Genomic DNA, 144,179 nt, shown 5'->3' on the forward strand with positions numbered 1-144,179 from the left:
ACCTTTTTAAGAGAATGAAGGAAAAAGAAGAAGTGCAGTACTCATTAAAGATGCCCCTCTCCAAGCAAAGAGGAAAACCAAAGAACAAATATATGCTCACATAGGAATTACCCTATGCAAAAAAAGAGATCTAATAATGAATAGTGCACCAAGATAGAGATAAGTGAATAGAAAGAAGAGAAAAAGGACTTCATATTGCTGCCCCAAAGTATGTTAAAGTGAAACAATACCAACACTAATGATAAAGATCCCCCGGTAAATGGGCTAATTATGCCATTGGGTGAAGAGAAACAAGAAGGGAAAAGAAGTGGTAAGGTACGATGTTTTTACCAAGAAAGACAGCTAGATCTTTTATGAGACAAATGTGTGCACGATCCTATTGTAGTTGAAATTTTTTCTTAAATTCATAACATTTTTCAATAGAATGTGAATGTAAATCATGAAAAATGCAATATTCAATACCCTTCACTTCCTTAAGATTTTTGTTTTTATTTTGAGGAGGAAAGGAAATCTTCATGTTATATTTTAATCTCCAATAGATTCTTGCAGCTAATCTGTCAAGATGATAAATATCATCTTCCTATGAAGAAGAAGGTTTGTTAGAAGAAGGAGTTTCATCATCCATAATTCTAATTTTGCCATTTTCTATGCTATCTTGAATAGATTTTTGAAAATCAGGGCAATCATCAGCATTATGGTCATGGGTTTGATGAAATGAAAAAAAAGGATGCTTTGAAGAAGAAGCATTCGTGCGGGCTCTCTTGAATTGTTGTTTTTAAAGGTAATCTTTAAAGTTTTGAAGTGTAAAGAATTCGTCCATAGAAAGAAGGGTACGACTTCCTAGACCTCTTGTAGTAGTTTGTGTAGGAGGATTTATAGGGACATGAATTCCATGCTCAAATTTACCAATTCCTTGTCCTTTAAAACCTTGTTTTGTAATTATATGAAAGCCACAACTATAAGAATGTTGCAATTGACTAGATGGAGGAACATGATCATGAATTTCTTTGAAATATGATGTGTAAGGAGGCAGAAAAGGATTTGTAAATGAAGGAGGAGTATACATTACTTTCATTTAAAGAGCTTGAAGAGCTTGGAGATCAGAATGCTACTAAAATAGAGACTACATTTAAAGCATCTGCCTCCGGTAAGAAGAAGATAGATTGGAAATAATTATATGCTAAAGAGATGGAAGACATTGAAAGAGAATACATAGAACTTGAAGAATTGGAAGCGCTAATTACTAGAAGAATCCCTAAAGGAATGGTTGGAAGTAAGTATGAAGAAAAAGTTTCATTTAAATGTTTTTCATGCTTTAAGATTGGTCATTTTGCTTCTAGATGTCCTGAAAGAGCTGCAAGGAATCATGAAAGATTTATGAGGAATTATAAACCTAATCCAGAAATTAGATCAAACCTAAATATAGAAGGAATAAAGACAAATCATGTTACTATGTTGGTGATGATGATTTTGGTATTACTGATGATTTTGATGATGATGAACCTATCAGTGGATCCAGTAATGGAAGCTCAGGTAAAGATTGGGTCTTTATTGCTATCAAGGATGAATCTCTGGAACTTGTCGATGATACAATTCATACTGAGGAGAAAGCTCTAGCTGCTAAAATTGAAGAGAAAGATGAATGGGTTATAGACAGTGGTTTCTCACATCACATGACCAGTGATAAGAGGAAATTCCTAACTCTGCAATAATTTGACGGCGGACTAGTCATATTTGGAGACAATAAGGCATGCAAGATCAAAGGAAAAGGAACAATATCCCTGGATGGTAAGACCAGTACTGACAATGTTTATTATGTTGAAGGTTTGAAGTATAATATTTTGAGTGTAGGTCAGATGGTGGATTGAGGATTCATTTACAATTCAAGGATGGAAAATGTAAGATTATCAATAGATCTGGAACTCAGACCAAAGGGAATATGTTTCATTTTAACTCAAGTGAGAAGGCTTGCTTGATTGCTCATATTGATGAAAGTTGGCTATGGCATAAAAGGATGTGTCACATAAATTTTGATTGTATAGTAAAGATCAATTCAAGACAGGCTGTCAGAGATTTGCCCAGATCGTCGAGCCTCATAATTTGGTGTGAAGAGAATGTCAAATTGGTAAGCAAGATAGAATTTCTTTCAGATCTATGTGGTCTGGCAAGGACTAAAAGCTTTCAAGGTGATAAATACTTTATTTTGCTTATTGATGATTACTCTAGAATGATGGTTGTTTTTTTGAAAGAAAAATCAGAAGCTCTTGATAAATTCAAAATATTCAAAGCTATGGTTGAGACAGAAACAAGATTGAAGATAAAATGCTTAAGCTCAAATCATAGTGGTGAATTTACATCCAGTGACTTCAACAATTTATGTGAGAAATATGGAATCAGAAGACAATTATCTGCACTTAGAACTCCACAGCTCATAATGGAGTAGTGGAAAGGAAGAACAAAACTATCTTAGATGTTGCAAGGACAATGATGATGGAAGCCAAACTGCTTGATATCTATTGGAGAGAAGCTATCAATATTGCAGTCTACACTTTCAACAAAATACACATAAAAGGTGATACTAGTAAGACTCCTTATGAATAATGGTTCGGTCATACTCCTACTATCAAGTATTTCAGAATTTTTGGAAGTAAATGCTATATCAGAAGAGATGATGGAATAGGGAAATTTGATCCTAGATGTGATGAAGGAATATTCTTAGGTTATTCTACTAAGAAATGGTTCATAATGTGTTGAAGGTATTCTTGATCATGTCCCAATTGTCTGGTGGCTTCGCTTTGGCTGGCGTGATGATTTGGTGATCTTTTTTGCATCCGGTTGGATATTCTGTGTTATTGATACTGAGGATTTCTATCAGTTGGTGAAACATGTTGCATTTGGTCTTGGCGGGATTTCCAGTGGTTATAATTGTTTGGGAATTTGAATTAGGTCCATGCTATGTAATATAAATCATAATATTGGTTTAATGGTATAGTCTGATGTAATTTTTGTAATTATGGGTTATGGGTTTAGGGTTTAGCCAACCTTGCTTATCAAGGTTGATGATCTATACATATAGGTGATATATATATGTAATTTATATGGTATGGTTATGTCTACATAATCATAGAGTGGTTTATGTGCGAACAAGGTTATATCATTGAGCAAAGGTTTGAGGAGAGTTTGGTATTGTAGGGTAGACAATTGTGCTTAATCAGAACTGTATCAAGCATTAGGAGATGTTATTTCCACAGTTCATTTCCTTCGGATTGTAGTCTAATGTTTATGTAAGTCAGTGGGACTTCCCTTTGTGTTGAGCAGTGAGCTGTCAGTGGTTCACCCGATTGCAAGTGCAATCCCCATTGTAATTGTAGTCACACAAATCTGTCCATTTTAATTAAATGAATATTTCGTATTTATTTGATTAAAAATCCACTAGCCATCAATTAATTAAATTAATATTTAATTAATTCATCCCCAAACATTCTTCTATTAATTAAATAAATTATTCAATTTATTTTAATTAATTCATTAAAATCAAATTCCCATTAATTAAATAAATAAATAAATTTATTTAATTAAATCCCTTTTTCCTCTTTTAAATAAATTAACATTTATTTAAATCATTATCCTCCCCCCCACTTGCATTTTCCTACAAATGCAACTTGCACACATTTTGAAATAAATGAATTTTTATTTTAATAAAATCCTATTTTCCCTCACCCACCAAATCCACTTGCAAAATCTAATCCCCTTCTATATTCTTCTAACCCCTTCCTAATTAACTTAATCCATCCCCTAATTATTGTCACATTCCTAAGCAAAATGGAGTCACTTCTCAAATGGCCCAAAGTCTTGGATAACCATTGAAGGTTTTCAACCTTCAACCACTTAATAGCTCAAAGTCTTTGATAACCATTAAAGGCTTCCAACTTTCAACCACTTAATCCCCCAAAGTCTTCAATAACCATTAATGGTTAATTCAACCCTCCCACATGGTTAAAACATTTGTTTTGACTCAACCTCTATCCAACCCAAGGGTCTCATCAAGCCTTTAATGCTTTGACCATGATTATCTCTTAATCATTTGCACAAAGGTTTATCCTTGGATTAACTCCTAATCCAGTGGGTAATCCTAATTTAGGCTTGACCCTTAGTCTTTAGATAACCATGAGGTTTTCTCAGGCCTTTAATGTCTCCAACCTCTTCTCTCAACCCAATCCTGTGTTGACACTTGTCACCATTTCATTGGTGCCAATTGTGCACATGGATCCCCAACTTTCAAGCTTGACCCTTGATTAAACCATTCAATCCTGGCCATCCATTGCTCCATTTTTCCTATAAATAGAGCCCATTCCTTCATAATCCAGATCCTGAAAACTTGTAAGCATTTAGACTATAGCCATTTTAGAGAGCATTTAGCATAGCATAACTAAATCTTGTCTTTTTGGTAAAATCAATCATTTTAGCATTGAAAATAGCTTTTCATTTCATGTTTGGAGCTATTCTACAAATCTCAATCCTCCATAAGCATCCATAGTGCAAAAAGTTGCTGAGAGCTATACTATTTTGGAACTTGGAGAGGAGAGGAACAAGGGAGAAAGGAGCTAATATCGTGTTAAGAGATAGTTGGAGATATCTCATTGTCTTACTTCTTTAGTTAGATTCATTAGCATGTTTTTAGTGTCTCTCTTGGAATGCCTTCATATGTTTTAGTTTTTGATTGATTAACACTAATGTTTTGTATGTTTTTGTGTTCTTTGATCTTAGACTAAACCTTGTGCCATTTAGGAGGGCATCAGTAATATTTTCATATACTGCTGCAGAAGTATTATCTGACTATGGGTAGGGTTTCCCACCGTGGTTTTTCCCTTCGCCAGGTTTTCCACTTTGTGTAGGGGAAAAAGTAAGACTAGGTAAACAAACCCTAATCACACTCTCGTGTACACACTCGTGGAATGTGAAAGAGCTTAGGAAGGTAATGCAGTTTGGCTACTTCTTGTGAGGAGGAGAGATCCAATGATTACCTCATAGGGTTTATATTCCTTTGTTGTAAATGAGAGATAGGAGAAATGCAAAGTGCAGATTTGAATAATTAACCTAGAATGCAAGTATACACAAGCAACCCTAATCTAGAAATACAGAACTGAGAGAAATTGATATGTTGTTGAAAAGCACAAATTAGGAGGCAAATTCAGAGGTGCACCTATGCTATAAATATGAGCCAAAATGTTTGGGACAGGAGTTCTACGCCCCTGTCCTGATTCTACAGACTGGAAGCTATAACTGACAGGCTGAGATCTGAAGATTGTGAACTGTTGTCCTACCAAAATCAGCCAAAATATGGGGGGAGGGACCCAGGTGCCACGCCCCTATCCTAGGAAAGACTAGGGCGCCATGCCCCTGTCCTTATGGTTTTTGCTTAGATTTGGTCCCTGGAACTATGTTTGTGTGCTCTACCAGTCCTGAAATCTGCAGCGACGCTCAGATCCTGAATCTGCACCTGTAACTGAAAATAGGGTTTTGGGTGGCTATATGGGGCTTTGCCTTAGTCAAAACCCTAGTTTTGTGATTTACACCTCATTAAATAGAAGATTTGTATAGTAAAATAGTGTGTGCAAGAGCCTAAGATGAATGAAAACAATCTAGTGCAACCCTAAAGAGTAAACCCTAAATGCTTGTAATTGACAAACTAAATGCTCTAAATCAATGATGCAAAGTGATATAAAGTATGAATGTAAATCAAATTGATATAATGAAGCTCATGCAAAGACATGGAAATAACATAAAACCATACCCAACCCCAAGGGAGAGGTACAATCCAATCTTCAGTCGGTGATCTCCTATTGCTTTCCTACATCTTCAAAAACCCCTAATTGATGAAAAAATGCTTGATAGGTGTTGTTGAATGTTTTTGAAGACAAAAAGACCTTCTCTTTCTCTACGTAGAAGGCTCCTTGCTTCGCTCCAAACTTCTCTAGATCTTCCCTTTCCGCCTTCAAATGAAGAAAGAGAGCTCTTATGTATGAAACCCTAGATCTTAATTTCACCCTTAGGCTGACCTAGGATTTGAATTTCCCACCAATTTATTGGGGTTAAGCATTATAATATCATATAATTATGCTCCCAAAATTTCGGGAAAAATGTCGGGGACCAGGTGCAACTTGCACCTGGTCCGACCAACTTTTCACCAAAATTGCAGGGGCATCAGATATGATGATATTAGAGCGAATATCAAAGTTACAATTGATTATGAGATGTTTTGACATGCGAAATCAAGCCTTAAAGGTCAAAATAGGACATAATTTTAAGGTTTATGATTTAATGATTTATTGAAGGAATAAAATGAAAAGGGGCACACTTAGGGTAAGTGGCCCAGCTTTATAATGTGTGCAGTATGAAATATAAATTTAGATTTAATTAATGATTAAAGAAGATTAGAAATGCAAGATGCAAAACACACTAAGGCGGGTGCTAAACCAGGCGTGGAATTGTACCAACCTAGCGAGGGTGTACAATTTATGACGCTACATAGGTCAAAATATTGGTGTTGTGTGTTGTGTGCTCTCATGCTTTATCTTTCACTATGTTATTTTCATTTTTCTCTGGTAGAGGGTTTACAATCTGCATTAATTATTCAACTCATGGAAAACTGATTCAACCCCCCCCCCCACCCTTTTAAGTTTTCCTCTGGTTCATTCTAACACGACAATAGGAGAATGGGGTGAGGAAGGGGAAGAGAGGTGTTGGACTGGCATGGTCTAGTTTCATCCATTTTGAATGGGGCTCAGGTCTCTTTGGACAGGGGTCTAGGGAGGTCTTTGAGTTGGTATGGTCAGATGGGAGAGAGGTGGGATGTTGAAAGGGAAAAAGGGTGTAATGAGGGGGCATGGGTTTTGTAGGGAGGATAGATGTAATAAGGATGGTGTCATCAAGGAGAGTTGAGAGATTGGAGAGATTGGAGACAGTGGGTTAAACCAAAATACAAGCCCAACTATGGTGATTCTAGACCAAGAAATGGAAATTGAGCTAGATTAAAATGAAAGGCATTTTGCTGATCTAGGTTTGATAGGGAAGTTTAAAGGGTTTTGGCCTAGTCTTAGTGATTTAAACAAATGGATCTCTGAAATTTGGGGTCCGTTATTGAGTGGGGATGTTCAAATATTCCCTAATGCACATGGTATCTTTTTTGGTTATTTTTTATAATTTTTAGGATAAGAACAAGATACTTTGTGACTACCAATGGAGTTGGGAGGATAAGCACCTACTGATGCTGAAATAGTGGCACCTTGCTTTAAACCCTACCACCAAATCTTTCGATAGGATTCCTATTTGATTAAGACTCCCTAATCTCCCATTGCAGTATTGGCTTCATTCTTGCTTTGTTAATGTAGGTAGTGCTCTGGGTAGGTTTTTGGCAGTGTATGAGGGTTCTTCAAACTTTAACATACTGCATATGCTCAGATTCTTGTTGAAATGGATAATGAAAAAATATTTCCCAGGGGTGGTTGTGATGAAATCTTCTAAAGGCTATTGGGTTCATCCTTTGGATTATGAAGGGATTTTGTTTCATTTTCATAGGTGCTTCAAAATTGGGCACATTGTTGCTTTGTGTGGTAAACACAAATCATTCAAATATACTTCTTAGTGGAAAGATGTTTCCACTACTCAATATTTGGTGGAAAAGGAAGAGAAGAGTCAAGACATCTCTTCAAAGGATGTGATGGATACTGGTGATCAAAATGGAGCTTTGCTTAAAGATCAACATAGCCCTAATGATTTTAACAAGGAATTGGGTTTAAAAAATTATAATGTTCATGTTGTGGGGGACATAGAGATGGAAAAAAGTGGACAAACCAAGAAAGGCTAAAGGTTTGGATAAAAAGGTAATTTCTTCAAGGAACCAAATCAAAGAGGTGTAGGAGGAAGGGTGGAAGGTCGTTTTGAGGAATCTAGAAAATAAATTGATGGACGATGGATCCCTTGAGATGCTTCTACGGTACCACTCTAAAAGTAGTACACTTGAAGTGGACTATTGAAAGGTTTGAACCTATTAATGGGTTCTTTTTATTTTTCTCTAAGGAGTTGGCTCTCTTATTGTAGCCCCACCTAGTTTGGGCTAGGTAAAAACTCAAATTTCAATAAAATTAAAAATCTATTACCTATCAAAAAATAAAATGATTACCCCAAATTATTCAATTAACTAATTGAGTCCTCTCAATTAAATAAATTTCTCTCACATTTAAAATTAATTTCATTTCTTTCAAGTTGGTTTCCCTTACATTTGAAAGCTAAATTTCTCTAAATTTAATGAAATGATAATTTCATTAATTTTCCTACATCACATGTCAAAAATGGCCAACTGCCATTGACTCTCAATTCTGTTGTTGATTTGTCCTCTGACTCGTCAATCACTTTTCTAACTAGTTAGCCAGCTCACCATTTTCAAAATCACTTTTTCCGACTAACTCATCTATCCACAAATTAAGTCAGTTAGCTATGTTAACTTCCTAGTTAATTCAATCGCGTTGAGAGATTATCTCCCAACTACCTTGTCTTAGTGATTCTCCACCATTGATCAATTTGTTGTCAAATCAATCTTGATCGTTGATTTCAATCTAAAAAAATTATAAATACAACATCTTTCTCAATCATGATCAACCATGTTCTTTGAATTATTGTGACCACTTTGTAGGTATTGTATGACTCTTAGAGCCATTCTCTATTGAATTTAAATGCTTCCTTTATTTTGCTAATAATTGGAGTTGATTTGTGATTGGACTACAGTTAGTAGTTTCTCATGGGATCTCTCTTAGGCTATTCCCCCAAGTTTTTAGTCATCACATTTGGTGAACTCGACATGAAAATACATATTTTGCAAATATGCTCTCTCTTTCTATTCTTGAGTTTTGCAAGTTATAGATTTTCTTGCTGCATTGACAAAATCTATGCCACATAAAAAAATTGTGTACCACATAAGAATACTCAAATATTGCATACAAAAAACATAGCATTGCATTTGTCGAGCATAATGATTGGAGTTTATTTGTGATTGATCTAGAGTTAGTGGTTGCTCATAAGATCTCTCTCAAGATATTCCCCCAAATTTTTAGTCGTCACATTTGGTGAAGCTGACATGAAAACTCATATTTTATAGATTTGTTATTTATATTCTCATGTTTTCCAAGTTACAAATTTCCCTACTGCATTTGCAAAATTTGTTGCATACACGAATTGTGTACGACATAAGAATACTCGAATGTTGGATACAACAAGAATAGCGTCGCATATGCCAAGCATAATGTTGCATTCAAGAAGAACAAAATGTCGTAGAAGATAGGTAAATTATTGCATGTGCATGATCATATAACACATACACATGACCACAACCACATGCTACAATTAGCAACATATTTGACTAGTAAAATTGGAAGGTAAAATCCAAAATTTTATCTTCTCTAATTCTATTTTTTGTTTCTTTTTGCCTCTATTTTCAATAGTCTTTGTTCTTAGATAAAGACTTTAATGATACTAATGATTATTTTTATATGTAGCGTCCTAAAATTGTGACACTTGCAATTTCGACTGCATTTGGGTCTTCACGATGGCGGCGCAACGTTGAACCTGAATGGAGACCCCGAAACCTGCTTGTGACATCAAAAACTGCATATTTCTGCACCTTGGCCTGATCCTTCCTTGCACCCTGCTGTCCCGGGAGGTGGGACCATGGCGCCCAATGCCCTGGTCCTTCAAGACCATGGCGCCTAGCCCTGGTCCCCCAGGACCATGGCGCCCAGCGCCCTGGTCCCTGGCCCTATTTTGGGCCCAGTCTCTTTTTGGGCATCAGGTCTTTAAGTTTGCAATTCGGAAAATGATGCTTCTAGGTCGGCCTAAGGTCGGAAAAATCAGTCTCTCAACCCTAATTGACAAGTATATAAACTACTTTTCCTCTCCTAGAAAGGGAGGAAGAAAAATAAGCAAGAGCAAGAGGCGGAAGCGATATTCAAACATCCAAACATTCAAACATTCAAGCATTCAAGCATTCCTTCAAGCAATTGAGTATTCTAAGTCTCCATTCAAGGCTAGGTGTTACATTCAAAGACAAGGATTCAACCATTTAAGAGGAGATCACTTACAACATACAACATACAACATTCATTACACCTTCGCATGTAAGAATACAAACATTCTTACAACAAGGTATCAATACTTGTTTACATTACGAACATTTACATTTATAGCATTCTCATTTCTTGGTTAATTCCAAAACCAGGGTTTGACCTAAAGGCAAACCCCTAATCCCTAACCCCCCAATCGTCCTCTCTTTTTTGTGTGTAGGTTGCAGGTACACGGCTGTAATTGAAGATCAGGAATCCTTGTGCAGAGACGAACAGATCCCCCTTCGTTTCGCGGATTTTTCGAAGGAACGTGTGCACTCCGGGCGCCATCGTCCCGTCAACTTTCGCTCAAATTTGCAGGATAGCATCGTCTCGACATTTTACTGCTAATTTCAGGTCCGTAGCTACATCCCATGTCCCTATCTCCATCTACAAGTGAATCTTTCTTACTTTACATGCACTCCTAGTTCAATCTTTCTATCTGCATTCTTTACAAAAGAGGGTATCCTTGATGTCACAACCCTTGAAACTCATTTAGAATTCAGTCTTGCATTGTGTGGGATTGGATCTTGTGAGTTTCAACCCCTCTTTTGAATGTAAAGTCTCTCCTAAGTGAAAACCGTCAACCCTAGTGACCTCCCTTCTCTCTCCATGGAGTGGGGGAACAACTAGGGTTCGATTTTCCGCTTTACATTATCAATTTTAGTGAATGAGGGATGAATGATCAAAATTGAAACTACTAACCCGTGTGTTGCAAGGCTTTGCAACAGGATTTTTATTTATTTATTTATTACATGTTTTATTTCGTAGTTTACCTCACATTTAAATTTCTTAAGGCAAATTAACTCGTGTGACTGTTTGGTGCTTTACACAATTTTTGTTGTGTGCCCCAAGAATCTTACGAAATTATCCTATGCCCTTGCCTCTTTGGAACCTAGGTGCAAGAGAAATCATAATATTATTTCTTAGTAGAGGTTTCCTTGGGGATTTCGTCACCCCTTGGATTGACCTTGAGCGACCTTGCCCATCTTGCTTGTACACTGGTCATGAGCTTGCTAGTTGGCCACTACTTACTATCAACACAACACTTACCAATTGACATCCTTTCCCTACTGGTGATAGACTATACAGGTAACCTGTCTATTTCATCCACACAAGTCAGACACTAACTTGTGTACTGGTGACCTCAGTATACATTCCTCTGAATGACATTCTCTCCCTTACCTTATTGGTGTTCTACAATACAAGGTGATATCAAAGATATCTCATCATGTACTCCTCCATGACAGTGTTGCACAAACATCTCTTCTATCGGTAGTCATCCTATACCAGTTGACATCAATGACAATAAAATGCCAACAATTTTCATAGTTCAAATGATCTCGATTGTAGTCCAAATGTTTTTGTAAGTCAATGATACTTCCTGTAAGGCAGTGAGCTCTAGGTAGTGTGCCTGAATGCATGTGCATTCCCATTGTAATATTCACTTTTACTCCTAAAATGGTATTATCTCATTGTAGGTAGGTTCCCACCATGGTTTTTCCCTTAACCGGGTTTTTCAAGTAAAAAATCTTGGTGTTATGTGTTCTATTGGTGTGGTGTTGTTTAATGCTTTAACTGTTCATTATCTGATCTGAATTGTGGTTTAAGTTCTAGTAGTTTTTGGTGCAAACTGATTCACCCCCCTCTTAGTTTGCTGCATTGTTGCCAACAATTGGTATCAGAGTTAGATCCTCTAGAAGAAGCTTGACCGCTTGAAGAGAACATGGATGGCAACCTTTGCTTTCAAGAAGGATAGTCTAAGATTTGATGGAGCGAACTACACTCTCTGGAAGAGTCGGATGCAAGTTCGTTTGAGATGCATTAGAGAAGAGTACTGGAAGATTACGAAGAATGTATATATTGTTCCTCATAATGGTCCTACTACTCTAGATGAGATAAAGGAAGAAAAATACTATATTAGAGCCAAGGAAGCATTGTTGAGTGCCTTGTTAGATTTTGAGATGACTAATGTGATGGAATTAGAGATCACTCATGAGATCTGGGTAAAATTGGAGACCTTGCATAAAGGTGATAGCCATGTGGAGATTGCTAAGTTGCAGAGATTGAAGGGTAAATATGAGAACCTGAAGATGGGTGAATATGAGAATATTACTTCTTTTATGTAGAAAGTGAATGAGCTTGTGTGTAGAATTAGATGTGCCAGTGGAGTATTAGAAGAATCTGAGATTGTTGCTAAAGTGTTGAGATCCTTTCCTTCTACTCACAAGCATAAAGTTGCTGCTATTGATGAGATTCAGACTGTGACAAATGTGATAAGAGACATGTTGATCGACAAACTTGTTGCTTTTGAGTTGAGTGAGTTTGGAGACTCTCTTCCTAAGACTGAATTTGCATTCAAAGCTATTGTTTCCTGGAAGCAGAGATATGATTCTGGAAAAAGTTCTACAAAAGTATCTAGATAAGAGAAAGAGATGAAAGAGATGGAAGATGAAGATAGAGAGCTTGAGGAGCTTGAAGCACTTATTCCTAGAAGATTTCCTAAAGGTGTCGGTAAGTATGAAGGAAAGTTACCTCTTAAATTATTTTCATGTAATAAGATGAGACATTTTGCATAAAGGTGTCTAGTAAGAGATATAAATCCTAAGAAGGCATTTAAGCCATATAAGCCTAAATATCAGAAGAAGTGTTATTATGCTACTGATGAAGGTGTGACAGATAAGGGTAATTCAGGAGATGAATTTGTGTTCATTGCTATCGAGGAAGATGATCCTGTAAGTATAGATTCTACAAGCTACATTTATGAAGATAAATCTTTAGTTGCTAAAGTTGAGGAGAAAGATGAATGGGTAATTGACAATGGTTGCTCTCATCATATGATAGGTGATAGGAGTAAATTTGTAAACTTGGAAAAGTATGATGGCGGTATAGTAAGATTTGGTGATAACAAAGCTTATGTAATCCATGGTAGAGGTTCTATTTCTCTTGATGGTAAGCACAATACTGATGATATGTTGTATGTTGAAGGTTTAAAGCATAATATTTTGAGTGTTGGACAAATGGTTGATAAGCGATATAACTTTCAATTCAATAATCATAAATGTAAGATCTTGAGTAGCTTCAAAATCGAGATTGCATCAGAGACAAAGACTAAAGGTAATATCTTTCACTTTTGAATGTTGATGGTAAAAGTTGTTTGATTGCTCAGATTGATGAAAGTTGGTTATGACATAAATGGATGTATCATGTAAATTTTGATTGCATGGTTAAGATAAGTTTTACTTAGGTAGTGAGAGATCTATCGAAGTTAATAAAGCCTTCTAATATGGTATGTAAGGAATGCCAATTGGGGAAGCAGACAAGAGTTACTTATAAGAGAAAATCGTATAATTCTAATGGATTGCTGGATCTTGTGCATAATGATATGTGTGGTCCTTCTAGAGTGAGAAGTTTGCAGGGTGATAGGTATTTCATGATGTTGATTGATGATTATTCAAGAATGGTGTGGGTTACCTTCTTAAGGAAGAAGTTTGAAGCATTGAAGAAGTTCAAGATTTTCAAAGCTAGAGTTGAAACTGAGACTGAAATGAAGCTAAGGTGTTTGAGATCTGATAGAGGTGGAGAATTCACTTCCAGTGAGTTTAATGCATACTGTGAAGAGCATGGAGTTAAGAGATAGTTATTTGCTCCTAGGATACCACATTAGAATGGTATTGTGGAGAGGAATAATAAATCAGTTCAAGAAGTTGCTAGAACCATGATGATTGAAGGAAATATTCCGCATATATTTTGGAGAGAAGCTTTGAGTACCATAGTATACACTCTTAACCAGGTAAATGTCAAAGGTGATATTGGTAAGACTCCTTATGAGTTATGGTTTGGTCATGCTCCTACTGTTAGATATTTTAGAATTTTTAGTAATAAATGCTATATCAAAAGAGATGAAGATCTTGAAAAGTTTGATGCTAGATGTGATGAAAGAATCTTTCTTGGTTATTCTACTAAAAGTAAGGCCTATCGGTGTTATAATAAAAGATTGAGAAAGATGGTTGAAAGTGCTAATGTGAAGGTCGATGAAGGAAATATAAGATAGATTAGATCTTGCGAATATGATTATGATGATCAGGATGTCAGTTTAGATAAAGGAAAGCCATTGTAGACCCAAAGTCAAGTTCAAAATGCTCCGAAAAAGTTTGAGAATGAAGTTGCAGATGTTAATGTAGAAGAAAGAGTTCAAGAGCTTGAAATTCATGAAAATCTTAAAACTCCCAGGTATGTGATGTTGAATCATTCAGAAAATCAGATTATTAGTGATAAGAATAAAGGTGTGATTACTAGAAGAAGACTTGCTGAGGAAATTTGTTTGATTTATAAGATTGAGCCTAAGAATGTTGATGAAGCATGCAAAGATGAAGATTGGATTAATTCTATGGAATAAGAATTGAATCAGATTGAGAAAAATAACACATGGATTCTTATTCCTAGACCCGAAGATAAAAATTTAATTAGAACTAAATGGGCATTCCAGAATAAGTTGAATGAACATGGTGAAGTTTGAAATAAAGCTAGACTTGTTTGTAAAGGTTATTCACAGATGGAAGGAATTGATTATGAGGAGACTTTTGCCCTGGTGGATGGAATTAAAGCTGTTAGATTATTTTTTTGCCTATGTTGCTCACAAAGATTTCAAGGTTCATCAGATGGATGTCAAATCAACTTTTCTTAATGGTGAATTGGAAGAAGAAGTATACATTGAGCAACTGGTTTGGATTTCAGCTAATAGATGAAATGGAAATGGTTTTTTGGTTGAAGAAAGCATTGTATGGATTGAAGCAAGCCCCTAGAGCTTGCTCTGATAGATTGGATAAGTATTCGACAAAGCTTGGATTCAATAAGGGTACTACTGACAGTATTCTTTATTTCAAGATTGATCAGAATAATATCTTGATTATTGAAGTTTTTGTTGATGACATTATCTTTGGAGGAAATGATTATTTGTGTAAGAAATTTGCTGAAGAAATGCAGAATCAATTTGAAATGTCTATGATTGGTGAAATGAAATTCTTTCTGGGATTGCAAATTACTTAGTTGGATAAAGGTATTTTCATATCTTCGTCTAAGTATGTGAAGGAATTGTTGAAGAAATTTGGTTTTGAGGATTCTAAACTTGTTGGTACACCTATGGTGATCGGATGTAAGCTGACAAAAGATGATGACTCTCCGAAAGCTAATCAAACCAGATATAGATCTATGGTTGGTGGTTTATTGTATTTGACTCAAACTAGACTTGATATAATAAATGTTGTGTGTCATGTTTCTAGATTTCAAGTTGGTCCTAAGGAATCTCATGTTACTGATGTAAAGAGTATATTCAAATATTTGAAAGGGATGGTTGATTTTGATTTGTGGTATTCTAAGAATGATGACTTTAATTTGAGTGCTTTTACAGATGTTGATTGGGCAGGTGATGTGGATGACTGGAAGAGTACTACAGGTGGTGCATTCTTTTTGGGAAAGTAGTTGGTTTCTTGGGAAAGTAAGAAGAAAAATGCTATTTCCTTGTCTACTGCAAAAGCTAAATACATTGTTGTTGCTAGCAATTGTACTCAGGTAATTTGGATGAAGCAGATGTTGAAGGACATAAGAGTTATTTATGATGAGCTTATTGCTTTATATTATAATAATTCAAGTGCTATTAATATTTCAAAGAATCTGGTGTTTCATTCCAAGACAAAGCATATATCAATCAAGTTTCATTTTTTGTGAGAGAAGGTGAATGAGAAAGAAGTCCGATCGGAGTATGCATCCAGAAAGGAACAGATTGCAAATATCTTTACCAAGCCTTTGCCTAAAGATACTTTTGAGTATCTCAGAGATAAGTTATGGGTAATTTCCCCTCCTAATGAGAAATAAAGAGAATGGACTTGCATCAGTTCGGTGAACTTCACATAGGTATTTTATGCTTCAAATTGATGAGTGAGTCTACTACTTATGGGGAGTACTCAATGTTACTGTTGGTGATTCGAATTTTCAGATTTATGGGGAGAGAAGCCTAATTCCTAAACCTTTTTCATTAATGTCAAAGGGGGAGAGAAGCATGTGAAAAACTCTGTAAGAGAGTAGAGCATTTTGAGATCTGAGTTGTTTGTCAAAGGGTGAGTTGATCCTTGTGATTTTGAGGGAGATTTATGAGAGTTGACTTCTTTCTTTGCATTGATTATTTTTCACATTCATATGTTGCCATCAATGCCAAAGGGGGAGATTGTTGAATATTAGTTGATATGTTGTCATTGATGTCAACACATGTGGAGATTGTTGATGAGGATATTTTGACATATGTGGAGATTGTTGATGAGGATATTTTGACATATGTGGAGATTGTTGGAAAGTTTTCTTTTGTGTATTCCAGTGTTGTAGTTTGATTGGATAAGTTGGTTTAGCTTGTGTATTGCAGATGAGTTGATTCGCTTTAAAGGGTTTCTGGTATGTTGTTTATAGATGGTTTATTCCCATTTATAGAGGTCTGCATGATGATTTGATCGCGTTACAAGATCCGGTATTGGGATGTTGTGCAACTGTTCGTGTTATTTGGTATTTTGGTTTATGCTCCGTATTGCTCGGGAATTGCTATATCCTTGGTTGCGGATGTGTGGAATGTGTTCTGGACATTGATGTGTATCCTTAGTTAGTTTGGTTCATGATATGGATATCCACAAGCAAATCTTTCAGGTTGACAATAAGTTATGTTGATGTTCTTGAGCTCCGGTAGAGAGATGACGACGATTCTAGCAATCCAAGTTTTTGTGGTTGTTGTGATGCAAGTCATGTTGCTTGTGAATGTATTTAGATTGTGTTCTATTCTTATTGGTGGTCCACATTGATTATTGTGCGCATTATTGAACATTTTAATTGTTCGGTGATGTTCTTCGTGTTATGTGACATTCTTGGTGGTTGTAGCGTGTTGCAGATGATCGAGGCATAATTCTTGGAGGTGTTTCATATTTGCGGTATTGATTTTGGTCCAGACTATGTCTTAGCCGACATTGTTTTGGTTTGCATGTATTGTTGTAGTGGATATTATTTTATAATTTGTATTGAGGGTTTGGTCGACCTTGAAATATAGGTTGAGGGTTTGTATAAATATACGTAATAATCATATAACATGACTATGTCTTAGCCGACATTGTTTTGGTCTGCATGTATTGTTGTAGTGGATTTTATTTTGTAATTTGTATTGAGGGTTTGGTCGACCTTGAAATATAGGTTGAGGGTTTGTATAAATATACGTAATAATCATGTAAGATGTATGTTTGCGAGTGTTTGCATTGTATATGTGAGTGAAAGATCGAGTTGGATGAGCGGACAAGTGATTTGATCTTTTGAAAGTGTGAAGGAGAAGAGAAGTTTTGCAGAGAAGACTGCGTGCTTAACCAAAATTGTACTCAAGCATATGGAGATGCTATTTTTACAGTTCATATGATCCAGATTGTAGTCTAAATGTTTTTGTAAGTTAGTGAGACTTCCTATAAGGTAGCGAGCCTTCCCTTAAGGTTGTAGCCTTTTTGGGTTTCTTATTTTGAGTAGTGAGCTCTAGGCAGTGTGCCTGAATGCATGTGCATTCCCATTGTAATATTCATATTTACTCCTAACAGGGTATTATCTCATTGTGGGTAGGTTCCCACCATGGTTTTTCCCTTAACCAGGTTTTCCATGTCAAAAGTCTTGGTGTTATGCATGTTATTGATGTGGTGTTGTTTAATGCATTAACTATTCATTATCAGATCTGAACTGTGGTTTAAGTTGTAGTAGTCTTTGGTGCAAACTGATTCATCCCCCCACACCCCCCTCTCAGTTTGTTGCATTGCTGCCAATAGGAGATTGCGTGGTAGAGGATCCAAGAGGAGAAAAAGAAATAAGGTGGCCAAGGTTCGAGCTTCAACCCTGAAGACTATTGGGACAATGGCCCAGGTAAGCCACAACTGTAGGGGTCCAGGTGAACACTGTTAGTGTGGGGATGGAGCTGATTTTTTGTGTCTTGTGCCCAAATTTTGTTATGTTTGTAATTTTTTGCTAGAGTTTATATCCATGCGGGGTTCGATTGCAATATTTGTACAATGCATAACTTTTGGTGGCCATTTTGGTTTACGACCTCGACCATTGATGGTAGTAGTTTACAGAGTTAGTTTGGTTTTGATAAATGTATATGGTATAAAGGGTGGGAAGTTGGTGGGTGTGACCGTGTGCTTCTATTTAGTTTTGGTGATCTTTGGACAACTAAACTTTTTTGGAATTATATGTTGCAATCCTTTTATTTTCATAAATAATAATAAAAATTAATATTACCAATTAAAAATAATAATAATGTAGTCTTAATAATTTTTTGCTTTGGTCAAGAGTTTAATAGGAATATAAAATAATAATTTGGTACTAAAAACTTTTTTGTTTTTGTAAAGAGCTTAATCAAAATACACAAAATGTTTCTTCAATAAAAACTAGAAATATTTAACTTTATGTGTTTGTAATACTTAAATGCATGGAAAATAATATATATATATATATATAAATATTATAAGCTTAGTTTTTTTCTAATTGAATATTCTTAATAAATATATATAAAAACAAAATTATAGTTTTACATTGTTTTAAGTGTATAATAATAAATATATTATATAATAGAACATTAGTATAATAATAGATTAGAAATTATCATTAATTATGAAGATTGAAAGTGTCCTTACATAAAATCCATTTTGTGAACAAATATAAAACATATAATGATATGATATAATCATAATAATGATGATGTAGTCTTAATATTTTTTTTGCTTTGGTCAAGAGTTTAATCAAAGTACCAAAATATAACTAGCATACTTATCTTTAGAGGAATATAGGTAAAGTACATAGAAGATATCATATTTGCTCATTATTTCACTTAAAAAATATTATATTATTATATTTCTTTACATGATGGAGATAGACAAAATTGATTAATTAAATTTAAAGCAAGTGGAAACTAAGAAGTAGATGTGAAGATAAAATAATATAAAATTAAAAAATAATATATTCACAGTGAAAATAAAATAATATAAAATTAAAAAATAATAATAAATTGATTTTTTTTATGAACTTTTTAATCATATCTTACAAATTGTTCTTACTATCATAAATTAATAGCTATGAGTCTACTTCTTTAAAAAAATTATCATATTTTAATAATAATTTAAAGTTAATTACAATATCATAATATTATATTAGAAATAAATATGCTAGTTATAAATATACTTATTGACCATCTAAAATACTATTTTAAAACAATAAATCAAAATACTACCTTTGAAAGAGTCAAGCTAATAGAGAGGATGATAAAAAGGCCCCTTTTGCTCTATTTTGTGGAATGGAATAAGTATTTGAAGGTTAGAAGTAATACCAACCTTAGAGTGAAGACCATGACCCCGCACGTTTGAAATAGAACTTCTGATTGTAAATTTAATAATAATAATAATAATAATAATTTTTCCTTATAAGAAAACATCATAGAAGAGTCGAAGGGTTTATATCCTGTACCGCGCTTCCGCATCGACCGCTGCTACCGTATTATATTGTAATTTTTTTTTGGCATCACATCTTGATCCTTCGCTTGTATGAAAATGTCATTTCATTTGTGGCATTAATGAGAAATTGGGAGATCGCGCATGATGTGTCAGAATTGTATGCAATATAGCTAGAATATCCAGAATTTTTTAAAACGGGGTTGGTAATTGGACTGCAGATTAAAATTTGTCAGATTTCTGGGACGCCATGGCGGTGCAGGCAGGAGTTGCCACTACTAAGATTCTTGTCCTCGTTGGTGCAGGTTCGAATGTCAAACCCCATATTATTGTTATTAATGTTACTGTTTACATCATCTTTAGAGTTTTTCAGTTTTTGTTTTCATGCTGAAACAATTCATCATCCTTTTCGATTCCAATTGCTCGGTGTTTAGAAAAGGTTTGAAGCTCCCGGTGCATATTAACAGTGCTTTGAAACTCTAAATTAAAGTTATTTGTTGTATCGTGGATCCCTAGCTATCCCGTAGAAATGCAATTCTGCCAATTATGAATTTATTTGAAGGGAAGATAGTCACACTGTAACCGAATCTATACGCAGCATTTTCTGTAGCGCCCGGACACTTAATGGATGGTTTTAGTTTTTGTGTCAAAATTTCACCCCAAAATTTTACGGATCTTTTCAGTCATCAATTTTTTTTTATTGGACCGGCCCCTATCCGACCCTACTGACCTGAGATGGATTGATAGCCTTCTGTGGGGCACTGTAGTGGTCTCACTTTTAATTGATGGCTGTAGTTTTTGTATCAAAATTTCATCCTGTAGCATCCTAAAATTGCGACACTTGCAATTTCGACTGCATTTCGGTCTTCACGATGGCGACGCAACACGCAACCTGAATGGAGACCCCGAAACTTGATTATGACACCAAAAACTGCATTTTTCTTGCACCCTGGCCTGATCCTCCTTGCACCCCGTTGTCCCGGGAGGTGGGACCAGAGCGCCCAGTGCCCTGGTCCCCCAGGACCATGGCGCCCAGCGCCCTGGTCCCTGGCCCTATTTTGGGCCCGGTTCCTATGGGGCTTCGGGTCCTTTTGTTTGCAATTTGGAAAATAAACTTTCCTGGTCGGCCTAAGGTCGGGAAAATCAGTCTATTAACCCTAATTGGCAAGTATATAAACTACATTTGCCTCTCCCATTTGGGTAAGAAGGACATATGTGTACAAGCGTGGAAACTATACTCAAGCATTCAAGCATTCAAGCGTTCCTTCAAGCAATTGATCATTCTAAGTCTCCATTCAAGGCTAAGTGTTGCATTCAAGACAAGGATTCAACCATTGAAGAGGAGATCACTTACAACACATTACATGCTACAACATACAACATACAACAAACAACAACATCTATACCTTCGCATATAAGGATACAAACATCCTTACAACAAGGTATTAGTACTTGTTTTACATTACATTTACAGCATTTCTCATTTCTTGGTTAATTCCAAAACCGGGGTTTGACCTAAAGGCAAATCCCTAATCCCTAACCCCCCAATCGTCTTCGCTTTTCTGTGTGTAGGTTGCAGGTACGCGGCTGAAATTGAAGATCTGGAATCCTTGTGCAGAGACGAACAGATCCCCCTTCGTTTTGTGGATTTTTCGGAGGACCGTGTGAACGCCGGGCGCCATCGTCCCGTCAACTTTTGCTCAAATTTGCAGGACAGCGCCGTATCGACATTTTACAGCTAATTCCAGGTCCGCAGCTTCATCCTATATCCCTATCTCAGTTTATAAACGAATCTTTCTCACTTTCTATGCATTCCTAGCTTAATTCTTCTATCAACATTCTTTACAAAAGAGGGTAGCCTTGCTTTCTTAACCCTTGAAACTCATTTAGCATCCAATCTTGCATTGCGTGGGATTGGATCTTGTGGGTTTCAACCCCTCTTTTGAATGTAAAGTCTCCCTAAGTGAAAATCATCAACCCTAGTGACTCTCCCTTCTCTCTCCTTGGAGTTGGGGAGGGGAGAGCAACTAGGGTTCGATCGATTTTCCGCTTTACATTTTGGTGACCTTCCTTGATTGGGGAATGAAGAACAATTATGCATACATACATATGATATACATGAATTATCATACAGCATACTGACCCCGAGGAAAGCAAAGTCACCTTGTGCTTTGTGTTTTGTGTCTATTATCCTTGGGCTTATCTCACACTTGGGGGCTAAATCCTTGTGATAACGTGCTCCTTTCCCTTCTCATTCCTTATATGTATCACTACCTTAAAGCAATCACCCCCGGTGAGGCGTGTGCGATCGCTTTAACGTAGGGGGGCATACATCCCGTCCATATCTTTTCAAGATACTTGAAAATTTCTTGGCAAATTTATTCTTGCATGACTCATAGTGAGGGAACCTTACTACTGACAGTCATGGTTCTCCCTCGTGATCTTCCCTTTTACTTTGTCAATCGAAGTCGTAAGATCCTTAGTCCACTGGGGGCTTGGTGTATCTTGCCTCCTTGACGTGGTGAAAGTCTTTCAATGTTGTTTCCTTGTACTTTACCGGAAGTATGAGCATACGCCTATACTCCCGCTAAAGTGGGGGCTAAATGTAGCGTCCTAAAATTGCGACACTTGCAATTTCGACTGCATTTCGGTCTTCACGATGGCGACGCAACACGCAACCTGAATGGAGACCCCGAAACCTGATTATGACACCAAAAACTGCATTTTTCTTGCACCCTGGCCTGATCCTCCTTGCACCCCGTTGTCCCGGGAGGTGGGACCAGCGCCCAGGACCATGGCGCCCAGCGCCCTGGTCCCTGGCCCTATTTTGGGCCCGGTTTCCTATGGGGCTTCGGGTCCTTTTGTTTGCAATTTGGAAAATAAACTTTCCTGGTCGGCCTAAGGTCGGGAAAATCAGTCTATTAACCCTAATTGACAAGTATATAAACTACATTTGCCTCTCCCATTTGGGTAAGAAGGACATATGTGTACAAGCGTGGAAACTATACTCAAGCATTCAAGCATTCAAGCGTTCCTTCAAGCAATTGATCATTCTAAGTCTCCATTCAAGGCTAAGTGTTGCATTCAAGACAAGGATTCAACCATTGAAGAGGAGATCACTTACAACACATTACATGCTACAACATACAACATACAACAAACAACAACATCTATACCTTCGCATATAAGGATACAAACATCCTTACAACAAGGTATTAGTACTTGTTTTACATTACATTTACAGCATTTCTCATTTCTTGGTTAATTCCAAAACCAAGGTTTGACCTAAAGGCAAACCCCTAATCTCTAACCCCCCAATCGTCTTCGCTTTTCTGTGTGTAGGTTGCAGGTACGTGGCTGAAATTGAAGATCTGGAATCCTTGTGCAGAGACGAATAGATCCCCCTTTGTTTCGCGGATTTTTCAGAGGACCGTGTGCACGCCGGGCGCCATCGTCCCGTCAACTTTTGCTCAAATTTGCAGGACAGCGCCGTATCGACATTTTACAGCTAATTCCAGGTCCGCAGCTTCATCCTATATCCCTATCTCAGTTTATAAGCGAATCTTTCTCACTTTCTATGCATTCCTAGCTTAATTCTTCTATCAACATTCTTTACAAAAGAGGGTAGCCTTGCTTTCTTAACCCTTGAAACTCATTTAGTATCCAATCTTGCATTGCGTGGGATTGGATCTTGTGGGTTTCAACCCCTCTTTTGAATGTAAAGTCTCCCTAAGTGAAAACCATCAACCCTAGTGACTCTCCCTTCTCTCTAACTTCGAGGAGAGAGAAAGGAGAGAGAAGGGAGAGTCACTAGGGTTGATGGTTTTCACTTAGGGAGACTTTACATTCAAAAGAGGGGTTGAAACCCACAAGATCCAATCCCACGCAATGCAAGATTGGATGCTAAATGAGTTTCAAGGGTTAAGAAAGCAAGGCTACCCTCTTTTGTAAAGAATGTTGATAGAAGAATTAAGCTAGGAATGCATAGAAAGTGAGAAAGATTCGTTTATAAACTGAGATAGGGATATAGGATGAAGCTGCGGACCTGGAATTAGCAGTAAAATGTCGATACGGCGCTGTCCTGCAAATTTGAGCAAAAGTTGACGGGACGATGGCGCCCGGCGTGCACATGGTCCTCCGAAAAATCCGCGAAACGAAGGGGGATCTGTTCGTCTCTGCACAAGGATTCCAGATCTTCAATTTCAGCCGCGTACCTGCAACCTACACACAGAAAAGCGAAGACGATTGGGGGGTTAGGGATTAGGGGTTTGCCCTTAGGTCAAACCCCGGTTTTGGAATTAACCAAGAAATGAGAAATGCTGTAAATGTAATGTAAAACAAGTACTAATACCTTGTTGTAAGGATGTTTGTATCCTTATATGCGAAGGTATAGATGTTGTTGTTTGTTGTATGTTGTATGTTGTAGCATGTAATGTGTTGTAAGTGATCTCCTCTTCAATGGTTGAATCCTTGTCTTGAATGCAACACTTAGCCTTGAATGGAGACTTAGAATGATCAATTGCTTGAAGGAATGCTTGAATGTTTGAATATCGTTTCCACCTTTTTCCCTCCTCCTCAAATGAGAGAGGAAAAGTAGTTTATATACTTGCCAATTAGGGTTAAAAGATTGATTTTCCCGACCTTAGGCCGACCAGGAAAGTTTATTTTCCAAATTGCAAACAAAAGGACCCGAAGCCCCATAGGAAACCGGGCCCAAAATAGGGCCAGGGACCAGGGCGCTGGGCGCCCTGGTCCTGAAGGACCAGGGCGCTGGGCGCTCTGGTCCCACCTCCCGGGACAGCAGGGTGCAAAGGAGGTTCAGGCCAGGGTGCAAGAAAATGCAGTTTTCAGTGTCATAATCAGGTTTCGGGGTCTCCATTCAGGTTGCGTGTTGCGTCGCCATCGTGAAGACCGAAATGCAGTCGAAATTGCAAGTGTCGCAATTTTAGGACGCTACATTTAGCCCCCACTTTAGCGGGAGTATAGGCGTATGCTCATACTTCCGGTAAAGTACAAGGAAACAACATTGAAAGACTTTCACCACGTCAAGGAGGCAAGATACATCAAGCCCCCAGTGGACTAAGGATCTTACGACTTCGATTGACAAAGTAAAAGGGAAGATCACGAGGGAGAACCATGACTGTCAGTAGTAAGGTTCCCTCACTATGAGTCATGCAAGAAAGATATCAAAAATTTTCAAGGCAAGGCTAAATTTGCCAAGAAATTTTCGAGTATCTTGAAAAGATATGAACGGGATGTATGCCCCCCTACGTTAAAGCGATCGCACACGCCTCACCGGGGGTGATTGCTTTAAGGTAGTGATATATATAAGAATGAGAAGGGAAAGGAGCACGTTATCGGAAGGATTTAGCCCCCAAGTGTGAGATAAACCCAAGGATAATAGACACAAAACACAAAGCACGAGGTGACTTCGCTTTCCTCGGGGTCAGTATGCTGTATGATAATTCATGTATATCATATGTATGTATGCACAATTGTTCTTCATTCCCCAATCAAGGAAGGTCACCTAGAAGAAGGGAACACATGTGTCTTTTGAGTCAACATGAGAGAGATCGAGAGATCTCAATGCTTTGCATCGTCCTCAAGTAGACAACACTAAGGACAACAAATAGAAGAATGAGAATAACACATAGAAGAAGTAACAAAAGAGAGGAGAAGAGAATCTGCTATGCTAATGAAACTAGTCTAGCATGTCATCTACCCCCCGATCTTGCTGATCAATGTTTCGGGAAGGTAGGGAACACGCTAGAGAAGGAACATCCAACACAGCAGATGGAGCTATCACAAGATCCAAACAAGGGCTATGTTCATGTTCCGAGCCACATTGTTCTTGTCTAGGAGCTAGGATAAGTGCTTTAGAAAATTCGTTAGATAGATGGTTATCAACGTCAACAAGTTCATATTCACTATCAGAATGAACAGGAGTAACATTTGCATCATGAATAACATTTTCATCTATATCATCATCAAGATTTATGAAAATAGGATCTTTAACTCGCACAGGATCAAGGCCATCATGCATCTTATGTTTAGGAGATTTCGGCTCAATCGTCGGCTGAGGAGAAAATGGAATAATGCTTGTTGAAGGTGTTTTTGGGGATTGCACAGTTTGAGAAGCAGCTGCCTGAGCTCTAAGACGACGCTTTCGTCCGCGTTCACGTGCAGAACGATTTCGTCTAGTCTTAGTAGGAAGTTGAGAAGATTGAGGAGGAGGAATGTTCTCATCTTTATCACTTGGGTGTTAGGTTGTGGTCTCTTAGGCTGGATAATAGGAGAAGAGGAAGGTCTCTTCTCTCTATAAAAGGACGGAGGAGGAACTGCTCCATATAAAGGAGGAATTTTTGGTTTAGGAAGGAGACCAAGTCCATCATGACGAGGAGGTATAGGTCTACTCTTAGGAAGTTTATTAGATATAGGCATAGTCACATCCATAGGAATGGGTTGGGAATCTTCTTGAGGAAAGACATTAGTTTTATCTTTCAAAGGAAGAACTTCCTTCTCAAGAATGATAGGAATGTCAAGCTTGGGTGTTCTAGGTTCACTTAGAGATAGGATCATATCTGTTTTCCACTTTTGATAAGATTTGAAAAGATGATCACTTCGCGGAGGAAGAGATTGGAATTGTTTAGGCCAAAAATAATCAATAGGAACGCTAGAAGTTCTTTCAGCTGGTTTAAAGAGACTATGATTGACAGTAACAACTTCACCATTATGGGGAAATTTCAAACACTTGTGAATAGGAGAAGCAATAGCTTTCATGGAAGATAGCTAAGGATAGCCAAGCTTCACACGAAATTGTTCGGATGAAGGAATAATAGCAAAGTTCACATCAAGGGATTTGTTATGAACTTCAATAGGTAATGTAATAGAACCAATTGCAGGAGAAGAAAATGCATCGAATAATTTCACAACCACGTCTGTTTTGTCATAGATCACTTGATTCAATTGCAAAGTAAAAAGAAATTCTTCAGTAATAACATTAATCATGCATGAAGGATCAATAAGCACTCCACGGCAAGGTGTATTCTTAACTTTTGCAACTATATATAAAGGACCATCAGGTGCCCTGATAGTTTCACTGGAATCAAATGTGATGGAAGGTTCTTTAGGGATTTTCTGCTGCTCCACAAAATTAATCACATTCGGAGTCATAGACACGAGATCATCAGGTGAGACAGAGGAATCAGTAGTATCAATTGCATTAGAGGTATGAGAAGGCAATGGATCAGTAAAAATCTGAAGATTTTGGTTAGGAGGAGCTACAGATGTGTTGCCTTTATCATTCACACCAGAAACAGAGATAGTATTATTATCAATCAAATCTTGAATTTTACCCTTTAAAGCAAAACATTTTTCAGTATCATGCCCAGGTTGACGATGAAATTGACAAAAAGATTTGTTATCAAAATAGGGTGAAGTAATCTTTGCAGGATCAATTTGCCTTATAGGAGGAAGAGTAAGCACATTTTGTTCCAATAACTTATTCATAATACTATGCAATGATTCATTCAAAGGAGTAAACTTTCTTTCTCTCTTGAAAAACTTAGAAATAGGAGACACACCTGATGCTGTATTCACATTGTTGTTGATGATGTTTTCATTGAATTTAATGGACTCTTTGTTCGGTTTAAACTTCCCAAATGGTTGTTGACTACTATCACCCTTATCACTCGGAGTCATAGGATTTGCTTGTTTCATTTGACTCACAGTCAGTTGATAATTGTGAAGAGTTGCGCACAACTGTTGGAAAGAAGTAAACTCAGAAAACAAGAGTTTTTCTCTAATGTCTTTTTGTAAATTAGAAATAAAGATTCTTTGAATATCATTGTCAGGCATTGGAAAGGAAATTTGAGCATACAAATGCTTATATCTACCAATGAAATCAGTCATTTTTTCTTTAACACCTTGTTTGCAATGCATTAAATCAATCAAAGTAACTTTAGGACTTATATTGTTTTGAAATTGTTGAATGAAAGCATTTGCAAATTGTTCAAAAGAAGTAATAGAATAGGAAGGCAACGAGCAATACCATTGTAGGGCTTTGTCTCTTAATGTTCTAGTAAACAGTTTTGCAAGCAACCTTTGGTCATAAGCAAAATCGGTACATATTGTTTGAAAGGTCTTAACATGTGTTAGAGGATCACCCTTACCATTATAAAGCTCCAAATGCGGAATTTCAACATGTTTAGGGGGAATAGCTCGAACAATGTCAAGAGAAAGTGGACTCGCAACATCAAATGTGGGCACACTAAACTTAGATTGATTCATAGAGGCAATTTGTTGCTGTAAAGAAGAGACAGTTTGTGCAAGATTATTAATGGTCGCTTCAGTCGAAGAGTTCATATTAGACGTGTTAGATTGTGATGGAAGTGTTATGTTATTGAAAGAAGGTAAAGAGTAAGGTGGCGGGACACTAAGCAAACATGCCCTAATCTCACTTTCAATCACACATTTGTGGAATACGAAAGAGCCTAGAGGTATCACACAATTGGCTACTTCTTTTTGTGAAAGAGAGAGCCACGGGCTACCTATTAGGATTTCTATTCCTTTGTTGCAATTGAAAGATGAAATGATGCAAGTTCAATCCCTAACCCCAAAGTGCAAGTATGAACTAATAACCAGATTGCAGAATTGAACTTAAACAATGGAAAACTGTAAACACAAGGACAAGACAAGAATGTAAATGCGTACCCGGAGTTAAAATCTGACTGAAAATGTTCGGGACGGGGGCGCGGGCGCCACTGTCCTGATTCTGTCCCTAAAACTGCTCCGGAAACTGCTGTTTTGCACTTTGGAAAAGCTGTCAAAAATGCTGAAAATGCTGTCTGTCAGGAGGACCAGGGCGCCCAGCGCCCCTGTCCCAGGGACCAGGGCGCCCAGCGCCCCTGTCCTGGCAGGACCAGGGCGCCCCACGCCCCTGTCCTGGTCTTTTGCTTTGAGATTTGGTGTGTTGTTTGGTCTCCGTTTGCTTCTTCCGGATCTGTAACTTGCGGCGTCGTCCGAGTCCCGAAACCTGCACTTATATCTGAAAAGGTGTTTGGGCGGCTATATAGGGTTTTGCCTTAGTCAAACCCCCGCTTCGGTGATTTCCACCTCCACGAATAGCCAAGTTGTATTGTAAAATGTATTGTGTGTGCAGACCTAGTGTGTGTGCAAGGTCCTTAAATGCAAGAAAGCAAACTAGAGCAACCTAGAAAGTAAACCCTAATTGCTTGTAAATGATAATGTAAATGCTCTAAATCAAGATGCAAAGTGATCTAAAGCATAAATAAAGGATATATTGAAGCTTATGCAAAGACATGAAAACAACATGAAATCATACCCAACCCTTAAGGGAGGAGTACAAGCCAATCTTCAGTCGGTAATCTCCTATTGTTCTTCAATGTCTCCCAAGCCCTAAGTGAATGAAATTGATGAATGCTTGATGGATGGATGTTGAATGTTATTGAAGTCTTCAAAGATCTGCTCTTTCGCTGCATAGAAGGTCCTCCAAAGCCAAAATTCGGATCCCTTCAAATGAAGAAAGAGAGCTCTTATATATGAAACCCTAGGTCTTAATTTCGACTTTTGGCCGACCTAGAGATTGAATATCCCGCCAATTTCTTGGGGTTAAGCTTTATTTTATGATTGGATCGCGCTCCTAAAATTTCGGGAAAAATGTCCGGGACCATGTGCACTTCGGGCGCCATGGTCCCGACAACTTTTCACCAAATTTTCAGGGCCGTCGGATATGATGATTTTAGAGAGAATCCCGAAGTTACAGCTGATTTCGAGATGTTTTGACCCCCGAAATCAAGCCCCCAAGTTCAAAATAGGACCTAATTAGGGTTTTTGATTAAATGATGTATTGGAAGAATAAAATGAAAGGGGCACACTTTAATGAAAGGGCCCAACTTTATGATGTGGAAGATGATGAAATATAACCTTAGACCTAATTAATTTGATTAATTAAGTGCTAAAGGGGAAATGCAATGCAAAATGCAAAATGCGCCAAGGCGGGTGCTAAACTAGGTGTGAAATTGTACCACCCTAGCAAGTGCGTACAATTTACGACGCTACATTTAGCCCCCACTTTAGCGGTCATATGAACACTACGTGCATATGCAAGCTAAAGTACATAAAAGTAAACATTATTTGAAAAAGGATATATCCATAAGTTGTTGGACGAAGCCCCCAGCAGCATCTGCAGTACACAGTTAGGAACCGCACCCCACAAAACACACGTTAGATCACAAAATCACCTAATGCTTACTAAGGAAGGTGATGAAAATTCGAGGGTAGCTATATGCCCCCCCCTGTTTCGGCTTGCTAATTTTAGTGAGTTGAAACAGGGTATCATGTTTACCACTTCGAATTGTTAAAGAAAATTGATGACAAATGCTCACAAGAAGATTTGATATGAGATCAAAAACTAATGGAGAATCATTTGGTAAGAAAGAGGACTAAATCTCAATTCCAACACAACAAAGAGTGTGAGGATTTGAGAGTTCTCTAACACAAGATGAAGGATGTAAATGGAAAAATGGAAACAAAATGCAAAGAGAAGAAAAGAAAGGAAAAAAGCATGAATACACACATTGGTGATCCATGAGAAGAATAGTGAGAGAGAAAACATGGACTTCTTGCCCCTAGATCTTGTCTAGGTGATCCATGGGAAAAAGGACATGGAAAACTAGCCCCTAGAGTCTGTCTAGGTGATCCATGTAAGGGCGGAGAGTGAGAAAGTCTAGCCTTATGCCGCTAGTTCCACTCAACCTCGTGCATGTGTGTGTAAGGGAGGTTAGAAGCACCTCATAGGAGTCTATGCCCGAGTATGCTACAACCTGTATATGTATAGTACAAAAGCGTGACATCTCGCTCTAAGAGTCTGTGCTCTGGTTCCGAGAATAATCACCTTGCATAAAAGAAAAAATGGAGACATCTTGCTCTAAGAGTCTGTGCTCTGGTTCCGAGAATGACCCATTGCTCAAAAAGTGTAATGTTTATATCATAAGCAAAGTAGAACAAGGATACCTACCTTCATCACATAAGAAGATACCCCAAAAATGCAACAATGTCATAGATCCAAGCAAGAGAGTTCTGCACTCCTTAAGCAAGGATAAGATAGTTGAAAAGGGATATCTTGTAGTATGTGTAAAGGAGATCCTTAGAGGAGAAGAGATATTTGTACAAAAGACACCTATCCCTGAGAGAAATTGTCTTAGACAAATATAACATCTTCTAGAATAAGACAAAGAAGAGAATAAGAATGCAATACTTCCTTCTTTTGCGAGGTGAAAGTGATTCTTAATGAAGGATGACGCTCTTTTTAACCCAATTAGGAGAGTGAATTCGTTATGGATGTATTTTACCAAGTGCAAAAGAGGTTGTAGTCAAGGACTTACACCCCTTGTAAGAGAGAATCCTTGAACAAACAACAACAAATGCATACAAGGAATAACATCAAGTAATAAAGTTCACACCATCCATGAAATAGGAAAAAGTGGATCCTTAGATAAAAATAAGGAAAGATCATTGCCTCCCAAGGATAAGGATAATGAGAAGGACTTACACAATCTTCTAGGGAGAGATTTGGACATAAGCAAAAGAAGAGATGTATGAAATCATTCTTGTCCCCATAGGAACAAGAAAATTAGGCTATTATGTTGCTTCAAAAAATATGATTGCACTTGAAATTGTACCATCATGAATGACAATGAGCCCCCAGTAAATGAGCTACCAATGTCACATAATGGTGAGCAACATAATAGCCATTAATGTTATTTAAAGACATGATAGATTGAATGAGGTATTTGAATATGACATGCTAAATGCTCAACTATAAGTGAGATCAAAAACATGTATAAAATGATAAAAAATGAAGAAGAAAAATCACAAGAAATCTTAGAAGAGGGATGAGTGTAATTTATTAGAGCCTTATCCCTGGAGGAAAGGACTTTATGATGAATAGGAGATAAAGATTCATAAGTGGATTTAGAAATTTGAGGGGATTCATAAAGAGATTTGTTCATCGCCAAGATTTTCTTATGAGGGGAATGAGAGTTGATAGAAGTAGAAGATGATTTAGTTGAAGTGAGATCATCATCACTACTAAATATAGCATTCACATTGAGAGATGGTCTTTTAGATGCTTTGGTACGTTTGCAGGGATTATAGCAGAGTCCAAAGGCATAATTGTGAAAATTAGTCTCTAGAGGAACTTTTATCCCTTGTTCATGAGCGCCACAACCATTTCCATGATACCCATGCTTAGCAAAAATGCGAAAACCACGACCATAACGATCAGCCATTTCAGGAAGAGAAGGTGGTTTTTCATAAGACAAAGAATCAAACTCTTCATAATTAGAGGTGTGAGGAGAAGAAGTTTGAGAAGCGGCCACAAAATTATTGCTCATAGGTTCAGGTAAGATTGATTGATTTTTAGTGTCTTCCTTCTTTTTAACTTTAAACTCTCTAGGAGGAACCCTATACTCACCTACAAAGGTGGGATTAAAATCAAGAGATCCCCAATCGTCTTCTGCGAGAACCTTCTCAGCATCAAAAGCCTTTTCATGTGTAGATTCAAGTTGAGAAGAATCTTCTTCAGGAACTTCAGACTCATCCAAAGAATTTTGATTATTAGAGGGTGATGATCCATCCATAGGTATCTTGTTTAACGAGTCATCACTAGAAGAGGAAGGCTTAGAAGAACTCCCTTTGGAAGTAGATGTTTGCAAACAAGCCTGAAGATTAGTATCACCTATCAAGGTATATGTCTTATTGTTATAAATGAATTTAACTTGTCTATGCAATGTAGAGGGGACAGCTTGCATACTGTGAATCCAAGGTCTCCCTAATAACAAGTTGTATGTTAGATTTCCCCACATAACATGGATAGGAGTAGGCAAAGTAACAGGTCCCACTGTGATGGGTAAGGTGATAATACCTAATGAAGACTTAGCCACATTGTCAAAGCCTCGAATGGGACGAGAGTCAGGCTCAATAAGGGATGTATCCACATTCATCTTATGCAATAGATTGATGCTACACACATTAAGGCCAGAACCATTATCTACCAGTGTTCGTCTTATAGCAGTGTCATTTATGATAACCACAATCATCAAGGGATCATATTGATGTTGAATTTCACTAGTAGGCAACTCATCTTGAGTAAACACAATTTGAGTTTTAGGATTCATCACAGAGTTAACCAAAGACACTATATTACTAGATGTATTAGGTGGAGGAACATTCAAATCTTTCAAGGCATCTTGTAACATTCCATGATGAGCAGAAGAAGTTTGGATCAAATCCCAAAGGGATATCTTAGCAGGGGTAGTTTTAAGTTGTTCTATGAGATCATAGTCCTTACTAAGCATTTGTGAAATACGAGGAGCTTGAGGAAGAATAGGTTGGGAAGGAGGAAGCGAAGTGGGGATAACTGGAGGAGAATTAGGTTGCCTATTGTTTCTTGTGTTATAGGTATGGGCAACCGCATGATAACTCTCTCTAGTTAGTTGCTTAGCATACTCATAAGGGCTCTTAGTAGAGTAACCTCCTTGCACAGTAATAATAGGTTTCTTAGGAGTGCAAAAAGAATCATTAGCATAACCACCTTGAACCACTAAGATAGGCTTATTTAAAGGTTGAGAATTTTGAGAAGGACAAGCACCTTGGACAGTGAAGAGAGGTTTGTTAGGTGTTTCATTCACATGTATCAAATTGATTGAGGATGGTTTAGAGGAATGAACAAAAGTGTTGGAAGAATTATTGATAGTATTCTCTTGCACTAAAATCTCATCACGGATTAAATCAATTTTAGGAGAGAGACAAGGGGTAGGCATTGATGTTCTAGTAGGAAGAGTAATACTAGGAAAGGTCATATCATCCTCTATCATCAAAGGATCTACATGGGGAATAAACTCTCTAGGAGAAGGATCAACATTACTCTCTAAAGTCTCACTTTTGAGAGGGAGATCTTTGAAAGAGATGTTAACCATCTTGCTTTGAACTAGGGTTTCCTTATGAGTAGAACCAAGTTGAGGAGAGGGAGATGCTTTATTTTTAGAGGGAGAATGATTGAGATTCAAGGAAGGGGAGAAACTATCAAGGGAGTTTTCAATCTTGATTTCATCCCCTTTGGCTAGGGGTAGAGAATAATCTATACCTTCTTCTAATGGTTCATCCCAAATAGTGAAGTTGTTGAAAGGAATGTTTGAAGCATTGTCAATTTCGGGAGAGGAGATAACATTGTTTATTAATTCCTCATCCTTAGGAGGGAGAGCATCAATAGATGTGTTAAACTCATCCTCTTTCCTCAAAATATGTTCAATAGGGGAGAGAGAATTAAGGAAATTGCTTATTATTTCATCTTCTTTCTCTAAGGGATGCGAATGATATAGGTAAAAGGTGGAAGAGTCCAGGGTAAATCCCTGGTGAATATTGAGTGTATGGATATCTATGTGGTGCCTGTGAGTCAAATGTTTGTTCTCAATATGAAAATAAAACAGGTACGGGGCCAGCTGGATGTGCCAGGTGAATTTGGACTGGACAGATGCTTCTGTTGAACTTTGACTGGACTGATATCTCTGTTGAATAGTGACTGGATAAATATTCTGTGATGCGTCTTTTAACTTGAAAGACAAATGGTTCTTCATTGTTCAAGAAACCAAACACCATATAATAAATAATGTATGTGGTGCGTTTTATTTATTTCTGGACGAGGTAATCAGAATCAAAAAAGGGATATGGAAAAAGTGATCATCTGTAACAGAACTCCAAAATTTGAATGCAAATTCAGTGCTGTTAAACATCACCAGTCGGAGAGAATCAGGGGCAATGAATGGTTTGACCATCCAAACTCCAGACCTAATAAATAGGGGAGTTAAAAAGCAGATTTCTGACATTCGAATCACTTCCGTGGCAAAACCACAACTATAATGGACAGCTGACTGCTGTTGTAATCTATGTACAGGGCCTCATAAGCAACTTACACACAGATTTAAGGCCTGATTTATATTGAATACAATTAAAATAACTAAGCTGCATGTAATAGCAGAAAATGGTGACAAGAACATTATGAATGTCTTAAGAGAGATAAGAACCAAAGACACATAGCTCCTTTTGGAAAAGTCTTGAAGATGCCATCAGCATAAGACTCCCATTAATCCCCAACTCATCATATCTGTTAGTTTTCTAATGTGTGCACTACAAGATAGTATAGACATACGTTGCAGTCTATACTTTGCTTCCAAGTTTTATTTCTGAAGCTCATAAAGGCTTCTATATACAACTTTCTTAGCTGTGGTTAGGTGTCAGGACATTGTTGCCTTTCTAGTTTCATGACATTTCTAGGATACTACCACAAGAATTACAGCAGATCCACAAAAATACAAAATGAAGTAAAGATGCTTGCAAGAAACAGATACATGCAGGATTGTAGGGCTAATGTCCAAAATTGCTTTCTAATTGAAAAAGAGAGCTATGCCAATTTTAGGATGCATCGTCCTAAATGCTTAATTCAGTGATGAATTTGCACATCTGATCACAAAGCTTTAAAGTATAAGCCTTCATGAGATCAAGTATGTAGCCAGTTTGCTTGCCTGTCTGATTTGCTCCAGGTACAGAGATGTGGTTCAGTTTCCTGTGGTGTGGGCAGGGAACATGTTTCCTGATTAGGAAATGGACATCTCCTGGTTGAATCCAAGCTGCAATCACAAACCTGTGAGAATTGGATGGGATTTTTTAATTTGAATTTTTGTAATGACTGTCCATAAGGTGGATTGGCTCCTCGGCCTCAAATGCATTGCTACTTATTCAGAACCAACTGCAACATGGTCACCATGTCACTGTGCAGACATGCAGATGAGTGCCTTGGTGGGCCAGCTGGGAAACCTTGAGTTCCTTGCCAATCTGTCGGGCTTTTGCACAGCCACTTTTTACACAGCTTCATGATATAACTCATTTCTAAGTGGATATGTAACTAACAGCTAATGAGCTTGTTATATCGACATTTAAAAAATTGCTGAAAAACTTGCAGACTTGCAAGAGAAAACTCTAGGTGATTTTCTTGTAAGTTAACTCACCTGCTATTTTTTCACATTTTTTCTGCGAGTATCTCATAAGTTAACTTGCTAAAACTCACAAATCCAATAAAATATCTTGCCTGATGACACATGAAATGAGGTTGTGGCCGGAAAAGCATTAAAACATTTCTTCTTCACAACTTTTTTTTGCACCTGATATTCCTTTGTCACATCGATAACATTCAGTGCATTTGCTATTTATTTAAATGGATTTTGTTGATCTTGGATTGATTTGATGATTAACAAGTTCTTTGGCAGCATTTGCAAGATATGTAACCTAACAATGCCCCTGCAGTGTATTTTATTTTCAGATTTTGTTTTTTTTGTTTTCCCTCTTATCCTAGTGTTTTATTATTCTTTTTTTAATTTGTCCCTTTTATTTATCAGCTAGGTAGTTGCTAGGGTTTACATTTTATAATTTTAACTTTTTGATTTATGCTAGGGTTTCAAATTTTATTTTATTTTATTTTTCTTTTGTTCTTTTGTTCATATGTGGCATCTGCTGGTAGCCCTACAGATACTTTGATAGTTTATGATATTTTTTTCTTCAGGAGGCAAAGGAGGATAGGTTGCGATAGATGTAGCAGCATGAGATGTTTTTATGGATCTGATTGCATATGAAGTGTTTTGAATCTTGATGCTTTTTGGCCACTATGATGTGTTTTGCTTTAGCTTTTTTGGTTGCTGTGATGTTTGACATTTATGATAATGACTGTTGAGCTTGACACTAAGTAGTAACTGTTGTATCTGAATCCCTGAACCGGAACTTGAACTGGTGACTTTGAGACAAAAGGTTATGCATGGTACATATGGGCTACTTCATAGGCCATTCATGCATATGACATGTACACAACTAGGACTTGAGCATAACAAACGATTATTTAGGAAAATCATCTAAAGCACTGGAATTCTCCTTACACTATGATCTGTGCATTGGTTTTTTTTGATCGGTAAATAGCAGTCTAGGGGACTGTACCCATAGTATTAAAATATAATAAAAGTTACAGTGTCTCTGCATCTGTCCACAGATTACATCTGCATCATTTACAAATGCTCTACTATGGGCCTTTACTAACAGGCTCCCGACCAACAAAATGTTGACCCACCTACTCTACTAACTGGCAATCAACGGGCAAAATGGAGGCCGTTAAACAGTATACTACCGATACTACTAGGTTCTCCCCCAGCTACATACAAAATTGGGGCTACATTTAAACTATTAAAAACTAATACCCTATACTTCTATACCTCCTCACCCACAGCTCCTAAAGCATTAACCCCTTTGCGTTTTTAGGACAGTCTGGTCCACACCTACCGTGGTCTTCTCTTACAGCCCCATCATTGTCCTCAGTCTCAGGTTCCTCTTGCACAACCTCCAGCTCCACATCGCCAACAAACTGCACCAAATTTTCCTCTATTATATTCTTCAGCAACCAATTCAGTCCATCCTCTAGCACTAGCTCAGGCATCCTTTTCAGGAATAATGGAGTCTTCCTCACCATCCCTTGTGCCTAGGAAGGCAGGAAGGAGAAGAGGCAAAAATTAACGGAAATTTGTCTACTTCACGGCCCTGGACCCTGATTATGTGATCTTTGTCTAGTGCAGTTGTGGAAAACACTTATTCATACAACACTCCCCCCAAAGGATCCTTATTTTGATTTTTAGGCACTTTTATGTTGTTTGTTAATTTATATCTTCAACCCATAATCATCTTGATTTTGAAAGGGTCTAGGTATGTGGAAATGCTTCCTACACCGATCTAATTAGAGGAGATTGTGCAAATTTTTCTTAAACCCTTATACAGTTACAAAAATAGATGCACATACTAACAATAACGTTACATGCAATAAAGCAACAATACCACAACACAAGATGCATGTGGGGAAAACCTTTTCAGGAGAAAAACCTGACATTCCAAAAGCCTTCTCAATGTATTAATAATAAACAAAGTTGTACAACCACTTTCAAAGCAAGTCTTCTTAACAGTTGTATACAATGTTGATTCTTGGAGCTATTCTGGCAACATAACAGGACATGCAAAAGACACCATAGAAACTACACTCCAAGTTATCCAATTATGGAGAATACAAGTATGGAGGTAGCTTCCTCTAGAGGAAGCTACAAGAGATGGGTATTCAAAACTACTTCGCACATTTTCCAACAATCTCCAAGCATGCAAATGACACTTGTACAAGATTCTTTGACCCCTCATTCCAGCCTCCAAACTTGGGAGCCTCCTTTTTGCTATAAATAGGTATGAAAGATGCTCATACACACCTTACAACTGTCATAGAATCTGACATAACTGATAGCACTTACAGTTGTAAGAGAATCCATCATAACTGACTATTAATAGCTGATTCTCTTATAGCCTGTCATTATCCAACTTGGGTGTCCACATTCTCTATGCAAAGATGCTTCTTAGCATTTGTCCAACTTGTTATAGAATTGGGTTTTATGTGTCATAAATTGTCATAGGAATATGTCATTCATCATAAGGCATCATAACCTCTTACACATTGCTCAAGATGCTGACACATGGCACAGAATTTCTACGACAGAGTGGGATGCTTACCTTCCCATGTGGGGACAGAAACATCCTTGTCACTTACCAGTGTGGTAACAACTCACTGTGCCGAGTCACACAAGATGACAAAATAAGATGTGCAAGAAAATACAACATAGGCATAAATAAATACAATAATTAATTAAATCAAATTATCAATGCTAGGAAATACTAAGGTTGAGACACCTTAATTCCCAACAGATCTGTCGTTTGATTATAAGAATTGAATGTAAAATTCGAATTTATTGTTTGTAATTTGTTATTTGCAGAAAAGTTACATTTACTTTACTAAATTTGGGTTTTGAATAAGGAGTCATAGTATTAGCTATTTTGTTGTTGTCATTTCAATGCATTTACTGTCAGTTTTGAGTATGTGCCACATGTGAATGACTGTCTCAGAACTCTTATTTGTTCTCCCGAGAAGATTATCTACAATAACATATTTTATTTTGCTTATGATGGATGACAAAATATGTTTTTGGCCTAAAATATTATGTTCTATGTTCAGGAAAGAAAAAGGTATTTTTAATGCAATATGCATTCCCCTGTTTTTGTGTAATGTCCCTGATTTTGGCCTGGAATTGTTTGTGTTTGATTTTTGGATCAATAAGGGAAAATTATTTAATTTAATATTATATAAGTTGTCTCATTATAATTAATAAGTCACTTAAGAAATATTATTAAAATATTGTTAAGAGGAGAAGGTTCTAGAAGCTAACCAATCCATGGGAGGAAAAGGATAAAATGGGGAGGTGGCTCATTGTTTTGGCATCGGTTATTTGTTATCTTCTCTTGTATTGTGGTTGTGGACCCAAGGGTGTCCGCAGATTTGGTCATAGGGAATGAAACCTCCCTTTTGATCTGCATAACTGAGGGGGTGAGAGATCCTCCGAAGGGTTGCCTTGAGAGTGAGGGATATTCAGTCCTTCATACTGAACTAGTTGGTGTTTGATATCAGTTTTCATGGTGTACGATTTTTGTTGAAGACTTCAGCTCTTGAGTGAATGAACAGTGATGATTATGCCTACACATTGAGAGAGGCTAGGCGATTTTTCCTTGGAGCATTTTGGAGGAGTTTTGTGTTGTTTGCAGGTGATATATCAGATCTGAGACATATTGCATCAGACCCTCATCTACTACGATTTTTCTCATAGCCCATTGTGGATGCATCATCTCAAGGCTTTGAGGACAACTGAGGCATCTTTGAGGGAGGGCGATTCCCTTTGATGTATTTTGGTGGAGGAAAGGGTGAAGTTCGTGGTCTAATTATTTCCTAAACAAAATCGTACCAGTCTGAACCAATTTTGCAAATTTGTTCATTGGCTTCCATTGTGACATCGATTTGGAGAATAGACTTGGGCGATCTTCATGGAAAGGGATAGTGATTCTTTGGGGAGTTGTGGAGGAGAGTTTAGCATTGCAAATTATTAATTCTCAGATCTTTATGACAGCAGCAGGGGCGATTTGGCAAGAGGGTTGAATTTGGCCATTAGAGGCTTCAAGTTTGGCGATATTGCTTGCTTCTTCTATTCCTCAACCAGGCGATTCTACCAGGTTCACTTTGGCATCAAAATCTCTTAGTATTTGTCAGTTGTATGCATGTCTTAATGACTGTCATGTGTTTTCAGACATTCTGAAATTCACTGTCAATAATCAAGTGCTTGGCATTCAATTAAGTCATTGTAAGGAGACTATTTTTTCCCCAAAACAAGGAGTAATAAGGTTGCATCAGATCTAGCGTGTCACTTAATCATATGATGGTATGCCAACTGTTTGATTAAATGTCTATAGCTGTCGATGTGCATTTTCACCATTGAAAGTTATGAATATGTATTAGTGGAGTTGGATTGAGTCCATTATGTAATGTGTTGTTAGTCTAGAGTCTAGACAATTAATGTGATCTTTTGCAAGCATCTTTAGTGCTGGAAACAACATTGGATCAGACTGTAACTCAGAACAGCAGACTGAGACTTGGTGTGTGAATCGATTGACAATATTTCTTGTGTGAAAAACTCATTATCTCCACACCTACAAGAGCAAGGGATATTACATTTTGTCTGTCCACAAAACCAATAATATTATTTCTATTCTTGTATTTTATTGCATAGACTCATATATGATCTCTAACTTCTTCTGTGAAGCATTGAAGTCCCATTATAGTGTATGTAAGAAGGAATTTATTTTCTCAACATTTCAAATCAAAATTATTTCTAAATAATTGTTGTTGTTCTCTTATATTCAGGATTGGGAGGGTCTGTTCTTTTAAGAAGCGGTCGCTTGTCAGATATCATTTCAGAGCTTCAGGTACCATGCATATGAAGTTTGAATAATGCCTGCAGTGTTTGCGGGCTATGTTGGACATACTTACTCTTGTGATGTGAAAAATAGAGTTATTTGTCAGGGTATTTATGAATTAAATAGGTTTACACATGCTTTTTATTTTTTAGACAAGTTAATTTTAGCTACTCTTTATCCAGACCCTACTCTATTCTGCTGATTGTTGAGACCAGATCATGTTGTTTGAATATTAGTGTAACTGAGTTGGACACTAAATTGCCTTATTGTGGCCTCTTTGTGTTATGTACTTCCATATTCTTAAAACTGCACTTCTGTATGTCATTTTAGTATGAAATGACAGATAAACAAGCTGAAAGTTTTTTATTATTATTTAATGATACAAATTTTGATTAATTGATGTATATAGTCATATTTGTTATTATAATTTTAAAATTTTATGAAGCAAATTTTGATTAATTGATGGATAGAGTTTTATAAATGGTTTTCATGGCCAACTCATCCATATTTAATAAATTCCGTTATCCTCAGCATTTGTCTAAATGGTAATCAAATTTCTATCTACAGATAACATGGTGCTATTATACAGGAGTATCTTGAATCTCCTTTTATTTTGCCTACATGCATTTGTCTAAATGGGACGAAAATTTCCATCCACAGATAACATGGTGCTATTTTACAGGAGTATCCTGAATCCCTTTGCAGAATAATTAGTTGGAAGTGTCTTTACAGTTACCATCATCATCAGTTCTTGTATTGGTGCCTTCACGGTTTTGGGCAACTGTGACTCCTCTTCTACTGATACATATTAGACTCAGTTCAATCATTTGGGCATTATGGTGTCCTCATCTCTATTTACTTTGACTATGAATCTTTTCTCTTGGATATTTGGACTAATTATAGACTGTTTTTAGTAAACTCAGGGATCTTATGGGTCCTTTCCTTTTTGACAGGACTTGGGTTCCTGACTATGGGTTGACAACTCCTTTTTAGTTCACCAGAATGCCTTTCAGCTTGTGTTTTGCCATTAGTTATAAAACAGTGCGAAACACGCAATGGATTTCAAAGAATTGATCGATTAATCAGAATGAGCAAGACGCTCATAAATAATACAAAACTATTTACAAGAATAGCAAGTTTCTAATAAGAAACTGCTGAGAAGATCGAAGACGATCTGTCTAAAATAGAATATACACTGAATGAGCATTAATACTAAAATTATCATATTTTAATATTCTATTACCCTCCCTTAATGCTCAATCTATTAACTACACCTATAGACCCCCTGAATTTTACAAATTTATCAGGACCAAGGGGCTTGGTGAAGATGTCTGCTGGCTGCTCCGAGGTAGGAACATACAGCAACTGGATGGATCCGTCTTCAACCAGCTGTCGAATATAGTGACAATGCGTTTCCACATGCTTGGTTCTTTCATGGAAGACTGGATTCTTGGCGAGTTTGAGCACTCCCTGATTATCACAGAACAAGGGAGTAGGACCTGCCTGGGAGACATGCATATCCGCAAGCATTCGTCGAAGCCAAACCGCCTCACAAGATGCCTTAACTGCTCCCCGATACTCTGCTTCTGTCGAGGAGAGAGCCACAGCCTGTTGCTTCTTACTAGTCCATGTGACAGCACCAGATCCCAAACTAAACACATACCCTGCTGTAGACTTACGGTCATCAACCGAACCTGCCCAGTCAGAATTTGTGTAACCACTGAGTATAGGATCAGAACTCCGAGTGTACAAAAGTCCATAATCAGGAGTGCCACTCACATAATGCAGCACACGCTTCGCTGCTAACCAATGATCAGCCTTGGGAGCTGTCATGAAGCATGAAATGTAGCTCACTGCAAAACTAATGTCAGGTCTAGTGGCAGTAAGATAGATGAGGCTGCCCACTAGTTGCCTGAACAAAGATTCATCCACAACTGGTGAGGATGACTGAGCTGAAAGTTTGAGCCCGGGTTCCATAGGAGTAGAGGCAGGTTTGCAATCCTGCATTCTGAACCTGTCCACAAGACTTCTGGCATACTTGGACTGAGAGAGAAAGATACTGGTCTCAGTCTGCCAGACTTCAACTCCTAAACAGTAATGTAGAAGTCCCAAATCTGTCATATCAAAGGTGCGGCACAAATCCTGTTTGATCCCAGTGATCAAATGTGCTGAACTGCCAGTAATGATTAAGTCATCCACATAGACAACCACAAACAGAATATCATTACTAGTATGCTTGATATACAGGTTTGCATCAGATGGACTCCGTTGAAAACCATGATCTGTCAGGTACTTATCAATTTTCATGTACCAAGCCCGAGGAGCTTGTTTCAGACCATAGAGTGCTTTGACTAATCTACAGACCTTCTGTTCTTGACCAGCAACCTTGAATCCTGGGGGTTGCGTCATGTAGACTTCTTCCTGTAAGTCACCATTCAAAAAAGCACTCTTGACGTCCATCTGATGGACTTTCCAACTGAACTGGGCTGCCAAGGCAAGAACGAGCCGTATGGTACTCATTTTGGCTGTAGGAGCAAAAGTCTCCTCGTAGTCAATGCCTTCTTTCTGTGAGAACCCACGAGCAACAAGACGAGCCTTATACTTGTCTAAGGTTCCATCAGCTTTGTATTTTACTTTGTACACCCATTTGCAGCTAATGGGCTTCTTCCCTGAAGGAAGATCAGAAAGGGCCCAAGTGTGATTCTTCTGAAGACTCTGGAACTCAGCTTCCATAGCCTGTTCCCACTCAGGTATACCTTTAGCCTCTGAGTATGTCTGAGGCTCAAAAACACTGTGTATGTTAGCCATGAGAGCAAAATTGACTGTATGCTGCTGTTTGCTCTTATTACGGGAGGTTCTACCCTCAATGAGCTCAGTATCCCTGAGATCACCAATGGTCTTGGCCCACCATTTAGGCCGGAGAGTAGAAGTGCGAACATCTGGAGGAGCTGGAAGAGGCTCAGGATCAGGAACAGGAGCAGCAAGAGGAGGATTATTCTCCGGAGGGAACTCAGGTAGTGCATCATCGAAAATAGATTCTGCATCATCCCTCCCATCAGGTGAACCTAATGGAATAAGAACACTGTGAGGTTGATCCTCAGAACTCTGCTCAGAAGAAGGGGACTGAAAGAATCCTCTGTCTAAATACTGCTTCAGCCCAATATTTATTCGGAACACTCCTGTGTTGTAACATAGAGCGAGCCATCTCAACAACCGTACGATTGCGACGCTCGACAACACTGTTTTGCTGAGGAGTATAGGGTGTAGTCAACTGGCGTTTGATGCCATGGGTATCACAGAAGTTGGAGAATGCAGAAGAACAAAATTCCCCCCCGTTATCTGTCCTAAGAGTAATGATACTATGTCCAGACTCTTTTTCAACAAAGGACTTAAACTTCTGAAAGATACTAAATACATCTGATTTATGTTTAAGAAAGTACACCCACATCTTTCTACTAAAATCATCTACAATAAGCAAAAAATATTTGCAACCAGTAACAGAAGATGTATTCATAGGACCACAAATATCAACATGAAGTAATTGAAGTACCTTAGATGCACGCCAAGACTTTCCATGTGGGAATGAAGTCCGATGCTGTTTGCCAGCTTGACAGGTGCCACATACTCCAAGATGCTGAGTCTGAATATCAGGTAACCCTGAAACAAGTCCCTCCCGAGACAGCTGAGAGAGATACTGAATGTTGAGATGTCCATATCTCTGATGCCACAAAGTGCTGAGAGGAGAAACACGAGCCGCCAGAGCCACTTCAGGAGAATCACCAGTGTCAAGAAGCCTATATAGGCCATGATCCTCTAGACCAACAGCAACAGTAAGACGAGTCTCCCGATCAATGATGGAGCACTTGTGAGCACTGAACACCACATCTAGTTGAGGAGAATTCCTCATAATCTGGCTGACAGAGAGCAGATTAAGTTCCATTCCAGGAACATAATACACATTCAGAAAAAGGAGAGTCCTTCCACCAGACTGTATCTGAACAGTGCCTCTGCCAACAACTGTATACTCCTCACCTCCGCCAAATACAACAGAATCACTGAAAGGTGAGAAGTCTGTAAACCAGTCACGCCGATGAGAAAAGTGACGTGATGCACCAGAGTCGATGTACCGAGCAGAAGACCTGGCATGATCTGAAGACCTCGTAGCCATAAAAGCATAAAAGGCGGACTCCTTCTGCTCGGAATGTTCCGCAACATGCGCCTTCTGGTGTGACCCTCCCTGCTTCTTTTGTTCAGAAGCGAGCCTCTGACGGCAATCTTTCTTCATATGGCCGTACTTGTGACAGTAATTGCACTGCACATTTTTCTTCTTAGCTCCATCCTGTGTCTGAGAAGAGCCTTTCTGCTGAGAAGACTGAGAGGACTGAAATTTGCCTTTATCCTTCTGAAAGGATTGAGCTGTGAAGGCATTTTCCGAGGAGGCTGATGTAGTACCACTACCAAATTGCTGTTTCCAGTGATCCTGCTGTAGAAGTTTGGTGCACAGTTCTGAAAACTTCAGATCAACATTAGTGGAAGTAATATTGAGGGTTTCAATGAAGTGTTCATACGTTTTCGGAAGACTTTTTAAAGTGATTACAACCATGTCTTCTTCCTCCATAGTCCGACCAATAACTTCGAGTTGATCTCGAATGTCCTTAATCCTCGTGAGGTGCTCCTGTAAGGACATACGTTCATCCATCATAATGGAGAACAACTGATTCTTCAGAAAGAATGCTCGGCTCTTGTCGGATGTCTCATGCAATTCCTTCAGATGCTTCCAGATGTCAGAAGCTGTCTTGCCGGAAGGAATCTGCGGTAACTGATCATCAGTTACTGAGAGTTTGAGAAGCATGACTGCCTCCCGATTGCGTTCATCAAACTTATCTTGATCTGCACCAGGTGTACCAGGACTGAGCTCTTTGCCCAAAACAAGCTGGTCAAGACGCCTATATTCAAAAATGGTCAACATACGTTGTTTCCAGATGTTGTAGTTGTGACCATTAAAGCGTTGACTGCCTTCTAACATCAGATTGGTGAGAGAAGCCATTTGCACGTTTCCCAAAAAAAAATTCCTGGCTGACCCAGAAAAATCCAAAGACAGCCCAGAAATGCGTGCAAAAAACCCAGAAGGATTCTCCTGTCAGAATGGGGATCCGCGGGCTCGAAAATCGAGGCACGAAAATCGAGGCACCCAGAAAAAATGGACAACAACCCAGATTAGGGTTTGAAAAACCCACCACGAATCTGCAAAAAAAAAAACTGAACTTCGATAAAAACTGGAGGTAAACACCTCAATCGAAGATTGCAGAGGTCGGCGCCATTGTTTGCAGAGAGAAACGTTGGAGGGAGTTGTAGATGGCGACGCTGTTGCAGGTGGCGCCGCTGGAGGTGACGACGCCTGCAGACGTGCACAGAGCCGAACAATGCGAACAGGTCGCAGATCGCGCGGGTTGCAGGTCGCCGAACAGCGCCGGGAACAAGTCTGATGCAAGTCGCGGGAACAGCTCACGGGAACAGGTCGCGGGTGGATGACGCCGGGAACAGGTCGCGGCGCCGGGAACAGATCACGAACCACGAACCGAGGTTGCAGACGACCCTGCAGACGCGTGAACACAGGTCGCGAAAAAACGCGACAACCCTGCAGTGCGCGCGGGAGTTAAAGTGTGGGCACACAAACAAAACAGGTCGAACGCACAGAAAAACCAGGCGATAGCCCCCACACAAAAAAAAACACACGAATTATAGGCCCTCACACGAAAATGTGTATTACAGGGCCTCACACGAAAATTCGCTCCAGATCACTACTGCTCTGATACCATAAAACAGTGCGAAACACGCAATGGATTTCAAAGAATTGATCGATTAATTAGAATGAGCAAGACGCTCATAAATAATACAAAACTATTTACAAGAATAGCAAGTTTCTAATAAGAAACTGCTGAGAAGATCGAAGACGATCTGTCTAAAATAGAATATACACTGAATGAGCATTAATACTAAAATTATCATATTGTAATATTCTATTAAGTTATATTTCAGTTTGTAGCTTCTTTGCAGCCTGGGCGTTAATTTAATTTCTTTCTTTACAATGAAGATGATTTCAAAATTGTATGCCTTTCTCATCTTGCCCTGCCTTGATCATCATACTTGGAATGATGACATGGCTTTGTCTACCTCCAGTCTTTGTAATTCTCTTCTTTTTATTTGTTTTGCTGTAGTGACCTAATTTATCCCGCTTAGAAGGTCCCTCAGTTCAAGGAGGATAGACGGTATGGTTGAACCATCTACCTGAACTAGGAGAGGGTCATTCTTCTAAGAAGTGGTTGCTTGTTAGGTGTCATTTTAGAGCCTCAGGTACGATGCATACGAATAATGCCAGTAGACTTTGAGGGCTATGTTAGACAGGTTTATTCATTGTAATTTAAAATATGTTTCTGTGTGAGGTTGGTAATGAATTGATTTATTTGTTAGATTAGCATATCTGCTTTTTGTTTGTTGGATAAGTGAATTTTATAAATACTCTTTATCCAGACTCTAATCTGTACTTCTGATTGTTGAGACTGGAATCACAACATTCTAAATAATAGAGTAATTGAGTTTTATGCTATGTGGCCTTCTTGTGGCTAAAGTGTTCTCAATAACTGGTTGTTTGTGCTAGCTACTACCATATTTTTCAAAGTGGGGTTCTCTATATCATTTTAGCATGGAATAACATGCTGGTGTAATTAATTATTGCACCTTATATTAAGTTTATGTAGGTAAATTAGGAAATAAGAGCACTATCAACATTTGTCAACTTCCTTGATTGATGAGATTTTTTGCCGCCTCTACCAATGCAAACACAAGGGACAAAGGTCCATCAGCTGCGGTAATTTATTTTTATAGTATAGTAATTAATAAAGAGCATTTTTGGGAATGTAATTGAGTTAATAAGGTCAATCTAGGTGCTCCTAGAGTGAGTATTCTTGGGGTGATTAACACTAGTAAGAGAATCTTTGTATAAGTTATTGACAATGTAATGCCCCGCTAGGAACCCTAAAGGAAAACAACACAACTAGGCAACTAAAGGGTGAAATAATTTTTTTTTGTTAAAGATTAAATGTACTAACTATAATCATTGCACGTCTAACAACACAGCGGAAGTCTATCATAAGTTTTTCCTAAGGGTAACCAACGAAGATTAATTTCATAGATTATATTAACACAACAGTTAATCCATTTAATAAGATAAATTGAACACTTAAGTTTAAAACTACACATACATCCAAATTTCATAATAAAGAAATAAAAGTAATCCAATGTATCCAATTTCCATAAACCATTTAAACATAAGATTAAAACAATAACATTCATTTCACTGACATAATAATATTACAATATCCATAAATACATGGCTTCCAATAATATCACTGGTTACAAGGATACAATATCAAGGTTACATAAAAGTCTGATACAATGACCACAAGGTCTCAATTGCACAATGATCTCGAACAAGAGTTGGTACATAAACCATGATCCAAGAACACTAGCGAAGCATTTCCTCGCCTGAAGATACAATTCAGAACATCTGATGGGAAGTGGCACTACCACCCGACCATGTGATCCCGAAATGGAACCACCCCACCGTGCTAGGAGATAGTAGAAAACCCTCAAGCAAGCAAAGCAAGACAAGTACAAAAGGACTACAAGACTCTGCAACCATCCATGTAACACAACTCACAAAACACTAGTGACTCTAAGAAGAGAGTGTCATCGCATAGCTTGATGGTTACCATGGTACAATCCCCATAGGTCCCGGCCCCCATACTCGGGTTTCTCCTAGTAACCTCTCCCGAGCATCCGGTTCCAACTAAGTCTTATGCGGACCCTACCAATCCTTTCGTGAAGACAAGGTGGTAAGTTTGCCATTCCAGGCCTTCTCGTAACATCATGAGCCCTGTACAACCACTCATCTATGCACGAGGCACATTTATCTTAATTAATATTTAAATCTACCCACCCCCTAATCAATTATTAGGTTATCACTTTTTAACTAACTTTCGACGGGTTATCCTGTCATCCACTTTGGGCACGGTCCCTGCTCGAAAGCCACTCTCTCTCTTAGGACACTAACAGGAAATGTTTCTTTCTACGAGAACTCTATGGCGAAATAGGCAACCATAAACAATCCTGACAAACACAAGTGATGGATACACAAATACCAACCCAAGAATGACCATTTGGACAAAGACACACAATGGCTCATATCAAATAGGTTATACAACAACACCTGGTCTAGGAGAAATAATATCATAGGACACAGTGACAATTTAATCAAAATTGCAATAAAACTTGACTGAGAACACATTATACGCAAGATCCTATTACAGGCAATCTTTCCTTAAAAACAGTCAAAGCATAAATGACATGCAATTTACAAATTTTCAGATAACAAGAATTTACAACTTTTAAAAAAAAACATTCACTTTGTCATTTGTCCAAAAAGATTTAAAATACAAATAATTCTCCAAATGTATTTTCAACATATTTATTTAAATTAACATTCCAAACTGTAATTAAATAATATTTAAAATAACATTTAAAATATTATAATAACTACCAAAAGAAACATATATATATATATATATATATATATATATATATATATATATATATATATATATATATATATATATATATATATATATATATATATATATATATATATATAAACTCATATGTGAATATACATATATTTATTTATATACATACATATAATAATAATTTTTAATTTATTTAATCCCCTGGGTCCGAAACCCGACACAGTGAGCAGGGTTTAGAATTTAATTTAAAAAGACTAACAAAAAAAAAACACTTTTACAATTACCGAAAAGCCTTGTCACGGTAGCCTATGCTACCGCCGGTAGCTAGTACTACCGTCCGGTAGCATTGCTACCGTCGGTAGTACTGTGTACTACCGCCGGTAGTGGATGCTACCGTGCAGTGTTTTTTTTTTTTTTTTTTTAATTTTTTTTTTTTAATAATTATTTTATATATATATATTTTTATATATTTTTAAACAGTAAAATAATTAAACAATATTTTTTTTTTAATAATTTCATTTTAATAAAATTTTAACAATAATAACAAAAACAATATTTTTCCAATAATTCCATTTTAACAAAATTTCAATTCTTTTTTTTAAAAAAAATTTAATTAACCCAAATAAATTTAATGTGTAATTAAATTTATTTTCTTAAGGTAATTAAAACCATTTCTCAGGTAAATACCCTTTCTCCTAAATCGTGCAATTTCCATGCACCATAAAAACTTGGCAAACTTTCTATAATAATTTTCCTAATTTTCACAAAATTACGTTCTTTCCACAAACAAGAAATACACATCAGGCATGAGTTTTCAAACAAAACTCGAATTCACCAGAAGAGAGTTTTGGATTTGGCAATTATTTTACACACACATCAAGCAGAGAAAAATAGAAACATTTTTAATAAAACACAAAACTAAGAATTCATCCAACCTGGTATGGCTTTCCTGGAAGAATTTTGTAGAAGAGCCCTAATCCCTTCAATATCTTCCAATAAATTTTCTTCACCTAAATTCTTGACCTGTTCCTGTGTGTTCCTGTCTGTGTTTCTAAAATAAAGACCTAACCCCTATTTAAACTAAAATTCTAGGTTCAATAGCTTTTTCACAAAAAACCTAAATTTAGAATAATAGTAATTTATTTATTTTATTTTCTAAATTTATCACATGCAACAATTTAAAAACATTATTCTTTCATTACTTTTCTCATGCACATTAATTAATTTTCTAAATAAAGAATTAATACAATATTTTAATTCCAATTAATTAATTTTCTAAATAAAGAATTAAAACAATACTTTTAATTCCAATTAATTAATTTTCTAAATAAAGAATTAAAACAATACCTTAATTCCAATTAATCCTTTTATTCATTTATTTAATTATAACTTTAGAATTAATCTAATTTATTTTTAAAATAAAAATATATTTTTAATACCATGCAGCTTAATTTAATAATTCCTTTAATTAAATAAATTTATAATCTCAATGCATAAACAATACAATAATGAGATAATTTCATAAACTTAATTAATTAATTAATTAAATCCACTAAAACACTCAAATTAAACAAATCTCAAGCAATTACCCATAAAAGATAAAATGACAAAATACGAAGACCGAACTAACTGACAAAACGACTAACTGACGACACTCATACGAGTGTAACTGAGTAAAAATAGGGTCAACTACCATCTCCTCCACTTCCATCGGAAAATATAAGGCACGCTCAGACCTGTGAAGCCAGGTGGAGACGATACCTCGTACCTACCCGGTACTTGTACCTGCAATATCCTGCATCACCGAAGCACACATGCATACATATATATAATATAAAAAACACGGCAAACACACCGATGAAGGAGAATCGCGACGTTCCCTGTCTCACCGAAATGAGTGAAGGAAAATCGCCCCCTTGCATCCAATACACTCGCAAACACACAACATATAATTCCACATTGCATAATTAAAGTAAAATGTCAGTACATAGCAATAATACATAAAATGCCATAAATCACAAGTACTGAAATACTGCAAATAAATTATACATCTCATCTCCAAATAAAGCATAATGTCATAAAAATCTGAATAATATGTCATGGTAATGTATCCACTGAAAAACAACCAATAATAAAATATGAGTCTAATGAGTTCAAACTAGTAGGGGTACTACAGACAGTGATGCATGTAAGAGCATCTCCTATTTTCTAGGGATTTTGTGAAATCCTAGGTGCCTAAATTGGAGAGAGAATTATAGTCAGTTATGACAAGCTGTAAGAGGGTGTAAGAAGCTGTAAGAGGTTATTTTTAGCATGTAGGGGACGTGTGGATTTTCACCATGGTATTTGGGTCCTTGTTACTCATGGTAATGCCTTAAGGTGGTTTTTTTGGTTCTATATATTGAGGACTTGAGATGGAGATATGTATTGGAAGTTGCACAAGTACATAAATTTTGTTAGTTACTTTGCAAGATTGAAGGAAGTGAATGTATTGTAATCTTTTATCAATATACTACAGTCTTGACCTCTTTTCATGTGGAGGGTTTTACTTGAAAGGATTTTTCTCCACACATATTGTGTTGTGTGGTTATGTTGCTGATTTCTTTGTTACTTCTGATTTAAATCTCTATTAGATTTTTATATTGTAGTAGTTTATTTTCGTTACACCGAAGGCGTATTATACTCACATAATGGATGCAAAAATGTCCGTTGATAAAACTAGTAGCATTTAATTTGACATGTTTGTGACACTTAAATGCATGAAAAGCAAAAAGAAAATTGTTTGTTTTCTCCTCTCAACTACCACTCACTCTGAGTTTAATTGATCAATCAAATCTATCTACCTCCATTGTTCAATCAGTTAACTTCGTGATTATCTCAATCTAATATTATGATTACAATATCATAATATAATAATAATAATTTAATATAAATTACAATATAAAAATATAATAATTTTTTAAGTGGAATAATGAACAAATACGATATCGTTCAGCTTACTTTACCTATATTCCTCTAAAGATAGGTATGCTAGTTTTCTAACACCTCATTCATTTCCTTGATTTATGGTAGTTAGGTGCCACATTTCCTCTATTAAGATGAGCTTACTTGACATTGCTGCTCCTATCGTCAAGTTAGTCGTTCAGCTATTTGCTTTCCTTTGGGACATGTGTCACCCTAATGTGTGCTTGTCTAAAGTCTATATATTGTAGTCTGTTTCTAGGTTTTACACATGTTGAATATAGATATCGGAATGTTGTTATTCTCATTTTGTTTTCATATTGAATCGGTGTCATATTGCTGTTATTGTTCCTAAGGCGATTTAATATGGCATAATGTTTATTAAATTTGACATAGTATAAGAGAAGGATGATATAGATGCCAATCAATTAAAGTCAAGAGTGTACCTAGGGTTTATAGCATAATTACAAGACTTAGACCTAGCTTGGACGTGGCACTTTGACTTGGTTAGGACTTAGCAAATTGAAAAAACCATGAAACATTGAGTTTTTAAAGATTTAGAGCTTTATCATGACCCTTCAATAAATAAACTTTAAAGGCACAATAAACTAATGAAATAGAAACTACTTTGATCACATACACTTGTATACATCAATTACATGAGTACAAAAACATATTTTTGAAGGAAACAATGTTTTTAAATATATAAAATCTTAAATATTGTTATGTGTAAATAAAAACTCATGGATTATTAAATCCACATCACTCGTCCCAACGTTTGTAGTAGTAGAAGTTTGGTGTGGGCATCTAAGATAGGTCCTTGATGATGATGCAACCACAATAGCTACCTGTGTATTAGTGACATCAATATCTAAGGGTCTACTTGAGTTCTATAATCCTCCGTCATGGCTATCACTGTTGCTTGTAGATCCACTTGATCAACCCATGCAAGGTCATCCTTGTTGAAGACAAGATTCTTAGCCTGGATGATTTAATTTGATAATGGGTCAACCTCCTTTAGAGTGTTGGTCGATAAGTTTATGCCTAGGATTTGCTTGTGGTTGAGGCACACAGGTTGTAATAAATATAAACTAGATCATACAACCTTTCAATTGATAATTAGTTGTCTCTTAGGGTGTATTTGCCCAAACATAATCCAATTATGTTTGCATCTTGATGATCTGCATGGTTGGGTCAAGACACACATTGTAATCCTTTGAGGATTTGATATCTTAGCATCAAACGTTTCCCACCATGCATCTGAATGACAAAAAGAAAGAATTCAATCTCATTAGTCAACTTCAAGTTTTAACATTAACATAAAAAATTGAAAAGTTTTAAACTTAAATTATACTCTTATGTACTTGTAGTGCTGTTTGAGTTGCCTTGCATATGTTCTATGCAAAGATGTCCCTTTGCACAAGTCTATAAATCAAAATATCATATACGGTCTTCACTCTGTGTTGAGGATCAAGTTCCATTTGCTCTATGATGGTGTAGAGTTTGTTCAAAATGTCCGCAGCCACCTTGAAATTCAAGTGGAATTTGAATGCTACATTCAAGAAATAAGTAATTGCAAGTAAGAGTTTGCAAAGTTGGTGGTACCATCATTGATCAATAGTGTTCCATGCCTTCATATATATAGCCCATTGTGGGCTTCTCCTCATCTACTTGAAGGAGGACAACTAAAAGCTTTATGCACTGCAAAAGAAGGGAACATACATTTATAAATAAATAAAACTACTATAATGGATAACTGACTAAAATGAACAAAAATATAATGGAAATATGAACTTAGATCTACGATTTCCTTTATTGGAAGCAAGAAGTGTGCTCATTGAAAACCTAGCAAACCATGTCCACCCTTGTATTGGTCTTAGCACATGAAGTTGTAGACCATTTCTCACTAACAAACATGTACCTCAAGACAGCCTTTCGTTGGAGCATAGATTGTAATGTGACAGTGTTTTTGGAAAGCAAATTATTTTATGGCAAACCAACTCCTTTCTGTTTGTATACTTCCTCATCAAGATGGGGGAACCAAGCATGGTTGTGTATGTATTTGCAAATATTTTTTACCATGCTCAGATCATGCTCTAATCCATGGATTTTTGTCAATATCCTCCAATATGAAGTAAAGGCAATGAGTAGCATAAGTAGTCCAAAATAAGGATATTTGCCTAGCCATGAGCAGCTTACTTGAAATAAATAATTCGTAATTATTTGCTCAGCACATAGCTCTACCATTTTGACCAAAACATCCTCTAAAACCTTACAAGGAAAATCAACATATTTGGTTTTCCTAAAGCATCAATAGATTTTAGAAAAATTGTGTCACATGAGAGAAAACAATAAAATTTGAAATTCTAATGTTAATCATGAAAGTAGAAGTTATAAATTTTAATCACCAAATCAATGAATTTCAGTATGTACAAGCACTTGAGGAGGAAGCAAAAAAATTTCAGCAGTGTTCTATATCTCTTATTTCTCTTTGTGTTTTGAGAGTGTTAGAGGTCATTTCAGGAGTGCTAGGTTTGTTTTGGCTTAATTTTTAAATTTTTCCTCAAATTTATTTAGCTCATTAAGACAACCAAGTCATGTACAATTTTTTGGGAGTCATTTCACCTTGCTCACCTCGGTACTTGCCAAGTTTGGTGAGTCTTGGCGAGTTCTCTTTGGTGTATAGTTTTGTAATTTTGAGTGAATCCACATTACCTATCATAGGAGATGTTTGGGAAAGAAATTGATTGTTTGATTGAATTCATGTCAAATTAACTTGGATAAGCTTTCTGTAATGTCATAAATTCCATTCTATGCATTTCATATCACATACACATACCCTAATACCCTGTATGCCTGAATTCATGACTGTTAAGTCCAGTTTTCGTTCACACTAATGCGCCCCGCACTGATGTATAGCTGTTGGGATGTTACACTTGCCGCATCTTGGCAGTTTAATGCCTCTACCAATTTGGACTGATGTCAGGAATCACATACCTTGACTTTCTTTGCTTAAAAATTCTTCCTTTTGCCTCCAATTCAGACTTTTGAACTCTATTATGGTATTCTACAACTCTTGAACAACTTTCTTGCACTCACAACATTTTGATACTCACACCAGCACTTTCATTTGGCTTTGCATGCTCCATTATCCACCATTTTCTTCATCATAATGATACCTTGAAGCATCGTTGTCATCATATGAAGAAGAAACTGTCGCTTTGGAGATTTGTGCTGCTTCTTTGTTGTGCTTGCAGGCTGTTGGGCTTCTATGCATGAGGAGTCGTAACTCTGCAAAGTTTATTGAGCATATTGTCTTGTTATTTGATAGTATATTGTTTACTTCATTTTTATGTCTGTTATCAATATCTTTGTCTTGGCTGTCTGTGGAGTTGGGAACACCAAAGTGGGGGTTTGATTGAGGCAAACTCCTATACAGCTGCCCAACACATTTCTTTGGTATTCTGAGTGTAGGTGTTGGCGAAGGAGCTATTTGGAGAATATTTTTGAGTTTGTTTGGCATTTCCGATAATCTATAACCTTTGTTTAACAATTTTATAATTTAGTTTCATTTACAAGCTTTCCTTTCAGTCATTTTAGTTTATTGTTTTATCATAATTTATTGTTCCTCGAAGTTGGAATGTCATACAGATTGTTCTGTGTTTTTAGTGGCAATCAGTGTTTTTTGTTTGTATGGGACGCTAGCTTCTGGTTTCTGAAGTCTTGAGAACTTAGATAAATTTTATGTAGATTGAAAAACACAAATTTAGTGTATAAGAAAATAAGCTTGAAGGTTGTAGTTATTGTTGGGCTTATGCACATTGAAAAACACAAACATAGTGTATAAGAAAATAAACTTGAAGGTTGTAGTTATTGTTGTGCTTATTTGAGTGGAGGGTTGGAATTTGAGCTCTTGAAGGATTTGATTATCCTTTGTAGCGGTTCACTTTTCCCACTCTACACTTTCATTTTGTCCCCATTAGACTATGCAAAGTCAATCTAGTATAAATTTGTCTGTAGGGTTTGAATTTGCTTTTTGCAAGCAGCTTGGTTTTTGAAGCATTTTGTAATAACGGATTTAAATAAAGTTCCATCTTGGGGAGGCATAATCCATGGGCATCAAGTGGTTCTACATAGTAGTACCCATTGTGGAATGAGCAATGTAGTCACATGATTTGAATTGTGATTCCATCTCCTTGATGAAAATTCATGCCATGTTTGCATTAGCTATCTGAATCCTTATGTTCTTTCTTTGCTACTTCATGCTAATGACTTGACACATCTTGATTCAAATTGGTTCACATCTCAAATTGAGAGCAATTCATCTAGGTTAAATGTTCCCAAATCTTGCATCTGATTCATGTTGGTTCACATCCTAAATTGAGAGCCATTCCTTATTTTTGATGTTCCCAAAATCTTGTATGGTACTTAATTGCATCAATTTATTTCAATCATAGTTCAACATGGCATTGAGGTGCTTGAGCAACTTTTAGATTCATGCATTCATCGTCCTCTACTTGTAAGAGAGCTTTGACCTATGGGTTTTCTCCTCTTCATTTTTTTGGGAGTTGGGGTGGTACACTCGCTTTGTACTTTGGTGTTCTTTTAGATTGTACATTTCTTTATTACCTAATATGGCTTGTCTTTGTTGGGACCCTTTTTTTCATCACTTTAGATGCACTTAAGGGGTAGTGTTGGTATAATTAATTATTGCACTAAATATTAAGTTTACTTAGGTAATTATGTTGGAAAAATCAGCCAACTTATTAGCACAATCTGCAATATAACCTTCACACACATGATAGAAGCAACAGCTATTTCACCAGAAAGAGATGAATTGATTTGATATGATATAATATGTACAATATGCCTGCATATATAGGCAAGGCAATAGGTAAGAGAATACACTATATGGATATGTGTCTCAATCATGTGCGAGGTTAGGTAGAGTTCAACTAGTGACAACTACCCAGCAATAATGCCAGGTAAACATTAGTAAATAATATTTACTGAACTATCTAATTATTAAATGATGATGCCTAAGTAAACTTAAGCATGAGTAAATAGGACAAATCCTTATTAACTCCAGCAAATTAATATTATTTAAGTGGGCAAATTAGGAAACAAGAGCACATGTCAACTCCCTTGATTGATGGGATTCTTTTCAACTTCTACCTCATTCATTTTCTTGAATAACAGTAGTTAGGTGCCATATCCCCCTCATCAAGATGAGTTCATTGGACACCTGTACTCCTATAGCTGATTAAGTCCTTCAGTTCATTGTTGTCCTTTGGGACACTTGTCACTTTGACTTGTGCGTGTCTAAACTCCATACATTGTAGTCCATTTCTTTGTTTTACACAATTTGAATGCAAATTTTGGAAAGTTGTTATCCTCTTGTGTATTGAAGTAGTGTCATCTTGCTGTTATTGTTTGTAGGGTGATTTAACATTCCATAAGCTTTATCAAAACTAAATTAGTAAACATAGGTTTTGAAAGCTTGTTATTACAATTTCATGATGTATATTTTGATTAATTGATGGATGTAAATCTTATTCAAGACCAACTTGCTCATATTAAGCCAATTTAGCTATTTTATTGGGTTCTCTTGAAACTCTCCTAGCAGCTTGTATGGGTTCGGGTCAAGTCCAATGCCTATCCAACATGTTGTCTAGGGTCCTGCTAGGGCAGCCCAGGTTCTTGTAAGCATCCATATCGAACTCGGGTGAACCTAAGGGAGTCCAAAAGATTGCCTAAAAACTTAAAAAAAATATGATTTTCTTAAACAAAACAGTGCCAAATGCTTAATTTAGTCCTTGAGTGATAAAATTGTGAAAATGGCACGTGCCATGAAAGTTTGTGTGGTTTCAAAGGCCTCAGGGCTTGGTGGTGGGAACTTTGCCTCTTGACCTTGCTGGGGGTGTTGCCCCCAAACCTCTAGGAGAGGCGTTGCTCCCAGATCCCCATGAGCAGTGCTGCCCCTCAACCCCATTGGTTTCTCTACTCCTAGACCACCACTAGTTATTGGTAATTATGAATATTTTGTTTATTGGTAATTATGAGTATTATAGTTTTTATATTTTATAATTATAATATTTTTAGTATATATATTATACAGTTGTACTCTGCTGTATTGTACACCCAAAAAAATGTTGTACCAACTTACGCAACCCCGTACTAGAACTGGAAATTTAGCAATGTAGTTATGTGCAGCATTCTTCTAAAAGGGATTCAAATTCGATCTATACATACTATGGTGCTATTTCAGAATACTTTGAATGCCCTATCCCATACTCCCTAGATGACCATTGCCCTATCTACTTTCTAGAGAGGACCTCCACAGACAATATCGTTATATCACTTGGGTGTCCACTTGTGAGCTACTTAGCCCCAAGCATAGATTTTTGTACCATGCATTTCTTATAGATAGTGGACGGTTTTATTACCACCCTTACAATCTCTAGCATCATTGGTCCAGTAGTTAGCCATTTGAGAGTGTGCTTTCACTAGATACAGTTGAAATTCATCATTACATGCTCTTTCAAGAACTGATTCGTCTTATATGCACCCTTGAAGATGTTGAGAGTGGGGAGCACCTCATTTTTATATGCTCCATTTATTATCAGATTCAAGGAAGGTTTAATTGCCTCTATAGGGACTTAGGCAAATACTTTCTTTAGATATTCAGACCAGCAGTGTTCGGCTCTTTTTCTTTATGAGGTCAACATAGTCCAGTGCAAATTCTTACATGGGGGGAATCTAGAGGCCCTAGAACCCCATGTTGATTACCTCTATTTTCTAGCTCCCCTAGGTGGCAAGTAGCACAAAATGACCTTCGGATGTTGACACTTCATGTTGATCACCTCTTTTTTCCAGCCTGTGCAAGGGACGGGAACACAAAGCAACCTTCAAATGTTGATACTTCACATATCAGAGCTAATAGATCAACTAGGTAGTGCTACTTTTGGAACATTAGATTTTGCTTCTTGTCCCTTGCCATCAGGCTTTGCTTATTCTCTTGGCATGACTTTGCCCCATTTCAGCTACATGGTTCTACTACTTACCAGCTGCCTCCTAGACCAGAGGATCAGAATCATATTGTGTGCCTCTTTTATTTTATAGGAGCTATACTGGCCTTGGATATTAAAGGAGTTTCTAGAGTGTGTTGATTTTTCGTAGGATACCCCACGGTGGCCTTTTGCGTTGGACACTCCCCAGTGAACATTATCTCTCGCAGTGAGTAGTGATAGCTTAGGTGACTTGTCCATTTTAGATGCAGACATGGGTATTAGATGAGGTTTCCTTCTAGTCTTCACTGGCACATGCTTTGGGGGTTCTTGTTTGCCCTTCATTGCTATTTGTTAGCGGCACAGTGGTTTATTTTGTTCTAAGTACTTTTATTATTTTGTCTCTCAGGTTCTTTTTACCTAGAACTTTGTATTGTTAACTGCTGTAAGCTCTAGTTCCCATGACCTACTTTTGGTCATCTGTGGACATTAATAGAATTTCTTTTTAGCTTTCTTTCATTTATTATGCTTACATGTGGAGCAATATTGAATAATATCTAGCCATCTGTCCTTGCTTTTACCTTGCTGGAAGTATACCAGGTTTATTGGTGTGGTTGTTTTGCAAAATAGCTAGTGTGAAGCTTCTTTACTATGGCAATGATTTCCAGATTGTATTCCTTCTAATTTGGTTTCTTATCTTCGCTTCCTTTATCATGGTATTTTGAATGATGATATTTCTGTGTATACCTCCAGTCTTTGTATTTCTCTTATTTTAATATGTTTTAAAGTACTCATGTTCTGCGATCTAATTTATCCCACTAAGAATTCTCCTCAGCTCAAGGAGAACATTCCACAGTTTCAGTCCTCAACCTGAACGTGGAGCAGATTTGAGAGCATATGAACATCAATGAAAAATTTATAAGGTCTCAGACAATGCTTTTCTTTATAGCTATGGCAACTTTTATTTGCAGTTCTGTCCTGTTCTGTCATAGTTGATAACAAAATCTCATACATATCTTTAAAAGCCTCTTACATTGACTGCCATAGAAAATTCTTACACTAGTTATTTGCAGATCTGCTATGTTATAATCAAATTCCTCTTTACTGTTTCCTCTGGCATCTTGGTATCCATTTGACTACAGAAGCTTCACTTTATATGCTCCACATTGTCAGCTTGGTCTTGAATTTTGTAAATTTATCTAGTTTAAATATTTCTTTTAACTTAAAAAAACAAAAAACTTGCCAGTAGGGAAAATATTCATAAAAGGTACAAAGATAAATTAGCTCCTCTTGCAGGTTATCTGGCTTTGTACTTATTTGACATAAAGGCAAAAAAAAAAATTAAAAAAATAACTGATTACAAAGTATGTTTGCCTGTCTTAAAAAAACTCATAGCTCAATTCTGTCTGTCATAAAAAGACTGATGGCTCACCAATTCTAGAGAATCAATAAAATCCAGATGGACTGAAAATATAAAATCAAGGTGTTTATCTGTTATTTTTCTGTTACATTACTGAACTATATGTTTTTATGTAATTTCATGGTTTTTATTTTTTTTTCTCTTTTATCAGGGATTGATAACAAAGATAGATGAAACTGGACAGTCAGATGGCAACTCTGAGACTGCTGCTATTCTTGCAGCACAGGTATCTGGGTTTTTTATTTTTATTCAAGGTATCTGTAGAGTTCAGGTTTTTTTTTTTTTGTATTAAGTATCATAGAATCACAAAGTTCATTTTTGCTCATTCGAGCATCCACGTTACAAACTTATTACATACTAGCTCCTTTTGAGCACCAAACTAGAAACAACAATTGGAAGACCAAGGGTCACAACTTAGAAATCCACTTTAAACAACCAATGGAAGACCAAGAGTCACAACTTAGAATTCTACACAAAGGTGTCCCTCGTGGGAGTTGAACGTGGGTCTCCACATTGAGAACTCAATGCTTTAACCATCTAAGCTCAACCCCTTGGACGAGTTCAGGTTTGTTGAGTAATATGATTTGTTTTATTGACAAAAGAAATAATTTAGCAAAACAATTAAAGATATTCTGAAAAATGAGTCAGTGAAATGGTATATGCTTTTGAATTTTTTCTTATATTAATGGATTTTTTCTATGTTTTGTGATCCTTGTTGGATGTGTTTGACCGGGGGCTTGATCGCTATCACGTCTTATGTTTCAACCTGCATTATGTGTGGATTGAAAATCTCAAATTTTATTTGTCTTGTATGTATGGCCTAGTGAGCACCATTTTCAATTGACACAATGTTGGCAAACTTAATTGGTTTATGATTTTTTAATCCTTTTCTGATTGATGCCTTGTGTGATATAGCATTTCCTCCACCCTGCGGCCCCTTCTCCCCTGCTCTCTGCAGGCAATATCTCTGTGTTTTAGAACCAATTCCTAAATATGCTAATTACTGCCAATATGCTTACCAGTGTGTTTGTCATGTAGTGATGAGTTTGTAACTGAAATAGTAATGATCCATTTAGTATCAAATGTCAAATGCAATTTCTTTGGTCTTTACTGTTAATATTTTTGTTTTTATGTATAGGTACGTCGTTTGGCGCAAGAAGTAAGGCAGCTAGCTGCTTCCAGGCCAATAACAGTTGTGAATGGCTCTGGCCAAAGTGGTATGCTATTCTTTTGTCCTCGGTGCTCCTTAAATAAGAATCCTTTGCCAATAGCTCATTGGTGTTTGACTAGAGTGACTAGTTCATGAAATCTTAGTTTAGAGTTAACACACTGTAAAGTATTAAATTATTAGATGTTGAATAATTGTTAACTTTGCAGACACTGTAAGACATTTTAAAATATTCTGATGTTGAAAGTTGATTCTTCATTTTGAAGTTGGATATTTTGATGACAGAATGATTAAACACTATGCCAATTTTATGTTGGTCTCAATGTAATCAATAAGTTAATACTGTCTATTTTGTAAATCTTCAGGGAACCTATCATCTCTTTTGATGCCAGTTGCTGCCCTTGGGGCAATGGGATATTGCTATATGTGGTGGAAAGTAAGTTCTTCATGGTTTGTGTTGTTTTTGTACAATATGCAGTGTTTTTTTGACTTGCTTATCAATTACAAATATCTTGCTCATATGAGCATCAAGATAAGACCAATGAGCAAACACTCTAGAAATCACCTATGGAAGACCAAGAGCACTACTTAGAAATCCACTCTTTATTTAGAAACCACCTCCATATTAGAAGCCAACTATGGAAGACCAAGAGTCACAACGTAGAAATCCAATTTAGATGTTCCTATAGGGAATTGAACTTGGGTCTCCACAATGAAAACCCAACATTTTTACCAGTTAATAAGCTCAATCACTTGGACAATATGCAGTATTTTTTTTTGAGTTTTGCATCAAATATTCTTGTTTGTGGTTTGCGGAATGCTATTGTGACACTTTTTGGAATCCTTTCTCTTGATCTGAGGTTGCTTTTGTCTGTGGTCTTGGAATTAGATGATATATTGAATGCATGGTATTGCCCTACTTGGTCATGCATATTTAATTGTTTGACCATATAAATTTATGGCTCTTCAAACATCATAAAGAAATTGTATGTAGACAATATTTTAAGTTTACAATTTTTTGAAATGCATACAGTTGTTGTATACTCTTGCGAATGATAATCAATGATGAATATGCATAATTAGCATGTCATATATATGCATAAGAATGGTGTAACTTGCTTATTTAGTAAGCCACTGTATACTAGCAGTGTATATATAGTTATATATATAGGCAATTCTTACATGGTGCAAATTTATAATCAATTGTTAATAATTGTAACTGATCTGTTGTGTTTTCAAAATTTCAGGGATGGTCCTTTTCCGATGTCATGTTTGTTACCAAGCGTAACATGGCCAGTGCTGTTGAATGTGTGACCAAACAGTTGGATCAAGTTTCAACAGCCCTTGCTGTAGGTTTTAAACTTGTTTTCCTAAGACCTTTTCTGAATGTATTTTATTTGTCAAATGTTGGCCACTGTAAACTTTAATGTTTGGAAGTTGGCAGTGTCATTAATAGTGTTCATTTTTGTTCAGGCCACAAAGAGGCACTTGACCCAGAGGATTGAAAATTTGGATGGGAAAATGGACGAGCAGAAAGAAATGTCTAAACTAATTAAGAATGAGGTTTGTTGTCTACCATTCTAGTTACTACATTTTGCATTATTTGCCATAATAAAATTATACACAAGCTAAAATTTGAATATAACTTTTAATTGCTAACTATGGGAATGTAATGTATTTGTGCAGGTTATTGAAGTCCGTGAAGATATTTCTCAGATAGGATTTGATATTGATTCAATTCAGAAAATGGTTGCTGGGCTGGTAATCATCTAACTAATGCAATAATTTTTTTGACCAGTTATTAAATATCGTGTTATAGCAATTACGTTGTTTAAACAAGATCAGGCTGATGTTTGCACCTTCATATATATTCAACAGGAGGGAAAGATTGGCTCACTAGAGGATAAGCAGGTACACAAATGAATCTTTCAGAAAAGCATTTGTATTAAGTTACTATTTGTTTTCATTCTCTAGGGTTGCATAGAGACTTCAATTTTTTGTGCCAAGAGGATATGCCAACATGGACATTTGTTTATTTGCCAGGATGTTTTATAAAACTCTTTAATTTTACATTTTTTTGATTATTATTTGTGATACAATTTGTGAATGATTAAAGCTCTCCACTGGATTGTGTCATGTAAGTGGATTTAATGGTGCTAATATATACCATTTCTTTTATTTGCTCTAATTTTATAAATTGTAAACAAATATTCTCAGGATTTTGCAAATGCTGGTGTGTGGTACTTATGCCAATTTGTAAAAGGAACTAAAGATGGACGCATGCCAGAAGTTCTACAGGTTAGATTTCAACTCAGAGTACCATATTCACAATTTTAATAATATCATTTTACACTCGATTTCTTCCAGAGTTTGGGGAAACTGTATTTTAGGAAGAATGCATTATACTCTAAAATATTAGCAATAAGAACTGTTTTCAGTGGAATGTATGGTAAATATACGCATCAAGTTGTGAAAATTTAATTCTCCATTTTTTTTGAATTGATGTGTGATGATCTTTCCCTATATGGTACTGAATTTTCCTTTCAAAATGATTGTGATAGAATACAGAATCAATAGTTAAATCCTAAGTCACAAGGTTCGACGGGAAAAATTCAAAAAAAAAATTCGGATAAAATTCTCCTTATATAATTTAAAAAAAAAAATATATGTATACTTCTAATAAATTATCAAAATAGCTTAACATTGCTAAATAGATTTGAATTCATTATAAAAAGATGGCACATTTATAAAACATAAACCATAAGAAAAATAGGAATTTCAGTAATGCTAGTGATCATATATGATATGCCTAATACAATGTAGAGCGGAATCCCTTTTGAACCTGCAGAAGGAAGTGCACTTGACACCTGCATTTATCTAAGAAATTTTTTAATAGGTGATAGTTCAATGTGGGTTTGCAAGATATCATTTTCTGTCTGGCCTTTATATAGCCACAGCTAGGGACCATGTTGAATTGAATCTTAGCGTGCAGGAAACCACCCTCTTATTCTAGGAACTTGCCATTTCTTTCATACACAAAAGTGTCATTGTATTGGATTACTTTATTTCACATTTGTAATTTTTGTAAAAGTTTATTCTGCCGTCTGCCCACTTTTTAGCAGAATTTTTTTATGGCCGAATTTGAACGATTTTTTTATAAAAGTTTGAAATTCAATTAAATTCGAACCTCATCCATGAAAATCGCTGTATTCTGTGACATAGGTTAAATCTATTTAAGTTTATCTAAGTTACCGGTTCCGGTTCGGACTCAGGTTCGGATTCGGCAAATTTTTTTTTTTTTTTGGGTACGGGTACGGGTTCGTCTATACATATATATATATATTTTTTAATTTTTTTTTTATATATATATATGTTCAAACTTCAAACATCAAAATTATATATGTTCACAGTTCAAACATACAAATATGAAACATACAATGTAACTTTCCCATACAATGATACATAAATGATAACAGATAAAATCATAAATCATAAATCCATAATTGCCAATGCCAATAAATATTCTGATATTGATATATCATAAATCATAAATGTAATATCATATTCATAATTTGCAAAAAAGATAATATTCAAGTTTCAAGTTTCAAAATGTGAAAATGTCATGACACAATAAAGTATAAAGTTAAACATTCAAATTACAAGCCATCTATGGGATTTAAATTCCATATTCATCTTCATTTGAAGCATCCAACCCAAGCCCACGGTCATCAAGTGGTTCAAATTCAGCATCAATTGAACCAATATCAAATGGAATGCCACTCCCACTAGCTATGTCTCTCTCAAATTCCATAACCGCCTCGTCTATAGAGACTTGGCAAAGTTGTGCAACTGTAGCATCTAAATCAGCACACTCACGGGCTAGATCCCAATTCCTTGTTACACCCTCACTATATTTAGGGTCCTTATGTGACAACAAACGAAGGTTGGAGTGTACGTAGACCAAATCCTCAGCTTTCTTTGCACCCAAACGATTACGTTTGATTGAGTGGATGAAGGAGTATGTACTCCAATTCCGCTCAGCTGAAGAAGAACTTGCAACCTGTTAAAAGTTAAAACATAATTAGAAATTTATAAATTAAAATTATAAAATAAAAATATGATAGCATCAAATGGAATTGGAAAACTATAAAAATAAAAAATAAAAAGATACATACTTGGGAGTTAAGTTTAATTGCAAGAGGCTGCAAGTAAACGGAGCCTTGACCATGTACATACCACCACTCATCAGCATCCATCCCATATCTAGCATTAAGAGCTACAACATCATGATTTTTTGCAGATACAAATTGGCCAAACTCCCTCATGACAATATTTCTTGTCTCCTCATCTCGATATATCTTTTTAAAGGCAGCCCTATAGCCAGAAGCAACCTCTGCATCTCTATATGGTGGCACCCTCCTTGGTGTTGCAAGCATCTCTGCATTATAAAATTTTGGCGTCAAAGCAAATGCTAAGAGATTGTTGACGTGTATTTTGTACACTGCCTAACACAGAATAAAATACCCAAGGGTACCTTATCCTCTCTTGAATAAAGCCTCTGATTGCTGAAGATGTCGCGAGAAAGGATCAATCAGGACGACTCCAAGGTTCTGTAATGTAGGGTCTCTACGTGTGGATAAGCACCAGTGGTCGTTGTGAATGCTGTTTCATCAAGGGGCCTTACGTTTCCGTTCAGGAATAGATTTTCCTAAAACTAACAAGTTCTCAAAAAGATCAAAAGGTAGGGTTTGGAAGAGATGAATCCTAATCTAATCCTAAGAATGACTCAATGTAGGCTAGACTTGGCAAGATTCGACCAATTTCAGTATTGCCAAGGAATTACAACTCTACTGAGATTGATGCGATCTTCTAGGGTGACTATTGATTTTCAAATCATCAAGAATCATAGACACTACCATGGAGGTACATATCAATAGTTCAATGATGATTGAAGGTTTAAGCAATCCAAATATCTCCAGTTGACCACACAAGGCGTCCTTACAATCAGTAAAAAGCTAGTGGTTTGGAATATGAATCTCACCAAAGATCAAGCTCAACACTTAGTCCTTCAAATTTAAACACTACTTCGACTAAGAATGATTCAAGAAAGTAAACAACCATGAAGATAACCACGAGAATTGCAATAAAACACCATAACTTCAATATTTTATTGATCTCAAAGTCAACATAGACAACAATTGCTTGAAATTCTTTCTTCAATGCTCAATCTTACTACAAAATAACTTTCTTCTCTCCAAAAGCTCTAATTCTACTATGCTATTCTCTATCTATCTCTCTATATATCAAAATGAAAATGAGTGAGGGTATATATAGCATCCTCAATTACAATGAACGGCCCAGATCAAAAGAAGATCAACGGCTGAGATTTTGACACCTAAACCCTAATTAGGGTTTTATTACAAAAAGTTCCCCTTTTATTGAACAATATTAAATGCATAGCCAAATATTTAATTGGCACAAAAATCTAGGAAACATAGACCAATGATAATTAAGGTGCCACATCATCTATAACAACCTCTCTTCTAGAACCTTGTTCCCTTTCCAATGCTCCTTCTTAGCATATGCAGTGAATCTGGACACAATTCCTTCAATCTCAGCAATAGGAATCTCTGGAAGATTCCTCATTCGTTCCTCCAAGTGGATGACCTGATCAAAAGACTTGAGAAGAGCTGCATCCCATCCAGGCTCGAGTTCTTTGATTTTCTCAATCAGGAGCATAGTGGCGAACATTTGATCTCTTTGCTCATCGGTGATAACATTCTCATCTTTGCAAAAGATGACCTTGACCTTCTCCTCCAACTCTTGAAGATTCACATCTATCTCATCTTCAATCCTCCTGCCAAGAATAGAACACAACACCTCAAACACCTTGTCCTAAATTGGATGGATGACCTCCTCAACTTGATTGCATTTGGTACTAATGTTTTCGAAAAGAACTTCCTTCTTCTGGAGTAGAGTTGACCGCTGGAGTAAATTATGAGCCCCTCCATCCATTATCTTTTCTTGTACTAAGATCTTCCTTGGTGTTTGTCTGATTACTTGCAGAACAGGAATGATAACATCTCTAGTGTGGGCAAAGGCGGCTACTGTTATCATTAGGTTATGAATGATCTCAAGGACCTGGATAGCTCGATGGGTAGTCTGCATCATTCTTGTTGCGAACTCAATGGCAACGGTATGGGATTTGTCAATCCAAGAGCTCATAAGCTGAACCAAGCTCTTAACTCTTTCTGCCTCACCAATTGATTCAAGGGGAAGTGCTTGCACAGGAGATACTGCTGGATCTTGACGTCCCAAAGGCTGATTGAGATGGCTAAAGTAGCCTCTCCAAGCACCGACCTCTCGCTCAAGCTTTCTATTCTTTTCCATTTCTTCTTTAAGCTTGTCTTTAAGTGCCTCGAATGAATCAGTGGCCTCATCTAGTGTCTGCTCGGCTGTGAGTGGACCAAGCTCAAATGTTTCTACATCATACTCTTCTGCAAGGATTTCACCTTCATACTTGTCCACTGCTGGTGTGGCTATCTGCAACTTCCTGGATCCTGTCTCATCTCTGATCATCTTGGACATCTTGGTAGCCTTCCTTCTTTCTGTCACTTCTTGAGAATTTCCAACAAGGCTTTCTAAATCAATTACATTATCTTCATCCTCGATCACAATCACCCTCGCTAGCCTCTCCTTTAACCAGTCTGGAATGGCGGACCTTGTCTCTCTAACTTGTATTTCTTTAGGCACTGATCCCTCATCTCGGAGAGGAGATGTCACTTCATCATCATTCCTGTCTTCGTGTAGCTCATTGACCTGGGGAGATTGACTTGATGAACGTTGAGGTGCTTGCCTTTCTTCATGTTTATCATTCTGAACCATTGATTCCATAGATTCCTCAACTTCAAGTACCCTTTTCTCTTGTCCTTGACTTGTCCTTTTTTCATGTTGGGAAGATGTGCTGGATGAGTGACCTCGATGGGCCTCTTGCTTCTTCTTGGAGGGTTCCCTTTTCTCAGGTCTTTCTTTCCTCTTCGCGCTTCTAGGATGAGGATTGCCTTCACTTACGCATCTAGGGTGTGGATTGTCTTCATTTGTGCTCCTAGGATGAGGATTGCCTTTGCTTGTGCTTGTTCCTCCTTCCCCTGGCTTTTCTTCCAAAGTAAAAGTCATCGACGTGTTTTGTTCTCTCAACTTTTGATGTTGTATATCCACCCATCTGCGAGTACAAGACAAAATCGGAGCCATCAAAGTTCTCAAGTCTGTAATCTCAGGTTCATTCCAATCTATTTTCACTGTTTTGTCCTCTCGGTCATAAGATGATTGGAGATGCCTGCCACTGTCCTGGGCTTGATCGGCCACTCTGTAAACTTTGCATTTCCTGATGAGATCTAAAGGTAATCTGGAATGCAACTTTCTTTTCACCTCTAAATCACTTGAGAGATTCATCAAAAAGTCCTCTATCTGAAATTCGTGCTTGTACTTTCTATCGACTGTTTCTTCTACATATCCATAAGGATCAAAGTTCTCTCTCAAGGCAAAGAATGAAAATGAATATAAGGCCAACTCCTTCTCTGCATCATCCATGGCTAGAGCATTAGGACATACCTCAACTGAATTCCCTAGTATGATAGGCACAGGAATTCCATTTCCATGCCTGTGTCTGAATGCCTTTGCATAAGCTGCCAACTGCCTAGTCACCTCTAGTAACACTATTCTGTCTGTGGGATATCTTGGCAACATATATGGTGGTGAAGGACACCCATGAACTCTAATATATGTAAACTTCTGGAATTGGATAAACCAAGCACCATACCTCTTTACAAGCTCCTGTGCATCTTGAGATATCCGATTGTGAATCCCACCTTGCAACGTCCTGGTGATGTTCATCGTGAAGGTATCATTAACTAACTTGTAGTTACTTCCAGGTGGATGATGCAAATGAACATAAGATTCACAAACTCTGACTTCCTCGGGCCCCCTTCCGATCGCTCCTCTGTGAGGTAGTCCTGTGTATTCAAAACTCCTGATCAAGGCATATATGATGTACGAGCTCATGTGGAAGGACTTGGTAGCCTTCAGTCTTCTCAACTGCACGTCCAAGCAATGGCTAATAATTCTAGCCCAATGAATTGTTCCTTTCCCTTGAACTATCACTTGGATGAAGTAGAACATCCACTTCTCAAAATAGAAGGCTTGAGGAGCCCCTGTAACTCGATTGAGTAAAGTTATCAAATCTCTGTACTCTTCCTGGAAGTCGATCCTATGTGGCGTGTTTGGAATCTTGCTCAAGCGAGGACGACTTTTGAGTAACCAATTCTTATTGATGATGCTTAAGCAGGTGTCTGGATCATCTTCGTACATGGATCTGGCTCCTTCCAAGCTTTTGTAAATCATATCCTTATGTTCTGGCAGATGGAGAGCTTCACTAATAGCCTCCTCTGAAAGGTAAGCCAAAGTATTTCCATCCTTGGACACGATTGATCTGGATTGTGGGTCATAATGGCGGGCACACTCGATCATCAGCTCATGACACTGGACTGCTGGAGGGAAGCCGGCCACCTTGATAATGCCACTTTCAATTATCCTCCTTGCGACAGGTGATGGCTTTCCAATGTAAGGGACCTCTCGAAACTTCTTCACACTGAAGTTTCCCAAGTTGGTATCTCCAATGTTGCTCCACTTTGACACGATCTTGGTCTCCAATTCTTCATTCTTTTGATCTTCCTTCATGAGGGCTGGACGACTAGTGGATGCTCCTGCCTTTGGGGTCGCCATCTGGACACCTACACAATATTTCATAATGAGCAATATACTTTGCAACGTAGAAATATAGACTGGATTTAAATTTTTAAATTTAGGAAACTTCATGATAAATCTTTGAATTATCATTTCCTAAATATAACTATGCAATTTGAAATTCAAGATTTCAAAATTTGAACAAGGGAGATCTCGCCATACCTCTTCTTGAGAACTAACTCTAAAAAATGATGCAAAATTAAGAAATTCGCTAGGTAAAAATGAAGATCGAAGTCTTCTAGCAAATGCGCCTCCTTTATCAACTTCACCACCTTTGTCTTCAATGCCTTGAGGAAAATTCGCTCCACCTCTAGCCTCCAACAAAGTTCGCACTCCTTCTTAGACCAGATTTCGCACTCCTCCTTGCTTCTCCAAATCGCACTTGGATAGATGATTTAAATGATGGATTAGAATGCCTTAAAACACTTCTCTTATATAGGCGCTCACTATTGCAATTGCCCGTAGGCCGACTTGGAAAATAGGCCAAAGAATAAATAAAATTTAAATAAAAGGAGAGGCCGACTTTGGCAAAAACATTAAAAAGACACCTTAAGCGCTTTGAATTTTAATTTAATTTAATAATAATTAATTTTAAATGCCTTTACCATTAAAATTTCGATTTTTTAAAGGCCTAAATTAATTATTAAATGCCCATGCGCACTTATTAAATGCCAATTTAATTAAATATTTTTAAGTTTTTAGCGAATTTGGCATTTAATGCAATTTGAAGGATATTGGCGCCTAAGCATGGGAAAAATAAGGGAGATCAAACAACATTGCTCTGGTCCCTGGGAAAGGGACAGGAGCGCCCATGCATTTTGGCCTTGTATTTCTTGCTTTTTACGTTCAAAGTCTTATCTTGGACGTCCAAAATGGCATTTTCGCTTGGAATCTTGAGTTTGATTTGTTCCATCTTTGGAAGGAGTGCACCTTAAAACATTTTCGCTCTAGTCCCTTGGTGAGGGACAGGAGCGATCTTACCTTTGTCCTTGGTCCTTGTCTTTTCCAATCGCCAATTCATGTTGCAGGGCAATCAATGATCATTATCGCTCGTTCTATGCATGTTCATCTTGCTTTCTCAAGGCAAAATTGACCCTCTTAAGATTTTCGCCCTGGTCCTCCAGTGAAGGACAGGAGCGATTTTGCATTTGTGCTTAAGATAGTCGATTCTTGGAGTCAATTCCTTGTTCATCGTCCTGCGAAAGACATTTTTGACTTTGCATAATCTAATGTTGGCGTGGTCTTGGAAGACAATGGTTGATTCTATAGAAATCGCCCTGGTCCTCCAGTGAAGGACAGGAGCGATTTTTGCATTATTGCACACATTCATGATCATATCAACTTCCAATAACCTTCAAGGCGAAAAACGTCATTGCTTATCCCATCTTGAGTGTTGGGAACGAAAGTGGCATTCTAAAATTAGGCATACTTGAAGATTTCGCTCTGGTCCCTTGGTGAGGGACAGGAGCGCCCTAGCCATTTTTCATCCAGCCTTGTGGTCTTTGCAACTTTGTTCTTCCTTGAAGCATTTCAAATATCATCGCCATCTTGTGCCTTGGCCTGGATTCATCCAAATTTGAAGGAAAAGACTTGATGATGTGTTTTTTTGCCCTGGTCCCTGGGTGAGGGACAGGAGCGACTTGGCCATTATGGGCTCACTTGTGCTTTGCCAACATTCAAAATTATCTTCAACGGATTGATTACGCCTTCCTTCCTTCATCTCAAACGTAAAACTTGCTTTTCCTTTGCCCAAAACTTGTCTCTTGAGAAAATCGCTCTGGTCCCTGGGTGAGGGACAAGAGCTTCCTTTAAAAATCGCCCTGGTCCCTTGGAGAGGGACAGGAGCGCCTTTTGTAACTTAGGTTGATTTTCTCCTTTGTGGCCCATTCAAGTTATATTCAACGAGCAAAACATACTTTTCTTGACCTCCTCAAATCGCGAAATCACTTAAATCTTGTGAGGATAATGCAAATTTGGAATTCAAGCTCTGGTCCTTCAGTGAGGGACAGGAGCGACTTTTGTCCTCAAGGCCAAATCTTCACAATTTTCATCTCAAATTTCCTTTGCTGGGGGAAGATACGATCCTTTTGCAATCCGTGAACGAGAGCCTAAGTCCAAAAAATGTCCAAGAAGGTGTGTTTGAAGAAAATCGCTCTGGTCCCTTGGAGAGCGACAGGAGCGAACTTGTCTTTCTAGGCCAAAAGTTCAACCTTTTACTGCTAACGACTAAGTCTGGATACTCCATTATGCTCGCTTCATCTTTCCTTGCGTCCTTGATGCTCCAGTTTGATCAACCAAGACCAAAAATGATCAAAACAAGCCATTTCGCCTTGGTCCTTTAGTGAAGGACAGGAGCGATTTTGCCTTAAACCTTAAAAACTTGTCATTTTTGAGTCTTCAAAATCTTCAAAATCCTCACTTCACGTCCGATCATATCCCCTGGCGACCCTGCACAAAACAATTAAGACAAGTCAATAACCAAGATGCATAAAATATCAATTTCGCCTTGGTCTCTGGGAGAGGGACAGGAGCGATTTTACCTCCATAAGCCAAAATATCCAAAATTTAGGTCTTCAGTCACTTCACAAGGCATAAGTAGGTCATTTCTAAGGCCAGGAATCAAATATCAAGCTATCAAAAATTTGGTCAAAATTTACCCAGACAAAAATTATTGCACAATTCCATCATTAAAATGCTAATACTTAGACAAAATTTGAATGTGCCCTCAAAACCCCTGACTGGACCTATCCTGAGACATACTTGACCTTCCTGACAGGCTCATCCTATTTCAAAATTTGCAACTCTCGGGAGGATGCTCAATACTCGTCAAAATTTGACTGGACTCGGCTTCAAAATACCCAATAGAAACCCCCTAAGGCTTAACCCTAGTCCAGACGACTCACTCACTTAATCAAAACCCTAAGAGCAGAGAGAAGAACAGGCAAAATAGAAGCAAAAAAAAAAAAAGAAGAGGGGGTCCCCATTTTAATGGGGCGATGTGTGAAATGGTCACAACAGAGATGTAAGGGGGTGGTCATTTTGTTCCAACGGTCAACAACAATTTTCTGCACAACTTTGAAAAATGTTTCCGTTGGGTCATTTTCTTTTCTATTTATTACTTCTTTTATTTTTTCCACCATGCAATCCATGCCATCATAAATCTCGCCCAAACATGGGCGATTAGTATCAGCATACCTGATCATGCTCATGATGGGCTCAGTGAAATTCAAAACATATTCCACATCATCCCACCATTTCTCACTAAGGATCAATGCTCTTACTTTTAGAGCTCTTTCTGTGTGGGACTGCTTCCATACACTCCACAAGCTATTGATGACCATAGAACTCAAGGCGTCTCGCACCTTCAGAAGTCGTCTTAAGACGAGCGTGTGAGATGCAAATTGTGTTTCAGCAACCTAACATGACATAACAAAATACACAACATATATCAAATGCAAGTCTATAAAAAATACAAATTTAAAACTAAAAAATTTAAAAATAAAATTTAAAATTAGTAATTATAAATTACCTTCAACAACTCCAACTTGGAGAAGGTCCTGAAAATGGCTTGTGACATATGATGATTAGTCACAAACATTTGAATCTTCTCGCCCTCCGCATACAATTTTTTCACCCAATCAATTTGTGTGCCAAGCTTTTGCCTGATTAAATTGAGTGAGTGTACTGTGCATGGTGTCCAAAAGATGTGACCATATGTAGCCTCCACTATAGTCCTTGCTGCCCTACAATTTTTAGCATTGTCAGTTACAACTTGGACAACATTTTGAGGCCCCACCATGTCAATGTATTCTATCAAGATATTGGCAATGAAACTTGCATCTTTCACTTGCCCCTCACAATCCACTGCTTTCAAAAACATTGCCCCTTTAGGACACACTGCTATAACATTGATCAATGGCCTATTTTTACAATCTTTCCATCCATCAGAAACAATGGTCACACCTGTTTCCTGCCATGTATCTTTGATGACCTTCAACTGTGACTCTACAGATGCTTTCTCCTTTGCCAATAAGGTGGTTCTCACCTTTTCATACCTTGGACAAACATAATCAGAAGGTGTATTGCAAAGAGTATGCACCATGTCCCGAAAGTAAGGTGATCTAACAAGGTTGAAAGGAAGCCCATTGCCATAAAGGCAACGTCCAATTTTGGAATTTGCAATCTCTCTCATTTCATTTTTGAAGGCAAAATCCAATGGGCCTCATTTCTGTGAAGCCACAACATTCTGATTCTCTACTGCATCAACTGGTGGGTTTTGCATGAAAGGATGTGAACCAGCTGGTCTTGTGGAGCCAATGCTACTAGAAGGCCTCTTAGACATTGAGCTTGGATGGACAAGAGGATGATCAGTCTTTGCTTTGCTACTTCTCCTATCAGCTTCCTCTTGTTCTCTAATATATCCCAAAACTAGAGCTTTTGACAGCCCCTTGCCATCTGATCCCTTACAAAATTTTATTCCACGCCTAGGGATGAAACAAAGGTGGCCTTTCACTCGAAAGTATGAGCTGGTATATTCAGTGCCACAATGGTTGCATTGCCAAACAAAACCCCCACCACCAGACACTGGCTTGATCATTGTTGTATAATGCCAAAGTGGTGAATCTTGATCAATTTTAAAGGGGGTATTTTCAGTTTAGACATTTGCAACTAAACTAGAGCTTGCACTTGCACTTCCAGTTCCAGCCATTATGTATGATTATATGAATAATGCACCTAAAATGAAAAGAGAACGCACAACATTATTGAAAAAAATTATTAAAATTTCGGTATTATAACCCCATACTATGCATACAAAGTGTAAAAAAAATATACAAGACTTCTTTAAAAAAAATAAAAAAAACTTTAAAAAACTTTAAAAAAAAATTTAAAAATTTGAAAAAAACTTGGAAAAATTCTTGAAAACTTGAAAAAAATTCAGATTCACTTACCTTTAATGGCTAAATCTTTCTTCTCCAGTGATTCCTATGCCTTTGATGTGTGTCTCACACCTTCGTAGTCATCACCTTCGAAGAAAAATACAAAAACCAAGAAGCCTGATTGTAGAGAAAAAATCTTCAAAAATGCAAGTAGAATAGGTTGAATGCATGTTTTGATGCATGAAATGCATCATAGAGGGGCGGATTAGGGTTTAGATGTAAAAATAAGATTAAAAAAACTGTTTTTTAATTGTTTTTAATTGCTTTCTAACTCGTGGGCCCCGTTTTTGGGAACCCACGGGCTTGGGTTCACCCGGGTCCTCCTGGGTTCGACCTGGGTCCCACCCGGGTCCTGCCCAGCCGCCTGGGCAGGACCCGGGTGGGACCTAGGTCGAACCAGGCTCGGACCAGGACCGGGCACGGACAAGGACCAGGACCCAGCCATTTTTGGCAAGAACCGGTAACATAGAAGTTTATCTTACCAGTGATTGTTGAAAATTGCTAACTTTGTATTGCAAGCAGTCTGTCCAGGAAGTTACAAACTAACAGATGGTTGCGACATAGGAATAAATCTTGGTGGAATCTCCTTGAATCTGCACCCGATGTAATGCTTCATCTAACAACTTGAAACAAATCTAATCTAAGTGAGGAAGAGAAACCATGCGACTTCAAAATAACTCAAGTAATCACCAAAATCAATGAAGCAGTCTTATTATCTTGACAACTTATAGCAACAATTTCTTACAAATTCTCCCTCTTTTACAAATGAAGGGGTGAATCCCTTTTATAGGCCCCAAAATGAAAATGGACGGCCTAGATTACAATGAGATCAACGACTAAGATCTGCCCATGCAAAACCCTAAGGGTTTGACCAAGAATGACTATATGTGGCGCCAAGTAGTGGGTATGACAATAAATGAGGAATCATGCCCATTTGCATTTATAACCTATCACTCCCAAATAAGGCGTCCACTTTGCATTAAACGATCCACTAATCCATCAAAGCGCCCACTATGCATTTAATGACCCATCACTCCATCAAAGTGCCTAGTATGCATTAAATGATTCCATGCATTTAATAGGTTCTAGCCCAAATTAGGACGACCATTATTTCTCTCTTTGAGGGCAAATGCAATGAATCTGGTCATGACGGCCTCAAACTCTCCTACAGAGATACTTGGCGTAGTCTCCAACTTATACTCAACATAGCAGTATCCTTTTCACACTTGGAGAAAAACTTCTCCCATCTTGGCATAGTCTCCCGAGCCTTGCGCATTATGATTGAGAACAAGGAAACATTCTCCAGATGTTCCTTCAAGAAGGATTCCACGAAGAGGAATTCAAGCAGTCTGTCCTTCATGTTGTCCACTATCAGCGCCTGCTCAGTTAGCTTTTTTGCAAACAATGCCTCAACGGTGTTGAGGATTTCTTCCTGAAGTTTCTTGACTACTATCCTCAATAGAGCTGACTCCATATTAGATCTTTCGAAGAGTTCTTTCCTAGTACTTACCAAAGAAGCATTAATCGTTTGGGGAATTAATCGGCAAAACAAAAGTATAAGATTTTTTGAAAAAATCGAGAACTAATTGGGAAAAAATTGGCAAAAAATTGGATTAAAAAAAGGGTAAAAAATTATAGAAAAAGAGTACTTTCTTTTTAAATTTAAGGGCATTTCCATAGCACAAAGATGTAGATAGTTTGCCGAATTGGAATCATAATCGGGGTAAGTGGGTACAATACATTGTTATGTCAAATTTTTTTGGAGGAACTCGGTATGTTCGGTACATTTGTACAAAAAAATATTAAAAAATAAATATATTTTTAAAATTAAATATATATTAATTATATATTAAAATTAAATAATATACATTATAAATTAAAAATAAATATTATTATATTTACATTAATAATATTTATTTTTAATTTATAATTTTTAAATTATTTATATTTCTAATTTACATTTTTATTAAATTATATAATTATTCTATATAGTTTAATAAATGACACACTAATATAATATATAATAATTTTAATTTACAAATCATTATATATATATATTAATTATATATTAAAAATTAAATAATATACATTATAAATTAAAAATAAATATTATTATATTTACATTAATAATATTTATTTTTAATTTATAATTTTTAAATTATTTATATTTCTAATTTACAATTTTATTAAATTATACAATTATTCTATATAGTTTAATAAATGACACACTAATATAATATATAATAATTTTAATTTACAAATCATTATAGATATATTAATTATATATTATAAATTAAATAATATACATTATAAATTAAAAATAAATATTATTATATTTACATTTATTAATGGTCTATAAAGATACGAATTTTTAAATTATTTATATTTCTAATTTACAATTTTATTAAATTATATAATTATTCTATATAATTTAATAAATGACACACTAATATAATATATAATAATTTTAATTTACAAATTATTTTATAGTGTTAATTACTAAATTATTTTTAATTATATATTAAACATATAGTAAATAATAATATAAATGAATGTAAGGATTGTCGCTTATAATTTTTTTTATAAATATATAAAGTTTATAATTCCCCAAATTAGATGTCATAGTTTTTAATTTAGAGTTCAGATTTTAATTTAAAGTTCTCGATAATATAAAGTTACCAAAAATAAGGAAACCACGGAAAGCTTATTCTTGTATTTCTCAAGCTTTATTAGTTGCAGAAAGGTTATTTCCGATTTTTTATTTATAATTCCCAAGTGAAATAGCGAGACAAGGTGAGGCTCTTATTCAGAATGCAAACAAAAATATTTAAGGTTCAATTTTCAGCGATACAGAAAGTCATTAAGGTTTTGCAGAGGTCAAAATGTCCGGCAAAAAATTAAGGACAAAAATTTCGAACCCTAACTAATTCCATGCAAACTATACCTAGAATCGGTCTATTTAAATAGGTGATTTTTAGGGTTTGTCATTTTTTTAGCCGAGCAGATATTTCACAATTTTCAAACACGATTTTGCAGAGTTCTACCCGCAATTAATCGGCCAAAGTCATTGACTGATAGTCAACGATTTTTTGGCCAGACTTTGGGGAAAAAATCGTCATTTTTGACGATTTGCGATTATTCACGATTAATCGTGACTCAATGCTGATTTTGCTTCTTTGGTACTTATTGCATAGAACCGCTGAGGGAAGTCATATGCTTCATTTTCCCTCATGACTTCTCCATCTATTAACGCCTGTGTGGGAATCTCCATTAGTGCCTCAAGACGTGCAATAGTCAAGTCTTGATAGATGTGCGTATCCGCCCATGAAGTGTCTACGCTTTCTAATTTTCCAAGGATAGCCAGGATCCTCAAGTAGAATTGAGCCAAATCTTTAATGAATTTGGAAGCTGTAGTCGAGACGTTCTCTACCCATTCCTTAGAACATTGAGCAATTTTCCTTATTTCTTCGAGTTCATCCACTAATTCCTTTGGAAGCAAAGAGGGAGGATCAAAAGTTTGATCTTTTCTCTGAACGGACGCATGGAGCTTTGTACATACATAAAGTTTTGTTCTCACTCTTCAACTTTCTTCATTCGCTCATTTAGTGCTAGGGAAGATTCATCAAATTCTTCTATCACTTGTGCCCTGGTAGCACGCCCCAGGTCAATTGTTGTAACATAATACTCATTTGGAGTGATCTTGTTTACGTCCTTGTCAACCGTGGGCACAACCACATGCAAAGTCTTGGATCTTCATTCATCTCTCCGTAACCTTAGAGAATTTCTTCGCCACTTTCTTCTTCGATGTCTTGTTTATCCGGTTCAAAAATTCTTCAATCTCAAGTGGAGGATCCATTTCTTCCTTTGGCTCTTTCCTCATTCTCTCTTTCAGCCAATCTGGAGCAGCTACCTATTGGTCCTGTATCTTAATCTGTTCTTGTTCTTGTTCCTTTGTTACTTCCTCAAAGGGTCCTAAGTCTCCCATTGTTGTTTCTTTGAAACAATATTGAACATGCTGTTTTGTATCCGAAGGAAGTTCTTGTTCTTCATTTCTTTGCGGAGTAGGCCTTCAGAAAGCATTGGCATTGAGTATATCCCATGCCTGCGAAATGTCTTGGACTTCATCTAAGACCTGACTTCCTGCAACTTCTCTTGTGAAGATATCAACTTCATGTACGCTTGAGGAGTTGTCAGGTGATTGCACTTCTTCCAACCTTTGTCTCTTTTGCCGTGGTTCCTTCCTTGGAATATCTTGCCTTTTCCTTATCTGCGAATTCTCGGGAACACTTCTTCTCTGAGGAATTGCTTCTTCTCTGGCCTGACCTCATGATCACCCTTTAGTGGCCTCATCTGGGTATTCCAAGTCTCCCATCAAATTGTAAGTCAGGTGGGCATTCTTTGCCTTCAACTTATTGATATGATGTTTAACCCAGTGCCTTGTGAATTTCATAACTGGCCGGCTTAATTTATCTAAATCATCAATTTCGAGTCCTGACCAGTTAGAAGCTTGTGAAACATGGAAACAACCCCAAAGTGTGGGACCTTGTGCAAGGGGGTTGAATCTCCGGAGAAGGCCAACTTCCTTCTCAATCCAAGTGTAGGTGCTGAACCAACTCAACACTTCAAATCTTACTTCTAAACCTATCCTAACAACTTGTAGAGGAAAAGGGAAGAGAGAAATGCTAAAAATGAAAGGAGGTGATGCACCAAGACAAGAGATGTTTCTCTCCCCACCTGAAATGGCACAAAGAATCAACTGAAATACCTAGGAGATGCACAAACTTCAGTTGCATGAATTACCTTAATGCACATATGGAGGTTAGGGCTTGCTGAATGTCAAGAGGGGAGAAGGTTTCCCACAAGTCACATCCAAAAATAGGTTAACACAACATATATGTGAAAGAAAGCCACAAACATACACTTACAATGAAGGTACGAATACATACACAACATACATAAGCTGAAGTAAGGCAAGAATGATGATTTCAATTCATTATAAGGCCAATGGCCAAACTTACAGTTGCAAAAATGCAAGATAAATACAAGTCTTTAAGAGAAGTGAAAGAGCATAGAGTAGCTCAAGCCAACAGAGAGAGAACCCTTTACAATGAGGCTTAACAACCTTTATATAGAAAACTGGTCGCAAGAGTTGTTGAAGCATTAAAAGCCTTGAGTGTTGATCACGCCATCTAGAAGTGTTGCAAGCTGGAAGGAAGTTGGGAAGACTTAGGCTTGGGATCTCTGGATTTCGGGGTTGAGGAAGGGAAGACTAAGGAAAGGAACTTCGGAACTTCAGGGTTCCGGAGTTTCGGGGAAGAGAAGAAGAGGCTAAGGAAGGAACTTCGGAACTTCAGGGTTCCGAAGTTCCGGGGAAGAGAAGAGGAGACTACGGAAGGAACAAGAAGGAACTTTGGAACCTCGGGGTTCTAGAAGTTCCGGGGGAGAGAAGAAAAGGCTTAGGAAGGAACTTTGGTTTCGGAGTTCCGGGGGAGAGAAGAGGAGACTAAGGAAGGAACTTCAGAACTTTGGCGTTCCAGAGTTCCGGGGAACTGAAGAAAAGGCTAAGGAAGGAACTTCGAAACCTCGGGGTTCTGGGGAAGAGAAGAGGAGACTAAGGAAGGAACTTCGAAACCTTGGGGTTCTGGAGTTTCGGGGAACTGAAAAAAGGCTAAGGAAGGAACTTCGGAACCTCGGGGTTCCGGAGTTCTAGGGGAGAGAAAAGGAGACTAAGGAAGGAACTTCGGAACCTCAGGGTTCCGGAGTTCCGTGGAAGAGAAGAGGAGACTTAGGAACTTGGGAACCTAGGAGTTCTGGAGTTTCGGCAAGACAACACTTCATACTTCATGATTCCATTGTTTTCTCTTTGATCAATTGAGGCAGCGCTGGTCCAAAGAACATATCTCTGATCGGTTCTCACTGATGGACCAAGGGTGTCATAAAATGACAACAGTATGTTCCTAGGTTCCCTTGTGTGCTTAGTGGCATTCAACAAATAACAAGCATGGCCAACACCGAGCCTTAAACCTTCTTAAATAGGAGGATTTTCCAAATTAACAAATATGTCGGCCTTAGAAGAAAAATGACCTTGAGTCAGCCAAGGAACAAAAAAATACAAAAATATAAATTTATTTTCTAGGTTGGCCCAAAGAACTGACACAGCATGGAAAGTAACAATAATTTTATTTATTTATAATTTCCATTTATTCCTTATTTGAAAAATAAAACAGAAATCAATGGGTGTTGTGTAACACTGCTTGACAGGCTGGTCGACCAGCCTCTTTCAATTTGGGCTCAGCACACACAAACAAATTCATCTTCTCCCTGTGTTGAAAAATCATGGCGACATTAGTTTTCAACTTCTGAAATCTCTCCTCTGCCTCATCTATACCCTTATCAGTTATCACCATCATGTGCCATCCTCTGTTGTGGTTGATTCCACCTCTGTACCAGCTATGGGCTCAAAGTTTCTAAAATCTCCAGCTCTACTAGATTTTGTAGTGGGCATAACAGCGAAAATGTGCAAATAGTGTGATAAGAAACAACTTACAGGTGTTTCAAACTTGACCAAGCTGATGCCTAAACTGCCAAGTTATTCTCTACTAATTAACCAATTATGCATTCTAACTCTATGACTACACAAATAATCTTCATTTTGCTTATAACAAGTGTTATAGTCTTGAAATCATGGGATAATCATAAACAAGCATCCAAACATCAAAACAAAGCAATAAAAAGCATGAAACGACAACAATAGACACCGAAAAGGAGAAAACTCTAGCTGGATGAGCAAATCGCTCTCCAAATTCCACTATATTTAGTCAAGAATACTCAGGGATGATGAATGTAGATGTGTACATGACCAATACAGCTTGTTTACAAGTCACAAGAGCCTAATCATCCATCTTTATTGTGTTCTGTTCTAGTACTTTGTTCCAACATGACTTAGAATGCATCAAATAACTTGCTCTGAATTTAAATAACATTGCCAACATGTGTGCAAGCATCGAAACATGCTTCACCAAGTAGAAAGGAGCAGCGAAAACCTTTCAAATTCCATGCTCAATATGTATAGAAATGGGTTAGCTGGTAGTGGTTAGATGCGTAGCAAAATTTGTTGTTTTTTTTGACCTATGCGCAAGTCTGTCTTCTTCCCTTGGATGTATTGGATCACACTGGGTCATTGACAACCTTGCATATGAGTCTTGAATGTTCCAAAACTGACAAAAATCAATTTAACCACATGAAATAGCTCCATGAATGGTATTTCTTACTGAAGTAGAGAAAAACAATCCTTACGATTGTATAGTCAAGCTCTGATTTTGAATGAGGAATTCCTTCCTTAGAAGTGATTGAAAATGAACATATGCCCCGTTGACGTCTTTTTTATGACAGTGTTGAACACAGAATAAAGTTACCAACGGTCACCTTACTCTCTCTTGATCAAAGTGCGATTGTAAGCTAAGATTCCAGAAAGTTTAGACAATTGACTCGAAGGTTCCTATATGCAACGGACGTGACTCGGTTGATGTGATATACTGGTAATCCAAGGGGCCTTATGCTTGAATCATTCTTTCACTTCTTCACTATGGCTGGAACTACATCTTCAGATATAGCAATTCTGTGATGCTTCTGCTTTGAATGAACTGAACTGGAATGAACTGAAATTTAAAGGAGAAAGGGTTGGAAGGATCTACTCCTAAGGGCAGTGATATCAATAGATAACGCTTTAGTGGACAAATTCCAAATAAACCAAGCTCTGTTTTGCCAAGTTTAACTACAACTCCGCAAGAACTGGTGCAATCTTCTGAGGATGTTGAAGTATTTTCATATTGAGAAAGTGGATTTGAATACCCAATATGATGCAATCCAAACGACTATTCACAATCGAACTTAGCACAAATTTGGTGGCTCAAGCTAACTTTACACTGCAACTTATAATCAAAGCACTATACTATATTACTACTACTCTAAGTGAGGAAGGTGAAATCATGCAAATTTAAGTGGACACCATTAGAGAACAATGTTTCATTGTTATTATCTCAAAAACTTATTGCAACAATTTCATACAAATTTTTTTGCTTACAAATGAAGGGGTCACCTTTTTATATAGGCTTCAAGCCTTGGCTACGTGCAAAACCCTAATTAGGGTTTGCCCTAAAAGATTCATTAAATGCCCACTTTTTCCATTTACAATATATTATGAGATGCCCAAAATGGCGTCCACTTGTGCATTAAATGCACCATCTTCATCAAATTCGTCCAACATGCAATAAAGATTCCTCCGTGCAAAACTGCTCACGTTGCCATAAATGCCCATCATCTCTACATGTGACGGCTGCATGCAAAAAGAATCAGCCATAATGCCTTAAATGTGACAGCTACATGCAAAAAGATGCTCCACTACCTCAGTGTGCGTTGACCTGGCTGCCACATGGCGAGAAACCCCTGGAGAGAGAGAACTTTATCTGGGAAGAATTTTCTTGAGATTTTGAATTTGCCTTGTCTTGGAGGAGATGTTTCATCAATTTTCAACATCTCCTATTTTTTAAGAATTTTTTCAAATTTGAGTTCCGGGGTCCAAGAGAGAGAAAATTCTCTCACCATTCCAAATCTATCATCATTTTGAAATTTGGATGATTTTTGATGCCCGAAACTGGATTTTTCAAATTTTTTTCCCGGGGGGGGGGGAATTTCTTGTTCAGTTCATCCTTGATTCCTTCCTTGCCTTCAATTTTTTTTTTCGCCTTCAATTCATCCTAGCGTGGAATTCATGTTGTGAAGGAATTCTCCTTTGGAAAGAAATTTCTTCCTTACCCCTGTCCAACACTTCATCTCCAACTTGGGTGCTAAAAACACATGGAGAAGGATTTTTGCTTGAGGAGGAATAATCCTCCATACCCTTCATTTGGTGCCCATTCTTGACCTTGATTCTACTTTACCCCTGAGGAAGGAAACTCTTTATGCCTTGGTCAATTTTTCATGATTTCCAAGAACTATGTCTTGAAGGAAGGAATTTCCCATATATTGTATAGTTTAAAGTTTATACTAAAGCTCATATGTTTCTGATGAACAATGTTCTTCACAAACAAGAGTCCCATGCTGTTACTTGCAAATAGTAACTGTCTTAATTTCTTCTAATTAAATTTGATTGTTTTTAGTGCCGAGTCATGCCATAAGGACCTATTTTACATGTGGTCAATGCTTTCCTCTGTTTTCTTCGTGCTATAATTATACATATTTTGATTATTATTTATTTTTCTTGTAATGACTGCTGAATGTTAGAACTAGTAAATTTTCAATTTTCTAATTTGCTATGGTATGAGCATTTAGGTCACCAGTTATCTTTTTTGAGGGTGAGATTAACTTAGTGATTAGTTATCACATGATGGTACTGATTGTCTCTTATTTAAAGTATTCACTGTTTTTTTCTTCTAAAATATTTTAGGAACTTATCACATACTGATGATGATTGTTTCATTTTTTAAATGCATGCACTGTTTGTTGTTCCAGGACTTTCCTGCTAAGGCTCAATTAGGACGCTCTGCCCCTATGTTTGCTGAGGAAAAAAGTTTAAAGGTGTGTTGTCTTGCCTGTTAAGTAAATGGACTAAGGTAAATCATTCTGAAGCTGTTGCTTCTCTGAAGGAGTTGTAAATGATTTGTGTGATAGATTTTTCTTAGCTTCCTATGCATTAGCTGTGCAGTTACAGCATTGTAAGTATGTCTGACAAATTTTAGCAAACTGATATTTGTACATGGATATTTGATACAAGATGCAGTCTAGTCGCACTAATTGCAGCACTCTGTAAATTAGGGGGGCAAAGTTTGATCTGCATAACATTATCTCGTTATGATGTCACTAATGCTATGTGGTCACTACTTAATACTGGGTTTTTGGGAGTGATGTAGCATCTATCTTGCTGTTTAACTGAATTGAGTCTTGACTGAAGTGATTTTGTTAATGCATGATTTGCAGGGACTCCAATACCTTGCAGATACCATTGAGAAAACAAAACCGAATGTAGTCTCATCAAATGATATAGATGATATATCTTCCAAAACAAAAAGTGTAACAGGGCCCACCAAAATACACAGATCATTTGCAAATTGTGTATCTTTGCGAAGGTTTACAGTTCAGATGTGCTAATTTCAATTGTTATTTCCTAATGATTAGATGGTCATAAGCATTGCATTAGTGCAAAAATGGATGAACATTATCAGAAAGATATTGCTCTGAATCCTGATTACTATTTTCTGGACAGGACCATATCTCTGAATGAATGAGGGAGTTGACTCTTTATTACTGCTAGACTTGATTTTTCTTGCTTCAGCCATGGTGTTGGCAATGGCAGGTATATTTCACAGTGAATAAATTATTCCAAGCACAGTTATCATACGGAAGGTTCTTTTTAAGAGATTCCGTACAGAAGATTCTTTTGAGAGTTTTCATTTGGAAGTAATTCAACTATGTATTTATGTGCAGATAGTATATTGGATTCTGTAAATTCTGAAAGTGAAAATTTCTTTTGTATTAATTTGTGCTGGACTTATTTTGATGTTTTTACCAGCTGAAATATATTATCAAATTTTTCTTGAAAAGCAACAATATGTGTAAGTCTACGGTTTTTCAAACCTGGAGTTATCCCTATGTTCTATGATTTTGAGAAACTCAAATGATGATGAGAATTTCCCTTAAATTTCAAAACCAACCGTACTCCAGGATTTTGTTTTCTTGTTTCTCTTCCATTTCTTTGAATTCTTTCTAACTGTACATTTTCCACCAAAGAACAAATTGTTTTTGAACTTGGTGCAAACAAATTTAACTTTTTGGGTATTTTCTCTATTTTCTTAATACTTGAAATACTTTTCTATTTCTATAAGGGTTTAACCTAATCTATCAATCTGTATAATGCTTCTGGATTTGATTGTGTGAGTTTTTTTGCATCAATCAATCCAAGGTTTAACTTGCGGCAAAATTTGAGGTAACTAATGTTGACTTGCTATATTAGTTTTAATATTGTTGTAATCAATTATTTACTTGACATGACTGTACATCTTTGGAGTGGGTGACAAAAAGGTTCTTTATTGTGTTTCCTCTCTTATATTTTGGGATAGACCTAGTGTACCTTACTGACAAGCCTCGGCTGGAGGTTAGATTCATGACTCTCTGATGTTTAGTTTCTTCCAATTGTCCTTATTGAGGATATGACTTGATACATGGCATTCTATCCTCAGGGCCTAGCATTTAAATGTGTAAAATCATAGAATAGATGGAAATCTTCGTTGAAACTCTATCTACTTAGATGCTCATTATGGTGTATCCTCAACAGGGATAGGCTACTTTGTTTGAAGTTGATGAACTAAGCTCTCAGTCTATGGTGTGGGACATAAGTGATGACATTAACTTGCTAATCTCTACAAATTGCCTCTGCGAGTCCTCTTTTTAATTGTGATAAAACTTTTCTTTACAGATGCTTCTACTTTTTTCTGAACGAGATGTGTTTACTCCAGATTGGAAAGTTGCTTTATTATATGATCTAGGCTTGCAAAACCTTATTAAAAAGATTCCTCTTAACTCCATATCTGTTCAATGACATGGATAACTTCATTAGCAAACTGAACAAAAATTAACACAGATGACACTTAAAGGGTAATGCTTGTTACAATTATATCCTTAGAATCCTCCATTGCCGTAGACCTTTTCTAAGGGGTCTATCTTACATTATTTATCTCATTTTGTTAATGTCACCTTGTGCCAGTGAAGTACTACAGATATTGAAGGGCTATAGATGTCAGTTTATTACACATCATGATATCGAGGCACCCAAACCTCTCCTTGGGAAACAAAAATTATGCTGCACGTGAAATTGCCTTGGTAGGAATATATGGCTCATCTACTACTCTTATATATTCCTTTCATCAATTCTCTATCATTTTGTTTGTTTTGTTAAAACCTGTGAATTAATTTCTTTAGTCTTCTTTGCCTTCCTATGTTAGAGTTTCTATTCTTGGCCATGCTTTCTTCTTACAAAATCTTATTGTTGCTATGGTGTTTGGTATACACTGAATTTTCTCATGCTTAAATTCTCCCATAAAATGGTTTGTTTTTGTCAATTTTGTTTTCTAATTAGTATCGCATCAGATTAATTCTACTTTTTACTGTGTTTTTTGTTGGTTCCTATTGATTTGTTTTTTAGGACTACGCCGAACACAAAATAAAGTACCAACGGTCACCTTACTCTCTTGATCAAAAATAGTCCGTATGCTAAGATTGCACGAAAAGTTCAAACGGCTAACTCCAAGGTTCCTTCAAATGCATGGACGTGACTCAGTCAGTTGATGGGTTTTCTGTTAACCCAAGGGGCCTTACGCATTCACTTGAAGAGGATAGTAAGTTCAAAGATTTCTATAAGAATGATTTGCAATGAAAGCTCTATTTTTTGGATTTTTAGATTTAAGATATGCAGAAAAGTAAATAAGGAAATGTTTAGAGAACCAGGTTAAGGCTAAGCTAATCCTATGAACATGAAGACATGATTACTTATGCAAAATCCAACCATGCTTCTCTTCGCCAGCAATGCACAACTACACGAAGGCGGTGCAATCTTCAAAGGGTGTGGTAAGGATTTTCAAATCATCAATAAAAACCATCAAATCGAACAATCTCTACTGATAATCAAAGTTAAACATATACAAATAACGGAGGCTCAGGCTAACTTTGCATAGTTTGCAACAATCAGCTGCACACCAAAAGTATGAGCACGAATCTTGCAACAAGCAATCCTATCAAATCCAGTCCATCTAATAACATGAAAGCAAATCTAATCTATGAAGAGAGTGGGACCATGCGAGCTCCAAAACAACACAAGAACACACCAACAATAGAACAATGTATTAAGTGTTTGCAATAATCTCAGACAATAATCTCTCCTCCCTTCAAATGAGGGGGGGGGCACCCCTTTATATAGGCTTCTAGCCTTGATCTCATGTAAACCCTAATTAGGGTTTATCTCTAAAAGATTCTCCACTCAAGATGCAACAAGGCGGGAATCGACAATTAATACCCATCATGCTCATATATAATTATTTCAAAAGCCCCCAAAATGACATCCATTAGTGCATTAAATGCACCCCATTACATCAAACATGCCCAAAATACAATAAACATTCCTATGCAAGAAATAAATGCCCATCATTCCCTATGCGATAGCTACATGCACAGAGAATCTGCCATAAAATCATTAAGACGGCTGCGTGCAAGAATGTTCCTCATGCATTCAACATGCATCGACCGGGCCGCCACTAACTCAAATATTCCAGCAGTAAATGTGCTGCCACTATTCAGCCAAAAGATTCTCGTCCAAGAATGGACAACCATTATCCTGTTCATTTAAAGCATATGTAATGAATTTCTGATGACGGCTTCCAGCTCTTCGATGAAAATACTTGGCACATTTTCAATATTAAATTCCATTTCCTGTGTCCTCTTCATTGTACTGGAAAATGAAGAAACATTTGCAAAATGCTCCTTAGGAAATGAACCTTATAAGAAGAGCTCGTGCAACTGAGACTTCAGACTTCAGGGAGTTCACTGTTACTCCATTCTCATTGACCCTCTTTGCGAAAATTGCTTCAATTGCATTGATGACTTCTTCCTGCACCCTTCTGATTGAGTCTTTCTAGGTTAAAGACACTAAATTTGTCAAATGTGTTCTTGCCTGAGCAAACAGTGCAGAACCACCGAGAAAATTCATAAGCCTCGTTCTCCTGAATTACTTTCCCATCAATTGATGTTCGCCTCAGAATATTTGCTAGAGATTTGAGCCGCGGAATGGTTAAGTCCTGATATATGTGAACATCTTGCCACAATCCTTCCGCTACCTCCAATTTGTTTAGAAGGGCCATGAACCTTGAATGAAGCCGAGCCAAGTCCTCGATAAATTTTCCTGCTTCAATGTAAACATCCTCTATCCACTCCCTGGAATTCTGTGCCATTGCTCTAATTACTTCCGCATGATCAACAACTTCCTTAGGAAGGGAAAGAGGAGGAATGAATGAAGGACTTGCCTCCCTGAGTGGCCGTTTAAAACTTTTGATGTACTCGCATAAAGCTCTATTTTCTTCCCACAGCCTCCTACATTTCACTTTTGTCTTCAACATCTTTTCCTTCATGGCTAAGGAAGATCCTTCGAAGTCTCCAATTACTTGTCCCGTGGAAGCAAGACCAAGATCAACCTGTCTGATAACATAATCTTCCTACCTAATTTCTTTCCTGTCCTTATCCACTGCAGGCTCAACAATGTGCAAGGTTCGAGATCCAGATTCATCCCTCACGACCTTAGAAAAAATTCGGGCAGCCTTCTTTTCTGCTCACTGATCCATCCTCTTCAACAACTCTTATAATTCTTGAGCTGGATCAATTTCCTTTTCTGGTTCCTTCCTCAGCCTCTCTATTAGCCAATCGGGAGCTGGAATGGAGTGACTATGGATTTCCATGTTCTCTTGCTCTTGTGATTCTTCCTCTATTTTGCCAAGGATGGCTTCCATGAAGCACCCTTTCTACCCTTGCTCTCTTTTGCAGGGGTTCTTCCTATTGCACCTCTTGTTGAACTTCTTGTGGAACTTCCTGCTGGATATCTTTCTTCCTTGCCGTCCTTGGTCTCTTCGGAGCACTTTTCCCTTTATCAATCTAGACTTCTCCTTCTGCCTATGCCTGTGAAGATCCTTCAGTTGTTTCACTATGGGAATCTGGACTTCCCATTAGTTGATACGTCAAATGAACATTTCCTTCCGTCAACTTCCTTATCTGCCGATCAACCCAGTGCTTAGTGAATTTTAGCACTGGTCTAGCCAGGACATTCAAATCATCAATTTCGGGCTCCAACCAGTCTGACAACTGAATGGGCTGATCTTTCACTTTCTCAAATTCAGGTTGCGTTAAATCCAAATCCTTTTTCACCTGATCTGGCACTTGGTGAATTTCACTTATCCTGATGGTGTCAAGGGGCAGTCTGGAATTCATTTTCCTCTGGACTTCAAGGTCATCCTCGACACTTGCCCAATAATCTTCTAAGTGAAATTTGTGTATGAATTTCACACCAGCAACTTTCTTGATTTGGCGGTAAAGATCATACTGAGCTCTGGATGTATAAAATTGTAGGCGATAGAATGCACTCTTAGCCTTTTCCAAACTTGGGCACATTTCTATGAAGTCACCTAGGACAACTGGGAATTCAATAGACTGCTTCTTCTTCTTCTGTAATTGATCATATAGGTTGTTAGCTGTCTCATGAGTTCCAACAGTATGAATTTGTCTGATGGATACCTTGGCAACTTGTATGACTGGAATGAAAATCCCTACGTCTTGATGTAGGTGAATTTTGGAAACCGTAAGAACGTGACTCCATACTTTTGAACCAGGGCCCTCGCTTGCGGTGACACCCTTATGTGCAATTGTTTCTGCATAAGTCGTGTCAAGTACATAGTGAAGGTGTCATTCGCTAGCCTATAAGAACTAACATTGTGAAGGTGTGCTGGTCTGCAACCCATGATTCCACTTGCTGGCAGACCATCAAATCCTCCCCTTCGTGCAAGCATATAGATTATGTAGGAGCTCATGAAGAAAGATTGAGACTTTCTTTCTTTCAAGTTCCTTAGTTGTTCATGCAAGTAAACGACTAATCAGTCTGGCCCAGTCAACTAGCCCGTTTGCATTCATGATCTCGCCAATGTAGAAGAACATCCATGTTTCAAAATTCACAGTATGTGAACATCCCATTATCCTGCTCAACATCTTTATCAGGTCCACAGATTTCTGTTTGAACTCAAAGATAGTTAGTCTGTGGCATTTTGGAGACATGTGGCCTGGGCTTCAGCAACCATTGTTTGTTGATCATGTCAACACACCTGGCAGGACCTGCATCATACATTGCTTGAGATCTGCTGATAGTCTTGTACATCATGGAATGGTGTGAAGGAATTCCAAAAGCTTCACCAATTGACTTCGGAGTCAATGTCGCCAATAACCTGCCATTTGACGTTGAAATTGTCTTCTGCTCTGGATTATAATGCTTTGCACGCTCCAAAATTAAATCTAGACACTGAACATCAGGAGGAAAACCAGCTGCCGCAACAATTCCGCTCTTGACCAATTTGATAGTTGTTGGTGATGGATTATGTCTTGCTGTCCCGAACATTTTGATCTTGAAGGCAACTAGGTTGAATGTGCCCAAATTTGTATCGCTAATATCCTTCCACCTGGAATTCATCTGGGAACTAGGAAGGAAGCCTTTCATCTCTGCCTTGATCAATGCTTGCCTGGTGATGGTAGCTGTCTTGCTTGATTCCGCCATCCCGAAAAGCACCTTGAAAATGATGAAAAATTGACTAAGTATGACCTTTCTTCATTTCTCCAATTCTTCTTTCTCAAAACCTGCACGTGAGAAATGAAATGCTTCTCCACACTTATATAGAATTCTTAAAATTGTACTGCTAAGTTAGGAGGCGTTAATTTGGCAACTGAATTTATTATGCGTCATACTTTCCCAATCACTACACCATGCAAATGGAACTTCCCTTGTAATTGAGTTCGAATTTGGAAGTTTCACTTAATGCACTAAGTTATGTGTCATACTTAGAATATTCCCTTTGCTAACTCATTAACTTTCCATTCTTTCAAATTTCGAAGGGAAATTGGAAGATTCTTCAAGATTCGCTTGATTCTCCATCTTAGCTTGACTTTTCCTGCTGTGGAGGGAATTTTTCATGCTTCTTCAACATCCCCTATTTTTTAGGGATCCTCCTAGAATTTAGGAGCCGGGTCCATTAGAGAGAGAAATCTCTCACGATTCCGAATCTTTAAAAAATTCCAGATTCTGATAAGATTCGGTGTCTAAAAATGGTGAAATTTCCTGAGGGGATTTTTGCTTTTCATTCCTCTTTGGCCCTTGGATTTTCATGTTGTAGACAAAGTTTCGAGTTTTTAAGCTTAGGCATGGAATTCATCCTGCCATGGAATTTCCTCATTTTTCCATGTCTTAATCATTTTGGAGCTCTCCTATGTGTATGGGCATGGATTTCATTTGGAGAGGGAAGTTCACGCCTTTCAGGTTTTCCATGATCACCTTGGGTTGGCGCCTTCCTCATGCCTTAGGCGCTATTTACACCTTGGCAAGGATTTCCTTCCTTGAGCACACTTTCCATGACCACCTAAGTTTGCCGCCCTTGAACTTTGTTGGGTGCCAACATTGCATGAGGGAGGAAATTTACCATGTTTCAATCTTCCTTCACCACCTACATTTGGTGCCCTCCCTCATGTCCAGGCGCTATTTCTCCCTGTGGAAGGAAATTCCATTCCTTGTCTGGCTTGGGGCGGATTTTTGATGGTGAGGAGGAATTTGGCAATTTTGGATTTGTTTCTTGCTTCCCGTGGTTTTGTGCCTTCCATCATCCTTAGGTGCCATTTTGATTTGGCCATGGAATATCCAACATTTCCATGGATTCCTTGCACCCCCCAATTTGGCGCCCTCCACAGTGCTTGGGCGCAATTTCACCTAGGAGAAGGAATTCACAATTTTTTCCTCCTTCCATGACACTTGAGTTTTGGTGCCTTCCTTCATCCTAGGGCGACATTTTGGCTTGAGGGGAGAAATTTGCCACTTGCATGCTATCCATGGAGACTCTATTTTGGCGCCCTCACTTGGCTTTGGGCGGATTTTGACCATATATGGACTTGATTTGATTTCCCGGACTTAGATAAATTTCTCGAGCTTAAATTTCTCGAGCTTTCTACTTCAGGAATGGGCTTTCAGCACTTAGCGGTTTTTGACTCTCTGTGTCTGCTTTTTGACTTTCCGGAATTAAAAGTAGTTGTGAATGCTTGGCCTTCATTACTTTGCCTGAATGGTTCTGCCAAAAATGAACTTTCAAAATAGAAACCTTCAGAACGTTAGTGTTAGACTCCTAGAACAGGACATAGAATGACTTTCTATAAATAGAAACTTACTAAAAATAGAAAATACTAAAAATAGTAAGTTTTATTTTTAGCAAAAATGACGAAAATCTCTAAAAAATGGGAACTTTCTAAAAATAAAAAGTTGCTCTGTTTTGGCTCAAATTTTACTGGGAGGTTCCTTGAAGGGTCTTGATTCCAGTTATATGTTTGGTTTTTCCAAAACCCTAACAGAAATCCCTAAAATCTAGGACTAAAGGGAGAAACCCTAAAATTGACAAAACAGGGCCTAGACTTCGTCAAATTCTCTCAAACAAAAAGCAGACTTAACCAATTTGACCCCCGAACACTCACAAAGCTGAGAGACTGATGAGACCGCCACCAAAAAACCACAGAAAACAAAACCAAACGACCGAGAGGGCCTAAAAAGTAGGGGGTCCCCATCTGGGATGGGGTGATGTGTGATTAGGTCACAACAGTTCCATAAGAGATGACTTGCTCAATTTACTGCAGGTTGTATGTTAGCCTTTTTCTAGATATTCTCTGTAATGTCTTACATTTGTGTTTGGAGAATTAATCATCTTACTGTTGTCAGAACTGCTAATCTTCTAGTGGCTTTGCTCTAAGGATAGCTTTTAATTCTTTGAATCTCTATATTGTAGCTTTACTACATCCACAGTTGGTAACCATATAAGAGTTTAATATACAAGGCAAGTATCATCCATGGCTGGCTCCCCTAATCCCTCTTATGTAGGGTGCTTTATTTTTCGACTTGTCATGACTCCAGATTTGTTGGATGCCTGTAATCTGGTGCTTGTTGCCCTGGGTAAAAATCGGCCAGTTCTTGCTTCCCTCATTCATCTGCAAATAATTTCTCCTCTTGGCATTGACAAAGACAAACCCACATATTCTCTATTGACACGCAGTCCCAACTAATTGTGCATTAAGAGGAACCTATGGAAAATATTACTTTTGATACCGCGCCTTTTGACAATGCCCACAGGATCAATGATTAGAGGAGTACAATCCTTTGATAAGAGTCTTGTGCTTTTTTTGCAGAAAGAGTCTCTCGCTAAAACCGAGCTCTTGGTGCAGGGATTCTATTGTTGTTTCAAGGGTAGAGAACACAACTTACACTCTTGGCGCACTCATAGGAGAGAAATCATGAAAAAATATGAACGTTTATCCAAATAATAGTAAAATTAATATTGCAGACATATTTGGACAGTCTGGAAGGTCAAAGGTCACATGTGACCCTTCATATCTCCATTGAAGGGAATTGTAAGGTATTTATGCTATATTTTATTACACTATTAAAATGAGAGATGGGATTCTTTAATTTTCATTTGTATAGCTAATTTGTGGTATTTAGAGCCAACAAGAGTAACATATATGGCTCGGAAGCTTGAAAATGGAGAGAGTTTGAGGAAATTAGTTTCTGACGATAGAATGAGTTTTTTGCAGTTCCATTCAAGATAGCCAAGTCATTTTAAAATATCAGAGCTTGGCAAGACAACTAGAGGATGATGAATTTGGGGAATTGGGAGGTTTTTTTTTTAGTTGGGAGTTGTCTTCTTTACAAGGAGAAACTTAGAAAATCTTGTGCATGCTGATAGTTGCAAAGGCTGTCTTATTTTTCAGCACACTAGAGTGACGTTCACATAGAAGAGTCACCAATTTTGCATATCCTTTGCTCTCTTACAAGAACCGTAAAGTTCTTGTGTTTTTATCTTGTGATACACTACGGTAAAAAGAAATTACACACAGAATTTTGGTCACCAACCTTGCTAATTCTAATGGAAAATTAGAAGTTTGGGGTCATGGGAAGTGATAAGCCACTTCAATCTAGGCAACATTGTTATAAGCTCCTGAAATGGGAGTGTAATGTCATATACAAATATTATATCTGATAAATTTGAGAATTGAAAATACTAAATCAGATTTTGCAAGAATAACCAAATTCCAATACAACTTTCAACAAACTAGTCAAATCAAACTTTGACAATTTTCATCAAAAACACTTGAAATCTCCTCCACTGATTGAAATCTGATATTTTATAGAAACTTTACCTGCAGCCACATTAAAATTATTGCAAAATACTATAAAAAATAACACATCCATTGTATTAACCTTGTTTCAACGATATGAACCCCGGAAAAATATAATTTCATTTCAAATTCTGATTTTCTTAAAATCTGAAACTAACTTACAGAAGCTTAATAGTAGCAAACACATCAACAACTGCAATACAACTAAAAACTATATCAACCCAATACCACACATACCAAACATCTGAAGTTTGCAATATAAACTGGCAAACAACTCCAATCAGCTCCAATGCAATCTCTAGATGAGATTACCTTTTTGAAACAAAGCGATTTCGCTCTCTGATCCCAACGGCCAGTGTGTTTTCGTCTATTGATTACAATCTCCCATGGGTTTTTTTAAGCAAAAGAAATTATAAAAATACGATGACAACTCTAGCTATACATAGATTATTCCCATCAAACTAGATATCTTTCTCAAGGTGGCTATTGCACATTAATGTGATCAATTGATAAAAATTAGTGCCTCATAAGGATATCTCCCGGCTTATTCTATATATATAATTAAATATATAATAAGCTAGTAGTGGCCACGACATGACACGACATGACACGAATTGAAAGATATTAAATAATAATTATATAATATCATATTCTTGTAAGTAATTATATTAATATTATATTATATTTATGATTGAAAACATAATTTTACTCCAACACAATATAATATAATAATATTATTTTATATATATGAATAGTTTAGTACTCACAAATGAGCTATGAGGAGCTACAATTCACAAATGAAAAAGCGTGGAGCGTGTAGACCATGGTAGTAATACATTTATATAAAAGTAATTTGATTTATTTGCAGAAGTATTCCTACCATTGCAGTGACATCGTAATGGTTGCAAAAGCAAAATATATTAATAAATTGATAATTTATTTTAAAATTTTAATAATCAATATATTTGTTCATTGAATGTCAAATTTTTGATATTTTCTTTTGCTGTCTTCTCAGACTCAAGTCACGTGTCAATGAAGAAGTTGTTTGCTTACTTATTATTGAAAACATAATAATAGTTTCTTGTCTCTTCACATCAAGGAAAAATGTTGAATAATGTTTTTGCAATTTTTGCATCATCTTTGAATGATGCAATAAAAAACATGTTATAAATTATACTATTAACTCACAATAACAACCAGCAGGAGGCTAGGGACATCTACAAGTTCATGTCAAATGAATGGAACGGTGCTATGGATGCCACTGGGGTGCTCAAGGCACTTCTGTAGTTTGTTTTTTTGTTTTCTGTTGTTGTTTCTGATTTCTAAAGATTTGGTTATTTTTTGCTGATAGTTGTTGTTAATTGCTCTTATAATGCTGTTTCTGCACTATGATTTTTAATAGTTTTGTTATGTAAAGGGTCAGTGCCTTTGTTCTCACTGCTTTATTAATAAAAAACAACAATGCCACCTAAAATTAGTAATCTGCCAAATTGACATTTGCTTTCATCATTTGAAATTTTGACCATATTGCTTCCATTGCATATGTATGGTCTCATAAAATTATATAATGCCTTAAAAACAAGGCATGTAACAATGATCTAATCTATATGATTGGCAAAGTTATTCTCTATTGAATCATATGTTATACATGTAGACATAAAAATGACCATGTTCCTAAATGAATATTTTATGTTCATTTCTCTATTTAGTTAAATTTAATTTAATTAAATTATTCACATTCTTCTATTTAATTAAGTAAATTATTCAATTTATTTAATTAAATTCACTTAAGCTTATTTAATTGAATAAATCATTTTATTTAATTAAATCCCTTCTTCTTACCTTTTAATTAAATTTATATTTAATTAATAGTTTACCCCAATTAAATAAGTCTATTTTATTTAATTTCACGACTTGCAACCAAATTGAAATAAAACAATTTATTTTAATCTTATTATCCCTCACCCACTTGCATTTTCCTACATCTCCCACTTGCCTCTCTAAACCCCCTTCTAGATTCTTTTAATCACTTCTAAATTAGCCTAACCCATCTCCTAAATATTGTCACATCCCTAAGCAAAGGGAAGTCACTTCTCAAACTCTCAAAGTCTTTGAAAACCATTAAAGACTTTATGTCTCCAACAAGTTAACCTTGAAAGTCTTCCAAACCATTAATGGTTAACTTAACCCTCTAGCATGATTAGAGACTTTTTCTCTTAACTCAACTTCCATCTAACCCAAGGGTTTCATCAAGCATTTATTGCTTTGACCATGGTTATCCCTTTAACCTTTGCACAAGAGTTTACCCTTTGGGTAAAAGCTTTATCCATTGGATAACCCTAACCTAACCTTAACCCTTACCTCCTAAGGTAACCATGAGGTCTTCTCAAACATTTAGTGTTTCTTACATATCCTCTCAAGCAGTCTCTTTTTGACAATTGTCACCATTTCATTGGTGAAAATTGTAAACATGGATTGACAACTTTCAAACTTGACCCTTGATTAACTTTTTCAATCCTGATTATACATTTCCCTATTTTCACTATAAATAGAGCTCTCATTCTTCCATTTTAAAGATCCATGCAAGCTTTTAGTATCTCATTTATGCTCAAATTTATCAATACATCTAGCCTCTCTTTGTAATAGGAATTAATCTAATAAGCATTTTAGACTATTTTCTTTATCATTAGCTTAAATCATAAACTAGTGTATCATGTTAAGATAGTATTGCTACTAATCTTGTTATCTTATAATCTAGTTTATTACATTTGTAGAATCATGCATAGATAGGATGCATTTCATAATTAAATCAATCATAAGCATCCCTCGTTCTTGCATTCGTCATCCCTAAGCCACTTTGCTCAGTGATATGAGAGCAAAGGCATTGGCTTGAGGGGCCTTGTGAGATAGAGAACCATGGAACCAACTTTGGGAAGTTGAGTTATTCTCGATGACTCCATAACTTGCACCAAGAAGTCCTGTGGGTGTATGAACAAGCTTCTTTGAGACCACATTTTCACTTTTTAAGTTTCATTGACCCGCTTTTTCTCGCACACATTTCTGGCGCCCACCGTGGGGTACTACCCCATTAATCAAATCGGTTTTTAAAAATAAACACTTTTGCAGGTATGTGGGAAACATGAATCAGCGCGTAAGGAACATCCCTTAGCACATCTGGCTCACTGTTTGGCGGGTGGGACTCATTCCCCAGCGCGTGTAGATCATACCTTAGCGCATCATCCTCACTAACATTTTCCTGTAGGTCTTGGCATGGGAGAATAACAGAGTAGCGCATTTGGAAAACAGTTCAGCGCATCAGGTCTGTCCGATAGCGCATCCTGACTATCTCATAGCGCGTACAGTCTGTTCTATAGTACATCACAGATAGAGGCAAAATTAAAAACTGTAACCAAATGTGAAATTAGACTTGTTGAAGTCCACCAAACCCACAAATTTTCTAACAATTTTACTTGGTATCTTGCAGGGTTTTTAATAGTTTTCTTGCAGAGGGGAGCTTAATTTTATTTCTAGGATCATAAATAGTTTAAGTTTTTACTAACTTAGTTAAGTTAGTTAAAATATAAAGCTTTTTTTTTTTTAACTCCTGTTAGGTAAAATTGAACTCATTTTGTTTGGGCCTTAAAAAGAATCAGAAAAACAATTTTCCTTGCTTTTTCAGGAGAGAAACATTTCAAATTGGGTCTTAAAAAAAAAATCAATTTTTCAAGTTTTGCAAACAAATGACTTAAAAAGAACTTCACCATCCTTTGGTGTATAAGAGGATCCATTTTAAGTTTTAGCAAAGTAAAGAATCACACAAGCTCCAAAAGTCTTTTGCAACTAAAGAGGGAAGATCTTCCCCTTTCAATCAATTTTTTTTATTGACGAAACATCGCTTTGTTGACCAAGTTCTTTTTTTTAGATCAAAAAATCATTGCCTTGAAAGGTTAAAAAGAACATCATGTTTTCGTGGAGCAACATCTCCATATAGGATTAGCAAATACTTGTTTTGAAGGGCTAAAAAGAACTTGTGTGCTTTGTCTCGAAAGTGGAAGGTATATGCTCTCCTCTTAATTGGGTGATCAAAAAGCCAAACCACTCTTAAAGCTTTTTTTAATTCAAACAATAAATCCTTTAGTAGACCTGCCTTCTCGAGGGGTTGAAAAACTCTTAAAGCCATTTTTGGCCGGTGTGAAGGGAACGACCTAAGTGGGAAACAACTTTGAAGCCAAATGTTCCAACCCACTATAATCAAAAGTGGAAAGTGACGAAAGTCCTTTTCAACAGTTGCGCGCAGCGATTAGTCTTCCCTTTGTATCTTTGAGATATGTAAAGCCTTTGTTTTAAAGGTTGGGAAGCCTCCTGAGGGAGTTTATCACCGACAACCGAACACGAAGCTTGATTACGAACCTTAACATAGAAACTTTGAGCCGAGTCAGTAACCAGACATTTGTAATATCATAGTGCAAGGGTGGGGAAGAATCCACCCCCAAGATTGCTCACCATATATCTCCCAAGATAACTACTCAATTGTGAAACAATTCACTTTGAGTTAATTTCTGACAAAAGACAAAAAAACGGGCGCCCCCGGGTGACACGACTGTTTGAGCTGACGGAGTATCGATACTAATGGGCTATAATATTGCTTATGACCTTTGAATAAAGAGTCTGATTCAAATGCATGTTGTATCTAAACTTGTCAAAACATTGGGGATTTGAACACATCCTCGCAGAACATACACTTATTGTTTAGATTAAGCAAAATGGTTGTTTCTTTTGTGCCGTGCTTTCAGTTGTTACTTCAGAAAATCATCCGTCAACATTAAAAACTCAAAACAACGTTCCAAAATTTGTAAAAAAACAACCAAGTTGAACTATCAGGGCAATTTAGCGCATAAGAGCAACTTCTTAGCCCATTGAAGCACCGGTTTAGCGTGTGGAGACCAAATATTAGCGCATAGAGACCAACAGTTAGCGCATTAGCAGCCCATATTAGCACATAAACTTTTAGACCAAAATAAAATCAAAGCAAACTAGTTAGCGCGTCATATGGGGCAGCGTAGCGCGTAGGGTCTTTTCTCTAGCGCATTGAGGAAATTCTGTAGCGCATTGGGTTTCTGTCCTAGCGCGTGACAAACACTAATAAAACAGGGGGCAAATCAGAGGTTATTTTTGAAAAATCTGAAAACCATTTAGGGAGTTTTCATTCCTCAGCCTGAACTTCATCAAACAGAGAATCAAAATAGAGTATCAAAACCTATTCTCAAAGCAAGTTCTCCATAAAACAAAGTTGTCAAAATCTTAAAACTAGTCGCAAGATAAAACACATTTCTCCTATCAAAAACAACAAACCTTATCACAAGCATCAACAAGTCCTTCAATCAAAAGGGATTTCTATCCAAAACCATACTTGTTTTAAACTCCAAGTTGTCAAATCGAGTTTCCATAACGAGAAAGCTCTTATTCCACATCATTTGACACACTTTGTCGTGAGGGGGCATCTAAACCTTTATTTGATAAAGTAAAACTTGTGTTTCCAAACAAGATAACTAAATCCAAAACAAATCAAACGAAACCATTGATCACTTGTGCATGACTAATCCTTATATTCTGAGAAGAAAGAGTATTTATCATAACACTAAGTTGAGGAAACAACAACCCAGTTCTCTAAAACTTGCCAAATGGAATAAATTTTTATACATCAATCGCCAACTCTTCAAATCTCATTGAACATTCCTTCGTCATATCCGCTTATACCTTCAAAACAAAACCAACAAATTTGACAAGGAACCATTAAGGAGTAGAGCATTCTGTCAAAAATCAGCATTCAGTCAACGCCTAAATCAAGGAGGAAAGATCAATCCGACTTTCTTTCGCAAAGAGTGCATCACTTACAATATACTGTGATTTGAACCACTAACTCCTGAACAAAACATCGAAGAAGAGATCGTTCCTTTTGTCATAGAAAGATTCTACTAGATGCCTGCTGTTACTCGCTCTCAACGAAACAAACAAAGGGAAACAGAGCAAAGTTCAGCGTGGAGTGAAGGTTATCAAATCCTTTCGACTTCCCAAATCTAGAAGATACGGAGATCACTGAAGAACTCCTTCAAGAATGCCAAGAAAGTGCCTCGTTCCAAAGACTCATGGAAAGACTCATAGTGGTTGACAAAGAAAAATATCTACTCATGCTCGCGAGCAAAGGAGTTAGGATTCCAGAAGACTTTGATTCCAACACCTTTAGAACGAGGTCTAACCTCTACACTTATCGAGAACAACAAAGACAAGAAGACCCAGGTTACAATATACCTGAGCAAAACATCTTGGAGCAAAACATACCTCTACACACGCCATACCAGTTTAGAACCAATAGAAGAGAAGAACTCTTCCCTCGGCAAACGAATGCACCCTTGGTTTCTCTTACACAACAAATGCAAATGCTGCAAAGACAAATGCAAGACATGCAACAAGGATCAATAGTACGGTATTCCTTAAATGAAATTTGTCCTTATTCTTTTGATAGATGGTTAAACATGGTACCTTTTCTCCCAAATTCAGATATTCCCAAATTTGACAAATATGATAGGAAAAGCGATCCCCATGATCATGTTCAAGAATTCTGTACAATGAGTCTTGAATTTGCTCATGATGATACCTATTTGATGAGGTTATTCCCAAGAAGCTTGGGAGGGCAAACAATGGAATGGTTATCCAAAATCACGCCTCCCATCAGATCATTCGATGAACTAGTCAACAAATTCATAACTCAATATTCCTATAACATTCAACATGCTATCACTATGCTAGATGTCTGTAACACCAAACAGAAAAACAATGAAACATTCATGGTATTCCTTGAACGTTGGCGGCGTATGGTTTCAAGATATCTTCAAGATGTGTCTGAAAAAGAAAAAATGGAAATTTTCACCGACAACTTGAATAGTGAGATGAGTTACATACTCAAGCTACAATGCATAGCATCTTTTGCCAAATTAATTGAAAATGGCATCTAAGTAGATGAGGCATGTGTCAAGAAAGGAACATTGAAATTATTCAAAGAAGGAACAAATTCATCAAATTACAACAATCAAAACAACAACTTAGACAAATCCAGGTTCTGGACCAGAAACAAAAACACTAGAAATGAAGGCGGGAACGAATCAAATGATACAAAATCCAAGCAACCAGTGCTAGCATTATCAGGTTATCCTCAAGCTCCAAAGAATCCAAAAGGTGCTAACCAAGGCACTAACACTTATGCACCAAACACCAATCAAGATCAACTCAACACAAACAACACCAACAATACCCAAAGTAATAACACCAATCAAGGACCTAATACAAATTCACGAGGTAACAACAATAACTTTCCAAAACGCATTTACATACCACTAGGGCAATCATTAGAGTCAACATTCAGAGAACTCTTGGTAAACAAAATTATCTCCTTACCAGCGATCAACAACTTTGAACCACAAATGAAACCACCCTGGTGGAATGATTCACACTTTTCTGATTTTCATCGTAACAAAGGTCATCAAACAAATGATTGCATGAGGTTGAAAAACATTGTTCAGGACATGATTGATAGAGCCGATTTAATGGTCGATGGTCTCAAGATAAATGGTGGCCATGGAGCCTTCAAGAATCCTCTTCCAAACTACAACAAGGATGGAGCTTCAACCTCAAACGATACACGTGGAGCTCGTAATAATCACATATACAATAACACCATCAATCACATATCAACTGAGGACAATCAAGTTAATGTTATCACAATCAAAGACATGCATGAACATGAATCCGTCAACGTAACAACCAGAGCTCAAAAATATGTCTTGAAGGGACATATGTCAACAACAAACACCGTACCCAAAATTCAATATGATCTAGTCAGTCAACTGCGCACAACTCCTGCTCAAATATCTATACTAGAGTTGCTGAAACTTTCACCAAAACACAAAGGCATATTGGAACAAGTGTTATTGGAAACAAATGTACCTCAAGATCTGGATGCTGACAAATTCCAAGCCATGGTGGCTCATATGACAGGGCTTCATAACCTCACTTTTTCTGAGCATGATAATATCTCATCGAGCCATCCACACAATACTCCTCTCCACATTGAAGTCTTGGTCTACAAGCATCGAGACAAAAGAGTATTAGTAGATGGAGGAGCTGGACTCAATATCTGTACCTTAAAACTTATCTGTGCATTAGGCTTCTCTGAGCAATCTATTGATCCACACAAAAAGATCACTATCAAAGCCTATGATGATGAAGAGAGATCATCCAAAGGAACAGTAATGTTGCCGATTCAAGTAGGACCAATACAAAAGGACACCATGTGCAATGTCTTAGACATAGACCTCACATACAATATCTTATTGGGTCGACCCTGGATACATGAAATGCAAGAAGTACCTTCTACTTATCATCAGTGTGTTAAGCTCCCCTACAATGGACAAGAGGTTTCCATATCAACAGATCATAATCTTTTTCAACATTGTAATACTATGGGGGGGCCCAAGACAGCTTGGTTCCACATAATAGAGAAAAACAAAGTAACTCATCACCAGATCTTCAACAAGGAAAGTCTACATCACTATCTATAGATTTCAAGCAGAAAATGAAAATCAAAGAAGAAGGCATAGGAGAGTACTCTTTGGAACCCATGTGCAAATATCAAAAACCTCAGTGGAAGGCCAAGAAGAAGTACAAGGAAGACTTTTGGCAGGAGGCACTATTTGAGTCAGCTGAGAAAATACGTAAGGAACGTGAACATCAAGAAAGAAAGCAACATCAAGAGAAGCCCATTATTCAAAAGAAGGCAACATCTACAAAAGTACATCATATTCAAGAACTAATATCCGACAAAGAAGAATCACCTCCTGATTACATCATTCCTCCCCGAGGAGAGACAATATATGAACAAATGCAAAAAGTGGAAACATGATCTAACACAGAATCAAAGAAAACTATCAAACTTGTATCAATCATCAAAGACTTGTTCTCACCCTACAACATACCAGTTCACAACACTGCTAGAATCTGGGATGATACCTCTGAGACTGATTCCAATGAATATGAATTGGGCAGCTGTTCTAACATTACTGAAGATATTTGTGCAAATGACAATAATACACCCATCTCTCAAGAAGAATGCAACACAGAATCTAGACCACTGGAATTTGGTCCAGAAAATATCTATGACGCCAAGGAAAATGAGCAACGACATTATTAGCAAGTCTATACGGAAGATGATACCATCAAAGACCTCAACGAAATCCTTAATTTCTTCAACACCCTAGAAAATCACGAGGATAACTCCGTCTTGACACTTACAACAACAGAACTTGATCCACCTAATGACTCCTTACCACTTGTCTTTCCTGACCTCATAGACTGGGACACATCTGATACTCATGATATACCAATTTTCCCAAATGACAAATCCATCATCCATTACTTATTTACCGTTAACCCGGAAATAGACTCTACTAGTGAACAAAGTAACGACATCTGCAATCAGGGGAGTGCCAAGTCTCTCAGTCGCAAAAATGAACAAAATAAAGGATCTACTGCTGAAAACCAGCCAATGGCAACAATAGATCACAAAAAAGTAAAAACAAAGGATGCATCTAAGGGTGAAAACCTTTTTAAGGCACCTAAGGATGGGAGACTTGACACTCTTCCTGAGCATTATCATGAGCGATCACCCATATTGATTGAGCCCACTCAATCAATCAACATTGGTACTACAGAAGCAACCAAAAATATACCTTGTAGAATCTCTGAGAGAGGAAGAAAGATCAAAATTTGTTAAATTTTTTAAAGAAAAGCAAATCAACTTTTCTTGGTCATATGCAGATATGTCTGGGATTGATCCACAATTGATCATGCATCACCTATCCATTACTCCAGGAGCTGAGCCAGTTAAGCAAGAACTGCAAAAAAATGAATCCACATGTGGCACTCATGGTTAAAGCTGAACTAAAGAAACTATTAGATGTCAGGTTCATTCGACCTATCGACTATGCTGAATGGATTTCCAACATTATACCGATATCAAAACTAGATGGCAGTATCAGAATATGCACTGATTTCAGAGATGTCAATAAAGCCTGTCCAAAGGATGACTTTCCTTTACCCACTATCGACATCATTGTAGACCTCACAATAGGCCATGCCATGCTATCACTAATGGACGGTTTTTCAGGCTATAATCAAATCAAGATAGCCCCAGAGGATCAAGATAGAACAACATTTACCTGTCCTTGGGGAACACAGTGTTGGAACGTCATGCCTTTTGGCTTAAAGAATGCAGGAGCAACTTATCAACGAGAAATGACAACAATCTTTCATGACATGATGCATACCTTCATGGAGGACTATGTGGATGATTTATTAGCTAAATCCTTCACCAGAGTAGAATATCTAAGCATCTTAGAAAAGATTTTTGACAGATTGGAGAAATTCCAAGTCAGGCTCAACCCTAACAAGTGTTTCTTTGGGGTTACATCAGGAAAGTTACTAGGCTACATAGTTTCAGCTAAGGGTATTGAAGTAGATCCAACAAAGGTACAAGCCATTATGGAGATGCCACCACCAAAGAACATCAGTCAGCTTAGATCTCTACAAGGATGACTCCAGTCAATCAGGCGATTTATCACTCAACTAGCAGATAAAAGTCTCCTGTTCAATCATTTGCTACATAAAAATATACCATTCAGATGGGAAGCCAAATGTGTCAAATCATTTTATCAAATCAAGCAGTATTTAATGAACCCACCAGTTCTAGTACCACCAATCGTAGGGAAGCCACTCATTCTCTACATTTCAACAACAGACATATCGCTAGGGGCATTGTTAGCACAAGAAGATCAACAAGGCAAGGAGCGAGCTATCTGTTACATCAACATGACATTGAACGGATATGAACTCAACTACACATTCATTGAGAAGGCTTGTCTAACAGTGGTATTTGCCTCTCAAAAGTTCCAGCACTACATGCTAGCTCACACCATTAAGCTAGTTGCAAAAATCGATCCTCTCAAATAATTACTCAGCAAAGCAGCTCTTACAGGCCGATTGGCTAAATGGGTCATGATTCTTAGTGAATTTGATATACACTACATAGAGCGACGAGCTATCAAAGGACAAGCAATTGCAGATCAATTGGTTGAAGTACCACTACCTGAAAAATAGCCTATGGAGATCAAATTTCCAAAAAAAAGACGTTTTTGCTATCTCTACAACACAATGGACCTTATACTTTGATGGATCATTTACTCAACATGGCTCAGTTGCTTCTGTTCATCACTCCTGAAGGGCACACCATACCAAGATCATATAGGCTTATGTTTCTATGCACAAATAATGTTGCTGAATATGAGGCATTGGTTATAGGCATCAAAATGGTTGTAGAATGGAGAATCACAGAATTAAAAGTCTATGGAGACTCACAACTGGTTATCAATCAAATCAATGATGACTATTAGACAAAGGATGACAAGCTGCTACCATACAAGCGAATGGTGGATGATTTCAAACAATATTTTGTACACACCACTTTTGAGCAAATACCAAGGTTGGACAACAAAGCAACCAATGCAATGGCTACTATCGCTTCACTACTGCAAATTCCAGAGCAACAAAGTCGTTACGAGTTTCTGGTAGAGCAACTATTCTCCCCAGCCTATGACCATTCTGATTCCCATGTTATCTATGCCTTGACTGGTCCCGACTCTCCATTATATGGCCCAATATATGACTATCTAAAGAACAATATCCTACCCATTGACCTGTCCCGAAACCAAAAACGTAACTTTATTTGACAAGTTGCCCGTTATACTCTTACTGCTGATAATTTGTATCGTCGAGGTCTAGATGGTACTCTTCTTCGTTGCCTTGATCGTAATGAATCTGACTCCGCTTTACATGAGCTTCATGAAGGTATCTGTGGCACACATTCTAGTGGTACTACTCTTGCTAAAAAGCTTCTAAGAATGGGATATTACTAGCTGACAATGGAAAAAGACTCTTATCACTTTGCAAAGAAGTGTCCTAAATGCCAAATCCATGGCAATCTTATACATGCACCAGCACAGGAAATACAACCATTCACAACATCCTAGCCTTTTTGTCAGTGGGGACTAGACTCGGTCAGCAAAATTCATCCTTCATCTTCAAATGGACACAAGTTCATTATAACTGCAACAGAATACTTTACCAAATGGATTGAAACAGTCCCCATGACCACAGTGACTGGGAAACAAATTGCCTGTTTTATCCTTAATTATCTGATCTATAGATATGGCATTCCAAGTTCCATCATCATAGATAATGGACGACCTTTCAAAAACCAAGAGGTGCGAGAACTATGTGAAAAATTTAAAATACAACATCGTTTTTCCACACCTTACCACCCACAGGGGAATGGTCAGGTAGAAACATCCAACAAGACAATATTGAAAATCCTAAAGAAAATAGTGAATGATGCAGGCAAAGATTGGCATATACAACTCAATCCAGCACTTTGGGCATACAGAACTAGCATCCGCACACCTACAAGGGCTACACCATATTCACTGGTATATGGATCAGAGACAATTTTACCCTTGGAGGTAGAAATTCTATCTCTCCGAGTTTCTTTGAAAGGCTTAATCCCAGATTAAGAGTATCGAGTTAACTGACTGCAAGAGCTTGAACTTCTAGATGTAAGATGCCAATGTGCCTACACTCATCTCAAAGCATATCAACAACGCATGTGTAGGAGCTACAACCACAAGGTCATTCCTAGAATTTTTAAAATTGGTGACCTAGTACTCAAAGAAAATCCTAGAAAGCAGCAAGATCGGGAAAAGAAAGGGAAATTTGAACCTAATTGGTTAGGTCCCTATGTCATTATATCAGCCTATGGATCAGGCACCTATCAGCTAACAACTTTAGAAGGAGATGTGCTCGACGAACCAACTAACAACATCCATCTGAAGAAATACTACACTTAAGTAGTCTAATGCACGAAAAAAACAAAAAACAAAAAAACAAAACAAATAAAGAGGCACAATAAAAGCAACTGGTGAAAACTTGGTAACAAGCGCTATTGCGAGAGGACAACTCCTCTATCTATATCTATACCATTATATCCATAGTAAAACACTATCGGCCGTCGCCTGATATTTTTTTATCACAATATCCATCCAGGACATACTTAGCATAGTCAATATCCTGATTTATCATCATATCCTTTTCCCACATCTCACCATGGCTTGGTAATCCCTGTCCATATCCACCTTAAGAGGCACACTCGACTAGGGGCAGTATTAATCAAAACTTGCAACACGTTCAAGATGTCAAAACTTGTCGCAAACTCAAAACATCATATCTAGCAAACAAAACTCACACAATCGCAAAACCACACATTGATCACTTAACAGGATTCACAAAATATGATGGATGATTTTCTGAGGTATCAAATGTTGCTTCTTGCACAAAGTTTTGACTATTTTTGCACTTAAACTTTTTGAATAATTGGATTCTCTAAAATTTTCTCAAAAAATGCTTCGCACTAGAGAAAGTTGTGGGGATTCTAATATATTTTTTAGTTTTCTGTCTGTGAGGTGATCATTTGTAGTGTGTAAATACTTGTCTTGAGACGTGATTCACCACATATCACTGAAGACATGCTTCCACTTTACGCATACAAATGGTTTAATCTTGTCTGTTTATACACAATCCGCACTCAAGTCATCCTGGTTCAATTATACTTTGACGCTTGTGCTATCTTGCAAAATAAAAAATCATGTAAATTTTTCTCTGGTCATTATGGTTCAATTATACCATTATGCTTGTATAAATTTTCAACATATCCCAAAACAATTCAATGCTCAATGATGATACATACAAAGAAAGCAAACAACATGTGGCTATATAGGGATGACAAATACAGAACGAGGATGCTCAAAAAACATTTAGTTGCATATCATTTTACAATTAACAACATTTAATATCATACATCTCATTTTCAAGATACATCTCACAACATATCATTATCATACATCTCATTTTCAAGATACATCTCATAACATCATACATTATCACATCATATTCATAACATATCACATCACATGCATCTATCTAAGCATTGCATCATCATAGAATAATTAAAAACATATAGAAAGCATAATCCATAACACATCACATAAGGATCAAAGAAAATGGTGTCATATATATATATATATATATCTCAAAAATGATCAATGTACAAAATATGTCATGTCTGTGTCAATACAACAAAATGATCAAAATACAATAGAGACAATGTCTCTCAGGTATGACTATCTCTTGAAGGAGATAGTCTCGCTGCAGATGTCTCAGCACCTGGATCTCCAGGTGGATCCTATCTGGGAGGTATTGTCACGCCTCTTCTCTCTATCCTCGACCCAGTATCTCGAGATCGACTGGATCTCAAAGTGGTGAAACTCTGCACTCGACGCTCCCTAGGCACCGCATCCTCATAATGGCACCGGTAGTACTCCGCCTCCTTGGCTCTCAAAGCCAGCTCTCTCAAGGTGTCTCTCATTGGGCCACCTGTTGCAACTCTCTGCAAACTCGTTGCGATCTCCTCTGCTCAACCCCGACGCTCTATCTCAGTATCACGCTCTATGGTTAGTTGAATAATCTGATGCTGATGTGCCAACAACTGTGTTTGGAAATGTTGTACTGACAACTGCACTGATCTAATCTGCGCATCCTCCACATGCGTCAGAATCCGCATATGTAGGGGTACCCCTTGTCCCTCCACCTGTCCTCAGTGCAGGTGGAGGTAAAACATCTGACCTCCTCCTCTGGGCCGGTCGTATGACATCATCATACCCTCCCACTGCCGCTATCACCTCCCCAACCCTCTCCTCACCCCTAGCTCTGATAGACAAACCTCCTCTCCCTCTATCCATCACAACCCGCCGCACAACTCTCTCCACCTGTATCCCCCTATCACCACCATCTCCACCCCTATCTCCTCTCCTCCCTCGATCCAATTTCCCTCTATCTCCTCGCCGACCTCAGCCACCTCCTCCACCATCTCCCCCATCACCTCCTCCTCCATCACCACCTCCCTCATCTACCTCCTCCTCATCATCAAAAGTTGGAATCATCTCAGCTAGATCCGATATCCTGGCCACTGCACGCGCTGCAAAGAGTGCTGCAAACTCATCCGTCATCCTGACATCCACTATCTCAGGGGCATAATCCCAAATCTGGCCGGCTAAATGAAAGAACTCCTCCACTGCCATCGCGCTATCAATCGTAGGTCCTCAATTCATAATTTTGTCTCTGTGAGCATAAAAACATGCTCCCTATGGAATCCCCTGCTGTCGACCATACTGCCGCAACACTCGGCTGTGCAGAAACATCTCAATAACAAAGGGCGTCTGCCCTATCAAATATCTAGTCATATAAACATAGGGCATCTCCATCCCATCCTCTGCCCATACCTTGCAACCTGTATATGGTCGCCAGACGACCATATCAATATCGTCCAAAACTCTCCTCTAGTGCTCTAGTTTGCCCAGCTTACGCTAGACAACTATCCCTCGGTATCCATAGGCATACGCATGCCCAACATGCCTATCTCTGTCCGCCAGTGGCCTAGCTGCGGGAATATGCTCCCACGCCCATACCTGTAGCAGTGTCACTCCAACTGATAGACTGCCATAGCCCAAGTATACCACCTGATGCAAATCCCTATATAAGTGGGCCAACATAGCCGACCCCCATGCAAATCGGCGACCCTGCGTCACCATGTCCTCCAAAACCAATCCCCACCCCACGACCAGTCCCTTCGACCTACGGTCGAGACATAGGAAACCACCTATAGAACCTACCAGCACTGATGGTAGGGGAGCATAATCCAAATCTAAGAACTCCTGCCAGGGGATTTCATACCCGCAAACGGTATCATCCTACAAAATCTAGCGAAGTGCCTCAGTCCCACGCTCCTCAGTCTGCTCATAGGGTAGAAATGCACCTACCACAGGAATCCGTAGAATCTGGTAACAATCCTCAGGCGTCACTGTAATCTCGCCTATCACCAAATGAAAGGTGTTCGTATCACTGTGCCACCTCTCCGCCAATGCTGTCAATAAACCCAGGTTCACGATAAACCAAGGCATATCTAACAATGAGGACATGCCACACCTCTCAATAATATCTCTATCATCCTGTGTCAATCGTGGTATCAATGACCACGGTCTCGAAAATCGCTCACACGACTGAACCACTCCAATTCGCTCCTGTCAAAAAGCAAAACAAGTCCAATATCAGTTTCCTCATCAAAAACATAGATATCACAATCAAATTCATATCAAAAATTGAAACTTTGAAAATCTAAATCAGGTTCTACATCATATCAATCCATCAAATCATATCAACTTGTAACACAACTCAAGTTTCACATCCATATCAGCGTGTCAAACAACTCAAGTTTCACAATCAATGCAACTTGTAAAACAACTCAAGCTCCACATATATATCAACTTGAAACAATTCATATCAAATCAAGTTCATACCAAAAACATCCATATAAAAAAAAACCACATGATATCAAATCAACATCAAATCTATATCAACTTGAAAAAATGCAAATCAAATCAAGTTATATCGGAACTCATATTGGACAAATTATCACAACAATGATAGCAGACACACACGTTGACAATTTGCACCTTTCCCGAAAGAACTGGCATTAACCTACTAATTTTCTTCATCCAAAAATCACACTATACCAAAATTTTTCCCTATGCGCTAAACAATCTTGTCTATGCGCTAAACTGTTGACCATGCGCTATCTTGTCCTCACTCAGCGCTACCCAATCTACCCTATGCGTTAGCCAGCACCTACGCGCTACCCATTTTCCCCTCTGTGCTACCCTGTGATCCTGGTGCGCTAACCTAATCTTAAGCGCTACCCTTACCTACCGATGCGCTACCCTTCACTTTTCAGATGCTACCCTATTTCATTAAACCCTATGCGCTACAAAACCTATCGTATGCACTACGTTTTGACCCAGACGCGCTAACCCGACAGATCCGCATGACAAATTTGAAAACATGACTAAAAATGACAAAATAAAAAATAAAAAAGGGGTCAAAAAGGTTGACTTATTGGTGGTCCATATGCGACGGGCCTCCGATACCTCCGCACGCGCTCGAATCGATGAGAAGAATACGGAATTGACATGTTGACTTCTCTCCAAAATCACTTTCTCAAAAATCAACAAGCACAAATAAGACAAAAAGAAATCATTTTTTCCCTTTTATAGGGTAAATCAAAATTAGGGTTACATAGAGGAACACGTAAATTGCTCGTAGTGTCTCATACAACCCTACCCAACATCATTGTCGGGAGATGAATCAATTTATTGCATTCAACATAGACAAAAATTTAAAATGCAGCCAAATTTATCAAGGCAAATGACATTTTCAAAATTTTGATTCATCTCCCGAGGGGGCATTATCAACATCATTTATCAAATCTGGGGCACGACATAAACATCTCGACATAAAAACCGATCATAATCAAATCATGACGACACATCATTTTCTTTGAATCAACATGTGCACACACGTCACTTAAAAGAGGGGCAAAATGTAGACATATAAAAATGACCATATTCCTAAATGAATATTTTATGTTCATTTCTCTATTTAGTTAAATCTAATTTAATTAAATCACTCACACTTCTATTTAATTAAGTAAATTATTCAATTTATTTAGTTAAATTCACTTAAGCTTATTTAATTGAATAAATCATTTTATTTAATTAAATCCCTTCTTCTTACCTTTTAATTAAATTTATATTTAATTAATAGTTTACCCCAATTAAATAAATCTATTTTATTTAATTTCACAACTTGCAACCAAATTGAAATAAAGCAATTTATTTTAATCCTATTATCCCTCACCCACTTGCATTTTTCTGCATCTCCTACTTGCCTCTCTAAACCCCCTTCTAGATTCTTCTAATCACTTCTAATTTAGCCTAACCCATCTCCTAAATATTGTCACATCCCTAAGCAAAGGGAAGTCACTTCTCAAACGCTCAAAGTCTTTGAAAACCATTAAAGGCTTTATTTTTCCAACAAGTTAACCTTGAAAGCCTTCCAAACCATTAATGGTCAACTCAACCCTCTAGCATGATTAGAGACTTTTTCTCTTAACTCAACCTCCATCTAGCCTAGAGGTCTCATCAAGCATTTATTGCTTTGACCATCGTTATCCCTTTAACCTTTGCACAAGAGTTTACCCCTTGGGTAAAAGCTTTATCCATTGGATAACCCTAACCTAACCTTAACTCTTACCTCCTAAGGTAACCATGAGGTCTTCTCAAGCATTTAATGCTTCTTACATATCCTCTGAAGCAGTCTCTTGTTGATAATTGTCACCATTTCATTGGTGAAAATTGTAAATATGGATCGACAACTTTCAAACTTGACCCTTGATTAACTCTTTCAATCCTGACCATCCATTGCCCTATTTTCACTATAAATAGAGCTCTCATTCTTCCATTTTAAAGATCCATGCAAGCTTTTAGTATCTCATTTATGCTCAAATTTATCAATACATCTAGCTTCTCTTTGTAACAGGAATTAATCTAATAAGCATTTTAGACTATTTCCTTTATCATTAGCTTAAATCATAAACTAGTATATCATGTTAGGATAATATTGTTACTAATATTGTTATCTTATAATTTAATTTATTACATTTGTAGAATCATGCATAGATAGGATGCATTTCATAATTAAATCAATCATAAGCATCCCTCGTTCTTGCATTCATCATCCCCAAGCCACTTTGCTCAGTGATCTGAGAGCAAAGGCATTGGCTTGAGGGACCTTGTGAGATAGAGAACCATGGAACCAACCTTGGGAAGTTGAGTTATTCTCCATGACTCCATAACTTGCACCAAGAAGTCCTGTGGGTGTGTGAACAAGCTTCTTTGAGACCACATTTTCACTTTTTAAGTTTCATTGACCCACTTTTCCCGCACACAATACAAAATAGACATGTATATTAGATTCATATTTCGGAGATAAATTCTATAATGCTTGGTGAAGAATCTTATCATATTCATGTTTTGTTGAAGGTGACCTTGTTTTTCAAAGAAATAAGCATTTTTGAACACAAAGGTGATGCCAAATTTCACATTAAAGGTTAGTGTTAGTGATTTTGGACGTGATTCATTATAATTTATCGAGATTGCCTACATTGAGGAAAATATTTAAAAAGATCCAATAATAAAGATAAACCAAGATGGTAGAGGTTGTCAAAAGTTAAGTTGTATATAGTTCACTTTGAAAAAAGTGTTTGATGCATTTTGGTTTGTCTTTTACTTACACCTTTATTGGGCACATTCACTTTTGTCTATTTTATTGTAAAAATTGATCATTGCGTCTTACATACTTGTCTAATTTATATGTTCTATTGTGTCATTAGTCAACTTAGAGGAAATAGTTGCATTTCTCAACTTAAAACTTATTTTTTTTCTTGTAATTAGGGAACAATTATATGATAAAAATTTGAAAAATGTGTAACACAATATGAAAGTTATTCTTTTCTTATTTCTTCTCTGTAAGGAATTTTTTTGTTGCCCATTCTTTTACCCTTTTAAAGCCATTTTTTAAAAGTAAGTTAATGGCATTTTTATTAAAGGCTTAAAATGCTTAATGGTGATCAAATGGTTAAGTGAAATTTGGTAAGATATATTAAAAAGTATTCACCAAGACATTAAAGTTTCAATGATAGTTTACAATGTTTAGGAAATGAAAGATCTTAGTGCATTTTTTTTGGTTCAAACAAGTAACAAATTTGATGGGCCATACTTGTCTTATCGATATTGGAGAGGAAGTGAAACCTCAATAATTATATATCTTGTAAAATATGGACAAATTAACTACAAGAAGATTGTGGAAAACAAAAATATAATTGACTTCACAAAGGATTTATTTAAATCATAACTCTTTTAGATCAAAATAATGTAAAGGGCACAATGATAAAATGCCAAGTAAGCAATGTAAAGAAACGTTTAGATTAGTAAACCTAGTATTTAGGTTGCTGTGTTTTAAGAGTTTTTTTTGGTTTCGATAAATGTTTTTTTGATTGTGTGAAAATAAAAAGCAAGATATTTGGAGTTTTGGGATTTATTTTTGTAGATTTTGGATATTTAAAAGATTATATATGATGAATTTGAACAACTTGCAGAATATTTTTTTATCAAACTTCAAGACCATTGAAGTTAATATGATTTCTTGCTCTAAGCCGATCAAATTCATCAATATGAAGATGAGACTTCGAGGAATTTTTTGGGTGTTTCAATAAATTGTTGTTGTTCCAAGCACCAACAAACAAAGCTCAAACAATATTTTTTTGCTTCTTTATTGTTTCAATACATTAGAAATCAAGGTTATCTTGTAAAGTAAAAAGACATGAAATATTGAGGTTGCCCAATGATATGAAATGGAGTTAGATGTCAATACAATATTTTTTGAAAGATGAAATTGATTGTAAAGATTCACCACGTCATTTCAAGGAGAATGTGACAATATTCATTCATGAAGATGTCTTTTAAGGAAAGCATCACTTTACCCAATTCCTAGAAAGGAGGCAAATATTTTTGCCTACCTCTTTTGAATCTCATAGTCTTTGATGAAGAAATTTTGGTAAAGAAAAAATTTCATAATTAAAACAAAATAAATTGCATAATCTTATCACATTTTTTAATGAAGATGGTGGTACCGGCTTTGCAAGGATAAAAGTGGTGCACCTATTCTTATGCAATGTAAGAAGATGCATTTTATAGAGATTATGTAACTTTTAGTGAACTCAAAATTGTTATTCTTCATTAAAGACTAGGTACTATTGGTTTTTTTTTTGAAAGTCTATAAGTAGAGCATAAATGAGCATATACCGATATATAACTCCTTATGAGCAATACAATATTCTCACTAAAAGTCAAATGGTGGAGGATCAAGTCACAACTTAAGATTCCACCTTAGATGTCACTTTGAAGATTTGAACTTGGTTTCCATAGTGAGAACCCAACACGTTAAACCACTTAATCCCACCTCCTTGGATTGGAGGGACTAATTCACTAGTGAGGATCTGGATTATAAAGGTTTCATTTTCTACACACACACACACAAAAACATTGCCTCTAATGAACATCTATAGCTATGTATTTTCCTAGCTATATTGAATACTTTCTAATCAAGTTCTTTTCTTTTCTCCATGTAAATATATTTGTTACCCATATTAGAGTCATCCTTATTTTTCTGATAATTACCTACTTCATTTTTCACCTTGTAACTAGTTAGTATAAGAGTTGGTATATAATGCTCTATACCATGCAAGATTGGTTGAAGATTGTAGCTACCTAAGATCTACAGACTCCATGAAAGCATGAGAGAGATCAACAATAAAAGAATAATGCAATTCCATCAAAGGATGCAAATGATAGATTACAACAACATAATTACATGATATAGGATTAAAAAGGGGACCCCTTGGTTATATAGGCCAAGGTGAATACAAGATGGCATGAGATTATGACATGTATCTTAATTTTATTACTTGAGACATAAAGTGATAACTTATGTTGCACTTAAGGTGGAAAAGTGAAATATTTCACTAAACATGAGAATTTACTTAAAATGGGAAGAACCTTTGTGCTCCATAAGTAAACTTAAGTAAAATGCATGATTAGGACCTAGGTGTCAAAATTGCTTGGTACAACAATGGATACAATACCTCTTTCACACCAACACCCCTCTTAAGTGGAACTTAGGTAGAGTGTACACAAATGCAAGCAATGCAATATGCAAGATGCATCTTATCTAGAAGACCATATTGTTAACAAATTATAACTTTTAATCCACAATACAACCTTAAACAAATCAAGTACCGGTACAGACAGATGTCGGTAGAAACAAATACCAGTAGAAAATACAACTTTAACAATTAAGCAGGTAATCAATGCAAATCAATCATACCACATAACACCATGATTTGTACGTGGAAAACCCAGAAAGGGAAAAATATGGTGGGAAGCCTACCCACAGTCAGATGATACTTCTGCATAAAGTATGTGTTACAATGAGGGGCCTGCACTTGCAGGAAGGCACATTGCCTAGAGCGTACTGCTCATTACAAAAGAGTCTCACTGACTACAGAGAGGCTACAAACTTCTCAAGATAAATGGAAAACAATCCAATAGAGCGAACTGCTAGAAATAACATCTACTATACCTGATTACAGTCCCAGTCAAGCTCAATGCTGGAGGACTAAAGCCTCTTCTGAAACCAATCCGATCACCAATGATTGATTAACTCCTCTGCCTGAATGATATTGCAATATTCACACATTACATTCTTTGACCATGACCTTTTTAAATAACCATGATACTTTACAAAGAGTTTCTACCTCTTATTTATACAAACCCTAAGGCCTAAACCAATTGGGTCAACCACCTAAAGATATTACAATAATATCATTACATAATTCCTTATTACAATGATATGCCATGTCGACTTAAGACCAAAACAATAATATCAAATCCATAAAACATCTCAAAACATCCAGGTAATGTGTAGAGTACACGCTAGCATGATATCGATCCATAACCTAGATAGATACCAGACCTATTCTGGGTCCACCATGCCAAAGCAATGTTTTCAAGCAATTGAAGCATGATCAACGAACATCTTCAACATCCCGAAATCCTCGAAGAAGCTGCACCAACACCAATTGTGCATCCTGTCATGATTCCTCAATGAAAGCTCTGCCGGTAAAGCGTTAAACTAGTGCCGGTAAGGGTTTACCAGTGTGTATGATAACATCTAATTATCAAGCCAATACTAACTAACCAAAACATGCTTATGGAGCATATAACACATGAAATCCAATATACTTTACTGATCTAAACATGCAGGAAGTGCCAACCAGATAATCTCTTTTGCCGGTAACACTAGATCTTATACCGGTAACCTGTCTGTTGGTAACCATCCATATTAGCCAGTGTAAATCTGTCTGCCGGTAACAAATAGTGTTGAAATAAATGACAAAACATCAATGCCACACATACCCATAGTGCCAACAAATTGATCCAAGGGGATCTAGAAAATTATTTTTGTCTTATGAGCATTATTTCACTGAATACTCTTTGTTACAATTACATATTGGCACATAGTACATCCTAGCACTGATCAATTGATGTTACTTCATATAGAAGCTCATTACTTTGCAAGTTGTGAAATGAATGGTGAACATCGTGCTAACATTCTTACCACCTAACCATTTTGTACCCAATTGTATGTACAATGATGGTTTTCTTAACCATATCAACCCACTAAGTTTCACATAGAGGCATGTTATTGACAATTTAGTATGGCATATGATAATCTACTTTGACATGCAATGTCCAATAATGTTGACTTCACTTTACTCAACACTACTTGTACTAGCATATGCTATCAAATCATACAATCATTTATGATTGATTGAAAGGGAATATAATTTCTACCTTCAATTATATGAGAGGTGAGAAGTCCTTATAGTGAAAAATAAATCCAAACAATTTGATATACTCCTCATCAATGCTCAACAAAATGAAAACTAAAACTAAATAAGTTGCAACAACCAAACTAAAAGGAAATGTAATTACTTTTAGAAAAAAGTTTCTATTTGGGCATTTTTGCAAGTGTTGTGTTGGTCTAACACGTTTAATCATGGAAGTAGAAACATAGTAGATAGTACTCTAGAAATGTTGTCACATGAAATGTAATTGTTAGGTTTAAAATTAGACCACACATTTTTTTCCAACATCCTCATAGCCCATAGGAAAGTGGGATCTATGGAGTAGGGCATGAAATTTCATCAAAGGAGAACAAAAAATAATTTTCATTAAATGTTGTAGTTGCAGGCATTGTGGTAGATATTTATGTAAAATATCTTAAAGATATGTGGTCTCATGAAACTCCATGATTGCAAGATATGTTCAACATATATTTTTATATTAGATATTTTCCACAAAAAGGCATTATAATATAAGGAGCTGGAGCTCCAAAAGGAAGATATATCCATTATCTAATCAAAATTAGGACATAACTATTACAACTATATATCAATTAAATAATCTAATAATATCATTTATAACACAACTTAACATATAGCAAGAGATTAAGCATATTCAAAGCCTACTATTATCATAATCCTTTCAAACTAGTAGTACTCAAAATCATACATTCCTAAGGGAAGAAAAATCTCATCTTCTAGGTCAATATCTTTGACAATAGGCTCATACTTGTACTTCTTCGCTATAGGAACAATCCTCTCTTTCAACTTAAGCTTTGGAATGTTATGCTTGCCCATATATTGTTTTAGAATCTCCAGTTCACCTTAGTTTAGTTTGTTTCTCCCTTTTTCAAGGAGAATCATGAAATAGTCTCTAGGTATCTCTAAAATAGTTGAGACCTAAAAAGAAACATGAAAATAGGTGAGTTCACAGTGAAATTCAGTGATGATCTTTCTCTTTCCTTGGAAGATTTCTTTGTACCTCTTTTTCCAAATAAAACATAAAACTTCATTAGTAAAAATAATCCAAAAAGATGCAAGATCAACATTAAAACCATTTAGATAAGCAACTAAAATTTCAAACTAGAAAAAGCCATTATGCTTATCTCGCCATAAGGATTTTACAATAAAGAAAGACCACATAGCCAAGGAAAACTTGCATTACACAAATAAATGTTCAAAAGTTTCCATCTAATTACAAATCTAACAATGATTAGCAAAGATACCCAAGGAGTGTAGCTTAGAATAAACAACAAGCTTTTTAAGAGAAAACAACCACCTAGGATTTCTTTGGCTCACTAGATTCAATCTAAACAAGTTTAAAACATTTTGACCATTTAGACTCAGCTCAATCTATATTCTAGGCCTTGTTAAGCTACACAAATTTCTCCCTTGAGTTGAATAGTATTAGAGAGAGCTTCTTAACAGTGGTTTGATCAAATTTAGAACCATCTTTCCATAAAACCATATTTTGTAAAATTGGAATCTCATTAAGTTTTGAAGGGAATCCAAACTTTTTAAATGTAGAAGATAACATTATGTATGCCTTTTTATGGGATTCAAGGATATCAAATTCTTGCTTGATGCTCTCCCAAATCGAAAGATCTAACCAACAAAAAACACACTTGAGAAGTCAAAAATACCTTTCTTAGCCCATAGTTTAGTAGATAAAACCTAAATTAAATCAAGAGTCTTATCAACATCCCCCAAGTTCCACCAAATTGATGTAGCTTCTTGGCAAGTCTTGGCCTTGAAAGAAGAAACAAACTATTTATCCATTAAGTGCTTAAGCCCACAAGCCTACCAAATGTTGTTAAAGACAACCAAACCAAACAAATTAAACACAAAGACATAGTAATGTAATGGTTTCTAATCATTTCCCTTTTTGGTTTTGATAGGGATATTTTTTTCTTCGAATTAGAGCCTTCCATGAATTAGTACCCTCATAGACCTTGATTATCCATTTAGCTTCTAGGGCAATTAGTAGACTGAGTGAGAGACTATCACTTTTTGAACAATTTGAACTTTACGAGCAAGAGAAAGGAGATGGGTTTTCCATCTATGATGTTTCTTCTCATTTTTTTGATAAAGCCACTCCCACATATGTTTTAGGGAAGGGGGGATAGCAAATGGAATACCTAGATACTTGACAAATTTATTTGGCCCAAACAATTACCAGTATTTACCTTGAATCTACTCAGGAGAAGATGAATCCCAACTAAGGATTGAAGATTTATTAGAGGAAATTTTAGCCCTAGAGGCTAGACAAAATATGTTTGGTCTATCCATTACATTAGAGAAGTTATTTTCATCAATTTCCACAAAAGATCAATATCATTAGCAAATTGATCATTAATCAAACCCTCATATTGGGGAGAGAGATCCCCTAGATAGGAGGATAAATGATGTTGGTTCTCAACACATAATACAAATAATTTGTATGAAGAACAAAGAGAGCTAGGGGTATAGGGAAACCTTGCCTTATTAACCTCTGGAGAAGAATAAGATCAAACAGCGAGCTATTTATGTCAACTTGGGTAGATGAATCCTTAAATAGAACATTGATCAACTTATAACACTTAGGAGGGAAACCAAAAGAAGATAGCATGTCTAAAGCAAAGGACCACTCAATTTTGTCATATGCCTTTTCAAAGTCCAATAGAATCATCGAAACATTTTTATTATTAGCCCTTGCCCAATGCATACTTTCCTAGCTAGTAATAATATTATCCAATTTGAGTAACACAAATGACTTCACCCATGATGTTAGTTAACCTTCTTGCTAGTAGCATTGCCAAGATTTCATAGGACACATTTAATAATGTTATAGGTCTCCAATTTTCAAACCGAGTCTTGTCCCTATCTTTGGAGATGAGTTTTTTAATGCCTTTTTTCATGTTAGGACTGAAGGATCCAAAGTGGAAAGCGTCAGAATAAACCTCTAATAGTTCATCACAAACCTAATCAATATTAGATTTATAAAACTCAGTAGGAAGCCCTTCACATCTAGGGGACTTCAAGTTTTGAAAAGAACCAATTGTTTCTATGATTTCATCAACAATAATAGCCATGTCAAGTAGGGAAGCATTAATTTGGGGGTTTTTGTTTGGAACAATCCTTTAGCAAAAAGATCTAGCTTCCCTAGCCTTAGAGGAGAATAAAGTTTGGTAAAAGGAAAAGAAAGCCTCTTTCATAAACTATGTGTCATCTGAGGAAGAGCCCTTAAATTCCATGGGGGGGCTATCCCACATTAATGGTTCCTGTAGACACCTAAAATTGTCTTGTCTAATTAAATAAATATCTTTATTTATTTAATTATTTTAGCCTAATTCTTCCATTAATTAAATGAATATTTATTTATTTAATTAATTCATTTATCCTCTTCTAGCATTATTTCTCATTTAAATAAATACATTTATTTATTTAAATAGTCCTTTTATTAAATTAAATAAATATCTTATTTATTTAATTGATCCCACTTCCTCTATTAATTAAATGAATCTTTAGTTATTTAATTAATTCATTATCCTTTTATACCCATGACACATGTCATTCATCTCTTAATTCCTATACTACCTACCCCTTTCATTATTTTATTATCTTCTTTACCTACCCTCTAATCTTAGCTGACCATTTATCTTTTACACCTCTCAATCTTATCCCTCCATTTCTTATGGTGTCTTCTATATAAGGAGATGCTTTCTTCATTATCAACCCCCTATGATTACTCAACTACACTACACTTTTGAACTTTCATATGCGATCCTACTTGCAACCACATTTCCGTTCTTTGTTGAGCTCTTGTGCACATAAAATCTGAGAGCAAATATATCAAGCAAGATCAATGGAGATAGGAAGAATGGAGATCCAAACCCTATTGGACATGTGATGGTATAATCTTTGTGATTTCATTTGATTTGCATTGTCTTAGGTAATCTTCATATGTTATGGTGGATCTTTGTTGTTGTTAGGCTAGGGTTTTGTGGTTGAATTCATTTAGTCTTTCAATATTGTTGTTATCCATTTTCACCATATACATTTTGGCATGCCCGGTGGGACTCTTGTCCCTTTTGCATTTAACATCTTTTGTTGCAGATTTTGTGTTTTGAAGTTGCAGATCTGACATTTCCAACAACATTTTGATATTTTCGCGTCTGCGTGCTTTCAGATTGCATTTTTGATTTTCTGCCACGTTTGTGACATTTGGAATTGTGTCTGCATCTTTGACAGTATTTTATTTTTTTGCAGATTCTGGGAAACATGTCTATGTTCCCTAGTCGTGTCTGTGAAGTCTTCAGGCGTGTCTGCGTCCAGGAGCCGCGTCTGTGTTCTGGAACCGCGTCTGTGTCGGTTCTAAGCGCACCTACGAAGTTATATAACGTTTGTGTTTATGATAACCGCATTTGTGTGAAGTTGTTACATTTTGGGTTTCTTTGATTTAGTTTTTCGTCATTTGGATTTTCATATCTGGTTTATTTTGAGCTAACATCTTCAGATTTAGCTAACGAAATTGGTGCAGCTTGTCTTGAAAGAAAAATCGTTTTGTCAAAGACCCCTATTTCACAAAGTCTTTTAGATCTAAAATTTACCTAACTTGTGTGCTTGCAGGAAGGGGTGATCATTTGAAACAATCCAAACTACTAATAAATCTTTGTTGCAGGACCTTGGCAAGGGTTTTTTATCTTTATTGTGTGCCTTGTTTTCATAGACTAGCAAACACTTCAATTGGTGCACTAAAATTGAACCATTGTCTTTTGTGTCTTGAGCTATAGGCTCTTTTTGTTTAATCTTTAGAGGGTCTGTCTCCCCGTGTGGTCATTAGGACTACTAGTGAGGAGAGAACGACCCAAGTGGTAGCGAGGAAAACCCACCTCTTCCGAAGCACTATAAACAACTGTATTCATGGTGAAAACTATGGATAACGTGTGCTGATTAGTTCATACCGACACTATGTCTCCCCATAAACCCATTTGATCAAATTTATTTGATTAGTTGTAGGGCGTAACCCCTACCGATTGAGAGCCTTCTGTATTTACAGAGCTGAAAGTACCACATGTATGGCCACACGAGCAGATGCCCTTACTAGCACCTTTTTATTTTAGAAGCCAAAATCCTTCTAGTTGTTGGGGCAGGAGGTTGGACCTCTGGTACGACCCACACACATATGGTTCTTAGTAGAGATACAAAGTTTGCCATGGGGAGTTTTCGTGGGGACTGATGCTTGGCTGCCCCGAGAAGTGAGTGCTGAGGGTGGAGCCAGTGGGGTCAAGCATCTAAGTATTCGCTCTGAATAGCGTAGCCTCGGGAGAAACTCCATGTGGGATCAACAACTATTGTCTTGGCCAACCATAAGAATTGTGCTTGACTTATTTTAAAAATTCAAACATTCAAGACCAAACATCAAAACATTGTGTCTTTTGTGTCTTCAAGTGTATGCAAAACAATTTTACATCAAACAACACATTTTTCTTTGAGTCATTTTGAGTCTAAACACTTGCAAACATTGAGTCTTCATCAGCACAGTGTCCTCTTGTCACGAAAAAATAGTCAAACATTCAGATTTGGTCACAACAAGCAACTTCACTTATTGGAAAAATTGCACAAAGTTTGTAGAAATGCGTTTGTGTTTGACAGAACCACGTATGTGTCGTCTAACCGCGTCTGTGAAGGGCATAAACACATCTGTGTCTTTTGAGCAACTTTGCATTTCCAATATCTCAGAAACGCGTCTGTGTCTGACAGAATAGCGTCTGTGTCATTTAAACGCGTCTGTCAAGTATACAGGCACGCCTGTGTTCAGGATTGAAAACTTTCATAATTCAGCAAACAAGAACAATCGGTTTCAGACTTATTGAGCTTCCTAGGTTATCTCTCTGGGTTTTTCATCTAGCATAAAACCTGTCTTTGGGTCTCACAAAGTCCACCATTGCTGCACACCTTACATTACATTCACATTTGTCTAAACTTGAGTCAAAAAGGTCACTTGCTTGTCCTCATCATACTTTGTCAACACACTACATACAACAACATTTTGCTAAGTGGTCCCTCATCAAGGTCTATCACCTTTGGGTCTCATTTGGTCTTACTTAAAGTCAAGGTCAACTTACCTCATCAAGAGAAACTATCATCTCTTTGGAAGTCACACCTACTCTACTACATACATACTTGGTCTTACACTTTGGACATTGCAAGTACACTTCAGATTCATTTACATTTCATCCAACTCTTGGTCTTCCATACTCTTTCCATTTTCATCTAGTCTCACACATCTTGGTCAATACCTAGTTCATGGTTGAAACCCGTTCCCAAAAATCTAGGAGAGAAACTAAAGAGGCTCAAGAGTCCGCAAACATGAGTGTCTATGAGTATGACAATGATGTCTTTTTCAATTCTGATCATAACACATTACCTGACATGGATGCCTATAGAAATATTCCAAATGTTGAGAACATGGACACTACAAACAACAATGATATACACAATGACAATATGGACAACATTTCAGTACATTTAGCAGAAGTGGAAGACTCCATTATGGATCCCCGTTTCAATTGATTGGTTGAGGAAATAATGAGGAGAGATAGACAATACTTCTTACAAGTGATGGCACTAAGTGGAGCCAAGATACCTCATGATTTTGACATGTCTCAAATAATGGAAAATCGACCTTTGCAACAACCTCACCTCAACATGGATCAAGGGAGGTCTAATAGTGGAGGCAATAGAGGACCACATCTTGTGCCTGAATCACCATCATCTTTGTTTCAAAAACCAGAGGTCCCATACACACATGATCAAGCATATGATACTCATCTTCGCAAACCATTATGGAAGTCTTATGCAAAAAAATATGCTCAATCACATACCAATGCTAAGGATCAACCACCAAAGCAATTGGATATTCAAAGGCATGCTCAAAATATGGACACAAGGAAACCCCACGTCAAATTTGGGGGCAACACACTAGAACAAACTCATGACATGCCTATAGAGTATGGTATACATGGACAAACCAGATATTCCATTCCTCATCATGACTCTATACCAAGTAGTCCATATACGCAACATCATTATAGACCTCCTCCATATGAACATGTGTATGATCAATATCATCCATATATGCAACATGCTCCTCCACACATTGGTTCAGGCATGGGGTATTGTCCAAGAAGTTGGTCGCCACCTAAGAACAATTTGGAACAACAAATTAAGGACTTGCAAAAGAAAATGGAGGACATAAGTACACTGAAGCCAACATACACAATGAGAGACATATGTCCTTATCCATTTGACAAGAGCATTCCAATGCCTCCATTTCCTACACACTTTGTGACACCTAAGTTTGATAAGTATAGAGGAAAAGGGGATCCTAAGGCACACATAAGACAATTTTTCAGAGCTTGCATTAAGGTAGCAACAGAAGAGACATATTTGATGAGATTATTCGCACAAAGCTTAGGTGATCAAGCTATGGAATGGTTCTCCCAACTTCCACCTGGTATTAAGTCATGGGGTGGCTTAGTAGAGGCATTTATCCAACATTTCTCATACAACATAGATACAGATATATCAGTCACTACCTTGTGCAACACCAAGCAAAAAGATGGAGAGTCTTTTTCATCATTTTTACAAAGATGGAGGAATCTAGCCAGCAGATGCTCTTGTGAAATTCCACAAAAACAAATGGTAGAGATGTTCACCCAAAATGTTAACAAAGACATTGGTTATGACCTAAGAAAAGCTTGTTTTTCCACCTTCAAGGAAGTCATTGAGAAAGGCTTAGCGACATAAAAGGTCCTAATTGAGTAAGGAGTAATTAAGATATTCAAAGAAAACAAAGAGGACTATAAAGGAAAAGACAAGCCAATATTTTGGAACAAAAACAAGAACACAGTCAATGATGGTGTTGTGGATGCCAATACAGTGCGACCCAAAATCGTTTTTTCTGGATCAAGCTCTACAAACAATCAAGTGAATACTCAAACAACTTCAAAGTCACGAAGGAAGTACACTCTATTGGGAGAACCACTTGAGTCAGTTTTCAAGAAGCTAGTGGCAAACAAGGTAATCACTATTCCAGATTTTCCTCCATATGAACCAAAGGTTAAACCAAATTGGTGGAATGATGATGAGTATTGTGAATTTCATAAGAGAAAAGGTCATAAAATAGGAAATTGTCACCGCTTGAAAAACATCATACAAGATCTCATTGATAGAGGTGACATTGAAATTGAAGGACACTCATCCAACTAAGAACATGAAATGTTTAAGGAACCATTCCCAAAGCATGACAAGGGAAAATCTAAAGCCATAGATGACCAAACCAACTATACCAGAGCATCCTATAACTATGATTCAACTATCAATCACATTTCGATGGACAATAATGTCTCTACCATTATCATCAAGGACAAAACGCCTGAGAATTCTACCCGAAGACCCAAGATTGTCCTAAAAGGCATTGGATCTTCTTCCGAACCTACCTCTGAATGTAATGTCACTACTCGTCGAGGTAAATTCACTTTGCAAGATGCTCCAGCTAAAAACACTACTTCCTCATCAACTGAGCCTGAGTACGATCTTGTAGAACAGTTAGGGAAGACACCTGCGCTTATCTCAATCCTTGAGCTCTTACGCATATCCCCCGCACATAAAGCCATTCTTGATAAAATCTTGAGAGACACTACTGTTCCTACTGATTTGAACATGGACCAGTTTCAAGCCATGGTGGGATACCTATCCATTCCACACTCCCTTACATTCACAGAAGGTGATGATGCCTCTGTAAGTCAACCACATAATGCACCACTACACATTGAAGCCTTCATACACAAAAATCGAATAAAATGAGTCCTAATAGATGGAGGAGCAAGTCTAAACATTTGTACATTGAGCACTATTAAACAATTGGGATATTTCGATAAAGCTGTGAATTCTACAAACAAAATTACCATCAAGGCATATGATGACGAAGAGCATTCATCCAAAGGCACAATCACCTTACCTCTCAGAGTTGGGCCAGTTACAAAGGATGTGGTGTGTCAAGTCTTAGACCTAGATCTCACATACAACATACTTTTGGGACGTCCTTGGATTCATGAGATGAGCACAATCCCATCTACATATCATCGATGCATCAAGTTCCCTCACAATGGAGTTGAAGTGACCGTCAAAGCTGATCCAAATCCATTCATATATTGCAACAATCTGTGACCTAGATCAGAAATAACAATCCCAGTCAATCGAGAAGTTGTTGCATCTTTAGCATATGTGGATCCAGAATCCTTGAAAGCTTCTACATCAACACAAGCATAGATCAAAGAAAGGTTCAAAATTAAAGACATGGGATGTGGTGAGTATATTTTTCATGTTGATCAACTCCCACTATCTCCTAAGGTATTCAGTCAACAAGAACAATCTATAAACAATTTGCAAGGAATTGGGTGTGAACCACCTAGTGTTGTGGCTACTAAGTCTGAATGCAAATATCCTCTAGTGGTGCAAGCATCTCTTGATATCAATAGTCCTAAGAGTGGTTCCAATGAAGAATCTATTGAGCGTATCGCCAACCCTCTTGAAAACTCACATAGCCTTACCATTTCATCCATTCATTCCATTTCCACCCCACTTCCAGACTTGGATCAACAAGAATTACAAAAGCCCTTACTCATTGGGGATCAAAAATCAAGCTTTGAAAAGAAAAATCTAAAAGTCAAAAATAAAGAAAAGTGCTTTAGTCCAAATCAAAATCAAAAGCTATTGGACTCTGCAAAAATCAAGGTCAAGGATAAAAATCCTGTGAAAGAAAAAGAGCAAGAGATGATCTCCCCTAATATCAAAATAATTGGGGGCAAAAATTCTAATATTTTAAGTCAAAAAACATACTTGTTGATACTAAGTCTCCATCATGCTATCCTACTTTCACTTCTTTTCGCAATCATAAGCCTTCATCACTCATCCACTTGTTCCATACATCCTTTCCCTTCTGGCGATACATCATGGACCTTTAATGGAACTTCCTTGAAGGACTTTGTTATCAGGGATGCCCTAACTTCCTTAGGTGACACACATATGGGCCTGTGTAGTCCACACGTTAGTAATTCTATCTCAGTTCATTTATCAAGGAAGACAGTCGCTCGAGCTACACATCATTCAGTCAAGGAATAATGCAACTACAATCATAAGATAAAGCCTCAGACACTTGAGGTGGGTGACTTAGTTCTCAAGGAGAATCCAAAAAATCAGCAAGACAGAGAGAAGAAGGGCAAGTTCAAACCAAATTGGCTTGGTCCTTACATCATCACAACAACATATGGATCTGGTGCATATCAACTTTCAACTCCAGGTGACGAACCTTTGGAGGATCCTATCAATAGCATGCACCTTCGCGAGTTTTACACATAGCTCTTCAGAGTATCCTAATTCAAAATACAAAAAATCAAAAAATTCAAAAATACAAAAAAATAAAAAAATTTCAAAAATATAAAAAAATCATAAAACATAAAAAATTGTTACTTGGTGAAAACCTAGCATACAGGCGCCTTGTGACACAAAAGAAATTGAAAAATAAAAAAAAGTAAAGAAAAACATTTCGTCTAATGGTGAAAACCACTTCGGTGGTGCCCTGGGAAAGTACCATGGTGAAAATTGGGTCACCAATGCCATGTGTAGAGACATTGCTCCTCCCTCCTTCAGGATTCCATTTCATCCTGCCACTTTGCACACACTCACAACCTATTCATCCATAATAAACATACCCACTCCCATCATGGCTTGTTATTGGTCTACCCAAGATTGGTTAGCCATTCATGGTAAACCTTCATTTTCATCCCTTTCCATCCATAATAAATTAGCTCCTATCTGTGGCTAAGGCAAATCCTACGTCTAGTGATGGATGTGGAATTGAGAGCATCACATGTTCCGAGGAGTACAATTTCTTCCAGTTTTCTTCAGTCTATCCGCACACAATCTGCAATAAAGTTACATCTTCTCCACAATAAAGTATCAGTTGCATGGATTCAGTTAGTTTCAGATGAGACACAACAACAACAACATTGGATTTCAACAAATCAAATATTTCAACAGACTCAGACAATATTATGGTTCAGTGCTATCTATCCTTTTGTGAAAGTAAACATTGTGACCACAATCAAATAAGACTTATACAAGTGACAAGAGACACTAAACTTGAGGACTACAATGGATGTTGGTGTCGAGTCTTGGTTTTCTTTTGATTTTAATTTTCTGGTGACATGTCTTTTAGCTTTTCCGGGATGTCTTTGACTAGAGATTCTATCTCCAGGATGTCTTTGACTAGAAAGGTGAGGATGGGGTATCATCACCTATTTTTCTTTTGCTGTTTGTGGATTGTCTCTTAGTAATGCTATGACTTGTCCAAGGATATGAGGACACTGAGAGTCTAGTATGAACTGGGGCATTCCTTGTTTGTAACTGTCTTATCTCCATGCAAACAGGTACAATGACTTTCTGGGTCGAACATATGCCTCGATTGTCATAACCTACTTGCCATAATAAAGCTCATTGATGATAACACACAAGATTCTCTTTCACTTTCATATCTTCTATCTTCCATCCCCCTTTCTTGATTGACTTCCATCATCCTTCTTGAGTCCGTGTAGCCTACTATCACATGACTGAGTATAATGACACACCAAAAACATCTGCATTTCATGTAGTTGCACCTGCATTACCACATATTAAGCATTTCATACATACATACATGTAGATATCATAATTGCATCACATCCTGCATACCACACATGTTAGTAGATCTTACATTTTCATCATGTAAATTGTTATTTGCATTATCATATTCATTTTCATTTCATACATTCGCATTTGCATCATACATAACATATAAAACATAAAAGAAGAAAAATATTGCATTTCATCATGTACATATTAGCATCCATCTCAAAATCGTCATCATTAAACATATCATAAACCATCACATAGACACATACATCATGAATCATATAAAAGCATCACATAGGTACATATGCATATAGCTTTTGCAAGAATGCATCTCATATATATATAATCATAAGTTTCATGATACAATGATGTCAAAATCATATGGCTACAATCACCCAAAGGTGTCTATATCATAATACAAAATGGTACAAAAAATGATACATAGGGAGCCCTCTACGGCTATGATGAACTCACTCCCTCGGAGCCGCCTGGCCTCGATGGAGTCTGAGCCCTAGAAGGACCTGCCCCAGGATCATCTCTCTTGTCCCCTCTATCTGGTGGTGGTGGAGGACCCATGACCCCACCACTAGACGCCTGTCTCCTGTGACTCCTTCCAGTGGCCGTCGCTGTTCGTGATGGTCTGCGGAAGCTCCTAGCCCGCTGCTTTGGTGGCACTGCCTCGTAGTATAGGTCTCGCTAATAACCTATCTCCTCACCTACCCGCAAAACATAGGCGTATCCAGCCCCTGTGTCCTCTACCGCCTGCCTCCCAGCCCTCAATGCTGTCTCAGCCTCAGTGTAACGCTGGATAGCCTGATCTCGCTCCCGCTTAGTGTCCCTGAGCTATCTCCTGAGTCGATCCCTCTCCCTCTCTAGCTCCTAGATCTCATCTGCCTATCCTTGGCAGATCTCCCTCAGCTCTAATAGCTCATCCTCCTCCTCGACCCCCTGTACCTATGGCTCTACCTGTGGCTACCCCTATACTGGTGATTGTACTTGTGCTTGTACCTGTGGCTGCCCCTGCCCCTATCCCCATCCCTGTACCTGTCCCTGCACCTGTCTGGGACCCTGTGCTGCTGGCACCTGTAATGGCAACCCACCGCGACCCCTCACCACCTGAGCCTGTCTCTCCTCTCCACCCTCTCTCTATGGAGCCACTCTCCTCTCTGCGATTGCACCCCGCCTCCTCTGTCGGCCTCTACCTCTGCCATCTCTGTCATCATCATCCCCTCCACCATCTCCATCTATCAGCTCTCCTGGATCTATCAACCGTGGAAATGGATGGTCTCCTCAATATGCAGTATACTCTGCATCCATCCTTGCATCCTCGATCTCGGGCCACATATCTCAAGGTATGGGTACCATCTCTACCAGTTGCATCACGACCTGATCATATGATAATAGTGGCCCAAAGTGTGCCTGGTCTCGCACTGTCCGCACATACATACCAGAATCTCGTGGCATCCACTGGATCCTGCCAAACTGCCTACATACCCTGTCTACCAACTACCTCTCCAGTACATAGGGCATCCGCCCAATCAGATATCTGCTCCTAAAGGTATAGGGTAGCTCCGCTACGTCTCCCACTGCTCGCAATCTCGGTACAACCTCCATATCACAGTGTCAATCTCATCAAGGACTCGACACCAGTACTCCCTGCCAATCTGTGGCTGTGATGTAATCATATCATACAAGTGCACAAAGTTGCGTCCATGACCCCTGCCTCTGAAATGTATCGGTCATGTCACCGGCAGATGCTCATATGCCCACACCTGTAGCAATGTAACTCCGCAACCCAATCCTACGGATCCATGGTAGACGAACTGATGGAACTCATAATATAAATGTGCTAGCACGCACGGTCCCCAGGCATATCTGGTATGCTGTGTCACCAGTGTCTCCAAGGTACTCCCTAGCCCACATCCAACCCTCGCGTCGCCCTATCTGGACATAAGAACCCACTGATCACTCCTCCTAGCACTGCTGGTAGCGCCAGTCCTGTCGCAGTCATGGTGTCCCAGGCGACATGTCCTACCCTCATCTCCAGTCCCGGATCCCGAAACACTCATCTCAATGCCTCCCTATCTCTGTCACGATCATATGGTATCAAATCCCCATCGATCGATATCCTCAGTGACCTATAAACATCCTCTAAGGTGACTGTCATCTCACCCATCGGCAAATGGAATGTGCATGTCTTAGAATGCCATCTCTCAGCAAGTGCAGTCAGCAAACCCATGTTCGCCCGAAACTCAGGCACATACAGAATGAATCTCAAACCCATAACCTCAATGGCAGTTTGGTCCTCAAATGTTAGCTCTGGTCATAACCTTTGAGTCGACAAGAATCTCTCTTGTGACTCCAGCATAGGTAGGTACTCCTGCAATCAAGCAAATCGATCATGTCAGTCAAAGTAGCATTCACTGTTCATCACAAAATGCTGCTTATTATCCTAGTGCTTATATCTATCATATGACGCTCTGTCAAAGTGACACTCACTGTTCATCACAAAGTGTTGCTTCTATCCTAGTGACAATCATTGTTCATCACAAAGTGTTGCTATTTTTTTTCCTAATGGTACTCCCTATTCATCACAAAGTACTATGTGTTTTTGCACTCCCTGTTCATCACAAAGTGCTACTCATATTTGCAGTCCTTGTTCATCACAAAGTGCTGCTCATATTAGTACTCCCTGTTCATCACAAAGTACTATGTCTTGATACTCACTATTCATCACAAAGTGCCTCGATCTATCCTAGTCTTCCCTAGAGGACCTGCTTGAGTGTATCCTCTCAGCTGCTTATCCATTGACAGCGTATGTTCATCACATAACTGTCGATTTGCCCTAGAAGACATAAATACACATTTTTGACATAAACGCGCTTTCATGACATAAATGTGCTTACATACTGCATAAACGCGCTTGCTCTGCACAAACGTGCCTGTCCTGCACAGACGTGCCTCTTCTCTACACAGACGTGCCTATCCTACACAAATGTACCCACATAACATAAACGCGCCTGCACAATGCAGATGCGCTCGTATTTGGCACAAATGCTTTTTCTGGCACGAATGCGCCTGGCACCAACGCAGACATGCCTAGCCAACCCAGATGCACCTGACACCACCACAGACGCGCCTACACATTTTTGACATTACCATAGTGCATTTATTGCACTACCTAAGAGGCATTAATGACAACATTTATTGTGACAAAGTACAAGGAGGTTTTGTGGTACTTACCGACTCTCTTGCATCTGCTGGCCTTTGAAATCGGCAAACACGATTGAATCTGTGAACCAAAGCCATTGCTACTGACTGCTGTTGCTCTATTCTCTCTCTGCACTCTGATCTCTTGGATGTGTGGATGACAATGAGGATGTTTCCCCTCGTGGTTTATCTTATAGACTGCCCTAGCCCTAGCCCTAGCCCTCATTTCCCAAGTCAGTCTTCATTATCCCGTGACTCTGTTACTCTATCCTATCCGGTTAGTCCATTCTAGCCTTTCTTTCTTATCGAGAGATTGTCTGTGATCTTTCCAGACATTTCCATCCAATCTCTCGAGGGGGCATATCATTCCCATCTTGGGGCAACTTTGTATCAATTCATATTATCTTCTTTGAAACAACGCAACAAGCTGCATTGTCTCAAAGAGGGGTAAAATGTAGACACCTAAAATTTTCTTGTCTAATTAAATAAATATCTTTATTTATTTAATTATTTTAGGCTAATTCTTCTATTAATTAAATGAATATTTATTTATTTAATTAATTTATTTATCCTATTCTAGCATTATTTCTCATTTAAATAAATACATTTATTTATTTAAATAGTCTTTTTCTTAAATTAAATAAATATCTTATTTATTTAATTGATCCCACTTCCTCTATTAATTAAATGAATCTTTATTTATTTAATTAATTCATTATCCTTTTCTACCCATGACACATGTCATTCATCTCTTAATTCCTACACTACCTACCCCTTTCATTATTTTATTATTTTCTTTACCTACCCTCTAATCTTAGCCGACCATTTATCTTTTACACCTCTCAATCTTATCCCTCCATTTCTTATGGTGTCTTCTATATAAGGAGATGCTTTCTTCATTATCAACCCCTGATGATTACTCGACTACACTACGCTTTTGAACTTTCATATGTGATCCTACTTGCAACCATATTTCCGTTATTTGTTGAGCTCTTATGCACATAAAATCTGAGAGAAAATATATCAAGCAAGATCAATGGAGATAGGAAAAATGGAGATCCAAACCCGATTGGACATGTGATGGTATAATCTTTGTGATTTCATTTGATTTGCATTGTCTTAGGTAATCTTCAGATGTTATGGTGGATCTTTGTTGTTGTTAGGCTAGGGTTTTGTCGTTGAATTCATTTACTCTTTCAATATTGTTGTTATCCATTTTCACCATATACAGTTCCCACTTTCGCCAACGAAGGAAATTGGCAAAAGTGGAAAATTATGTTTGGGGGCAGTTTGAACGAAGTGGGGTGGTTTGAGCGAGCCCCCCCCTCCGGGTTCGAGCGAACCCGCCATTGGATGAGGGTTCGCTTGAACCTAGGGTGGATTTTGGGTTCATTCGAACCCCTTAAAAATTAATATTTTAAGGGGCCTGATCTAACCCCCCTTCGCTCGAACCCTATTCACAATTGGTTTATTCAAATTTCTATAAATTCTGACTACAACCGTTAAACTGTCATTGTCCAACTTGTTTTTGTTTTTGTCCAGTAGGGGTTAGAGCGAACCCTTCGTCAGCATCATGTCACCGTGCCCTATCTTCAACAACCAATGCGTCTCACATTTCAGCTTTCGACCTACATTATTTCAGGTGCACAAAATAACCCTTTTTTTTGTTTAATAATGTCTTTTTTTATTAAATTGATTCAAAAATTAATAAATAATTTGTTTGTTAATTTATTTTTTTAATTAAATAATTGTATATTTATTGTTTTTCAGCATTTTAGAAAAATGTTTGATAATTTAATGTTTTGATTGAAATTTGTCAATTTGTTTTTAAAATTACATAACTGTATATGTATTTTTTTTCAAGATTTTAAAAAAATGTTATGAAAAACTTAGAAAACTAAGGTAGTAAATTAGAACTTAGAAAAACATTAGCAAAAAAATAAAATTAGAAAAATGTTACAAATCTAAATATAATAAATTAAAACGTTAGAAAAATTAATAAATTTTAATTTAAAAAAACATTAGAAAATTTAGATAACAAATTTAAACAAATTAGTCAAAATAAATCCTCTACAATGTGACCCCTTTTCACATCCTATTACACACAACATGACCCCCTATGACCCCTTAAGATCACATATGCCCTTGATGACAATATACGTTCCCTTAGGACCATAGAGGATCGCAGGACCCTAAGGGGTCACACGTGGTCCTAAGGGGTCACGCATGTGTTAACACATGTGTGACCCCTTATAAAATCCCAGTGTGTACGACATACCCCTTAGTCCATTACATAGTGTCCTAAGAGGTCATATGTGGTCCTAAGGGGTCACACACATGTGTGACCCCTTAGGACCACATATGACCCCTTATAACATCCTAGTGTACATATGACATTCCCCTTAGGATCACATAGTGTCCTAAGGGGTCATATGTAGTCCTAGGGGTCACACATGTGTTCTAACACATGTGCGACCCCTTAGAACCACATATGACCCCTTATAAAATCCTAGTGTGAACGAAATATCCCTTAGTCCATCACATAGTGTCCTAAGGGGTCATATGTGGTTCTAAGGGGTCATGCATGCATTAAAACATGCGTGACCCCTTAGGACTACATATGACCCCTTATAACATCCTAGTGTACATACAACATTCCCCTTAGGACCACATAAGGGGTCACACATGTGGTCTAACACATGCGTGACCCCTTAGTCCATCACATAGTGTCCTAAGGGGTCATATGTGGTCCTAAGGGGTCACACATGCATTAACACATGCGTGACCCCTTAGAACTGCATATGACCCCTTATAACATCCTAGTGTATATATGACATTCCCCTTAGGATCACATAGTGTCCTAAGGGGTCATATATGGTCCTAAGGGGTCACACATGTGTTATAACACATGCGTGACCCCTTAGAACCACATATGACCCCTTGTAAAATCCTAGTGTGAACGACATACCCCTTAGTCCATCAAATAGTGTCTTAAGGGGTCATATGTGGTCCTAAGGGGTTACACATGCGTTAACACATGTGTGACCCCTTATGACCACATATGACCCCTTATAACATCCTATTGTACATACAACATTCCCCTTAGGATCACATATATGTGGTCCTAAGGGGTCACACATGTGTTATAACACATGCACGTGACCCCTTAGAACCACATATGACCCCAAATAGTCCATCCCATAGTGTCCTAATGGGTCATATGTGGTCCTAAGGGGTCACACATGCGTTAACACATATGTGGTCCTAAGGGGTCATGCATGTGTTAACACATGCGTGATCCCTTAGGACCACATATGACCCCTTATAATATCCTAGTGTACATATGACATTCCCCTTAGGATCACATAGTGTCCTAAGGGGTCATATGTGGTCCTAAGGGGTCACACACGTGTGACCCCTTAGAACCACATATGACCCCTTATAAAATCCTAGTGTGAATGACATACCCCTTAGTCCATCACATAGTGTCCTAAGGGGTCATATGTGGTCCTAAGGGGTCACACATGCGTTAAAATATGCGTGACCCCTTAGGTCTACATATGACCCCTTATAACATCCTAGTGTACATATGACATTCCCCTTAGGATCACATAGTGTCCTAAGGGGTCATATGTGGTCCTAAGGGGTCACGCATGCGTTAACACATGCGTGACCCCTTAGGACCACACATGACCCCTTATATTATCCTAGTGTACACATATGAGATTCCCCTGCCATATGTGGTCCTAAGGGGTCACACGTGTTCTAACACATGCATGACCCCTTAGAACCGCATATGACCCCTCAGTCCATCACATAGTGCCCTAAGGGGTCATATGTGGTCCTAAAGGGTTACGCACGTGTTCTAACACATGTACGTGACCCCTTAGTCCATCTCATAGTTTCCTAAGGGGTCATATGTGGTCCTCAGGGGTTACGCATGTGTTTTAACACATGTACGTGACCCCTTAGAACCGCATATGACCCCTTAGTCCATCTCATAGTTTCCTAAGGGGTCATATGTGGTCCTAAGGGGTTACACATGCGTTAACACATGCATGACCCCTTAGGACCACATATGACCCCTTATAACATCCTAGTGTACATATGACATTCCCCTTAGGATCACATATTACATATTTAATAATTTAATAATCATATGCTCATTACAAAAATACAATGACCTCTATTTTTTGAGATATGGAGTTCAATAACAAACAATGTTAAAAATTTTAGAGAAGTTACATTCCATTTTGTAGATCAATGCCCATGTTTTAGTTTCAGACAAAAAATTTAATTTTGATATACACACAAATATTTATACCTTACAATAAAATATAGAACTAATTTTTTCTGTTATTGACTTATAAAAATTATATCTATCATGTTCTTGAATTTTTTATGTATTCAAGATTTAAGTATATATATCTTTCTATCTCTCTGAAATATATTTTATCTCTCTCTCTCTTTGAAATATTTGAATTTTTGATGTAAATTCAAAGATTTAATTTTTTTATTATATATATATATATATCTCTCTGAAATATATGTTATCTCTCTCTCTCTCTCTCTCTCTGTCATGAAAATGATATATATATATATATATATCTCTACAATTATTTAAATACGTTACAATAAAATATAGGTCTAATTTTTTTTATATATATCATGTTCTTGAATTTTTTATGTATTCAAGATATATATATATATATATAAATATCTCTCTCTCTCTCTCTGAAATATATGTCATCTCTCTCTGAAATATATGTTCTCTCTCTCTCTCTGAAATATTTGAATTTTTGATGTATTCAAAGATTTAAAATTTTGGTTATATATATATATATATATATATCTGAAATATATGTTATCTCTCTCTCTCTCTCTCTCATGAAAATGACATCTCTCTCTCTGCAATTTAACTGATTTTAATTTTTAATGTTTTAAATTGAATGCACTTCATGTGTGTGTGTGCTTACGTATTTATTTTAACTTTATGACATATCTAGATAGATGGCATCCCAGGACATACCTTCACAGGCTCCTGATCAGGATCCACCTGCACAGGCTCCTGATCAGGGGCCACACATTGATGATATAGATCCTCCACACCAGGATCCCCCGTTTCCCGACATTGCTATCATTTTCCAGTACAGTGATCGTGAGCTGAATAGGTTGAGGGTCATATTAGATGACCCCCATACTGATGGTGTGTACAAGAGTACATGCACATCCATTTTTGATAGTTTGCAGACATTGAGGGACCGCTTAGTTTCTCACACCTCATTCTCACCTAAGGTTATAAAGGATATTTATAGACAGTTGAGGAATGAGCTGAGGGGTCCTGATGCTTTTGCTTATGTGGTGAGGGTGGTCTCGAAGGAGACCATCAAGGAGAGATGCTTTCCACAGTATTGAGAGAAGAGTAAGGTGAGAGGATATCAAGTCATGAGATGTATCGACCCATAGGTTGCATCATTGATTTACCCATGCTTCTTAGCTGCCCATGGTCGTTATCCTAATAACTACCAGATACCATTATAATTTGCACAACAAGTATTTGCTAAGGTTCATTGTCAGATGAAACCAAACTACCTTGATATTCCAACATATTATGGACAGGGGAGGGGCAAGATTGCTGATAGAGATGCATATCGTAGGCGTGATAGAGCTCTGCCTAGACACAGGGACCTTGTTGGCCAGAGATTTCCTGCAGTAGTCCCAACCTTGGCCCCCATAGCGGATCACGTTGTGATTTCTTCTCAGAGAGAAGAAATTGATAGGATTGGACAGATTGCATCAACAATAGCCACCATATCATCTAACAGGCTAGGCAGATATATGATGAGCTGACCATGTTCGAGATCATCCACAGATCATGCATCTTCTAGTCACGGGGTAGCTTTAGATTCAGATGATTAGTATATTATTGCTGGCATCCCCTCCCCAGATGAGGTAGCAACTATAGTCGGAGGTAGTAGACATGTACAAATGTCATAGTATTTATGCGAGGACCTACTACATTCTTACCGTTTTATTTCATCTTGACTTGGGATACCATTGGCTGACGTTAGAGAGGAGATTCTCCTAGACGGGCAGGCTACCACTGCATCGACGCATACCCTGAGGCAGTCAGAGCATTCTCATCACTCTACACATACTTCGGGCACTGACCCATCTACAGATCACTCTGTTGTTGTAGAGGAGGAGATACGAGCTGATCAGGTCCATATCACAGATGAGGGCTTGGATTCATTTGAGGAGGAGATACAAGCTGATCAGGTCCATATTACAGATGAGGGCTTGGATTCATTTTAGGAGCAATTGCGCGGTTGGAGCCATACTAGGTTTATGGATATGCTACTACAGTCAGACACTTCATCCATGATGCCTAATCATCTAGTTAGCCCCTTACACTACTCAGTCATACGTACAACTAGAGAGAGATATGAAGACACAAGTGATGTGGTTGATATGATCACAAGACATGATAAGACTATACAACCTACTCCCGATACACATGTATGTACATACATGTGCGTTTAAATTTTTACAAGACATGTATACATGTTGTAATGTACAATAAATCTATATATAGATCATTTAATAAATAATCTAGTTCTAAGTTAATTTGTATCATTTAAATTGATCCAGTACTAATCCTTTTTTACACACACACACACACACACACACACACATGTATAACAGTTAGCTCATGTCACTCCTACCTTGAGCTCTGAGCGTGTGCGTAGGAGAGATTCTTTCGATGCTGTTAGTGGACAGGTTAGTTATGGTTTTTTGTATATATGTACATGTATGTATGTGCATTACAATTTATATTTTAATTTTAATTTAACTCTAGTCGGATTTGATATACATGTGTCTAGAGAGATCTATATTTAATATTTAAATAAATTCTACTTTTGTAGGGGTCTATTGGACATCCAAACTCTCACCATAACTCTCCCTCAGATGGTCGCTCTGTTCCTGGCCGACATGATGCATGTTGATTTGCTGGACTTTATAGTTCATTTGTTTATCTTTTTATTGACTTTCATGTTATATATATTCATGCATGTATGAAGTTTAGTCTAGATTATAATTTATACCTAGTTTGTGTTTGATCAGATTATATATTTCATGCATGTATGAAGTTTAGACTAGATTATACTTTATACCTGGTTTGTGTTTGATCAAATTATATATTTCATGCATGTATGAAGTTTAGACTAGATTATACTTTATACCTGGTTTGTGTTTGACCAGATTATATATTTCATGCATGTATGAAGTTTAGAAGTTAGATTATACTTTATACCTGGTTTGTGTTTGATCAGATTATATATTTCATGCATGTATGAAGTTTAGACTAGATTATACTTTATACAATTTGTGTTTGATCAGATTATATATTTCATGCACATGTACATGTTAGATTATATGTACTTTATACAGTTTACGTTCGACGGGGTGGATTATATATATCATGTGCATGTGTATGGTTAGATTATACTTTATATATATATGTATAGTTTGTGCATTTGATCCTGGATTAAATATATCGCATCATTTGTATTCAGATAATTATATATATGATTGAATGCACGTGCATGTTAGATTACTTACACACTTTAAATATATATGATCAAGAATGCACATGTTCTCTAAAACTTTCAAATCTATATATATCTGTGACTGAATTTACATGTGTACATGTAGATAGATTATTAAAAGATTGATATGTTTATAATTTAAATTTTAAGTTTTAAATTTTACTACATGTAACATGTATACAATAGATATGCATTAATTTAAAAGAATATGTTCAAACAAAAGAGTATATCCACTCCACTGTGCAAGCCATGAACAATATAAAAATCACACTTGTTAATTAATATCAAATGAACAAACTAAACTTAATACCATGTACTAAATAGTTCACATGGTATGTACTTCTAGGTATGTATACAAGTTAAATAGTTCACAACACATCACTTAGTGGTTCAGACCGCTCTTCAATTATTACACATGTATGTCCTAATTTAATATATCAATTTTACACATGTACATTCTTTTTTTTTTTTTTTTTAAAACCTATCCCTGGTAAACTTTTTAACGTGACTAGTGACGCTGGCACGACACGCCCTCCGGCTCCACATGAACACTTTTGACCTGGAGCTATGAACCAGTGAGGCCACAAATAGGGGACCTCGTCCCCACACTTCACTTGTTCAAATCTGCGAGCACAATGACCCAGCGAAGGCACAAGGCCTTGCGAGCACAGTGGCCCAGCAGGGATTTGAACCTTGGTGGCCGCTTCACCAACGAAGTGTTTTGACCGCGACACTACATGTCCGAAGACTACACATGTACATTCTAATTTATATATGTATTTTTAATTAAATTTATGTGCACTTGCATCTTTAATTAAGTAAATACACATGTCCTAAATTACTAAGTTACATGTACATGCTTTAAAATTATTTTAACAACTTACAAATTATATGCATTTAGAATTAGATATGTACTATATACATGCATTTAGAATTAGATATCTACTATATACATCCTAATCAACTACATACATCGCCCACCTTTTAACACATTTTCAACTCATCCACATATTCCAATTTACTTTACATACGTGCACGTACGTATTATTTAACATACATACAAATTAACTTCATACATCCTAATTTGATATAATTGAAAATTTCATGTATTTAAACTTAAAAAATATATGGTCCACACAAACCATATATATATATATATATATATATATATATAATATTTATCCAAGTTTCAAAACAAGTTAAGTTCTAATTTATCAAGTATTAATTCAATTCATGGGTTGAACCACATGTACTTTGGATTACTAAATATATAGTTCATACCACATTAAGTGGTTTAGAACTCTCTTCAATAACACTTAATATTTTGTCATGATCTACACTATTTAGTCTCCACTTTTGACACCACTCGCGACATGGAACTGTTTGAAGAATTAGGCCAACAACAATGACCAAGTGGCTATACTGATATACCTTGTTGTCAATTTGGTATTCAGTGAAATGAATCCCATGTTGAACAATTTTAACTTGTTTGAAATATGTCCCTTGCACTACAACTGAGCCTGCATGTACATGTATATAAGAAACGTGAGAAATTAAAAATTTGCACGTAAGCGATCTGTACATACATATTCAAATTAGTTGAAATATGTGGGAAATGACATTCCATCGCTCATTTAAGATTTTGTTAACTTCTTTCTCTCTTTTGTACAACGCAATAAATAACAACTAACACCTTCTATATTTCCATCTTATGCTATGAGTGCAAAAATATCTCCTGCAATTTGAAACAAATTAAATAAATTTTAAACATGTCATTTTTAAGGAAATATTAACATTTATGCAACATTTTTTAAGGAAATATATATATATATATATGTGTGTGTGTGTGTGTGTGTGTGTGCCATATGTACCTTTTTTAATCAATCCTAAAATATGATCATAATCACCAGAAATCAAAGGAATGTTTGTCCTCATTTGAATCCTCATATGTGTCAGAAACATCTAGTGGCACCAATTCCAATCACTAACATATCCAAGCTCTTGGTTCTTGCAATCAACATAGTTTTCCAAAATGCAATCAGAACAAAAACATGAATAATCCCTAGTGTATAATGTCCATGGGCAATTATCTGTACTCATGACACAATGCAAAGATCTTGTCCTCTCCACACTCTTGCATCCATGCATTGATCTTCTATCCACATCTGCAAAATGTACATGTGTACATGAACATATATGTAGATCAAGTTGTTAAATTGAAACATTTGAACTAGGAACATTTAAAAAAAATAAAAATAAAAATAAAACACTAAAAGAGAACACGTACCGGTTATCTCCCAAAACACTCTATATGGAATGGGTCTGTATGTTCTCAATGATGATTCACCAAGATAATTAGGTTGCTCAAAGTGTTTCTTACACCATTCAACAATATCATGTGCATCATCTATACGATCTCCTGTGTAATTTATTTGATGCTTTCTTAGAGCGCGTTTGATACAAGCTCTAGCACTATCATGTTCACCCTTTCCATGACCACTCTCAAAAAAACTCCAAACATATGGTAT

The 144,179-nt window shown here is 37.2% G+C and overlaps 1 protein-coding gene across 1 annotated transcript; it reads left to right on the forward strand.

Moving 5' to 3' along the window:
* The first annotated feature begins 19,574 nt into the window (after window positions 1–19,574).
* Window positions 19,575–86,194, forward strand: LOC131033298 (uncharacterized). Its single transcript, XM_057964484.2, has 14 exons — window positions 19,575–19,716; window positions 19,885–19,968; window positions 40,557–40,618; window positions 60,731–60,805; window positions 61,718–61,796; window positions 62,113–62,183; window positions 62,995–63,096; window positions 63,221–63,310; window positions 63,434–63,508; window positions 63,626–63,658; window positions 63,965–64,045; window positions 84,997–85,062; window positions 85,462–85,610; window positions 85,748–86,194. Exons 2-14 carry the CDS (start codon window positions 19,914–19,916, stop codon window positions 85,767–85,769), a joined length of 960 nt encoding a protein of 319 aa, XP_057820467.1. The 5' UTR covers window positions 19,575–19,716; window positions 19,885–19,913; the 3' UTR covers window positions 85,770–86,194.
* The last annotated feature ends 57,985 nt before the right edge of the window (window positions 86,195–144,179 follow it).

This window comes from Cryptomeria japonica, chromosome 10 (assembly GCF_030272615.1).
Source record: "Cryptomeria japonica chromosome 10, Sugi_1.0, whole genome shotgun sequence".
NCBI lineage: Eukaryota > Viridiplantae > Streptophyta > Pinopsida > Cupressales > Cupressaceae > Cryptomeria > Cryptomeria japonica.

What these genes read in the sequence shown, in the direction of transcription:
- LOC131033298 (XM_057964484.2), top strand. Translation starts at nt 19,914, where the DNA reads ATGGCGGTGCAGGCAGGAGTTGCCACTACTAAGATTCTTGTCCTCGTT. An exon ending in CTGCTATTCTTGCAGCACAG is followed by an intron (nt 60,806 to 61,717) that starts GTATCTGGGTTT and finishes TTTTATGTATAG; the next exon opens with GTACGTCGTTTGGCGCAAGA. An exon ending in ATTGCTATATGTGGTGGAAA is followed by an intron (nt 62,184 to 62,994) that starts GTAAGTTCTTCA and finishes TCAAAATTTCAG; the next exon opens with GGATGGTCCTTTTCCGATGT.